The 144,179-nt window shown below is 32.5% G+C and overlaps 1 protein-coding gene across 1 annotated transcript; it reads left to right on the forward strand.

Annotated features, from left to right (window-relative positions):
* Nucleotides 1-7,568: 7,568 nt before the first annotated feature.
* LOC123694110 (cadherin-86C) lies at nucleotides 7,569-100,630 on the forward strand. The gene is made up of 15 exons (XM_045639429.1): nucleotides 7,569-7,809; nucleotides 36,963-37,055; nucleotides 84,519-84,712; nucleotides 85,070-85,314; nucleotides 86,164-86,247; nucleotides 87,153-87,278; nucleotides 87,582-87,846; nucleotides 94,263-94,455; nucleotides 94,763-95,006; nucleotides 95,140-95,725; nucleotides 95,852-96,197; nucleotides 96,312-96,459; nucleotides 96,827-96,957; nucleotides 97,265-97,585; nucleotides 97,763-100,630. Exons 3-15 carry the CDS (start codon nucleotides 84,520-84,522, stop codon nucleotides 100,212-100,214), a joined length of 5,334 nt encoding a protein of 1,777 aa, XP_045495385.1. The 5' UTR covers nucleotides 7,569-7,809; nucleotides 36,963-37,055; nucleotide 84,519; the 3' UTR covers nucleotides 100,215-100,630.
* Nucleotides 100,631-144,179: the final 43,549 nt, after the last annotated feature.

Here is a 144,179-nt window from a genome sequence, read left to right on the forward strand (position 1 = left end):
GGTCATCACAACAGTCAAGGTCACAAAGCAGAAGACCTTCAAAGAACATAGATATATAGTACTTGGGCCTGTACGCTTTTTTCAAGATATTTTAGATCCTCAATGTTTTTCAAGTATAATTACTGGTGACATTACTGATACTCTGCGGAACTCAATCACATAAATTTTAAACATGCCAGGAAGAAACAATGTGAAAGTTATAAATGAGACTGAGCAAAGTAATGCTGCTAATGTACCTCCATAACAAAACAAAATAAACATATATGCTATATGTCCCTCCGTATAGCAAAGGTAGACCAAAAATAGGTGCACTAGGTGCAAAAAATCGTTGTGTGGGGAACACAAACTTGATGTGTGTCACAAATGTTTTAGATCCTAAGCTATTATCAAAATTATATTTTTAATTAATTTTCCAGACATTATTTTTGTAATTAATAGTTTATTTCGAGCAATTTAGAGGTATATATTATATGTACGGAATTTTTCAAAAAAATTAAGAATGTTCATAAAGCGTGTAAACTGTGATCTCATTTTGATGACTATTTGAATTAAAACTATGTTAAAATAAATATTTTAATATTTTTATATGTAGATTAATACATTATGCTTAAAATAAAACATAACTACAAATATATTTTTTTAATAAAACCCTTAAATCCCCTCCAATAAACAGCGTAGTCGAAACGACGAAGGTTAGTATTAAACGTCGAAAAATAAGGTTAGTGTTCTAGGGTTAATATAGCGGTTCCTATTTAAATTTAACGGTGTACACTAAAACATTACATAAAATAATCACGCACCATGCAACGACTTAATATAAAATAGGGTAATTCCATCGCCCAATAAAATTATCGAAGTGCATTCGAATCACAATATTAAACCGATATCCGATCTCTTGATGTTTGTAAACTTTTAGATAGCTCGAGTCAATAAAAGCAAGGAATAACGTCCCACGCGATCCCATAAATAAGTAAGGAAAGCTACAGTAATCAAATTATTATAACGTTAAATCGATTATAATTCCCGGCCCTTATAAATATAGTTCGTGAGGACAGATGATAGGGTCCACATCACTCTGCGTTTTAGGAAACCAGTTCCAAGATTGGAATGGAACGAACAATTCAAGAGTTTTTTTTTATTTTTTTCCCTTTTACGACTCGAACATTTATTGGCTCTAAAAGCAATGAACTTTTTCCATTGGAAGTGTGAGTTTTAAATTTGAATGTGTCAAGTATTAGTTCAGCCATGATCATAATATTTTTTATGATCGAAAAATATTTCGTTATTGTATGTGAAGCTTTAAATTCTTTTGGAGTCACAGATAACTTCCTTGTATTATCATTATTACGAAATAAACTATTTACTAGGAAGCAATAACAGGTTTAAGAAAAAAATTAAAAAAAATAGTTCGTCGATATCATGTTTCTATCGAACCATGATTTATAATATTATTTATTAAAAGAAAATTGCAGTTAAACGCACGTGCACAGTTTTTTAAAGGCATTCAAAAAGTCTTATATAAAGAAACCTCTCTCATTAGAGCACTGAAATGAGAGAATCCATATGAATACAGTTTTTTATTCTTAACCGAGCGCTAAGATTAATATTTTTTCTGATGATGAAATTATTAAGATTTCGATATAATTAATTTACACGTAAGTGAGTATTTTCTAATAGGAAACTCTACATTTAATTATAATTCAACTTATCAATATATAATTGTATTCCTTACTTAATTAATTAAATTCTTAAATTCTAAAAACTCTCACCAATTAAACCGATAATTATTATTTAAATATCACAACACAAAATGTAAATATTTCATTTTAAAAATCTATTAAGTTTTTGGTAATATCCTCGGTTGAACGATAAGTTATTTCCATACGATAATTAGCTATTTAATTAACGTTGTATGTAATCACTCATCGCCATACTCAACACACTTTATCTAAAACCTATTCATCCCACTATCTACTCCAACTTACATCTAGGAATTCAATTAATACGGCTTCACCCGGTTCGTGACCGTAATTACATATAACAATAAAAACTACACAACGTCACCACACTCAAAAACGTGTTGAAAAAACACGTGCCCGTAACAGATACCGAACAATGAACGATGATATGAGATTCTCTTGTAAACAAGAAGTCTTATCAAACCAATTCTGAGAAGCAGTCGGAGTCACGATCGAACTGTACTAACTAACAAGCAATGGACTATAGACAAGATTTACATTCGCCATTCATCATCGGGAAATGGAAATAATATATTTATGGTGAGCAACCAATCTTCTTAGTTAAAACAGTGCTAGAATCTATCATAGAGCGCTGTGAATTCTACGAAAATTGTATCTACTGGTATGATTTAATTCAAGGTCAGGAACAGTATACTATGCAACGGTACTTGATCTTATTTCCGTATCTAACATATTTATCTTTGTTAAAACAATATTATGCTCTTCACACAAGATCATTGACTTTTCCTATTAAAACTTTCGGTGGTCAATAGCAATGCAATTCTGCTAACTATGCATTTCAAATATCATTGACGCCAATCATATGCTGCATAAAAAGCCAGGACGCCAACAAATCCTCAGAATCCTATTTATCTCGGCATACCTGTTCACGTCATATTTCTGCGGGATAACAAAGCGCGGGTTCAAGGCGTGACCTTTAGGCGAACGGCGCGGACGCAGCAAGACTTAAAAAACAGCCAGCACGAACACGCAAATGAAATCGAAATAGCAAAACTCTAGACCGAGCAAGCCAGTATGAGATACGGCATTTTGATTAACTATTGTCGGGCACCGGCCCGAGAGGCGGCGGTCGCGTTTGATATTCCCTATCTACATCTTTGTCACAAAAACCGTATTTTATATGTTTGTTTAATGCAGAATAGCTTTTTTTGTGAGAAACTTTGGGTTACGTTTCGTGAGCTTGGTCGTAAGAAGTATTATAAAAATTCTAACAGATTCGATGTATACGACTCATTTATTTATAGAAAATTAGTTTTACAAACGTATTTCACACACCCATAAATAATAATTTATCAATACTAATGTAACATGATACCCAACAGATATTTGTTATAAGCAATATTAGTCAAGACAATGACATCTCCAAAAGAATTTAATGCAAATATATGGATGCCGACGGTGTATTCTTTTTAAATTTGCATAACACGTATCGAACATTCGTATATCTTTATTGTTTATTTTGTTACGTATAGGTTTTGTAATAATATATTAATCAAGCAGTTGTTCTTTTATCATAGACTTAAACAGCTTAATAACTCTAAATTTGCATCGAGGAATTTTTCTTGTTGGTGAGTTAAAGGCGCGCTTTTGTGTCATTAAAAGACTCTTTCAAATGTAATTATATATTGTTTTTTTTATGTTTAGATGCGATAACGATACTTGAAGTACGAATAATGAAACGAATGCGAAAAATGATATTATACAGATATAATTAGAAATAATTTTTAAATAAAGGCCTGTGCATTAAAAGAGTTTTTATTCGTTAATTTTAGTCAAGTAAGCATCGAAGCCTGGATCGATTATGAAAATTATTTCACTATTTAAAAACTACATTATACGAGTACTATATTATATGAGTGCCATGGACTATAAGTATAGAGTAGTATCAGTATAGTACCAGTAAACCTACAACAAACAAAATATCTACCTAGAATGTGTTTAAAACTACACATATTATATATAAATGTGTACGTAAAGTATCTGTAAAAGCTCGTATTTGGATCTCAGATAAAACAATATTTGTTTAATTTGTAGTTAAATTATGAAATTTATTGTTTGTCTTTTGTGTGGGTTTTACTTCATTACGCACCCTTTTATTGCAATATGACGTTAAATCTGAGAAGGGTCTTCGAAGTCACGCGGCTAAAGTTCTTTGAAAGCGAAAAATGCTACTTAAAGTTCACGACTTTCTTAACATTGAGGAAAATAATAGAACATACAAGTTTATTGTGTTTTTTTTTTCAAGGAGCTTAGAAAATTATATAAATGTAATTAATTAGCATTACTAATTGATGATAAACTGTATGTATGTATCAACATATTAAGACGTCGGAATAATTTTACGATTATTTAACTTTACATTGCTCAGTTATCAAATCGTCCGTTGTATTTGAGTAGCTTCAGTGAATCGAAAAATAGGATTAAAGCCCTTTTTACTCAGTAGTAATAAAAACTACATTTAAGTGTCAGAATTATCGGAATCATTTCTTACTTATACGAAATAAAATCAAATCGCCATTCGATAGTAATGTACACGTAGAAGACATAAATCGTATCGTAACCATATCGTATCGTGTAAAGGTAAGCTACCGAAAACTAGCAAAGTTCATTCTCTTGGTAATTATAAGTGAACGGCTATTTCACCCTACATACGTCACGCAATCTGATGCTTTTCGACTTAGGAAAAAATGTGGCAAGAAGTAAAAACACCCTCCTTTGTTAAAAGCTAAATAAGTTACTGTTTTGATTTCTTGTTCGGTTTCTTTTGTTACATGAAATTTCTCTTCTAATAATTGATTGAATGTTCTATTTTTATTAAATGTATCTAACTTAAAATTATATTAATTATCCTTTTAATTCAACATACCAATAGATTTTTCTATATTACTACTTTACTCTATACTCTACATGGAATTAATTTTTGAATGAAAATGAGTATATTGGTCTCTTCAATGGATACGAATTGAAATCCATACTATATACCTACTATATTTAATATTATAAATGTGAAAGTAACTCTGTCTGTCTGTCTGTTACTCAATCACTAATCACAATACTAAACTACTGAACCAATTTTCATGAAATTTGGTATGGAAATATTTTGATACCCGAGAAAGGACATAGGCTACTGTTTATCCCGGGAAAATAACGCGATCCCGGAAATCCCACGGGAACGGGAACTATGCGGGTTTTTCTTTGACTGCGCGGGCGAAGCCGCGGGCGGAAACCTAGTACAATATAATTTTATTTTACAATTGTTCCTCATAAAACGTACAAATTCAAGACTTTATACGCTTATAAATATTTATTTTCAACACAAATTATTTTATTTTATTACTTTATAACTAGAAGCTTATATTTTTTTTATTCTTCACCGTTATTTCGTAATATTATCGAAGCTGGCGCCATTTGATTGACTACACCTTGTAAATCGCCAGTCAATATTCAAATTAGTCATTTTAGCAAGTTATGTAAATTTTATCTATTTATATCTTTTTTTTTGTGGTTTTTACTAAACGTAGAAAAAAAAACTTGAAAGCGTGTTTTCGAGGTAAATTATCAAATATTTATTTATTTATTTATTTATTTATTTATTTATTTATTTATTTATTTATTTATTTATTTATAACTCTTTATTGCACAAACTGAAATATGACAAAAATAACATTAATACATAAGAAAGGCATAGTTTGTACAAGAGGCGGCCTTATTGCTAAGCAGCAATCTCTACCAGGCAACCTGATGGAAAGGAAATGTATGAAGTTAATGGGATAGTGCAAAAAGAAGAAAAAAAATAATAATATAATAATAATAAATAAATAAAATTATGTAAGTATCATAGATACCTACTAGGTACATAAGTACATACCTACTACTACAAAATAATACAAATAAATAAAATACATATATACATACATATGCATTGTAATAAACATATACATACATATTATTATATAAATAGAATACACATACATACAAATATATTAATATTTAATAGTAAGCATATCACATTTTCATTGTAATTTTACAAACGACTTTAAAAGGAAGAGGGTCTTGATTTGACTGTACTCTTTAATTTATTTATAGGTTTGTTACCGCAGAACTATCGACAGAGCTAGCCGATTTTGATGATTTGATGATTATTTTTTTATATGACAGCCTATAATATTTGTTCTTAGATTTTTGTTAAAAAAACTATTAAACACTAGCTAGGACGTTCTTACACTTGTACCTTACATTACATAGGACAAAATATCATACACAAGGTATTTTAAAGAATATAAAAAGAGTCGAGAGAATATAGAATGTGTCGGCATAATTGAGTCACGTGCGTAGTAAAGTTACCCCCTTCAATTTTTAAAAGAAGATCGGTGGCAATGTTGCAATATCCAATGTTTTTTTGTAAGTGAGAAATAATAAACCTTTTTAATAAACCTTTTTTTAATATGAAAGAATGTAATAACATTCTTTGAGAGCGGGGTTCAAAACTGTCTTGATATCCGTCGCTTCAGAGTAGTTTTTGTTTGCAATAAGTTTTGGAAAATATTTTATGGAATCATTTTTAATTAAACGAAACAATGTATATTTTCATTATTCAAAAACCTACCTTCATTGCCTTTTTACAACTTTACTGATCTATGCTGGTGATGATCAAATTTATAATTAAATTCAGTTTCGACTAATAGTCGTGAATAACCATACCCGGCATTCATGCCTTACTCAACATGGTACATAGTAACGTTCATTAAAATATTATGCATAATCTACCGATAGAAACCAATATTGGAAACTTAAAAGTATTAAATATAAAAAAAAATATAGTGTTGGGAAGTTTCGATAATACAAACATAAAATACGATACATTAAGCTAACACTAATTAAGCACTTATGTTCTTGCCTACTGTATTTACGTTCTCTAAGTCTTTTTAATTTGAAGCGCCATACACGGAAAAATAGCCATCAATACTTCCATGTTAGTCAAACCTGTTGCCATGAACTTATTTAATATTTCATTACGGCTTCAAATCAATCCATATTGTAAACGTCCCATCGCTATAACACGTCAATCTGTAGTAAATTACAACGTTTATCCTCAGTATACAACGAGTTTACGATCTTATGCACGCCTGGAATAAATTTCTATAAGATACAACCAGGAACATAGCATAGTGAAGTGAGTTCACGATACTTGATCGTTCAAATGTACACTCTATGAGCCCGGCTGACGGCGAGCTTTGTTAATGCAAACTATCAAACGTTATTCGAGAATCATTTTCATACTAAACCTTGTTTTTGTCCTGTTTATAGCTCGGACTTATTTGGATGCAACGTAATATTCTATAAAGCTGTTTAAATTTTATGAGGCCATAACGCAAGTTATTTAGTTTGTTTTATACGTTTACTAGAAAATGAGAAATCGAATTTATGGCTTCATCAACTTAAAACCGACTTTGCTAATATGGGTTATTGACTAAAGAGATATGAATATTATAAGTAAAGTATTTTATTATACAAACTGCATTTACAAAATGTAATAAAAAATATATCCTCACGGTAACAATATAATAATGTTACCTAGAGAAATAATTCTCTGGGTAACATTATTAGTAGGTCATAATGACCTACTCTATGTTGAGAGCCCAAAATTGAACTAGTTTTCCCTTCAAGCATTTTCCATTTGACCTTCCTCGCGAACCACCCTCTAGCCCATAATCCCAACAAAAGTTTCCTTAGCCAATACATAATAAGTTCACGTGTACGGTGTGTCCATCGCGCTGGTTAACTCGGTAGCCGGCGGTCGCTCGCTTTGTTTCTATCCGCTAGTACGCTACGAGCCTACTTGCGTGGTGGACGCGCGCGCTCCACGAACCGGCGCGCGCATACGTAAACACGATAAACATTTTTAAGCATGTGTGACTAATATTCAACAACATTGAACTTTCTGTGACTGTGAGACTTAGTGAGGTGATATTGGGGTGGTTTTGGCGCGAAACGGAGTTTAACATAGTTTTACATAACACAGAGCTTTCGCAATTGTCTCGTGATAACAGTAAGTAGAACTTTGATTTAGTCGTAATGGCTTTGTGGCGGTTTGAAATATGGACAATGATAACTGTATGCTGATTACATTTTATTTATAACCATCGTTTATATTGAACGTGTATAGTAGTCGTAAAAATGAACAGTTTTAAACTCCGTTTGACTATTCCACCAAGTATTGATAAATTAAATTATATCAATTAAGATCTAATTAGAAATAATTTATATTGCATGTTAAATGGATTCATGTATCACTCTACATACTTAAAACTAACATATTTGATGAATTTTAACATAAATGATGCTTAAGCTTTTTTGGAGCTTTTTTAATTAGCATAAATAATCACGTCATTAAACTCTACATCTACTTTTTGAATGTAAATTTATCGATTTACCAAGCATAACTTTTCCAATAAGAATGTTTCCGAAAAAGTTTAGCGGCAACAATTATCGCAGTTCTTTATTACAATAAGGAAACAGCGAGGTATTCAGAATGTTTGCAAAACATTCGCCATGCAGCCGACTAACGAGGCTCGGTTGTGATAAGTGAAGTGAGATGTGTCGTTTAGATATTCGAAGAAATTCAACCGAGATGAACAATCTAACGTCTTTCGAGTATTTCAGACGTGTCAATAGTACCTACTGACTTCTATAGAGCTTTTGTATTCAATACAAAATTGAAAATTAACTGCCAGTACTATTATTGTGTCATGTTCGTTGTATTTGGTTGCTGTTTAATTTTCAGTTTGTCGTAAAATTTAGGAGCTTTCACTATTTCAATGCTATGTATACTCTATGCTATCTATACTATAAAAATGAATCGCAAAATGCATAACTCGAGAACGGCTGAACCGATTTCGTGAATTCTTTTTTTATAATATTCCTTGAAGTACGAGGATGGTTCTTATGGAGAGAAAACGTAAACATGTACCACGGGCGAAGCCGGGGCGGACCGCTAGTAGTTAAATAAATTTAATAGTATTTGAAGTATAAGAAATACTTATTAGGGTTGTCCTAAATTGGTGATAATACTCACACCACAATAAACTCTAAATAATTTCAGTCAAGCGGTAAATATTGCTGAATATTTCTTGCTGTATACATAATATAATCAACAAAAGTCTATCCACCGTCTACTTATTTAGCGCGATGAATTATAACTTAAGCCTTATTTAGATTGATTAATTAATTATACTCAATTTAAAAGATAATTGTGTGTGTAATATTTATCATTATGCTTCAGATATAGATCTCATTGAAATTCTTATGTATGTAATTGTTAAATAACCTTAAGATAGTATCAAACATCGCGAGATCGCATATCAGATATAATCTTCATGCATTATTTATCATTAATACGATACTTTAAACCCGAAGTCACTTGATGCCGGCTTATCGGCCAATTTTATCTTCAATTATTATTAATTATGCGTATCAACTTATAACGAGTCGATTATATGAACCTTAAAGGATTAATTGAATATTGACTCTAGATTTTAAGATTGTAAGCTTTTGATGCTTTAATTTAAAAAGAGGATTTATAATTTAATATGCATAATTCGTAGATACATTATATAAATATTTTAAAGCTTAATATGACAGATATATTATGGTCTTAAAATAAACGTAATAATTTCAATTTGAATTGTGCGCGTACATCGTTGAACTCTTTCGTATGTGCATGCGCACGCTACTCTTGCGCAGCAATTATAAGTACATTCTATTAATAAATGTTCAATTATGAATCACCACTGCGTGAAATAATTGAAATTAATTCTAGTTTATTCAATATCCCTATAAATAAAAAAATAAGGGCCTATATAAGTAATTACTTTTAATGAAGTAGTTATGCATTAATTCATATCAAATAACAAGAATACGCAATTGCTAACTAATTCCGAATTAACGAACGTATTTCAAAATGGAATCCAAAACGAGATCTTTAACAGGCTTACCAAATAGGCATGAGACAATCGTGAGGTCTCGTTGGGAAGACAATATGACCAAGTCGCGGATAGCCCATTAGAGAAATGTCTCCAGCCACTTAGAGCCAATTACAATGAACGTCTTCCTAACTTAGTTCTCCCATAAAAGTATCTTAGCAGCATTGTCGGACCGATTCTGCGATAACTTGATATTCAACTGATATAACACTTACTTAATTATGTGGTGGGATACATTTTAATCCCATTTATAACGACTCTATATTTTGTAACTGTTTTTATTTTTTTACACGAATATACTAAGGATTAGTACGACATATTTAACATGTTGCATAAGTATAAAGACGGTTTAATTACAATAAATTGGATTTATAAAACTATTATTAACTTACTAGTACAACTAATTGCGACCTCGCTGTTTTTAAATCGCGGTGCTATACTAATTCATTGTGAGATATAATCTTAGTGAAATGAAAGGGCAAATTGAACCTTATTACAATGGAGGTGGAACAAAAGGGTTTACAAAAATGAGCACGCGTGGTAAAGAGTAATAAAGGACGAGAGGTTGTGGTCACCCTTCGGCTGTGGCTACTTATAGCTATAGACCCTTGGACCTCAAATTGCTTTGGAGTTTATTACAGTATTCTTCTTGAATTACGCAAAACTTGTACTTTATTTTTCAAGAAACATCAATCTGTGTTTGTTGGAGGAATGTTGGATTTTATTGTTTAAACAAAATCTTAAGTTAAATATCCAAGCACATAAATATTATTTTACGATTTTTGCATAATTACGATATTATAATAGAGTTACGCAACTATATACTTTTTTGTGCAACATCGAAACTTACCAAACTAAAACTTATTATTGAATAATCTCAGATGAATATAAAGCCCATATCGACGATGAAGTGTCAATATATGCTAACTACAAAAACTACATTTTTCAGTAGATAAAAAAAACGTTTTATTTCTTTTTCGTTACTGTTTTTAATTATTATTTTAGCTTACGTTCATTATCAAAGGATATTAGATATCATGGAATCATTTATTAAATATAACTTCACAGCTTTTTAAAAAAACATGCAGATATTAGATATTGCTTGTAATTGTATTTAAACAGAAAGCCGTATTTTTTAGATACAATTTATTGCCAATATACTTAGAAGAAATTGTTCTAAAGATTACAACATTTTTTTAATTTTAATATTAGGTTTTTGTATCAATACTATAGTAAAATGTTGATTTAAAATCCTGTCACTACACGTGATTATGCTCGAAGATAGTGATTTGAATATAAAACATTATTTCAATTTGTTCAACTTCATATGGACGAGATTTTCTTGCTGCTTTGGTTATAGTGGCATAATCACTTGGAACGTAAATTTAGTTGTTCTTAAGTTGGCGTTCAAGTCAAGAAATATAAAATACAGCTATACGTGAACACACGTCAGAGCACAACCGCGTCGAAGATTTACTCATCTTCACGGACGGGTCCAAGACTGAAAATGGCACGGGTGCTGGATTCTTCTCTGAGGACCTAAACATTAACATCTCGCACCCCTTGGGACCCCATAATACAGTCTTTCAGGCTGAATGCCTAGGACTTCTACTTGCAGCTTCAGCCATAATCAAAAGGAATGTAACAATTTTTCGATTCGGATCCTATCGGATAGCAAAGCAGCACTCATGGCAATCAAAAGCCATGAAATCACTTCAGGGTTAATTCTAGAGTGTCACCTAGCCCTAACTAGGGTATGTGATCTGGGAAAGTCCCTAGTACTACTATGAATAAAAGGACACAGTAACTCACGATGAAACGATGCTGCTGACATATTAGCCAGAAGGGCATCTGAAACACCGGTCATGGGACCTTTTCCCATTATATCGCTACCTGCAAGCTGGATCCGGCTGATGATTACCCAGCTCACTAGTACTGCACAAAAAGCAGAATGTTCAAGCAGATGACTGCAAGCATGCCAGAGAAGCCCTACCAAACATTGACTCTAGACTTGCACGTCGGATTCTCAACCTACGCAGAGTGCAACTACGTGTAATAACAGGGACCCTCACAGGGCACGGCCCCTTCAACAAACATCTCTTTAATTTAGGGATCACAGACAGTCCGCTATGCAGAGCATGCATGGCGTCCGAGGAAACGGCAGCCCACGTCATCATGGAATGTACGGGGGTTGCGGAGTACAGGGCAAGACACCTGGGGTCTCCCGGGTCCCTCCCTGAAGCCTTCGGCAGCCCTCACAAGCTGCTTGGCTTCATGTGCTCGGGTGGTTTCAGTTTTAGCTGGTTTCCCCCACCTCCCTCTCTCACGCAAAATAGGCGCTTGACCTCGAGTTGCGGAGAAATGCCCGTATATTATTTATAAGTTGGCGTTCAATGGTGCTATGAACTGAATCGCATTCCATTTGCGTGTGACCGGATTCTAAAAACTTTTGAGTTATGGTAATATTATTATACTTTTTACTAAAATATAATAGTGCGTTCGACATAACAAAAGTGCTAGACGTCAGGTCAGCAGCTGTTTCGTCAAACCTACAACATACGTACAATGCTTAGTAATTTAATTGACTCTACGAACAATTTGTTGGTATCTTTACGCGCATAATGCGATGGTAGCTTTGGAAAAGCATCAAAAAACTCATCAAGAATGGCAATTTTTCGATGGTTTGTTGAGTTTGATGGAGAAGCACGTGTTAGGATACTTTTCTTGGTTTAAAAGCATGCCAAACTCACCACTTTTAACCCAGGAATAAACTGTAAATGAGCCCAAGGAAAGCGTGCTTAAAAACATAGAGCGGACGCGTCAGGGTGTAGTTAGAATATATTGCCAGCAAAAATGACGCAACTTTTGTTATAAGGTACTACACTTTAATATTTGCTCAAATTGACTGTTTACAGAGAATTGACCTTTATGGGCCTATGTATTACTCTATTTTAAGTACGAAAATGCTATAAAACGAAAATCGCCAAAATGATAGTTAGGAGGTATTGATACTTCATCGTCGATATATCACATTTAAGTCTCTCAAAATTATATCTCATTTTTCACTCGAAGGTTAAACAATAAAAGCCGAAATAAATCATATAATATTTCAAATAACAAGTAAGCTAATTGTATAGCCGGTTTAGATCTGGGCCAAAGTTTCGTACGTGCTCTCCATTATTCATAGTAGATTGTTAGTTTGACGTAGATTCGTTAGCGCCCTATGACTCATTAAAGAAATTCAAGTGACCGACGTTATTTTATGCTATTTTGTTTGATAATAATGACTCAAGTTCTAGATAAGGGGTTTCGAAATGCAAGACTTGTATTGTCGGATATTTTATGTTGTACTTTATTTACTGTTTGATTGCGTAGCTTATAATAATCATTATTCGTTGGTGCAATGTTCGCACAAATCAATGGAATACAATTGATTTCGAATCAATTCAGTGTTATAATGAATACAGTTTTTGGCTTTTAAATCTAACATTTAAAAGCTTGTAAAGTAAAAATTCTGGTAACAATATTATTTTTAGAGGTGTTCGTATTCTTATTATATTCACTATTCAGTATTACTCTCAATAACAAAACAACGTATCCTCAAAATAATGAAAAGCACGAAAAAAATGTAACAAAAAATCTACGTACAACCAAAATATTTTTTGACCATGTCTAAAAATATACCTTTTGATTAGCTATAACCAATACAATTAGTTATACCTTGCAAAAAGTTGTTTTCGTATTATCTTCGCAATATATTAAAGATTTCCAAACCATGTTGCAAGATAAGCATAAACACAAAATAGTAATTATGTTGTACCGGAGCGTGAATGAGCGCTTGCTCTTTTTGAGATGCCTTCGATATTTATGAATCGAAGTTTTCATATCGTTTATCGACGATTTCGTGGTTGATCCTCGCCTCGGGTCTTTTTATAAAACGATTATTCATTTCAAAATAAAAATCAATGAAGAGTTGAAGCAAAAGTGAAATTAATACGCATGCTTTAATATAAAATGTTATATGATCAATAACACCCACGCAAACGGACGTCAAAGCGATACATTGTAATATTACCAATGGGCATGATGCGACAATTTTTACTGTGAATAACTTGGTTTGCCCTTGAGGTCTAGACCATTCTATGCGTCGTAAAAACTAAACAGTAATAATTATTAGACTTTTTAATACTGATAACCATATTTTAATTAAAAAAAAATCTAGTTATCATTTTCAATTACATCAGAATTTTTAAAGTTTTCAATTACATCAAATGACAAAAGCTCGTATTAAGAAATGAGAATAAATTTACGGTGTTTAGAATGTTTTTAAGTTAAAAGAATACGTATTGTAACATGACCAAGTAAAAAAAAAATATGTAAGTAATCCTTTAGTTTCTAGCAAAATTGCCAAATGAAGTTGAAAGTCATTTTTTTAGTCATGAAATAAAAAAAAACGTTATCAAGCTTAGTAAAACTATAAATGACAGCATTAAATCGCGTAGCGCGTTCTCAGAACAAGAACTTCAACTACAGGCCAAGTTCACCGCAGTTGGATGTTCTTGGTGTCAGAATTTCAATTTCAAGCCTTATTACTTGAGCGATAATATCAACGTTTCGTAAACTCAGCTATAGTGTGGCTATAGTGTGACTATAGTGTTGGATCACGCGAATAACCCTCTAACCTTGTCAAAGTGCTATGATATCACTTCGCGTAATAACTATGAATGTCGTGTAAAACTATTTTGTACCGTTAATCTAATGAATGTGTCAAATTGATTGCGGTTTACAATATTTATCATTTTAACCTTTTCAACTTTCAATTGAAAAAAAGAACGTACGTATGTAAATTTTTTGTACATAATAATATTCCATGTGTACAGAAAATTTCAGTAAAATCGATTTTGTTATTATTTCGTTAATGATATCCCCTCTCTACACTCTTACATAAATAAAAAAAACTATGTAATAAGTAATGATATTTTTATATTAAATTGAAACTTTTAGATAACATTCATTAGTTCTACATTAATTAGTTTTACATGTGCCGTAAATCTAACTTGAAAAATTAATTATCAAGTATGGGAAGGAATTTGCAAATTATTTGCGCGCCTATAAATCTCACAGGGTGATTAAGGCTACGTTTTTAACCCTAGAACAAAAATATCGCCTGAATAAGGAAAACATTAAGTTACACTTAGGCTAATGTAGTTCTACGTGCTACATATTTCAATGACGGTTTTTTACTCGAACGCATTACAAAAACATTACGATAAAAACACGCTCTCCTTACGCTGACCTCACGTCGTTTATTCGATAATGGGCACAGCTGTATCAAATTGAAAAAGTGTATACAAAAACAGTTATTTATGTGATTTCTTTGATTTAAGAGAAATTTTTGTATCAATGCCAGTTTCACTGAAATCTTTACACGAAGATAACGTGCCTGACATTGGAGGTATCTTGTATTTAGATTTCACACGATGTGATTCTAATAGTTGAGAAAAACAGCTTGAATGATGAGCGTTGACGAGCGGAAATATTACAGGTATCATATAAATTACGATGGTCGGCGATGTTTTGCAGAGATTATTTATTAAAATATGTCAATATTATTGTATGGATCGGATATATTTCATCCATCTGTCACACTAAAGATTTAAGTATAGTACTCGTAGACTCTATTACATTATAGGGAATGCATTGAATTTTTATACGTTTATAATTTGTTGATTTCAAGATAAGCTGAAGATAAATTTTATCTTTTTCTTTTCTTTTTCTTACTTATTGATTGAACTGATTGATTAAACAAGTTTATAAAAAAGTAAAGTAACACAATTATTTTATATGAAACCTATCTTATAGTGCGTTAGATTCTGCTTATTGAATAATCCGAGCTTGTTATGAAGATAAAATCGACAAGAATTATCTACTATTGGTTTGCTTGCGGCGAGTTTTCGCTTCAATTGACATTTAATTATCCAAAGGCTAGATTGGAATGAGAGCCTTTGCGTATCTCGATAGAAAATGCGTGTGCGAAACCCCTGTTTTATTCAACTTGTCAGCCGATAGGATCGGACTGTTCTAATAGATTTGTTAAAGACCGCTTGTGTGACATTTGCTTGTAGTTTTGGACGTGTGTTTCGTTGCTCGAACATTTATCTTTCTTGGAATTGCTTGTAAAACTGTTCGTGCCTTGTACTTGTTCCGTATATGTGGTACATGTAACATGAGCTTTAAGATCAATGAACTATTTTAATTCGAACACGCTGAAAGCAATGACTATTATAATTATTGATAAATCTAACTAGCTGAGAGTTTATGGTCTATTTAACATCATTGTTGTGGTTTTCGCTTTCGATATTAATTAATATGATTGATATTTATACATAAATTTTTATTTCTATTCATTAATCCATATTAAAATTGATATGAGTTTTAGGATCAAGCTACAATGTTTATTCATATTCATATTTTATCAGCAGAAAATTAGATGGTCGATAGATACGAATCTTATTTCGGTTTTTCACTCTTGTTTCACTTTCTCATCATTCAAGTGTCAATCTACCATCAGTGCTGATGGTCAGTGAATACAAGTAACATTTGCCGGCGCCATACCTGTATTTCCGCATCGATTGAGCTTAATTTATTAACACAGTGCAATGCCTTTTGCTCAATTAGCTACCGTCTTAGACCGATAGTTTGTTTATTTACTATGATTAGGCTTTTGTATTTAATTTCTTATAATCATAATAATATGTTGTCTAGTGTATGAAAAGTTAATACTTATGCATTTTATTATAATAAAGGTCCATAATTAAATAAGAAATGAAAGCTCCATACGGATAACTTTACGACTTGCAAGTTTGTTGTTTACAGTTACCGATAAATATTCATAATATTTTGCATGTTGCGCCAATTCTCAGATATTAGCAGTTAACATATATTGGATATCTATATAAAGAATTAGAGAACCTACCGCATTACGTGACTACATCCTCGATGCATATTCGCGGATGTTTCATCGAATCAAAAACTCATTTGGTTAATTAACGAGGAATGAGAAATGCATCTCGTACCGAGAAATAAAGTGTAACCAGCCATAAATAGCTTTATCGACGTAACATCCTACACGATTGCGTAAAATGTATATATCTTAAAAGCTAAAGATTGATAGATAAAATGTCCGCAGAATATCTCATTCACATGTCTATAAATGGGAAACTAGAAATATAAGCGACCGCGGAAAGCCGCTCTGTGCGAACATGTTTTATACATTTAGCAAAAAGTCAACATCATACGTTGTTACTTCGCGATAAATCTGTGATGTTACTTAATATTGCGCAGATATGACGTGGAGGGCTTATGAACTTGGTGTACCGTTACTAACACCACGAGTTTAGAGTACTAAAACTTTGGTATTAAACTTTCCATACAGCTTTACGAGTGAATTACCAATCGCTGTACAGCGAACTATTCCTATCAATAATTGTAGAAGATAACTGTTCGAACCCGTTTCTATTCGACTGAAATTCAAATAAATTCAAAGTTTACCTCGCACTCGATTTGAATCCAATTCTGATAACACATTATAAATACAGTTCTGTGTTACACTTTGTAAATTCAATACGTCCTTAGATCTATATCATATATAAATACTAGTTACATAGGGCTTAACGGTGCCCGTCTCTACTGCCGTATTTAAACAAGAATATGAGAATTACTAAAATTGGAATAGATAGGTTTATTGCGGAATGTTTACGGAAGTTTACGACTGAGTTCATCCATATTTTGTATTACAATGTCCCTCGCGCTGGAGACAAATGTTGCGAAGTGAACTGAAATCGGAACATACAAAACGATCTGGAATCGTGACTAGAGCGGGGCCCAGTCGAAATATCTATTAGGGTATATTCGAAGCAATATGTCACAGTATAGGATCAGATAGTATGTCGATGGCAATAACGGTCAAGTCGGGACAACGGATTTATCGCTTGTAGGGCAGATAATAATTGTTTGCTATCATTGTGGGATCGTGGGTGCGCTGTTGAGAGGAGTCGTCCACGCTGTCCGTCTGTGCGACTGCGACGGACATACCGGCGTCAATTGCCGCTGTCATTTGCACTGTCTATGCTCTTTTTTACCGGCTTCTCATACGTAATGATCGTTAGGTACGTTGTAGAATATCCAACAAACATGACATTTCATTGAATTCTTAAAACGTTGTTTAAACAAGTACTTGACCATGAGATAAACTTTGAACTACCTAGTTTATTATTAAAGTACTATTAATTCTATTACAGTTATAAGTAAAAAACTAGACTACATTGCGGTATTATAATAAAGGGAAGGGAAGTTCTCATTACTAACATGGCCGTATCATGTGACATTTTAATGTCCGCTCTACGACCTCTCAAATCACACATAAATAAGGCACCTAAGCGGAATAATGTTACGGACCTCAGAAATAACATCAGCTCAAACTGTACTTTTATTATCTTGTGCAACATAAATCCGTTTTATTCCCAAAATTGTCATATCTGGGAGAGACATCTTTAATATGCGAATGCTTGGCCGAAATAAACTGTACTTTGTAAGCTTTTAAAATACGTTCAATTTAGTTTTATACTTTTTATATTCATAGCGCATTTCTTTTATTTTAAATAAATGTACATTTGTTTTCATGTCAAATACTAAATGACCAGCTCCCGTTTGAAAGAAATAAAAAAATCGTCATACAGGAATAATGTACCTAGTCTTCTACTGGTGCAAGAATGTTGATAATAATCAGTAGAATCGTTTCCATGTTTATCTATCGCAAATAAGCAAAAATTCAAAGCCTACCTCTTAAATAAAAAAGCCAAGATTTTTTTTAACTTAGTCAATTTTAAATTAACATGATGTAGGTACCTAATAAATTACGAATCGCAAAATCAAAAAGGTTTCGCGTTACAAATTGTGCCGTGTATAAAAATATAAATGAACCTCAACCCGTTTTCGATCAGTTACCATCTGATACATATATTAATTAGTGAAAACATACCAAATGGAGTTCTTCGTGAATAATAAGAGGGTTTAATTTGCATAGCTCGTAATTTATGAATCTAGGTAGTGCTGACAGTGAGGATTTTATTTTATTCTTTGTTTTGTTCCGAAATCTATAATATTAGACTTATACGAATGTATAGTACGTACATAATTTTTAAGTGAAGAATATGCTTTTTATACACTTCATATAACATATTTTCGTTTCTATATGTTTTCAATTCTAAACCTTTTAATAACAATACGAAATTCAATTATTGTTTTATAAAACTACGCTCAAATACATTTTAAATTACAAAATATTAACACACAGCGATAAGCAATTTTAATTATACAAAGATCGATATATCTACGAAAACAACCTAGGTACACTAGTGAATAAATTATACAATAGCGTTTTCAACAGAACAAACATCGAGGAATCTAATCAAACGTCGCACATCACTAGCCGAGTCCAGTCAGCCGTGTGTGGTCCTTCGTTGCCATGGTTACCAATCGCCTTAACTGATGGACACAGCTAATTGTTGTGCCAAAGAGCAGACGACACGCTTTTAAATGTCACTCGTCGACCCTTATCTGTTACCTATACAAATTAGTACGAGCTCCTTAATCATGACTGTGGGTCCGCTTGTAATTATCCTAACCTTTGAACGAAATTCTTATATAATAGGGACGGAGTTTTTGCATGGTTTGTCCATTTTCATATTTATTCTACCTTTTTTATAATAAAAGAGATGGTGTAAATACGAATCGAATAGGTCTATATGGTTGCATTATTAATATTCATAGTAAGTGACACACCATTTCATCAATACCGACCAAAATTAAATCAACTTTGTAGCCAATCTAAATGACGATTTGATTTTTTTTTATTTAAAAGCCGTTTTGTAAGTTGATTTGAATAAGAAATGTTTTATTTTGTTATGCTGTACTATCACAACTTTCTTCCATTCACTTTACATCTTACACCTACGTATATAACAAAGTACACTCTATTTCCAGATACAAAACAATCTTTAAAACATTTTACCATCGATTACAGAAAACATGAGTTTATTTTGAATCGCTTCCTTATCAATTAAAATGTAATAAAATTCGAATTAGTTCAATACCATACAGAAACCGGTCTCTCGATTAAGCAATCACTATTCACTATGTGATCGTTTTGAGTCAAAATGCTTTCATTATATTTAAATCTATTACGTCTGCTTCAATAACTTCAAGTGTTACACGCGAATGCTTATAGAAAAATGTACGTATACTACATAATTGTATACTACATTGTATTTAGGTCACAACTCACAACAACTAATTAGAATGGTGAACTCACGCAAAATACTAGCGGTTCGTGTAAACGATGTATTGGTGGTAAAAGCAGTTAAATAAGCGTAGTATGCACGATTTTATAGTACACTTAAATAGTAAACCAGGTCAGTCTGACGAGCGTAATCAATAAGGATAAGTGGACAGGTGTTAAGCCCACTCTATCCTTTAAAGGTATTAATGATTTTATTGATTGTGTAATTGTTTACAATTAATAGTTCGGTCGTGATTGTCGCGATGGTGCAAGCGATCGTTTATGGGCTTTGTAAGCTTTTGGAGTGAATCTTCGTCTAAAGGGGGAAGCTTTATAGTTTTTGTCACAACAAATATTCTACTCTCATCAAGTCTATTCTAAAAATCTTGCTGTTGTTTTTTAACTATGCGAATTAAACATGTAATTATATGCCTTTCTGGAGAGCTTTCCAAGCTTAGCAATGTAGGGAAAAATTATACGTTTTTTATTGTACATATAACATAAAGCCCCTATAAACTCTATCATGTTTTATGGCATCAAAACATATGATGTAACTGTTGTATACCTATCGAACGCACAATGCCTACAATGCAATATAAATAGATTAATTTCCCATACGCTCTGAGATTGATTATCTTTCCAATTTTCCTGATCGCGGGCTTACATCTATTTTATTACCAGAATAATTATCTATTGATTAATGACCGCGCTTCCAATGTGGTTAACCGTATCATATGTCAAATGAACTCAAATGTCTGTCAAAACTTCACGCTACTTCTGACCTTTGCGGATGAATGGAGCCCACACATGTCTGACTTTTTAAGCACGTTTGATGTGGTCTTCACTAGATAGAATACAGAATCGTTTCACGCTGTCTTTCCCTATGTATGCTTAGATTAAGGCTTAGATCTTTAAAAGTATGCAGATTTTGATGCGTTTTTTTATAGATAGAGTGATTTTCAGGGAAGTTATTCATTAGTTACTTCATAGATCTTAATTTTATATAGTTAGCGAGCGAAATTTATACTAACCGATGCCGTCCATACATGAAATATCAGGTGTTATCTATTATGTGTGTATTGTGTATTGTCATAGAATCTCTTCCATTATTCTACGAAGAGCCCATTAACATTAATCAACCCCGCTTTAAGTCTTGGAAGAATACACAAAAAATAAAAATTTGTTGGGGTCATGATATATTAATACTTAACATTATTTTGGCAATCCACAAAACCGAATTAAGAGTTTAAAAATTTACTGACATGTTGAAAAATCAATTTGAAACCGATTAACTTCATCAAGTTATTTGAAATTTAAAGGCATAAACAAAGTAGTCGTTATTGTAATCCCCGTAACAAAATTTATTATCTTAAGTCTTATCAAAAATAATATCAGGTAAGTTTACAAATTTCGCCCACCGTTTACAGAATTAATAATAACATGCTCTCAAAGTTCTTGCTATATTGTGAGTCATAAATATCTTTTATTTTTATGCGGATTCGTTACACATTTGCAATTTTGTCTGGACCTGAGAACATGTCAGTCTGGAATTCTAAAGTTTTTTGCAAAAGTTACATTTACGTCGAACTTAATAAATAAATGTTAAAAACGAATTGGGTTTAAAAGGTGTGCTATAATAAATAGTTTTTTAACACGTCGTATACCTGTTAAGCTAAACATTTTTAAATTAAAATTTAAGTAGTTTAAAATCCGTTGAGTGTTCAACTCTATCTAAACCTGTAAAGGTTCTAAGGTTAGATACTAATCAAAAAAGGTCAACATGGCTGGACGAAGGGTAAATTAGACCAAGAAAAAGATTTCTCGATTGTTCTGAAACACGTTGGCGAGTTGTAAACGCACCTTCGACTTATCCTCAAAATCAAACTGAGCTTTAATTATTTGCACCAGCTTGTATTGTTTAAGTAACTTAATTAACAGGTAACTTTATCTTAAGTTAACTTCTAATCGAGGTAGCACTTTAAGTTTAGTTTGTAAGCGGTTAAGTTTTAAGTTACATTTTTTTAAATAAAAATGACACACACAATGCCTTCTCTTAATTTATCATTTTATATACAATAGAAAATTCATGTCGAAGCATTATTATACCCAAAATTTTATAAATAAGACAAAATTTTATGTTAGTATTGAATAATTATATAAACGCGTGAATTATTATATCAACAATTATATAACATTAATATTTGAATAATTATATATATCGTGCAATTAGAATAAAAAGAAGTTAAAACATATTCTGTGAGACTATTAAATACACAAGCATCTAAACGTTACAAATTAAAATTATTGGTTCAATTTGTTAAATTCAAGCCCACTCTTAAAATTGAACTTGAGCTTTCGTTCAACAAACACACATAAAGATAACTAGATAGCATGTGGTCGAAAGGGCCCGTAAACTTGAAACACGGCGGTCTCTCGTCACACGTTTTTACGAGCAATGCTATTGGTATGCCATTTAATAGCTTCGAGGACCATAAAGAGAGCTATACTATTGGGATCGGATATCTGACCAAAACATCACAGTTTCACGTGTTTTTAACAAAAAATAAGGATATTATCAGGTGATTAATATCACTAAGAAGACTTGTATCCTGTGAATCGAAGACATCTTGACGAATTTTAATGCCTTTCCCTTTCGAGATTTATTTAAAAGTTGTTATAAAGTTTATTGATTTTAAAGAACTCTCATTTTATTACGTAACGCTACAAACAGTAAGTACGCGAGTAATGTATCAAGAATTTACGGTGCTTAATGAAGCAAGGAAATTCTTCAAAAACCGTGTTAACGTCCTTGTTACGTCACTTTTTATTCGAATATTATCGACTCTTTGGCCGTAAACTTTTACGTTTTTCGTTGCCAATGTCTTCTGTTTCTCTGCTCTTGAGTAATCCCGCAAAACTGGTTTTACATATACTTTTTATCTTTAAACAATTATTCCATTCATTCGTTGCGTCCGGAATTCCTTTGCATGTTTATGTTGAAGATATTTTACGAGTTTTTAATACGACTGCATATACTTACTACAACTTTTGTGTAAGCTTAAAAGTTAAAACAAAAGTAATATTCTCAAGTTACTTATGTGCAAGGTAGGAATAGGAAAGGAAGGAATCAACATTCAACATTATATCTCTATAGTCAATCGAATCACTTAATGATAAAATTCATTTCATTGAACCCGAAAATGAAAACATAATATGGTAACCATTAAATTGTGTTTATTATCAGAGATATTTTTTTCCAAAATTAATTCCATTATCTGAAGATATCATCTATAATGTTCTAATCGACACATATTTTATGAATGTTTTAATTGATGATTACTTCATCTCGGCATTGAATGTGTGAAAATATGTATGGAAGAGCGTACAAATCAATGAGTATTAACAATAGCTTGAAGTGTGTCGAATCGTAGAATACGCGTGAACTTACATCGGTGAGATCGCGGTGAAGACCGCATTCATATGGCTTTATGTTCTCATACTAATTAGAGACCAATAGAATATATTAAAAGCTATTTAGCGGCTTTGATGCACTCTTGGAAAAAATATGATTCAGCGTATAATGTTTTATTAATCGATTGATACATTATTAAAAGCTTTGTTGTTAATTTTTTATTGATCCAGTACGTTATTCGTTCTGTTTTATTATCATTAACATAACCACTAAACGAATGTGATTCAGTTTTTATAGCACGTTTAAAAATAAATTCCACAATTGATTCAGAAACTTTTACACACTTGTTGTGAATTAGACAATTTTATCACTATTAGATTACCATCAATTCGCCCTTGCTTTGATGGCACATTATGTAACAAAACGAAATTACGTACAATTATTTAATCGCAGTCATTTTACTAAAACGCTCAATCAAAAGCCAGTGAAAGTAAAATCTTTATGTTCATTGAAGCGAAATAAAATAAGTGGAGTGTACATTACGCCGTTCTTATAAAATTGACGATTCTGAGTAATGGCAGCGAGTTACGTATGTTGTGCGTGGGCGGTCTATATGTTCAGTCGAACAAAGCAGCAGTCTAATGTAAAGCTAGATTTATTTCATTCCCGGGTTATAACTCAGGCCAATACGTGACCGATGCTCACGCCTACTCACAGATATTCTTCAAGAGTAAGACTAAGTATACACGAGGCGTTTTAGTGCTATCACTCGGCTCTCGCATCAATTAACTTGCTAAGCACCCGTCCGATACAGCAAACGTCGCGAACTACAATTTTATGCTTTGAATAGACGTAGACGCCTCTGTCGCGCTCTTGTTAAGTGTAGCAATTTTGTGACACAAATGGGAATTTCGCACACAAGGTTCACGTTTTAGAATTATTTATTAGCTAAAGGTCAATCGAAAGGTTGTTCCGGTTGCTTTCTACACCTATTATAAACTAGTGCATTGCCGGCGGCCGCTTGAAAAGGTCAAGCAGGAAAAATCGCCTGTTTTCTCTCTTGCGTAAGAACAAAGGGCCGTTATGAATTAAATATTTTGCGTTGAACAGTTTCCTTCTAGTAATTACTTTTAAAGAAATTTTCTGCTACATTTTTAACATTAAATGTTGATTTTAGCTGGCGTATATTTGCATTTCTGCAAGAAGGTAATTCCTGTAGAGCTTTTAAATGAGAACTTCATTTTTAACGTTTGCTTTTTTCATACTGCTGAATAGTAAACTAATTATGAAAGAGGTATTATTGTTTCCACACCCATTCCATTTCCACCTCATAAAGATTTATTCCCCGTACAATCTAGAACAATCTATAGCACAGTCAGATTAAAGCGCTATGTTACGGAAGCAACCAACACTGAGAGAAAAATGCACTTCTCATACAAAACACGTCGAGAACGTGGTTGGCAATTTAGTCGCATCAATATCTTAATGCATCCATGAGAAAAGAAATGAATCGCTCCGTCCACGCATTTCATAAGTATCTTAGCGACTTTAAAGGACTGTCATATCACTGGTATTGCGTTGTTTTCCATACATGGAGCCTTTTTATTGCAGCACAATGAATTACATTTGAACACTTTCTACGTGAACGATTGCATCTCCGTGTGATTTACGTCATACTGATCTCAAAAGCTATACGATGTTGTCACACAGTAATTGGATGTATAATTTCTATGTATAATTAATTAGTAAATGCATCTTTGACTTTAAAATTTTGACTGAGGTAACATATGAAATTTATTATCAGTCCTAATATCTAATTGATTTCCAATCATTACAATTACCTTTGTAGTAAATGTTTTGTGTGGAACATTCCGATTACACTATATCCGATTTTTATCAAAAAATTATAATAATGTTATGACTAATGAGTGACTTGTTATTTTTATTTCATTTATCTTATTCATACAGCCATGATTGAATTAGCCAAAAGACCCAAAAACACACCTACAAACAAATCATGTTTCGCTCGGAACTTCGAAAGTTTGTAATACATTCTGGTATTTAGATTTAAAACACTGAATTACACCACACGAGATAGCCATGCCCACGTTATTAAAGAGAAAACGTACTACGTCTTTGTTATTACAACATTAATTTGGATTTAATATTAGTTAGCTCTAAGCAATGCTTACTTTAATGTCTATATTTTGTACCCACGCCTTTCCTAGGCTACTATGGTTACATGTAATGAAATCATTTTATTATAAATCAGTTGAAATGATAAGCTTTCAACGCAGCAGGGATATTGACAGCGAATATAATTTCAAATCTATATACTAGGAATATGTTAAAATAAATAGATACGAGTACCTATGACTTACATTTGAATAATGATAAATAGGTTGGTACTGCTTACAATTTCATTTGCAACTACCCTATGAATTCTACAAGGAAGTATTTTTATAAATTTTGGCAGAGGCCTATAAAAGTTAATAATGATCTTATTACTATTTATTAGGCATTCTGATCTCACATATTAGTATGATGAAAGGAAGACGGAAACAAAGTTAATTCGAACATAGTTTCTTATGAGAAGTTCAAACACATAAAATTAAATTCTGTATAGTGTAGGATATTTTAATCAGAAAACTGTACTGTCCAGCTACAGCTTAAACAAACATACGTCTTGCCGTGGGAAGAGTGTCACGTGATGGACTTAAACATCTTGTTCATACAAACGTTATATACCTGACAAACATAAATAATATAAGTAGTTTTTTTTTTAATTTAATTGGTATTTGAACATTGATTTGAGTGTTAGAGAGGGAATTTTATAAGTGCATTTATGGTTTCCTATAAACGTTTTAATACGAAGCTATAGTTAAAGTTAAGTTCCAGGTTTTTAGAATAAATGTTAACAATAGGATATCAAAACATATTATTAGAAACGATAAGATCTAAACTATTGAATGAATTTCTGAATAGATAAGATCACTCTAAATGCATTTGAATAGATATTATAGGGAAACCTACTTTTCGTTCTAGACATTCAAAGCTTTCATTTCAATCTGAATTCTATATCCATTTTAATCCGATATGAAATATCTATTGATTTTTAAGTAGGTAGTCAATAAATTAAAGTACATCAAACGTTCGAGGAAATCTAATATTCTCCTCCTGGGTTTAAAGTGGCATCTTCCGCTACTGTTACTTACTGAAAAATCCGATTCTGCCAATATAAAGTAAGATAAAATGAAATTCATATAATCATCATTCTTTTCTTACTGATTCATTAACTTAGCAGTAGGTACTATGGGATAGATAACATGTACCATATACAATACCAAAGTACAATTCACAAAACACTTACCAATAAAATAATCAAATGTTCCAAATTCCAGCATGTACCAAGAAGTAATTAGGTTAAGATGCTGCTTCTATAAAAATAACATGTAAAAGAGAAATCTATAAAGCACACGTGAATCCCACCCACATCACTGAGAATATGGTAAGGTCATACATGGATGTTGATATGCGCATTCAATCGTAACATGGGTTTATATTAAAACCCTGAAGACGGAGTTTTATTTTTCCTTGACACTTGTTGATAGAACATGATATATTTTGATTAAAATATTTATTCGAATCAAGTTTCAAAGATACCGTGAGATGGGGCAGCAAATGAAATGTTATAAGAATGAAGTTGTAACGTTTTGACTTCTACTACAAAACAGTGTGTTTACCGGATAAAGATATCGAAATGATTTTATTGGTTTTAAAATCATAGCTTTCCACTCTCAGTCTCTCATCGATTAAGTATATAGGTAATTTAAATCAGCACTAAGTAATTCAATAAATAAAAAATCAATAAAAAAACGCAAGCTCTCAATAAGTGTTCAGTTTGATCTCAGAATATAATGTCTTTAGGTCTACATTCTATAAAGTCATAACAACTGTATTCTGCCTGTTATTAATCCAAAAGTTAAAAGTTAACATACGTACTTGTAACGGATGCAGACCAAACTTTTTACATCCAGGTGTAAACGAGTTTCAACTTCCAACTTGTTAAATATATTGAAAGAGATAATTAATTATTAGTATGTAGGTATAATTAAATTACATAGGTAATTGTTTTAATGATAAAATAAAAACGTACGTTTGTAATTAGTATGGATGGTTTACTCTTTTACGTAAAAAAGTACTCGACGGATTCGGGTGAAACCTTACAGAAATATCCTTACTAATATATAAATGCGAAAGTAACTCTGTCTGTCTGTCTGTTACTCAATCACGCCTAAACTACTGAACCAATTTGCATGAAATTTGGTATGGAGATATTTTGATACCCGAGAAAGGACATAGGCTACTTTTTATTGCGAAATATGTACCACGGGCGAAGCCGGGGCGGACCGCTAGTAGGTTATATATTATCAAAATAATACATGAGCTTAAGAAATACGACACAGCTAGTAATTTAAGTTGTTAATAAAATTTGTTTACGCTGAAAACGTTTTATTTATGCTTCATTGGAATAGATAGAATCAAACAATTTTATGTTCCCGTTCTGAAACAAAGCATTCTTTTATTAGTAGAATTTATTGGTGCCTAGAAACGAGGCTTTGATGTTTGACCGCTACCGACGCACGGGTTTCTTTGAACTTCAAATTGAATGTGTGTTGATTTTTTAAGTATGTGCACAGAGAACACCGCGTTTAATTTAACAGAAGGTAATGAAATTGGATTGATAGGAATTTGAACAAATATTTTGATAGACGTTTCTTCCGTTTGAATGTTAATCAATATTACGTAAATGATTTTAATAGGCAATCATTCTTTAACGTAGCTTATAAGAAACCGTATTACTTACAAAGTTTGCTCTACAATTTATACTATTTCGCATTTTTTATTCATAAAAAGCAATGAAAAAGAAGTACCTAAGATATAAGGTATATAAAATTGTAAAAAGTTGTATGAAAAAGAACCATTAAGATACTAAGGTATCTACTTTCAGAATTTGCTCTATGTCGATTAAGTACACTTAGCGCACCATTCTCCATTCATCTCCTAAGACCTAAACTATGCCTTACAGTCTATGACCACGGATACGTATTAATAAGGAGGTCGTACATTCAAGACTCACATTATTTGTCCGCAAGGACGCGACATATCCGGCCGAGTTCAATGAATTCATCATTTCTCAAACATTTGTATTTGTTTCGTATTTTGAATTTCAAACAGCCCACAAACCAGTCTCGTTAAGGCACATATTAAGATTTTTCGTCTTGATATTCCGTTGACAGGTTTAAGTTAATTTTTATCGTTGACACGAAATCAGTGCTAGTATTTTGACATTATACATCCGGTTCAAATACGTTTATATGCAGTACTTTTGGTATTTGAATATAACTTTGGTTTATACATTCTTGACATAGATCATTTTCTGTTCATAACGTTTTAAATTCATAGCAATTTCGATCGAAAATTTAGATTATTATAATGTAAACGGTGGCAATAAATTGTATATCCTGTCGTGGATAAATCACGTATGAATAAAAACAATTCAGAATCTGTAAATAAGTTGTAAAGATATGCAATTCAAATACTGTCCGCCGCGGCCGGTTTGCCGCGTCACGAACGTCGTTTACAAATAGACAGCCTTGTCAAGGCTTTATGCATAACTCGTATAAAAATAGCATAAAATATTAACACTGTATTAGTTATTTCAATCAGGAACATTTTCCAGTGGCGAGGAATTTATTTTATACTACATGTTTGTCACATTTTCTATTTATGCATTTTTATTAAAATACCTCCCAGCACTGCATCCGCTTGCAGTATTAATAAGAACATAATATTTTAAATACTTGTCTACAATTTTTCCTACTTAAACGATGATTATCTGATAAAAAGGTTTCTTTCCTTATCGCCTTATCGATCGTCGTATCGTCAACTGTCCTTTTGCTGTCATTCCATAGTTTTACTAGGATCTCAATATTTACAACAATTTATACCTACCTATCGATTTCTGTTATGGACTGTATATTTATTTTATTTATTTATTTATTTATTTATTAAGCCAAACCAACAGTAAATACATACAAATCTTGCAAGCTTAAATCTAGAAATACATAAATGTTAAGGATGTATCAACCAATTATAGGTAAGGACAAATTAATTTTTATATCTTAAACTTACTTAAATAGTACCAACTAAATCAACACAACGCTTACGTTAAATTTTGTTATGACTAACGTAATTATTTTTAAAATAATTAACAATATTTATAGAAAAAATTGAATACGAATCAAAGTAAATATCCACCAAATTAGGCTGAGATGCGCACAAAACATTAAACTCACTGCACATTCTAATAATTGGCGAATTTTTACCAACATTGTTCCGATAAAACGGCAGGTCGAAAGCTCTAGATATGGGAAGACGGGGTATTTTACTAGGCACTGTAAACCTAATTTGCTCAAAGATTTGTGGACATACAATAATACCTCTTATTATTTTGTATAAAAACAAGATATCCCTTTGTAGCCTACGATTACGAAGAGATATCATATTAAAGAACGCTAAACGGGTGTCGTAAGGGTTTCTATGAGATATACCTTGAGAAATAAACGCAATGTGCCGGCTGAACTTACGTTGAATATTTTCAATACGTTGAGAATGCACTGAGTAGAGGGGATTCCAAACCACACTGGCGTATTCTAGTTGGGATCGTACTAATGAGTTAAAAAGACACAGTTTAGTTTGTACACTAAATGATTTGGTATTCCTTTTTAAAAAGCCTAACATTTGTGATGATTTTTTTACAACTGTATTAATATGAGAACAAAATTTTAATTCACTATCAATTATTACCCCTAAGTCACGGATTTCATTACATTCACACACAATATCTTTATTTATAGTATAAACTGCTGATGTAGGTATCTTCTTCCGGGTTAACTTAATTAAAAAACATTTCTCAGCATTCAGTACCATATTATTGTCTATGCACCACTCTACAATTCTGTCCAAATCAGATTGCATCAACAAGACGTCCTGTTGAGAACGGATCGTTTTAAATATCTTGAGGTCATCGGCAAATATAGAGAAGCTACAGTGGTTGATAACGCGACTTATATCATTAATGTACAGGCTGAACAATATCGGTCCCAAATGGGAACCCTGGGGAACTCCTGAGGTTGAGGTATAAGGATTAGACTCATATCCTTTTACAGTAACGATCTGCATTCTATTTTTTAGGTAAGAGCCAAACCAACATAACAGAGAACCATATATTCCATATGATTCAAGTTTGAGCAAAAGGAGGTCATGGCTAACTCTATCGAATGCACTCGAAAAGTCAGTGTAAACACTGTGGACCTCATTACCTTTATCTACCTCTCTAGATATATGTGATATATAGTCAACCAGATTGGTCTCCACAGATCGTCCCTTAAGGAACCCATGTTGGTTTGAGTTAATGAAGCAGGACGTGTGACTGGTAATTATAGGACATAAGAGAGACTCAAACAACTTGGCTAAGCAAGATAAAATAGAGATCGGTCGATAATTTCGCACATTGTCAGTGTCGCCTTTCTTATAGACAGGCACAATTCTGGCCTTCTTCCACTCAGAAGGGAATGTTCCACTGTCTAACGAACGATTAATAATCTTACTAACAGGTAAGGCAATTACGACATAACAACGTTTGAAAAATAGGGGTGGAATACCATCCGGTCCGCCGCCTTTGAATGCGTCTAAGTGTTTCAATTTTTTAGCGACCTCATTTTCAGTAAATTGTAACTTGCATAAAGTAGGAATATTACAGCTAGAAACAGGTAATACTAGATTCGTAGGAGAGTAATTGGTAAAAATTGAGGAAAGTTTCTCCGCGAATAGATTTGAAATATCAGGCCCCCTTTTCGCAATTTGATCATCTAGGTACATACAAGAAGGAATATTAGATACATTTTTGCGCTTAGAATTTATAAACTTCCAGAAATGTTTAGGGTTAGATTGAATATTTTCCTCAAGATTACGTTTATATTTACTCAGACAAACATCGTGTAATTTGTGAGCACGGTCTCTTACAATATCAAATTCTAGTTTGTCTCGGGGATTATTAAACTTTATGAACTTCAAGCGCAATTTGTGTTTTTCTTTCAATAGCCTAATAAGTGTATGACTGTACCATGGTGGATATTTACTTTTTACAGACCAACGTTTCGGAACAAATTTATTTATGACATCATACAATACATCATAGAATCTCTCAACCATTGCGTCAACATTTATACAATTATTAAAAACATCAGCCCAGTTAATCAACTTTAGATGATTTATTATTCCCGAATAGTCAGCTTTGTAAAAATTTAAATGTGACTGACTACGAGCATGGAGGTTTTTATATCTAGAAAGTGACAACGTGATAACTAATTGAGGATGGAATGGATCGAGCTTACTGAGAATATCAGTAGGCTGTGATACGTGAGCATTCGCTATGTTTGTTATAACAAGATCCAAAATCTTGCCATCTTTATTGGGAATTGTATTGAGCTGATTAAAATTATTTACAGACATAAAATCAATTAAACAATAACCCAAGGCATTTTGATAGTCAGAAGGGGTTGGAAAATAATTATCACCCTGTACAGTCCACTTAACAAATCCCATGTTAAAATCACCAATAATAATTATATCATCAAAATTATCAGATACCAAGTTATTTATATTATCCAAATAATTTCTTAAGGTAAGTAAATTTACAGGTGGTGGCAGATACACCGCACAAATTGCAACTTTTAGACATGATCTAATGTTATCATTACTACTTACTTCTACAACCACCCATAAATCTTCAGCAGTACAAGTTTTAGATTCCCATTTAGAAACACGGTAGGAGTTTATATTATTTGAAACAGCCACCATAACACCGCCACCATCAGATTTCGATGAACTCACAGAACTGTTTCGATCGTTACGATAGACTGTGTATCTATTACCATCAATGAACTCACCATTATGGATTTTAGAGTTTAACCAGGTTTCAGTAAATATGATTACTTCATAATTACAAAGTAAAATGTTATTATAGACAATGTTCGTTTTTGTTCGAAGCCCTCTTACATTCTGATAATATATATCAAGCATTATAGTACATTAAAATCTACAACATTCACCTAAGTTAATAAAATAATATAATAAAAATAGACTTATTCTAGAGCTTTAAGACTATCGTCATTACGGATTGTTAAGACCTGGCCAAACTCTTGTTTCCGAACAAATATCTTAGCGTTTCTTATCCACACATATTTGTAACCGAGTTCCTTAGCTTTTTGTCGTGTAGCGGCATGGAGCTGTTTATTTGCAGGAGTTAGGTGCTCAGATACAAAGACAGGAGACTTCCGTCCAGCGATCCCTAGATGCTGCGATGAGAGCTTGTTTTCAGGATTATTTTTGTTGTATCTAGAAACAGCGGCTAGTATTGTATCACGAATGCGAGTGCTACGTAGTTTGGCTATAACAGACCTAGGACGGCTGCTATCCTTATTGTACTTAGCAACTCTGGTTACGTGCAGAATATCGCTGTCGTCGATTGGCGCCCCTACAGTTTTCGCTAGCTGGCCCAGAGTGTTAGACAGAATTTCGCCCTTGTTTTCAGGAATACCGTTGATTTCGATGTTATTTTCACGAAGCTGCTGTTCAACAATATGCAGTCTGGTGCCGAGATCAAGAACTGTGGACTTTAGTTTATTATTCTCATTTTTGAGTTCATCTACTAAGATGTTTCTTTCGTCCAACGATGTTTTCAATAACTCAAATTGTGCATTGAAAAAATTTAACGATTCTTTAAATGATGAGATTTCGTGGTGAATGTTTTTAAGCTGATCGGACACCATATTACCCATAGTTACATTGAGTGATTTGGATAACTCCTCCTTTAATATATCCCGCAAACTACCTTTTGTAACATAGTCATTACTGTCAACCTCAGAATCGAATGAATTTTTGCGCTGGCCTCTCGTCCGCATATTTATAAATCCTTCACCGGATGCAGAAGTTTGAGTGATATTTTGAGTGTCAATCATGGACTCAGCTTTGGACATTCTAACGGGCGTATTAGTATTATCACATTTTGGCTGTTTGCAGACACATTCAGGGCATATCCAATTATTTTTCTGATCAAGGTTCATGTTGTTATGGAATGCCTTAGATGTCATATTCGCACATTGAAGATCGTATTTTTTTTTACACGACGAACATACCAAATATTCTCTATTACTAATTGTATTAGTGCAAGCCGAACATTTATTTCTGGTACTTGACATTATTAATATTTTTTTTATTTTACAAAGGTAATATTATAGCAACTCCAAGCGGTATCAGACACGCCAATACGCAGTACAAAATGCTGTTGCGATTAATGAATAGATGGTAGGTAGATAGGTATGCAAGCGAGTTGTTAACGTGTGCGTAGATTGTAGAAGCGACGACTCTGCGGGTTGTCGTAGGTCAAGAATGCAAAGCAATGTTCGATAATTAATTATAATATTTCGTTTATTACTCACAGTTTATAAGTCCATTCACAATCACAAAATTGTCACTAGTTAGTTAGTTTCACCGGCAAACTGATGATATACATTACTATTAAAAATAACCATTATTTACTTATAAAAACTTGATAATTATACGGAGCGTAAAGAACGCAATGTTAACTTGTTCGGTACCGCCAATTGATTAATGATTTAATGTATATAACTTTACCTATATTTATGTTAACCTGGATTTTATCTAAAACACCAAAACATAACCGAGTTACAAAGTACTAAGTACATTTTGATATTATAAAGGCATAACACGATAACCAATTTATTCATAGCCGGTGTCACTTAAACAGTTATCGGTATTAACAAACTGGTTTATCAACAAATTGAGCTTCAGATTGTTATAAAAGGTGTCCACTACTATTATGGTTACACACAATGGTTGCGTAGATAGTGAGTTAATTACTACGGCTCGGTTGCGAAAAGCACGCTTTCCCTATCTTCATCAACAAAAACTAGTTTCTTGCGGAATAGGTAGCACGTAAATTTGCTACTGACTCTTGCGCTATTGTTGTACAAGTTCAGAATTGACGATTTCGATACTTGAGACGTTGCAATATTTCGGTAAAAGTTAGTGCCTATAACGAACGATTGACTATGTTACTAAAGGAAAACGTAGTTGCAACAATTTTCAACGTACAACCAAAACAACACATCTGACCCACTTGATGATAAATTGCTAAACAATTCAATTAATAATAATCGTATAATTTATTAACTTGGATCTTGGAATAATCTCAAATATCACTTGACTCTCCAGACAACGATTAATAACTTTTGTATTTAAATTAAAGTATGAAAACGCACTTAAAGCGACTCCATAATAATGAGAAATTGTCATAACCGTCCTTTGATGTACTCGAATGGATTTAAGAGCTTCAAGAACATCTTACAGATTACAAAATGAACATGACTTTTCTTTTGCTTTTTCTTCATAGACGAATTGTTGTATTTACATTCTAAATAGATGTTGTTTCATTGACTTATTTTTTAGCTCATAAAATCTGAACACTTGTTCAGTTCAGTTGTTTTCTGTTTGTTAATTAGATTTTTAATATCGTCCTATTTATGATTTTCTGCTTTATTCCAAGAATTATTTATTTTGATACATAATGTAAATACTTTAGTAGTAAGTAGTAACAGTTCGGTTCTCTAGCTTATATAAACTTCTGAATTATTTACCACCAACGCAAAAGTTGAATTACCTCAAACCCAAGCTAACTGACACACCTTATAATCTAATCTCGGTATAACCACAAAAATCTCTTTCACGTTAGGCTAGATAACAATTTCGTTCTTTGTATTAGCCTCCATTTCTTCCATTTTCTTGATTTTAAAAATCCTTATCTTTGGAAATCACACAATTTCATGTCTTTGAAAATCACACACTCAGGACGGAACCAGTATTGATAAAACGCGTTGTTATTAACCGTTATGTAAGCGTTCGTTTGAGCATAAATTTTAAGTAAATAAAACATCCGTTTGGCCCTTGAAAGGAATGCCTATTCTGTACAAATATTGGGTCATTCAATAAAAGGCCTAAATTGAAGGTAATGTCGTGTTCCCAGAGGATCCGGCCTTTTGTGTTTGTTGTTATTAAACGACTCATTATTATTTATCTTTTTTGGAGTTACTTCACTTTGATTTGTTTTTGAATATTTGAACAAATGTTTGAGTGGTACAAACCTGTTTTTTGCCACTCAAACAGAAGAATATAAGGATCAGTATTTTCAATAAATTACTTATGTTTTTCAGAAATTATAAAAAGTTTCATAAGTGCTTGACTCAATGTTCCGCACAGGAAAGTAGCAGAATCTCTCGAAGTCTTAATTTAGTAATTAGCCAAACAAAAAGTAACTCTTGCATTATATTGAATAAATAGCGTTCATTGTTAGTGTCTAGACCTAGTGCCTATTTATAATATTAGTTATAAATTGTTGGCGTCAGCTATTCATTCGAGCGGCACGTGCGCTTACCCAACATTATATCACAATTACAGACCAAAACACCACATTAAATATACATTATTACTAATATAACAAAAACACAAGTACACTCCAGTTGGGAAATGGTTGCCTGTTAAATGTAGAAATAAATTAATAATTATGTTTATATTTTATCGTGTTTATTTATGGTGTGTTAAATTATGTTACGGTGCAATTGCGTGCGTTTTATTTTAATACATATATTTATCTAGGACATTTAGAAATCATATAATATTATATACTATTTAATTTTCCTATTTTAATTAATAAAGATATTTGAAATCCATCTGTGAAATATATCTAGACTCTATAGAGACAAAAATGATTAAAAAAAAATAATTAATTAAAACAAACTTAAGGACCTTTAAACAGTTGATTAATGATTATTATTTTCTAATCTAATTTGTAGTAGGTACTAGGTACCTGTATTTTCTTTTAATACATCATCAGTATGGTAAAATTAATATTAAATAATAATTTATTTCAACCAAACATTACAACACCAACCATATACAGCATAATATGCTACTAAAACGTAATTGTAAATCTTCCATTCAAGTTATACACACCGCGGCACACAATGTTCCGAGTGTCTGGAACTTATGCCATAAATTATGAGACAAATGACAACACATCCAAAAGTAATGCATATTACAGAGCTTTCACCACATTATCTAAGCATCTGGGCGCGAACAATAGCGCGCGCATGCGTAATGCGTTATCTCGGATCTACCTCTTACCACAGTCTGCACTCCTAATGAGGACCGCCGTTCTAATTCCACGCCACGTACTAATTGAAGACTAACGAAAACGGGAACTTTGCTATCTAATTGGATATAATTGAATTTCTCTTCACATATGAATGGTTATTTTTTTTTTTCAGGTGCTCGGATACAGTGAAGCGCTTGTCGAATAATGAGGAGTAAACAAAGGCGGTGGGATAGTGTTTTTGGCGCGAAATCGTTGCAACCAACAGGTAAGATTCATTCCCTTATTATAATAGAATTTTGAAATATTCAATTGCAGATGTGATGAGTTAAAGGCTGAAAATTTACAAGACGCAATAACAATTCATAGCCCACACATAAAGTTTAAATCTATTACTGAGCTGTGCAGTTAATAACTATATTTATAGGACACATTTTCAAGAACATATATTAAAAATCAATTTAACTACACACACTCGAATGCTTCGCAATAAGTTGTAATCACGGACCAGATTCAATCAACACTGGAATGTTTACGATGTAATAGGAATTATAAATGTGATTTATACAGCTTACAAATGATGAATTCGAATAAACTTGCCAGAGCAAACAATCATGTCGCTTAACCATTATGAGATAGCGTGACAGGCCGTTTCAAATGTTATATATCACACTTAAAATCCATGAAAAACCGTTTTGCACGCATTTTGCACGTTGTCATATCACACCCACGCCCCACGTACGTATACCACGACTTAAATGTTCCGTTGAAATATATCTTGACGAAGAGAGCGATAAATAACAAACAAATTACATTGTTCTGGCGAACGTGCGACATTTGCATGTTTGAGAAATGTATGAATACAGATCTATGTAGGAAGAGAATAGGACGATTGATCAAATGAGTTCACGGGTTCATGGACTTCGCTCTTCGTTGACGAATTTACACCCACATAGAATCATAATTCATGCAATATACATGTAGGACTTTCAAAATTTCTATGAATTATCGCAATTTCTTATGGATGGACATAAAACATGCAAGTGTTGTAACGTTTTAATTGAATTTCACAAATCTTTCTCTCTTATAAGCGTTTAAATCCAAGAAAGTTACCTCAATTACCAAGATATAACATGACTGTTTCATAATATGTAATTCGATTAGTCATGTTACAAATTTTATATTTTTTTATTTCCTTGTAGAATAACTATTTGTTTTACTCAAATGTAAATCTGCTTAGCTGTAGAGGTGCTGGTAAAAACTGCTTGAAATATATTTAAGAAAGGCTTGAAGAAGTATAATGCAATTGATTTGTTCATCTTCATGATAAAGATTTCGTAAAATTCGATTAAACGTTACAATGAGTAGGAGTCCTTAAAGTTGTAAACTGACATTAGTAATTGCACTTGATATTCTATAATTACGCATGTAAATGTTTAAACATTTAATTAGTCCATAAAGTGCGACAATAAAGCTGCTGATGTTATATTAGTACGTATTAAACACATAAATGGCTCATAGCTTCGTAAGAAAATTTACATTAAAAAGCGTTTAAGTTTTTACGAGATTTAAACCCTTGATGGTTATAATAAAGACAAATTAAATGATCATGTGATATGTAACTCCCGCGCAATTTCTGCTATTCTTCTTATAAAGTTTTTCTTGTCTTGTTAACGTTATCTTTGCTGTTTAAACACGAGTAAAGCTTTATTTTAATTAAATACTCAAGGACTAATACGCGTGATACATTTTTAAAATGAGAAAATTATAACATAATATTATATCATAAATTTTAATAGTATATAATTATTTTACGACTGTAATTTCGTAATGGGTTTTGGATCCATAGTGATCAAAGTTACTATTGCGGCATTACCATTTTTCATTTCCTTATCCATATTATAACAAATTCATTGCACGATATAATTAAATACTTCATATGACTAAAACGTAAGCTTGGTCAATTAGTATTAATAGGTTTACAAGAGATAACATTTGGTTTATATTTAAATTATCAATACCAACCGGTAAATGTCTCCTATAAATTATATCAATACATGTCGAGTCACACCTTCGTATGGACTAGTATAATTTTATATTATCTGTGGTATGGATTATATTTCTTGATGCTTATGATAAATATTTAAATTTGAACATAAAAATAAATATTTCGATACTTACCTATATAAATCTCTTTTCAAATTAAATATTAATATGACATTAAATTATGATACTTTATTGATGAAAAAAATCATTAGCCTTTTAATAAAATATCACGCTCACAGTAGAGCGATTTCAAACTTCCAGAAAATTCCAAAGCATCGGTTATTAAAAGTTGCTCAAAGAAACTTCTGTTTTATTTTACCGTCACTGGAGTTCGTAAGGAGATTGATATTTCATAAAAGATTCACAATTTTCCGATTGAATATTCAATCTCATGACTTTTTAACGAATATTTAAAACATTTCGTTGTAAAAATTGTATTTCATACTTATTAATTACTAGCTGCGCCCTGCGTGATGATAATATAATGTATAACCTTTATCTTTCCTGGGTAAATGGGCTATCTAACACCGAATTTTTTTTTAAATCGGACCCACACGTCTCATAAAATAGGCTTTCTATTAACGCACGCTTAAAATTATGTGTATAATTAATTTCAATTATAGAAATGTCACATTCCAATTAATTTAATGGAATGTTCGTGTAAGGCTTCTATTGAATTCCATATTATAGATTGAATGTTCTAAAAAAAGAAGCCCTTGTACGAACAAGGAACCTTTTATTATTATTATATTTTTCGCCGTTTTATCAAACATCAATGCTCAATATTCATAGAGCTTAAAATACCATAGTATGCAAAATATCCCTACATCGCTCTTGACCTTTCCTTATCGATAAATCGTCTTGCTACTACAATTACGTACGATAATAAATGGTCTTCAAAGTAGCTATTTGAAGATATCAAAAATAAAAAGCATAGACTAGAGCGGTCATGCAATTAACGTAGCGAGTTAACTAATAAATCGAGTAGGACGTGATTCGCGGTTGACGGCACTGGTTTTAAGACCACTTAGAGGGGACCTTTAAGCATATTATAGCCACGTTTGTGTTGAATTAATTCGAGAGATTTGTATTTGTTTTTGTGAGAGCAATTTTTTGTGGATTATTTAGTGCATGGTTTGACAGATGGGTTTAGGTGTAATTGGATTAAGTAACACGAATATGGAATAAAGGAACTAGGAAGATATGTTTATATAAATTTTGCTAATAAAAAGCCTTGGTGAAATGACGATTGTCCAATTTAGTGAAACAATACCAAACCAAAACATGAAAAACGCTCTAAGTACTCGGGTTCATTTACATATTTTGTGTGAATTTAACATAATTTCAATTTGCATCTTCAAATACGCTTACCTTAACCGTTTTATATTACATCCACGACAATTACACTGAAACACGAGTAAGGATAAAGCATACATAAGCGTATTATTAATGCTATTTGCGGATTACTTCGCCACTTTTCTTAGCCACTTTGTTCTAGCTTATCTACGATCGTGACCAACTCTACGTGTGTCAATACGTGCTAACTAAAACCAGTAATTAATCTTGAAATTTGTTTCCACATACATTCGCTTTAGGTACCTAAGTACCTCTATTAGTTTCCTTCGAAACAATCACGAATTGTTTATCAAAAAATTTCCTGTGTCTCTCTAAACTCTCTGACGTAATTTATATCGCAGTAAATATTTTATTATTGTAATCCACAATCCAATAAAGCTAATCAAGTAAGATATAAATATCTATTTAATTAAACACAGTAAAACTTCATCCAATTACCACTTTCATCCTCCACTCCGTAAAAAGCAGACATTTAATGATAAAACTTTTTCCACTGGTTGTGCAAGCTCGTCAGTGATCACAGCATGAGTCGCCTAAAATGTCCTTCCGCGTAACTGGTCTAACCATTCCAGACCAATCCGACCAGTTAGTTATACAACGTATAGTCGTGGTATAGGTTAATGGGGTATCAATATAATAACGCCTTGGGTGCTCGGTATCTTAGATCGTACGAGATACCACGTAATGACTGTTTTAGGGATATTATTGTTTGTTCAGCTTATCGTATTGGAAATTGATTGGCTTTTGTTGGTTTGTTTTATTAAATTATAAGGTTTCGTTTCTTCCGTATCAGTTTTATTACGATGTGCCTGTTGAAATACGCTGGGCGTTTGAAATTACACCGGGTATGAGGGCTTTGTAAAATCGATTATTATTTATACTATGAATATGGTTTTTCATCATACAATTATTTAATCGGAAACTTTACTTGCGTAGTAGTTGATATGTGCATTAAAACAGAATAATCGCGACCGATGCGCACGTCGTGTATGAAAATGTATGATTCCCATAGATTCACAATGAACACAGAAGCTGCCTTTGTAAGCTGTTTGTTTAACACTTACAAAATGTAAACTGACAGTTATACGACAAATCGTATAACATCCAAGTATAAAATGTACAATTTGTCGAACAATATATGCGTACCCACGTGTATTACCAGATTCTGTTCCACCCACGCTGTATTAGTGAAAGTTCATAACTGATTGACGTGCCGTTGTTTTCGAGCCGATGCTGTTACAATATGTTATGTAATGATATTATGTGTAATGGTCAAGGGGGTTCATATAGTTTGTTTATAAGATACGAGTGTGGTTCCGGAAAGCAATTTAGTTTAGATAAAAGAAGTTAATTGTAATAAAGCTTGTAAATATAACATCGTTATTTTTTCTTACAATTTTTGTTTCCGTTTTAGACCAGCAATCCCAATAGTAAATTTAAAAGGAGAATCATTATTAATTCTGTAATAAATAATTAAAACTAAAAATTATGTTTTGAAGTATAAATTTATGAATATGTTTTGAAGTTACAAGCAGGGACTAAAATCTGATGTATTTTTAAATAGTTTTGCAAGCAGCTATCATAAAATACGATTTTCAATACGTAAACAAAAAACTTATTGTTATTTTGTCACCATAATATTGAAAATCTATATTAATGCCATAACATAATGTATTTCTCAGAATCAAACACAGGTAATGCAATGCGCATAATAATTATAGGACTTACCGTTCATATAAAATTTAAATTATACATCCTGGATATTGCACTTCTAACGATATGAAAGACGATATTAAATTTGTTATAAATATTAAATAGTAATTAATATAACTCAGAAATGATAAAGGTATATTAGAAGTTGAATCAAAAGATTTCATAATAGTATACTACTCTATTTTATAAATCAACGCCTTTTCGAACACAAAAATAACATTATATTGTGATCATTATTATATATCACTAATATTAGAGGTAAATAATGCTCTACATATGCATACATACATTTCACATATATTTTACTCCAAACTATACAATTAATCAGCATTTTTACTTTTTATATTAAATTTTTTTGAAATACATAATCATATTAGAAATTTACATGTCTAGATTCTACAACGCGAGGACTCTAGGTAGAGCTTACTTCAAATGCATCTAGATAGAGTCTTTAAAGTCACTCTGATTGCCATGTCATGAGCATAGCGCTAATGGCAGCTAAGTGTGGCAAGAAATGACTCTTGCAAAACTCTTGACGATGTAGAGATATTATGTTATTATTCGCAACCGGTAATCTAGCGTCTATTACTTGAAGATAATGCGTTTGAAAAATGTATTCTAACGCGTCTGCGGATTAGTTGCAACGGGATAGCTATGGTGAGGAAATAGCTATATTATCTTGTATGGAATATCTGTTCTACAAGTATCTATATTAAATTTTCCCCTTTAAGATCGTAAACGAACATTTTTTAAGTGGCATATTTTTCAATACCTATATAGAATTTAACAATAACAATTTTGTATTAATTAAAATATGCATACAAACATTAATAATCTTTGTCGGTTAAAAACGATGAATAACACATCGTATTTTCATAATATAAATTGCGTCTAATAATTTCCCATTCAATTATTAAATAATAGAAAGCGACGTTGTTTCAAAACCGATGTAACTTATGACTCACTCTGTTTGAGAAACCAATAAATCGAATGCATTATTATTGCATTCGTATAGCATGAACAAAACGTGTCCACATCGGATTGAAGAGGATTTCCTATTTCCTGTGATATTATGTTAGTTATGACAACACCTGAATAAGGGTAAACGTGCCTCTTTGTAGCGGTTATTTAACCATTCAACGGATTTGTGTTGGATATACAATGTTCAGATATTCTACCACGAATCTATGGTGAGGTTAAAGCTATCGCATACACACAAAGAACCATTGATTTGTGTATATTAAGCATAAACTATTTTCTTATCTATGCATATCTAATATAAAGATGTTTATCTGCATGTCCTTTATAGAATGGTAAACTGTGATCATGTGACAATCTTCAGCATGAAGATGATGCATATACGAAGGTTTCTGAGTTGGTACAACCAATCTTCGACAGCGTACTTCAAAATGTTTGTGTTATCCTCACCCATATAGATTTATCAGTGTACAATGTACACCCAGCCTTAAGGATCTTTTGAATAGATATATTGTATATTGTATAACTGTGTCTTAAACGTGCAAATATTTGCGCTAATTTTAAAAGCAAGGCGTGTCTTTTCGTGATGATGTTACATAATGTATTATCGTGTGCCATTTTCAAGATGGATTAAGTTAATCTTATTATTTATAATTAGCCAAGGTGGTTGTGTAATAGTGCAATGTCTTGGTTATTTTAATTACAAAGTCTTTTTAAGATAAGGATTCTAGATTCCCTGAAACAATGGTTAGGTATTATATGTATTAGCTGATCTAATGTTTTGATTTGGACCTATAAATAAAATATACCTACAGTTACTGAAAAATAACACAATATTTCACTTTGTTTAAAATTGGAAAGTTATGAGACCTAACCTAATAAAAACAAAAATAAAATTTATCTATCTAAACGTTGAATTGACTCAAGGAACACACAGCCCGTAACTATAATTCGATACCTCATAGCATATAATAAAAACAGTGTTTCCTTTCACTAAAACGAGGAGCTGTCACGATCAACGATATTATTCAATTAAGTCAGATGTTTTCACGAAGCAATGCAAAGATTTCGTTAAAGGGAGCAAAAGGTGCACGAAAGCATTAATGTTAGATCATTGCAAATTACACGTCCATATTTGCAATTTTAGTTTGCACTTTTAGCTCGAAGCCATAATGGATTTAATACGCCATTCGGTAATTTGGAAAATCGTATTTCGAAGTACAAATTCTATTAATGTTTGGGGAATTAGATTTCGTTATAATGATAACAAAATTATTCCCATATTCTAACTTTCGTGAATTCGCAATGTTATCAAGCTTAATATAATTATGTGAGGGAAAATGTAGATACGATTTTGTTTTCGTGTTTTTTGATTCTTATAATCTTAGATACACGTAAATTCGATAGTATGATCCTGATCTAAACATGGAATCGAATTAATTCAATTAAATTAAATTATTGAAAAATGGCAAGAAAAAAGGCCTCCTATACATGAATTGTTTTCTCTGATTTGCTTTTATAGTGCACAAAATGCAGGAGAAACCATGGGTACGTTCTAGTTATGATATAAGTGTCAGTGACCCAATGAATAATATAATAGGAAGCGGATAAATATTTATCGTGATCCGAGATTGAATACAAATGTTTACTACGAGTGATAAATAATTTCGAATGCATTGACTTGTTTTCAATTCACTACTTCTGATTACAATCTATGGATTTCTGCATTGTCTCATTGACAATGAAAATCCTATAATTCATTTTGAAATGATTTATATTGTGTCATTTGATTTGTACTTGGCACCTAGTAATCTGGACTCTAAGAACCTTTATCTGAGGCATTAATGAGTAATACCTTTTATGTATAGCTAACGTTTATTACATACCTCAGTTTTTCCAAAATGAGTTGAGTCTTAAGCTAAATACAACATATCGTGACTCAATTACATAATGTGCTATTGTATTAACCGTTTCACTACTGAGTACTGTCAGTCCAATATTTAAATAAAACCAATTATACATCAGCAACCAATTCTATCATGACAAATGACAGAATTGATCCCAACATTGTTACAACACCTACGTTACACAATGTGTCAGAAGCTATATCATTTGTATCAACAAATCGTTACCCAATTATATAAGTTGGAAATCAAATTCATTGTCTATACGAACCATTTGATTGTTTCGATACAATGGCATAATATTTTATGGTCTCGAATAAACAATAACAGATAAAAGTAATTCTAGATAATTTATTTCGGTTGAACCTTTGCCTGTTGATATATCTCTCAAAACTAGTCCAATGGAAAAGCTTTATTAATGGTGAACGTAATTTGAATTGTTTCGCAAGGTCGATGAATTATTGGGTACTTGGGTAAGCTATAAAAAATTGCGGCTAGTGGTAACTAGAAGTTATGAGTCTGTACTTTATGATGTATTTGTAAAATGTACTTATAGTATACGTATAAGTCGTTAAATAATTTAAACAATCGCCGTCATTAGATCTACAATCAAATAGATAGCAAGCTCATACATAGTAGGCCACGTGTACATTACAGATACTGTCCTCCCATACAATAATATCTAGAACAGTTCATCAAATCAATAACTAGAGGTGAATTACATAAGATCAGAGATTAAGCGTCCGACAGCCGATTGCAAATCCAATTGGTACAGTAATCATCTCACACAATGCTCTGTGACCCGCCTTTCATTTGTCAAACGTTTCTCCGGTTTATACGAGATAGTAATTTTCATCTGCATTCGGAAAACTGTAACCTGCACTCGAACCGGGATTTATTTCTGAATGATTAATTGCTTCATTGTTGTCTTGTTAATTAAAGTGTCAACTCAAGGGAACATGTTATGTTGTCATAATATTTACACAGTAATGGACATGCACCCCTGAAGCGATTCAAAGTTCACGATATTATGTTTTTGTACCTTGAATTTTACATACGCTTTGTACTACAATACGTATTGTAAATAAGCATGATATTAATTGATATGCAGCAGTTCATTTAGTTATTTATTACATAATAGAGTAACATACATAAAAAACAAAGCACTTATTTTTAGACAATTTATGTGTAGATTTGGCAAAATGTCGTGATTTCAGGTGTTTAAGCACGCAAATAGGTGAGCCTATGAACTTAGTTATTAATTGCAAGTTCTTTATAATAACTTCACAAATTATGCTACACTTATACTAAACTTCTTTCTCTTTTACTTTTGTTTTACAATGTGTGTTGCAAAGTTTACGGCAATAGAGAGAGCTAGTTAGATGCTCTTTAATAAAAAATAAAAAAAAGATTTTGCTAGTTTTAATATTCATATGCAATTTTATTCTAAGTGGATATTTATTGTGACTATTTTTAAACTAGAATCCTGAGCTAACCCACGGACTGAACAAAAGTACTATAGATTTGATTATGATTATTAAAGCTGTTTTATAATGCTTACTGTTTAAAAGCAAGTCTTTCGTATTAAATAAAATTATAACTCGTCTATCATTTCAGGTAAGCATTCCACGAAGACCGTCGCAAGGCCGCAAATGAGTGAGTTGTAAAAACAAAATAAAAACGTAATTGCTACAAGTTCCAAGAAGAATATATTAAACATATTAATCCCTGTATTCTTAGAATTAGTTAATGCCACGTGTTCTGCTAGGACCTGTTGGCTGTTATAGAAAGCTAATCGACCAACATAATAGTAAATTAAACGCAAACTTGTTCCTATAATGAATTATATTTAACGGATATAACTATTGCAGCCTCGATTAATTAGGGCAAACTTGTGTATACGTAATACTTTGTAACTACCTATACAGTAGCTTCATTGCACGTGAAGCAGTTGTTAATGGTTAAATTAAAAAGAGATTTTTTTTTATCTAAATGGTTTCAAAATACTTCATAATATATTTAAAAGATCTGAGATGATATGTAGAGCTCAATTTTTTATTAATGTACAATTATCTCCACGATTTGTATATTATTAAAAGAACTTTAAAACAAATGAATTACATAGATTCCGTAAAATTATTTTCATTCAAAGCTTGGGTCGGACAAAGGCGAAAGCTTCGACCACTGCAACCGAGACAATAAGACAGACATTATAATTGTTGGTTGTAATTCGAATGTCATCTCAGTAGTATTATAATTTAACCTTTATTTCGGGGTCCTCATTATCATAAAGCATTGTAAATCAACACGCCTTAAACCATTGCAAAATTAACCGCAAACATTCAGGCGTGAAATCATTCTTGATAGTTGCGTTAATTTGACCCATTGGCCGGAGAAACCGGTGATATTGGTGTAGAATACGGTAATATTTTGAGGCACAATACAATGATTAATTAAACGTTTCATCGACTCAACTGCAAACACTATTTATACGCATACAAAGCTTTCTCAGTTGTTATTAAACTAACTAAAGAAGATTATTTACCTGAGATTATTTATGTTCTATTAATGTTTACTCATGATTTTGAATAATCGATATTTTATAATGTTTTCATTTGTTTTGTTATAGAGATCACTACAATACTGTTATAACAATTGTACCAATAAACAATACCTATGCAGTTAAGATTTTCATTTGTTTATAAGTTGTGTCTAGTGTCTACCGTTTGGTATTTAAAATCTAACTTTATGATGAGTATTTAATTATAATTAATCAACTGTACTCAGAAAACTACGTAAATAAACCGTTTAGATATAAAATATTCCAGCCTATTGAATAGCATGTTTTCTTATTGCAGTTATTAATTTACATAACAGACATGGAAATATGTGTTTATCACGTATTATTTGTATAATTGACATAAAGCTATTCCGTGTGGCGTCAAGTGGCATAAAAGTAGGTTAAACTGAATAAAAATTAATCTCGGGACCAGTTTTTGTGGCGTGCTTGAATCAGTTCATACGAGCGTGTCTAAGGAAAACATTAAATTATTTCTGTATTGGTTTAGAAATGGCTTAGTCTAATAATTTTGTTATGTAAATATGTATTTATGTTCCACCGTTTTAGTAAAATAGTACCTACCAATAAACATAATGTGATTGTTCACTTTTTAATGTTTATTTTGTTAGTTCTTGTGTATGTAAAGTACCTAAGTTAATAATTGATTTTATAACTTAAGAGATATCATCTTTTGCTTAAAACATCATTGTCTTATGGAATTTTAATTCCAATCTCAATCACAATGATTTGTCAATTATTCAAAAGACCTTGTCAAGGTCTCCTACAAACATCCGGGTGTTCTATATTTTTAAGCGCCAATTTATCTGTATACGTAATCAGTCTGTTCTTTCTATATAAGTAGATACACCATGTATGGAAACAGTTTCATCACCCAATACCAAAAAACAAGTATACTTAACACCTACTCAAAAAGATAATCTCAACCTCGTGTCATGTGAAATATTTAAATTCGCGTTTTCAACAACACGCAAGCTTTGGAACCGTGACATGCAAGCGAAGCTTACATGTTTATTTAGATTATTAATGGTTTTTAACTCAATGGTCTATGATTGTTGTTGCTAATTAAATTCTTTAAATGTTAAGTTGAATTGAGTACAATGGCACACATACTTTTTACGTTTTATGTTGAATGATTAGAAAATAAAAGGTTTAGTAAGCCGGAGACTGTTTGAGTAAAAAGTAAAAAATAAACCTACTCCGCACGAGCTTTTACAACGAATAATACTGCTACTGCATTTTAAAATATTCCACTGTGAATATTTCTGTGGTTTTGCTTTGAATAGCCACATGAATTTTGTCTTTTGAGTCAAAAGTGACGATATAAAACACAGTTGTAAATCGGCAACACCATTTCGCACCGAGTTGCACTAACAAGCAATTAGTAGTCCAAATACATTCTAAATATATATCACTGTTTATTTGACTGCACCAGTAATAAAGAAAATGCATTACCGTTGCTGATTTAAATAACAGTTATGCGCACATAAATATCATTTTACAAGTTTATGATTGAACATGATCGTGCGTTCGATAGCACGACGATAAACAAGGCCGGTTCATATTTACTAATAACTGAGATAGACTTGTTATTCTGTCCACGGAGCTAACAATGTGCGGTGAGATGGCCCGATACGAAGCAGAACTCCAACAACGAAGTACGCTCAACGAATGATAACTGTTGCCACAAGTTACCATAAATTTCCCCATATATGTGCTCGTTAAATCCACAAACCACCAATAATGTCGAACATGCTTACAATACTGCGGACATATTTATGTGTACCTATTAATTTTTAAAGCGTAGATATAAATAATTGATGTATTTTTCGTTTAGCGAGCTGTCACAGGTGATGAGATAAGCGTTTGAAGAGTGAATATTTCGTGTTCAATCGAATGCCAATTATTTTTTGTTTTTATTAAATTGCTTATCCGAACATCTTGTATTTTTAGTTAAATTTATAAAAGAGTTGTTGGGTGATGGAATAGGTGATGAAATCGTACCGACAGTTGCATAAATTACTTAGTAACAACATCTTAAAATCTTAACAGCTACTCCACCCCTTCCATTCATATCAAATTATTCAAGTAATGGTAAACACAAGGAAACGTTGGGATTGTCTTCAAACAAATGTACAGATTTATATAAACAAACACCAACACTGCTATCATTTGACACCAATATCAATTTTCTGCACTCCGACACACAAAGTCACAGTTCAAAGCATGTTACTAGTACCTATTCTTATTCCTACAACCTATAAAGGAGAAGATGCCGTTACTTTATCAATTTTACACAAATCGCCAGTCACGATTCTACACGAATAGATTCGGATCTGTAGATCTAATATCGTAGTTCAGAAAAATATAGTGGATAGTTCCCATGTATCCGCTAGTCAGGACAATGTACTGTGAAGGTTGAATTCATAAATTGTTCATAAGTTATGTTCGTGTGCATTTGTTCCATTTGTTTTAGTTTGCTTTATCGATGTTGCTTTGTACGGTCAGCAACGAGTCTGGACAATTTATTGTCGATTAAAAATGTCACTTTTCTGCAATGTGAAAAATTAAGTTTCAAAATTGATTTTTATTCAATAGATTAAGAAGTCATTTAATATTCCTTTAAGTATTAGTATACATATTTATATTTCATATTATATATCCTCATAATTGGTAAATTTGAATGAAATGAGATTATCATATTTTAACGTCATTTCAAATCATTAGCCAATAACAAGTCATTTGTTTCTGCGCCTTATAAAATTCAGGAATTCGATAAACATTTGTCAGACCCACTAATTGCACTAAATAAAGGTTAACTGCTAAATTAAATCCATTTTAAGTTTAATTAAATATACGGATTTGAAATCCTTGGCGCATAAATAATGATTTATGTTCAGCAGTTGTTCCTAGGTACCATAGACTAGAATATTTCCTAAAGTTGTTATGAAGAGTAATAAAGTTCATAATATTGATGCAAATATTTTTAATAGAGAAAGTTACGGTAGTTGATAGCGTGTTATCATTACAAACAATAGTTGTTGAGTTAGTTGGACTTTCGTTGTATGGTTAAAAAATGATGAATAATATAAAAGATATATTAGTACAAAAAGTGCGTCTTTCAAAGCTTTCAATGTTATTTTTCTCGCATAATAAAAATACGCAGCGGCCAACGGGACTTTTTTTCATAATTATTAACATGGTGATATGATAAATCTCACAATAATAATGGTCATGGTAATTGCCTTGCATTTAATCAACTTATTTAATGTCTACCTTATTTTTATGCGCAAGTTATTGTTATCGTAATTTTCTGTTGCATTAAGTATGCAGTTCTAGTATCTATTAAAAAATCCCCATTGTATGAAAGAGACAACATATAATGGACTAAAAACTGTTATGTATGAATATAGTACAATCAATGAATCAATGCAATATTGGTACATATATTTTTGCGGCACGGCTGGGCACGGTATTACGGTGCATTGTAGGTAATTTTTCGCGCGATATTCACAGCATGTATAAATTTAAAACTTATATCGACCACCTACGAATTTGTTGCCACACAAAAGCAGAAATTACCACTCATGTACCACTATGTTTATATTTACAAAACCTTATAAATTTTATATAAATAATTACAATCAGTCAACTGTAGAGTAAAAAAAACTAACAATGTTAGTATAATTTCTTGTTGATTGTACCTCGGACGAGCGTTGCAATTCGATCAACCTTGACTACTTCCTAGATCCTCTTAATTAGCATACTGACGCTGTGGGATAGGTCACAAATGACATCCAATTTAATATCACATCATCGCATTTTCATTAGATATGTTTGATTAAAAAAATGTACTCGGATATAACTTAGCATTTATAAATTAAAATCTAATCATCTTAGATTACAAAATAAAAGACTAATCATATTCTAGCCTTCTTAATTCTTGGAAAACTTTCCATTGTATTTAATTAACCAATATTTCAAATATTGTGTTTTAAATCCTGCCTTACGTTTTTAATTAATGTAAAAAATAAATTTCAACTTTTTTATTATAGAAACAAAATAAAAACGGAAATCTGTCTCCGTAAAAATATACTGAGCGGTCAGCTGTATCCTTAATTTGACAGAAAGCAAAGTTCCCACACGCATGAGGTCACGTGCTCAAATAGCAATATTATGTAAACTACTTGCTATAGTTTTTAACCTGAATGCACGATATTTTATGACATTTTTACGTGACGCGAATTATTTGTGGGATTTTTTGTCATAGAAAATAGAACGCTTTGAATAATATAAAAAAGAGATCATACAGATATTATAGTGAAGCATATGCTCATGGAATAAATTTTATTGGCATAGTTTAAAACAGTAGCACCATTTCATATGTATGAATACGTAGACTCTAGACATTCATTGTATTTTTTTTAATAATATAACGGAGTGCATAATATGATTGTTATAGCCTTTCTAAAATGTTAATATTAATCTTCTCAAAGACAGATATAATTTTATCAAATCAATGATTGCGTTATTTCCCCATACTTAATGGAAAAAGATTTTCAATTTGCCACACTACGTATTATTATAACGATGTGTAACAGCAGATGCATTAATTTAAAGGTCTATATGTCAAGGGTATATTAAAATACAGTAATAAAGAATTAAGTACGCATTAGATTCGATTTATTTGCTTACTAAGTAACTTGGAATTTGCCTTTAACAAACTTATGGTATTGGATTTTAACGATCTCGAGGTGCATGTTTTCTTAAGATTTATAAATTTTGTTAGATTTCATAACACCATTAGATCATAGAAGAACCTGTGAAAGATAGGTAATTTCTTACAATTTATATGCATTTCCTTATTAGCTGTAATGCTGTTTATACATTGGTTTATAGATTATACAAATTTGAAATTGTTTGTTTGAACAAATGATTCGCAGATAGTTAATAGATATTTTAATAATCATAATAAAAGTGTAAACTAATATGTATATTGCTTATTAAAACAGACGTGTGTGTATGTTAATAATAATATATGTTGGTCTGTTACAGTCATAATTTGTATTGTACATCTAGGAAACAAACTTGCATAATGGAGAGAACATCAACCTAGATAAGTTGTGTATATTACATATTATACTCAATTAGATTCCCGAAAATTCTCATGATACAACAAAGGGTCTGTATCGCTATAAAGCAGAATTAATGGCCAAAGTTCGGAGCTAGTAACATGATAGTTACGTAACATTGAACAATAGTGCCCACTGTTTAAATGATTAGTTCAACGTAAATCGGTCAGCGTTCGATGTGACGTAACACGCTTGGGTAATGATGGAGACGAAGTTCGTGATAGATTCCACACAAAATCCGGTTGTATTCTGGAACGCTGTGGGTTGTAAATTGATACATTTATTGGATATGAATATTTCTCACGACATTTTAGAGGCAACTTTTCAGAAATATGGGTAGTTGGGTACATGTAGGATATTTTCGAAAATAATTATTTTTGTAATTATTTACCTATTTATACCTATTTTTTGGTTTAACACACATTCCTCGTTCCGTATTGTATATAATGATCTGATAAGTCCGCGTATGGATAATTACATAATGAATAAATTGCATCATTGTCTCTGAAAATGATAAATGAATGAAAAATCAACAAGTGCAAATTTTTCCCTATACTCTAAAGTCTGCCATTTATCGGCTTTAAAGAGGTCGTGTTTATGCTCCTTAAGTGCCTAGCCACACTTGACCGTAATTGTCAGTCACTTTTGTAAGTCTTGAGGAAGATTAGGTTATGCAATATTATCCGAAAGACTTAACGTTTCTTCTGCTCTTAAAAAAATGCATTTTAAATATTTTTTTATACTTCATTCGGAGAAAAAAGGTTGTTACTTAGGATATCTACCTACTTAATTAGCATATAGATAAGATTGATAAAACATAGGTATTTTTTAAGATTATTTTGTATTTTAGTGTACATACAATATTATAGCTAAGTAGGTATATAAATTCTCAAAAAATTATTTAAAAAATTAAATTTTTTCTATATCAAAAGTTAATTGAAAGGCTATTTGAACGGCACATTGCCCATTCATTCGATTCCCAAAAGATTAAATATTAGTCAAACAAATTGCTGAAGCCACAAAAGTTAAGCGTAATCTCTTTCGAGTGTATTTAGCACATGATATTAACAGTTCTTTAGAAAACCCGATCCACTTAACGGTGTTAAACGGATTCTAACATAAAAGGTTTCACCTTTGACTTAAGGAACGAGATTGGTTTAATCAATACACAATTATCTTTTGTAGTAGTCTTCCCACCTAAGGAACAGGGTAAGCTTTTTAACCTCTGATGCATAAGCTACTAATAAGACTTCAAGTTTGTAAACTATAATTTAATTCTCACTTCCTTTCATACACGGTACAATACGGTGGCGAAACAAGAAAGTTCAGCTCGTAGGTTGATATTGCCTATTGTATTAAAATATATCTAAATCATTGTCTTGTTAGGTTTATCTAAGCGTCCAATTTTCTGATGTTTTGTTATTTTATTTTCTTGGTCTTTTCATTTTATGTGGCAAAGATAAAAGTGTATAAAAGCTTTTATTGAAATAAATTTTAAACGCTCCTAATGGAATAATATTTAGGATTCCTATTCAAAAAAGCTTAAAGGCGAATTTAATTGATAGAACAGAATCCGTAAAATTCCTTTGAAAAATTGTACCAGGGAGGCATAAGCCTCAGGCTGAAAAACCAATTCTGTTTTCGGTTATAGCAAGAGCGTGTGAAAATAAGAGAAACAGTGACAGATTCGCATAACACAAAGAGGAGACTGATAAGCGAGCGTACCATCCGTCGCATAAGCTGATTTACCGAGGCCCTATAGAGGCTTGCTACAATAGTCTCAGTACGCTGGATTAAAATAATTCAAACTTCAACTGCACTCTGTGAGGGCAGCGCTTAAATAACCACCAGGAGATTTATAAGTGTTTATTTCTGCACCCAGCTTTGTACAGCCTTTGTGCTAGTAATATACGCTGTTTGTAACAGTGTATTGTTGAATGTGATTGTGCGGGCTGAAGAATTTATTTGTTTTCGTAATAGGAGATGAAAGTATTATTACCTACTCTGCTGATGGTAGATTTCTATGGCTATTTAATTGTGCAACACATGCCTGAAACCATTTCTTCGTTTAAGCTAATAATGTGACACTTAATGATAATTAATAGGAATTTACTTTACTTCTTCAAAATTTACAAAATATTATTTATGAGTGAATCACTCCTGGGAAACTTAAATAATAAATAGGTATGCCAATCGGCTCTATAGTTCGACGTCAGTGTAAAATGATATGTTACATATTAAACAACATATTTTTTCAAAAGTGCCTCTTTATGGGTTTGCATTTTGCTTACATTTCACGTAGTTTTCTATCATCCCGTGATATATGCTTTTGCAAATCAACTATCAGATCAAATTTATATCAGTCAAATAACACAATCCCGATACAAATTGTAAGAAGTAGCATTGGACATGGCTTATTTTTCATATTATCCTGATCGCATATCGCTCATCTCATTCCCAGAGTCCGCATTTACAGCAAATCCCGGCTTATTCAAACTACTGAAGCACATAAATCATATTTAACGTAACAATGCAGTTCCTATAAAATCGGTCAAGCCGTAGCGTATCGAAATAAAGTCTATTCTTACGTGTAAGCAGATAAAAGTAAATGCTAGAAGCATAATTTGTCAATACACAGTTCGATGGTTGTCTGTTGCTCGATAAATCATAGGAACAGTTGGTTGGAACATTACGAAATCTATACAAGGCTATGTGCCAGATTCTAATTAACTGTCTGCTAATTCTACCTTATTGCTATTTGGGAAATAGGTACCCTTCGAATTTAGTGTAAATAATTTTGACGCCAGTCATTTTCGTTTGATAACCGGGTCTCGATACAGCTTATAGGATTAAGTATTCAATCAATTACGTAGATGTCTCGTGAAGCGATTCAATGACTCACTTTATTGGATACCAGCTGGTGCCTGCGACTACGTTTGTGGTAAAACCTTTCGTATCATTCGGTGCGTAGGCACTTGAAAATTCGTTTATATTAGTAGCCAAACTTATTTATAGCAATACGCCAACAACCTATATATGTAGAAAAATTTATTCAAAGGAAACATTCTTTGAAAAGGATAGAGACTGCATTCAAAGATTTCTGAAAATAGTGCCAACAATAAGGATGAAATCTGCAACAGGTTATGATAAAATCAAAAAATGTCAAATAAATTAAATACCTTTTACAGGTATTTTAAATGCAATTTACTCATTATATTAATAATCCCGTCATTTCGAACGCTTTACAGCGAGCGTGGTCACAGGCAGTCTGCCTGTAATAGCCTGCTCATAAAATATAATGAATATATCGCGTTTAAAATCCGTTATTAAGTCTTTAATAATAACTGTATAACTAGCCTTAAATCAAACACAAGAAAATGCTGCATATAGTATACCTACTAGTTTTATATACCAGCTGCCTACAGTTTCATATAGCATTTTAATCATGTTATGTTCATATTGTGCATGTACGGTCAGCAATTTACGCATATCACGACATAGAACGCGTCGATCTCGTTACCTCGCAGGCTTAGTAACAGTACCGTTTGTGATTAGGCGACACGCACATGCATTGTCGGCACTTACATCTAGATATTTATTGTAAGCATCTGAAAGCTTAGAAGTATCGTTCATAGAAACCATTACTTGACGTTCATGCATAGAGCTGGCTATCACGTTAATGCATAGATATATTTGCGATGTTTCAAATCTATAAAAATAATCTTTATAAAAGAAAGTATTGTTAGAAACACCACTGATCACTGAAAAACAACGTTAAGGATTATTATCATTTTGGGTTAGATTTGTCTCCGCTTGGATCAAGATATTAACGGCAACAATTTGAATTCTTACAATAGAAAGCTAGCTCGGGTGGGGTGGAGGCGTTTAGGTGGTAACATATTTTATGAGTGAATTCAAAAATAACAACAATTTTTGTTTTCAAATGCACTTATTTTATTCGATTAAAAGCTCTTAAAAGCTTACACAATAACAATGTTTGTTTTATGTGATAATTAAATGTATTTGGTATCAGTATACATAATTTCAAATAATTTCAAAACGCTTATCAAACAAATATCTGCCATTCATAAGCACAAGGTTTCTATTGAAATCCAAACATTAACAACTAGAGTAGTGTCCAATAAAGATTTATTCCTTAAACATTTACGGGTATGGATTAATTCGAAACAATAGAAACATTTTATCGCTGTTACAAATTGTCGCGCGAAAACTGAATTTATTCTCTGTTTGTCTATAATGTAACACGTTCAAGGAAGAAGTATTGTCGTTGCCCGCTCACGACGCAGAACATTTATTGTGCTCTTGTGTGTACGTTAATAAATCTCTTGAAAAGTGAAGACCATTGGAAAACGGTAAATACACACGACCACTTCACACTCGGTCTGTAACAGGCAATTTATTCCGAGCAGCATGCGTATAAATGACAAGCTACAAAATTCAATTACATTTGCACTACATTTGATGAAAAGTGCCAGATGGAACACGTAATCAGACGCGAATAGTGGTTATTTATTTATTACAGTCCCGTTACTTCTACGTCAGCGAGTCAATAGTCATAAAACTGTAGCAGAAGACATTAGTGAGCGTTGGAATGGTCTCTTTTACGAGCTGACTAATGAGAGACGTGGTAATGTCGTGACTAACAAGAACTTCATCCCTTTAGTTTCACAGCTTTACATCAACGGCTTCGTCTCTAATTTCATTCTCTGTAAATCCACTTTGTGAAATATTTGTAATCGGGTTCGGAACAATTTTATATCATTGTTGTTCACGCAAACCTTAAGTACTACAGAAGAAAATTTTTCATTCAGAGAATATTTTTCTAGAACGATCTTTACAGGACATTATTATCATAACGTGCAAATGTGAACACAGAATAATTTGGTTAAGCGTATTCAAATCTGAAACTTTTTCTTCATTTTGTCATTTAATTATTTTCATCACTTGTTTTAATTATAAACAATTAAATCCATTAACACTAAAATCAATTCGTTTACAAGTGAAATCATTTATAATATTAAACAACTTGCATAATTGCACTAAAGTATTTTAAACCACAGCTCATAGATTTGTTGATCTATTGAAGATACGGGTATTCGGAAAGGCTCGAAGGAATAATCTCCGAGGTACAATTGGCCCTTGGAGGCCTCGCGTTGAAACGGGAATTACAAGAAATCGCGCTGGGAACTAACGTATCTCATGTTTTTCAAATTTGATTATATCTCTTCGAAGTTTTGATGCGGATCAACTGCTGGCAAGCCATGAAAAAATGACGTATTTTGTTAGTGTAAATAATTATTGTTGTGGTACTATGTTATTATCTTGTATCAACCACATTTTAGTTCCTCGCTTTTTAATTCATCAAAGTAACCATTTAAATTGAAAATTCCTTAAATTATCGACCAACTTATCACGCTCTAAAGTGTCAAAAGATAGATAATTTTAAAAGCCCTTTATGAGACGTGGGCGTAGCACTTAACTAAATAAAAATAAGATAGAAATATGATCGGTAACCAAAACTCCCACAAAATAGAACAATCAATCTTTCCTACCTTGAAAGGAATCTCAATCAAAACAAAATACGGAGGAGCTGAGATCGAATAAAGGGTCCTATAAATCATAAAATCAAGCGTCTATTCAGACTGGTTAGTTTGGAGCAGGTAAAAAATGTTTGATCCTCGCTCCCTCGGGCATTGTCAGCCCGTCAGAAGGGTGCATCTTCAATTTGTATTGGAATGGTATTGGTGTAATCAACGCCACAATGGTTATTTATGGCGTCATTAAAACGTCTATAATCATATTTTTTTTTTCTTTGGCGCGTGATATTGAATAGCCTACGTTTAAAAGAATAATATAAGAGCGAGATGAGCTGTCGACGCTCTAAGTTACAGTTGCGTAGGATGTTTTAATTGGGTGTTTTTAATTTATTGGTTTTAACAATTATTTTTAATTATGGTGAATAACAATATAAGTAATTTTATATACAAATCAGTTTTGTTTGGTTTTCAATAGAGCTAATTAATAAAAAGTAAATTCGTGAGAATAAGATCGCACAGATCTAAAAATCGATCGTGAATTAAATACCATCGTCTTCTTCCTATGAAAAGTAATATGTATTACATTTCTATACTGCCATCAAAAGACCAATTACACATGTGACCTTTTGAAAAGCATATCATTTGACTAATTTCACGTGTTCATAAACACACGCCTGCGGTGTCGACACCACGGACCGTTAGCCTCACAAGGTACTCGATTAACCTTTACTCCTTGCGACTGCACGGTGCGCCATTATTCTTGTATCCTGGACAAGTGTAATGGTTCTGATTGATTGTAAGAATGCTCGAGCGTCAGATGAATACGTGCTTTCCCAAAGAGGCGAGAAGGACACTCGTGTTTACTTCCGTAGTTCGTTGTCTTATTGACTTTTACAATAAGCAGCTTTTCACCCGCGGCTTAGGAGTTGTTTATATTCACATTATCGTTTTGGTGTAGTCATTGTCCACAAACTTTCATCACTTATGTACTAGCATGTTTAGGATTTTTGTCACTTTTTCATTAGTTTCGTATTAAAAATTTGTCGTATAATGTAGTTTTAATTTAGCTGTTGTAGTAGTTCTATACTTAAAGCTTCCCGATAAACATTAAAACAGAACCACTTTATTTGAATATTTCGAATGTCGTTTAAACAACCAGTAAAGAGTGAGGATCACATTTATCCGCAGTTATTAGTAAATAACTAAAATAGTCCCGCGGTTATTTATGCTTAGCATCCGCTGCTTGCAAATCTCGTTCACAATAACTATAAACAGATCAACATAAAAGGACCGGGATTCTTTAATCTAAATTCCATAACAATTGTAAAGGTCAACATAAATTCTCGACACGTCACTCCGAAGGGAGTCGTAGTCCGTTATTCGAATCGCTCCATATACAGGCATTGAACATCGAGATAGGTTTATGGTGATTCGATACCATTGACTAGGAAATTGGCGTTTATTTCGAAGTATCGAAGCCACATGACGTGGAACGAATCGCGTCTAGATACCATCGTTCTTAACGCAGGTTCGCTATGGGACTTGTATCGTACTACGAATCTATGAATGCGTATGCATTTTATATTATAAAATATAAAAGCTAGACTGCGTAGAATTCTTGCATGATGAAAACAATTCAAACATAACATCGTACATGAACGAAGAGCTTTTGCAAACAAAACCTTACATAGGTAAATAATACTCGCCATCTTTCAATGATCTTTTTACTCCGAATAGAGATGCTCATTACGGACCACATTCTACTAAGAAAAAACGAACACCTGGACATGCAAATGCACGAAGTCAGCATAGTGAGAATAACAATGAAGCGGTTACATGCAATATTCCACGTAACGACATATCCGTCGGGAAAATGATATTCGCGCATGCAATAGCCAAGAATCCCCGACCCTGACCCGAGGTCGACGACCCCGCGCGTGACACTTCGATTCTCTATCGATCACGACTCGAGATCTCAGCATCGAATCGATATTTTACTCGATATTTTTGTGCCCTTATCTGATCGTGCCGGAACACCGTGACTCCGGCCACTTGCCAAATGTAATCACAATAGACGAGCGGTTTACTTTTGTATTGTAATTTTTTCTACCGTTATCTTCTTGTTAGCAGGTGCTGTTTGTATCTTTTGAGATCCAATTTACAATACGAGCTAGTTACGGTACGGAATTTGGGCATGCTATTCATCAACAAATAGATTTAATCGGATAAAATTGTGATATATTGATTGGATATTAACCGTTTCGATGTCTGATTTAACGATTAGTATAGTAAAATATTATATGTAATTTAACATGACTGCGATAACAATATAAGCTAAATTGAAATGATATAATTTACGACGGATGTCAAAAGGTCAATATCGGCGATGGCGATCAAAATATCGACGTCTAGTCACGTCGCCGCAACTTCCTTATTGCGAAATTGTAACTAACAATGTAATTGAATCAAATTATACACTCTGTTCCATACAAAATATATCATTTTAAATATATATTTCTTATTTTTTCCCACATATTCTGTGTTCAATCGTAGCTACAATTACAGATAATTATTATACCAACACTTTTCACTTTCTTTTTAACGATACTGCTGTAATAATACTGCTGTAATTAAAATTACAATGATTACCAAATGCATTAAAGAACAATTGAACTATTAGCCAAACAATCAAAACAGTACATTATACCATTAAGATAATTAATGTTGCTCTTTTTACTTTACGATTAACAATAGGGAATCAATAACAGAATCATAGATAATAATTACTTATAGTATAGCCCTAAAAGAATGTGGGATAGGATGACGATGCACACTGGGAGCGACGCTCTGCCGCCCACACCAACTAGACTCTTTCGACACACAACTGAGCAATAAATTATCACTTCAGAACTTACGTAATACGAGGTTTAAATGAACGGCGCTATATCGTTTACCTAAACAAATACCAAAGGTTATATATTCAGGTTATATTAATCCCAGCCTCTAAAATAGCCTGTCTCCAGAGTCGCTGCATTCACTTTCCAGTTAAATCAGTCTTTGATATAGTAAATGATAAAGTTTGTTTACTTCTTGAGTATTTTTATACAATTACAATTGAATAGAATTCGCCTATATCATAATACATTTTCACTCAATACCTTTAACCTTTATTGCTTTTCTATCACGCTCTTTTTCGGTTACATCTAATGCACTCAATATCAATATAATTTAAGTTTCATGTGCGATTATATTTCCATAATGATGACACAATTGCAATCTCTAGACTGTAACAAACAAAAAGCATAATATAAAACTTGCGATGAAAATCATAACAGACACAATTGCATAAGACGTTTGTAATAGTTAGATGGTTGTCTTCATAGTCTGCATAAAGACGCAACAATATATCATGTAAAGAGTATATTTATAAATATCTACATTGAATTGAAAACAAATATTTCTAGTGGGAAGTGCCCTGGGGCAGCTTCGTTGGACCGTTCCGAGCATTTTGATTGCACCTTACAACGACAAGCTTACGAGGTTTCTAATAACTACATATTTATACTGGCCATGTGTATTATTTATTTTGATAGCTTTTATAGCAAAGATTATCAACGTTCATATGTGATGATATTTACTCTTTATTTAACAATAGATTCTATAAAATATTATGTTTAAGAACAACATACATACTTACTATGTAGGTAAAGGTTACATTCTTGTATAAAATGATATTATGATAAAATTATGTTTTCGAGCAGCTTACATAATATACTTTATATTTATATATTAGTTCCTGTAGTACTAATCATAAAATATAAATTTGAACGAAGTTCACTACAAACAACATTGTTTCACTCAACATAAAACTCGTTATGAACGCGTGTAATGTGTTATGTGACAAAAACGTAATACGCTATTTGCGTTCGCGACAGTAAATCCATTACGTTTATTATTTTATGTCTTTTTAAACACGTAACATAAATCAACAAAAAGAGATTTCAGTATGAGAAAGCTTATATTGTGCTTTAATATTAAAGAAGCAAACGCTTAACGTTTTAAGGCCATTTTTATCAAACTAAAATGATAAGATAAATCGATTTTGAAAGTAGGTACCTTTAGTTAAAACTTACAAAATGAAACCTGATATTTTTTGCTATAATGCTGAAATTATTGAAAGTCACGATTATTCCTTTCCAGCCTTTGTCAATACTGAAATAAGACGATCGGGCAATTGGACGATGTTTTATATAACGGTTTCTTCATTTTAGAGAGGATAGTAGTAAAATACTACTTCAATTATAGCTCACAAACTTCAACTACAAAGCCACATAAACGATGCACATTTCCCCTCTATACATATTTGTAGACGAAAATAACTTTTTGTATTCAATACCTTCAATAGTAATATAATTTTACGGCATTTAGTAATGGCGCGCCGTCCATACAGACATTCTTGACCATGAAAACGAAATACAAAGGCAACAATAAAATCTTCCGTCGAAATAATGAGCGATCGACACGATTATTATGGGGTCAGGGGTCAGATTCTTATCGAAACTGGTCGTCTAACGAACATAATGACATTGGAGATTAGAGAACATTATTGAACGTCTGAATATAAATCGTAAGAAGGAATGGTGTATTTTTATGAAGTGCTGAAGATTACTATCGCTGCTTGGAATTGAATTTTAATGGTTTCGATGTTTACAAATGTAATATTTATCGATTTGTTCGAGAAAGTTAGGTGATTTACTGTGGTTTGAAATATAATATCCGATGTTCATTGTATAGGTTTTGTTATGAAGCTATATGCGCTCTACCTCATCTTATTACCCGTAGATGTAGCACTAACTCAGTCCAATCTAAAACACATCCAAGGTCAATAATCGCCGTGAACTTGCCACAATTTCCTCTATCTAAGTTTCAAACTCAAACTCAAACTCAAACATTTATTTATTCAATTAGACTACTATTTAGTAGCACTTTCGAATCGTCATTACATAAGTATTTTTAACATTTACCACCGATTCGGAAAGCAGTATCTATGGAGAAGAATCGGCAAGAAACTCCATAGTTGCTCTTTTAAAATCATGTCAATATTACATAATATGTAACTTATATCTAACTTATACATAATATATCATAATATGCCAAAGAACTGTCCTGTGGTTTTTACGCGACAACCCTCCATGGGTCTTTATCGTCCATATATTCCTGAATACTGTAGTACGCTCTCTGAACTAGTACATTTTTTATATAAGTTTTAAATTTAGAATTACTAAACTCTTTAATATTGAGAGGAATTCTATTGTATAAGCGTATACCTTGACCCATAAATGAATTTTTAACTTTAGCTAATCGGAAAAATGGCATTTCAATTCTATTCCTGTTCCTTGTGCCATAATCGTGTCTATCTCCTACTCTTGTGTGTAAGTCGGCGTTTTTGTGAACATGCAAAATATTATTAAATATATACTGTGATGGTACAGTTCTACATAATACAGTTCTACATAATATTGTTACAACATAACTGTATCCTCAATATTCAGATTGCGTGTTCTATTCCCATGATAGGTACAGACCAATCATTGGTCTAGGGTCAGATGTCTCGCGTGCTACCGACGCTGTGACCTCTAGAGACCACATTCCTTAACTATAATACACAACGATCCATGATCGCTCCCATTAAACCTAAATGTATTCTGTCAGAACACCATATTTTATGTTGCATGCGTATCGTGTATGTTTACTTTATGTTGTAGTGGTTAAGCCGCTTACCGTAAAGTGGACTCTATTTATCTAATTGTATTTGTATTAGACGTATTTTATTAATAAACTTTACATATAAATTTAAAGCCCTCAACACCGTTGGTAGATTAACGAAAGATCGTAGCATCTAGAGGGCTTTTCGTTATCCCTAATCAGATGTGGAATGGAAGTGAATTATTTATTCATAATAAAATTTAGTTGTTCAAAGTTTCTAGCCAGCTTTTGTATCGCACCTACAAGCCGCTATCAATTCCCACATCACACGTAATTCTATTACGACTGCATCGGAATTCACATTCAATGTGTTGAACGATAAGCCAACAAAAGAATTCCTCTTATTAAAATCGTATAAGTGATGATCCTGATATCCAATACCGATTTGAATACATCTAACGATAATAGATCAACCATCCGGTGGCATTTTCTTTTTATTTATACTTCCAAAGCTCACCGGAAATCTAGACAATACACCCTTAGAGGCGTGGGTCGACAAACTCGTTTTAGATATTCCATAAACGAACAAAACACGATGCTAGAGTTACTAGCATAATAAACAGTGCGTTGCCTACGAACTAATAACTCTTTGTGAACTATTACAATAATTGAATTACCATTTTATAGACTATCTAGGATTTTTTAATTCATTTCTTATCCACAAGAGAAGAACATGAATATCATAACAAACAAAAAGTGCATGATTTATAAAGCTGGGTATCGACTTCGCGCTCCTGGCGCGCGCGCCATGAATGACCGCGCCGAGAGTGCGTTCCGCGGAGCGCGTTCCAAATAATTGAAGTATATCAACTAAGCGCGCCTGGCGCGCGTGGCAACTGTTCCAGTGTTTGACCGTTCATCATAGAAGCTAGTCGTGTACAAGCAGCAGCAGCTTTTGTAATTATACACAGCATAATAAGAAAGAAAAAACAGAAACGAAAAGTGCGTTGGTGGATAAAAGAGCTGTACCGAAAAAGAATGCAGTATGGATTGACACTTTTATTAGATATGCAGTGCGAAGTGATAGAAGACACAATAAAAAACTTCACTTCACTTTGGTTATCCATAATTATTACTCGGAGCGCAACAAACACAAAAAATACGACAAACCCGTCTCCATTGGCGCGCGCGCCACGATTGATGCGCGGTAAAAAACCGACACCCGACGGAACGGACCGCTCCGCGTTCGACCGCTCCAACGAACATTTTGGCGCGCGTTCCAAACTGGTATCCATTTCACGCGGCTGGAGCGCGCGCCAATGTTCGATCTCTTGGAGCGCGAAGTCGATACTCACCTTTACGCAATAACAATTCCAAGTAACTAATAATTTACAATAAAGCTGTGATCTGATTTAGTCTGAAATCAATCCTATTTGGAATAACAAGGAATTGTTGAACGATTAATAATATTTTTTGATACAAAATAAAGGTATTGTATTTATCTACACACTAGCAATAAGTTCAGATATAAAAATATTGTCATATCATGATAGTCGAGTACATACAAACAACCGTATGACTCAAAGGGACAGAGGTCATCGATTTTAAAAGTTTACAGACTTCATCAATAATGTATAGCTATCGATTTGATACTCGATAGCTTATCTTTATTTCATGTTATAATTATTGTATAGTGAAATAAACTTGTCTTGTATTAACGGTAAATATATTTTTTTATTCATTGTGATTTACACTACCAGTCTATACTTATCCGACTAAAATTTAATAATCGCAAAAATAGTCTCGTCCTTAGAGTATGTATTATGTGTATTTTGTTATTTTTGGTCTCGTCTGTGTATTTTTTCGTCTCATAAAAAAAAAAAAACATATTTAACAGTTACTTGTATTAAATTATATCGCCATGTACCTACTACCTACCTTCCTATATTTTAATGTGTTTTAAACTATATAACAATACATCTTATATGCTATTCTATTATCTCATATATATTAATGTTAAAATATATATTAATGTAAAAAGCATGTAATGAAAAATATATTTTTCATTAATTTGAATTCCCGCGCAATCTGACCGAAACATCAAAACAGTAATTTATAATTCTATGTTTGAGTCTAATCTGTGGTAAAGAAAACTTGAAGGTAATCTATGGATCTCACAAAAAGCGCTCGTCATTGTGGATAAAATTACTATTGATCCTTTATTGTGATTTAATTAAGAAACGACACAATTATAAACATTAAATGTTGTTTCTTTATTTACAGGTACGATCTTGTGTTAATACTAAATGTGAAATTCAACTAATGAATACTAAATGTGAACTATGTAAACTAATTACAATAAAACTTTATTTACAGAGAAACTCAATTGTGTTTTGTGTCGCCCAAAACTTGGGAAAATACCTTATAAAACAACATTTATTGTAAGAAGATGGAAAAATTAAAATTTATGTTCCAAGTAAAACCAACAACAGATGGAAAGTCAAACTTTATTGCCATAACCTCAATTGCCACGCAAGATGACAAAGTCTACTTAATCCCTGAAGAATATCAAACAATATCGTTTCATAAACATATCTTAGCCTCGAAAAGCTTCACCACTGTGAAAAATACATTAAAAAAACGATATCAAACCAGAAATGTTTGGATAAAAACTACAGAGGATATTTTAAAAACATATGTTGATGAGGACGGCAACATGATTTTCCAGGACCAATTTCTAGAGGAAAGTACCCAAGAACAATTATTATCTTTTGAGAGTAAAAAGTATTCTGAAGATCCTGTAATAAAAATTTTAGAAAAATTAGTTGAAGATCAACAGAACAAAGAAAAACAAAGTGTAAAAAAGTTAGCCGAGAGATTTGTTATTGAAAAGTTTGACGGAAGAAACTCAAGTGCATATGAGTGGATGAATGTATTTGAAAAAGAATGTACAAGGTTTGACATAATAAAAGATGAAGAAAAAATTGAAATCTTCCGACTATTTTTAGAAAAATCATGCACTGATTGGTATTCTTCCATGATGATAAAGTTAAGTCTACACTCCGAATGGTCAAAATGGAAATCAAGTTTCTTGCAAACTTATGCCAATAAAGGTTGGACATCTAGCAAGTATGCTTTATCGTTCAAGTATCAATCAGGATCTTTACTAGAGTATGCAGTGAAAAAGGAAAAACTTTTACTCGAGATAAGAAAAACAATGGATGAAGGCACCCTAATTGATATAATTGCTGCAGGCTTACCAGATTTTATAACAGATAAAATTAACAAAGAAGAAATTTTACATACAAGCAATTTATTCAATGAACTAGGCAAATTAGAACATCTGGTCACAAAGAAAAAAAATCTTCAAGAAAAAAGAGGATTTAAAGCCAATTAAAGAAAAATGCAGTATATGTGAAAAATTAAAAAAAGGCATACGCTTTCATTCAGAAGATTCCTGTTGGTTTAAACAAAAGACAAATATTGAAAAGGATAAAAAGCAAATAAAACTTATAAACAATTCAGAATTAGAATGTGAATTACAGTGTGAAGACCAAAAAAACTAATAGTGCCGCCATTGATCAAAATAAAATTAGTACTCAATGAAAATATTGAAGTATTCGGAATCTATGACTCGGGGTCTAATGTCTCATTGATAAACTCAAAATTATTAAAGATAAAGAATGAGGATACCGGTCTCTCCAACAAGACAAATTTAAAAACGATTAATGGCGTTAAGAAGGCAAATGGAATAATTACTCTTGATGTTGGCATATTTGATTTGAAAAAAAAAATGAATGTTTTTGTAATAGACAAAGAAAATTTTGATTATGATTTTTTAGTGGGACTAGACTGCATAAAGGAATTTTATCTAGTTCAAAATGAAAACTTGGAAATTAGCCAGAAAATACCAATACAAAGAAATGAAATTGTTTCTAAGGAATCAAATAAAAGAAATACGGATTTTAAGAAAATAAAATCCGAAAATTTAGTAAACTTCAACGAAGACTTCAGTGAAGAAAACTTCAAAATTTGTATTAACCATCTGGACTATCTGGAAAAGGCTTTGATTGATGAATTAATATCCAAAAATAAAACAGTGTTCGCAAAGGACAAATATGACATAGGAAAGGTAACTGATTATGAAGCACACATTGATCTGCTAGTAGAAAAATATTGCAGTAAAAGGCCATACCGTTGCACAATGGAAGACAAAAAAGAAATTGAGAACCAGGTAGCAAAATTATTAGAAAAAAATATTATAGAAGAATCATATAGCCCATTCGCAGCACCAGTCACATTAGCATTTAAAAGAGATGAAAACAAACGATCAAGATTGTGCATAGATTTTCGTGACTTAAATAAAATAGTGGTACCTCAATCACAGCCATTTCCTCTTATTGAGGACCTCATAATAAAAACAAGAGATTGCAATTATTTTTCAACTCTTGACTTAAATTCAGCATTTTGGTCTATACCTTTGCGTGTTTCAGATAGACACAAAACTGCATTTGTGACACAAGAAGGTCACTATCAATGGACCTGCTTACCATTCGGATTGAAAACTTCTCCAGCCATCTTCCAGAGGATAATGTGTAATATAATACGGAAGCACAAGCTCACAGAGTTTACGGTATGTTTCATTGATGATATTTTGCTATTCTCAAAATCTTTCTCGGATCATGTCAGGCACCTAAAACAACTATTTCAAGCAATTAAAAGTGAAGGTTTAAAACTAAAATTCTCTAAATGCACGTTTGCAACAGACTCAGTTAAATACTTGGGTCATGTAATACAGAATAACTCAGTCAGGCCACTGAAAGATAACTTAGTATCAATAAAAGATTTTCCAACCCCAAAAACTCAAAAAAATGTGAGGCAATTCTTGGGGAAAATAAATTTCTACCATAAGTATGTGCCAAATATAGCAATAAAATTAGAACCATTACATAACCTTTTGAGAAAAGGACAACCTTTTAACTGGACGAAATCGTGCCAAAAAACATTTGAAGAAATGAAACAAATATTGTGTTCTCAACCAATATTAACAATCTTTGACCCAAACTTACCTATTCACATATACACAGATGCCAGTATACTAGGAGTGGGAGCTGTCCTAAAACAACCACAAGAAAACAGCGAAGAGAAACCAGTAGCATACTTCTCAAAGAAATTGAATCAAGTACAAAAAAGAAAGAAAGCTGTTTATCTGGAATGTCTTGCAATTAAAGAATGTGTAAAATATTGGCAACATCTATTGATAGGTAGGAAATTTATTGTCTTTTCCGATCACAAGCCACTGGAGAATATGAACATAAGGTCAAGAACAGACGAAGAATTAGGTGATCTGTCATACTATTTATCACAATATGATTTCCAAATTAAATATTCTCCTGGAAAATACAACACTGAAGCTGATTGCCTGAGTAGGAATCCAGTCCTCGAACCCCATGAAAACCAAGATGAACAGTTAAAAATAGTTAACACAATAACACTAGAAGACATCTTAAAAGATCAAATAAAAAATGAATATATACAGTGCAGAAAAGATAAGTTACAAATAAGGAACAATGTTTACTACAAGAAAGTAAACAAAAAAGAGAAAATAATTATATCGGAGAAATTCAGCTTAGAATTTATGAAAAATGTCCATACAGATCTTGGTCACATAGGAATTAAACAGATGCAAAGAATGATTAGCTCAGTGTATACAGCAGAAAACATGTCAAAAAATATAAAAAGTATCTGTGAAAATTGTATAGTATGTTTAAAAAATAAATCAAGAGGACAAAATAAATATGGATTGATGTCCCACTTGGGTCCTGCTACAAAACCTTTTCAGATATGCTCTATTGATACCATTGGGGGTTTTGGAGGTTCTAGATCAACAAAGAGATACTTACACCTGCTATCAGACCACTTTACTAGGTATGCATATATTTTAACATCAAGCACTCAAAACGCAAATGATTTCATCAAACTGATAAGAAACTGTGCAGAAACAGATGAGATTGAATTGATACTCTCAGACCAGTACCCAGGTATCAATTCAAAGGAGTTCAAGAATTTTTTGGACGAAAAGAATATTTTATTAATTTTTACTGCAGTGAACTCTCCTTTCTCAAATGGCATAAATGAAAGACTAAACCAAACGCTAGTCAATAGAATCAGGTGCCGGATAAATGAACGTGAAACAAAAATAGCTTGGTCAACTATAGCCCACAACTGTGTAAAAAATTACAACGAAACAGAACACACTGTTACAGGGTATGCTCCAAAATACCTACTCTATGGCACAGATGTGACAATTTTACCAAATGAGCTGAAGCAGGAGAAGACAGAATACAATTTGTTCCAGGCTAGGAAAAAAGCTCTTGAAAATACAATCAGATCACATGATTACAACAAGACAATTTATGATAAAAATCGCAGACATATAGACTTCAAAATTGGTGATACCGTTTTTGTGGAGAATGGAAACAGACTTAATAGGAAGAAGCTTGATGTATTAAAACTTGGGCCCTACAAAATTTTAGAAAAAATATCAAAGTCAATTTACAGGATAAACACGGATCATAGGAAGTCAGAGTCAAATTTTTTCCACATCTCGAAACTAACGCCAGCCCCTGGCTGCACTTGAAGAGTATGTATGTTAAGCTCATTATTTTCTCTTTGGGAGGGAGATGTAATGAAAAATATATTTTTCATTAATTTGAATTCCCGCGCAATCTGACCGAAACATCAAAACAGTAATTTATAATTCTATGTTTGAGTCTAATCTGTGGTAAAGAAAACTTGAAGGTAATCTATGGATCTCACAAAAAGCGCTCGTCATTGTGGATAAAATTACTATTGATCCTTTATTGTGATTTAATTAAGAAACGACACAATTATAAACATTAAATGTTGTTTCTTTATTTACAGGTACGATCTTGTGTTAATACTAAATGTGAAATTCAACTAATGAATACTAAATGTGAACTATGTAAACTAATTACAATAAAACTTTATTTACAGAGAAACTCAATTGTGTTTTGTGTCGCCCAAAACTTGGGAAAATACCTTATAAGCATATAAAAAAAAGGCCAATGGTTAGTGATGAAGCATGTTTTAGTTTCTGTTTTCTTTACAGATTATTCAATCCAAAATACAACCGTTATGCCGGACATTGGATCACGTACTGAGAGTAAAAAGTTCAAAACTGTTTTTTTCTTCACGGGATTTTCAAATCGTTTTTACGCTTCGAATTCGAATACATGAGAGAATTGTGTAAGATAATTTACTACATTGAATGCTTTTGAAGTGAAAATTGGAACAAAATGCTCATTTAAAAGTATAAAAGCTGCGTGTATTAACCATTATATGTATTATTTTTATTATCAACTAGCTTTCCACCCGCGTCATCGCCCGCGCAGTCAAAGAAAAACCCACATAGTTCCCGTTCCCGTGGGATTTCCGGGATGAAACCTATGTCCTTTCTCGGGTATCAAAATATCTCTATACCAAATTTCATGCAAATTGGTTCAGTAGTTAAGGCGTGATTGAGCAACAGACAGACAGAGTTACTTTCGCATTTATAATATTAGTATGGATACACAAGAAAAGTGATACATGATATTTTTATTCGAATTCTCCAAAACAAATTGACGTAACTGGAGCATTATAACCATTGATTATAACTTATAAATAATTGAAGCCAAGCATTATTGCATGACTTTAATTGCCGTTTAACGTCGCGTCGTTCAGATAATGACTTAATTTTATAAGAAACTTAACCTTTATCAAAACCGTCGCTCTAAATGGTAAAACTATCAATTTAAAACAAATGTAAAATCTGTGAAAAAGTTTTTATATAATATGATGATCGGTCACAAAGTTACTTTGTTTTTAAATATGTATACAGAACTTGTTAGAAAAAATATGTATCAGTTTTTGTAAAACTTGAACAAACATAACTAACAAAAAGGTTGCTTTGAATACAGGCGAATTAAAACAACCCAAAAAGCTTTATAAAATTCTAACAAAAGCATAATTAACAGCTAAACAAACTGTTTACACAACCGAATAGCAACGCCTTATACGCTCAGCTTTATTACGACATTAACATTTACAGCTATATGAGATAATTCGTTAGATAAACAAAAACGTAAGTACAATATAACAAAGATTTGCATTGTTCCTATTTATAAAACAATGAACCGTAAGTAGTTGAGTGTTATGTTACGAGATGATCAGCTTTTCTTGGTAATAAGAATAACTATTTTGAAGCTGTGTGTATTATGATTTGGTCGCTATGTTATATTAAATAAATCATACATACACTATACCGTGCCGTGCGCTGATCCGGATTAACATCTAAAGCGTCGATACAATAGGTATTCTAGGTATAGCTTCCTAGTTGTGTTTTCTTATAGTTATAAAAGTCTGTAGGTAATTTAATATTATCTAATGAAGATTCGTTTTTTACACATCTGAAATTATTAGTTTATGATTAAATTTCTTGATCAGTAATAAACGGCATATAAAATAACGACATAGAAAGAAAACTCATTCCTTGTTGTTTTCATTTTAGTTTATAACGACTACATTATAATAATAATAAAAATATTATCAAATAATATTATCTAGGTACATAAGACGAAATGAGAATTTTGAAGTTTCTAAAAATAAATAACTTAGATCTTATTTAAAAGATTTGCAGATCACAAACACAGATACAGTATCCCACATCGGTCCATTACTTACCACTCAAAAATATTCCAAAAGCATACCAACAAAAAACTCGCCCAAAATCTAGCATGAAAATATCCGTGGCACATTTTCACTGTAATCGGTGGAAAATCCGCGTGACACGTCGGTTTCATACCGTCTCATTAACGGGAAAGCCTTTCGCGTGAAATGAAGAGTTTCTTCTCTTTTTTACTTTTAGAATTAAACTACAGATAAAAGTTTTAATGACGTAGCTAATTCTTACACGACGCGACGTTTATTTGATTTGTCTCTACTCTATGTTTATTTTATTGAGAATTTGTGTTATAAATTTTTGAATTCAAATCACAATACATTGTAGAGAGTAAGTGTTTAAATCATTGACTGATTGTTTTTTTATAGTTCATAATTTATCATAACAAACTTCAGTTAAATCTTAGCACAATGTAAACATTTCTAAATGGCTCTAGTAAAGCCATACCCGGATTATGAAGTCCTAAATGTGTTACAAAACTCAAAGTATTACATATTGATATCCGAACTAGGTCGATTCGCTCGTGTACAATAAATTGAGCTAATCAAGGGGAACATACCACACGTTACGTAGTACCTAAAGACGTGACCAGCGAAAGTGGTTCATGTGCATATTTATAAATGATCGCCTGTCTGCTTGAAGCTAACAATCGTAACAAAAGAAATCTCTAATTGATTATATTTATTAACGTCTATTACGCATCGGTATCTCTCTTTATACTATGACGATATTTCGTAAAAACTTTTCAAAATTCAGCACGGATGTTCGCTTGAGGATGGTGTTGAAAATTGTTAATTGAAAATTTAATGCAATGAAAACACGTAGGTATAGAGGTAAACTTAAAAATTTATATTATGTAAAAAATAATGAATTGAGCGAATTGGTAAGGTGAGGTATGAAATGTATATTAATTAGTAAACATTTTACTCAATAGGTAAATTGATTATGCGATAATTTAGAATATCCAGGATTTACACTATAACCTACAATAAAATGCATCTTTATCAAATATACTAGTATAATTTGAATATAAGTATAAATAAAAAATGATGTCACGTTTGAGAAAAAAAAACTTCGACATTTAAATGTTACTATTATAAGTGACAAAAGTTTTCTCAGTTATAAACATCGGTTATAAATCAACTATGTACTTAATTTATGGTAATTTCAAAACGAGAGCCACTTGTATGAATGTGGCTTGACACAAGAGGTTACTGAGCTGAAGGCAATTATGTGATCATATCAAAATCGTGACAGACTTGACGTTTGTGTGTACAATGTAACACTAACACGTCGTCTGTAACAAATATTATAAACTTAATTAATATCACATTGTTTTTATAGCCTACATAGTACATAGCTATACCTATAGTCACCTTTTCTTTTCAATGCTTATTCCTCTTTAAAGATCTAGAAACAAACAATCTTCTCTTCTACATTAAATATAGAGTAGTTGCATTTCACTGCTTTTCACATGGATTATTTTCCCCTAATATGAAAAAGACATCTTATCGTACCATTTTTCACTGTATCACTGTTTATAGGAAAGAATAGAATTAAATTATCGTAAACGTAAAACGTTCTCTTACAAACAAAATTTTTGTATGTATTTGGAATAGTTACGCTAAACCCTTAGATTAATGTTTAATATAACTAATACAATTGAAGTAGGTATTTCAAAACTGAAATATTTTATTCATATAGAACCTAACCCAGGAACAAGTCACGACAATTATAATGTTCCAATCACTGTCTTAGTGTCAACGTTCCCAACTCTACGCAAATACTAAATCGATTCCGATTATAATCGATTTGATTTATTTAGAGCACAATGTAATAGTTCATTAGTTATTTCATCATTCGAAACAAAAATGTAATCGTATGATATATGAGATGATTAACGTTGCCCAATAAATGCTCTATATATCGTCAATGACAAGCAATCAAATACCACTTAATTAAAAATATCACAGAGATTACGTTACGTTCTTTTTTCGTTTTCCAAGGCTATAAAAATTTGTATTTAGATCCATCATAGTTGATTGCGGGCTCGACCCAGGCTAATTTACATAATTCTCATTTACTTTTATTTAGTCCACTTCGCCCAGCCGTTCCTAATTCCGAGAAACACCATGTGACTGATTCGGTTGCTTAAAACAGTTTACATTGCTTAATATATCAACAGAATCGGAACACCAAAGTCCTTTTACTCTAACGATAAAAGCAATGTAATATGTATCAGATTTAAATAGTCATTTATTTTCCGTCATATGGCGTAAAACAAAGTTTTTTGAAACAATCTTGATCGACCTTTTCATTCATGATCGCCTTGCATAACTTTAGCGCTGTATCAAGCATTGTTTTATTTTACAGCTGGTATAAGATAATTTGCATAATTCATTTATGAAATGTAAAATTTATATCGAAATCAATTACCTTAAAATTTACTATCGACGTGTACAATTGTCTCGTTTGTAAAGCTAACAATTGGGTCTGTTTCGTTTAGTTTTCTTGCGAATAATGTAAAGCTTGCGGATTTGATATTAATGTAAATTAATACCTACCTTCGTATGCGGTATTTCGTATAGTTGAAGTTATCTAAGAATCTAACTAATTACGTACTAGCCACGAGCTCATAGAAATTTTATGCCTTATAGATGCGTAAGGTTGCAAGGTTATCATATTATCATTTCATCTCGGATAAATAAGTAAGAGTAACTAAATAGGTATTAAGGTCAGGCGGGGTTAGTTCGCGTGATCCCAGCTATAAAGTTACTTTTTGTAGAGATTTATTGCGCCACGATACTACCATATAGGGGTCAAAGAGTCGAATATACCATGTTAATAAACCTTAATAAGTCACTCGAGATCGGTTCGATTAGCGGCTACTCCATTTTATACGTATCTCGCGTATTATCTCAAGATAATGAAGTTAGGTTAATCGAGTAATTACTATCTTTGGAAATTAATAGCAGACGCGGGGTAAGAACTGAGAAATTGTTAGTTTCAAATTGCTTTTATAATGGTTTAACATTATTTATTTATGCCTTAGTTCTAAGTACTTATGTAATAGAATATCAGTGTAATTGTCTAACGGTGCATGAAATACAATAATAATTGTAAATGACGCTATCGTTAGTTACCTCGAGACGGTAAAGTGTTGGAAACATTTCTCAAGTAATTAATAAACCGGTCGATAGCACTTTTCTTGGTTTTATGCAAATTTTACGTAAAGAAGCTGCTGCGATAAATCTATTTAACGGTGCAGGCGTATGTATGAGGTATGTACCTGTGTACTTCATTAATTTAGTCAATAATATATTACTTAAACTTAAATCTTTCTTAGTATTTTTAAATATTTAAATTACTTACATTCATATATATCGATCTTATTATCTATTGAAATAGCGTGTGAGAAAAAGTCCAGTTTATATTTCGGATCTCAGCTATGTCCGTGCCCAATACCCATCAATTCAGTTCAGAGGTCTGCGAAAGCGTAACAGACAGATAAACTTTCGCATTTAGAGATCTATTCTTAATATTTTTTATATACATATTGTTTATGATACTGAAACACGAAAATAACCTTGTTAACCTCTCGTAAGATATGTTGCAGAACCTAGCTATGATTTACATATTATTTTATATTTATATAAAAGTCTTGCGCGGCGTTGCGTTGGTCTGTTCGCGATAAACTCAAAAATTTCTGCACCGATTTTCATACAGTTTTCACCAATTGATAGCGACATAATATTTTATATTTATATAAAAGTCTTGCGCGGCGTTGCGTTGGTCTGTTCGCGATAAACTCAAAAATTTCTGCACCGATTTTCATCCAGTTTTCACCAATTGATAGCGACATATTTGTTAAGTTTAAGAAGCAGGTGGAAAACTAGTACCTATCATATTATAATATGTTACAGTTATTACAAGAATATAATACGCACTCATCGTAGATATAGAATCAATATTATTGACCGATAGCTATTTTTACTTGGAAGGTGCGGTTGACCTGGACTCGACAATATGCAGCGGGTCCGTTCCACTCCAATTGATATCGGATTTACAAGTGACATAGTGCATAAATAAAGCCGATTATGTAGGTGTAACTCGCTCTTCTATGTTGCGAATTTTTTGTTTCACATTTACTGTTATAAAAAGAAAATAGACTTGTTATTTGGAGTTTAGAATTGCAGGAAAAAAATTATTTCGCATATTATTTAGGCTTAAATATTATGTACAGATCAACAAACTGAAGAACTTACTACAATAATAGTCTTAACTATATAATAAAATTAAAAGCCTACCTATGTTAGAATAGTAATATAATATTCCTGAATAAAGGGGTGTACATATATTATTTCTGAACATAGCTTCAGTGAAATTAAATAGCAATTATGTAAAACTCATCTGTGTTCGACTTACTCGCGTAATTCAATTTATTTCACTGATTGCTTTTCGCACCCATAATTTTGAGTCTTTAAAACCATCATTAATATAGCTGCTCCATTATATGTTTAATTTAATATTACCCCATTAGCATTTATTACTGTACTGAAATTGTTTTCAGTCATATTGTATAGATATTAGGTTTCACAGGAACTAAATTTTGCAAATATATTCGAATTAATATTTAAGAATCGAATTATTTTTTAACTTCTACATTTCTCACTCAACCTCACAAACTCACATAATCTCACTCTCGCATACTCACACACATAACATTCACACACTCTCTCACAAACCTCACCTGCACATTTTTGTCTTTTTAATTTTGTATAAGTAAATCGTCTTACTTACTTTTATCATTACTTTGTGTTTCTGTTTTGGATATATGAATGTTAAAATTTGATTAGTGGAACTACTAATGTTTGGAGGCGGGCGTTGGCACCTGTGCCGCAGCTTATTTAAGCTTTTATGGGTGCCATCGTGCATAAAGTTTTTGTAATGTGTTGTTGTGTTCCAAATAAACAATTTTGATTTTGATTTTGATTTTGAAGAATACACAAAAATAAATTAACTATATTATAAATCCACTCCTCATTCTACAATAAGTATTTTTAGAAACTAATCTATGTGATAAATGTAAAATTAAAACGACTTTTTCATTCAGAAGTCGATACGTGTGGGTTCGGTAAATAATTTATTCAAGTCCGATAAAATGTAAAAATTCTCATCAAAACTAATTAAAATTTTCAAGATAACTGATTAGTTAGATAATTTTAGAAAAATTTGATACCAAATGGATTAAAATCTAATCTCTCTCATAGTGAAGTGATAAAAAGAAACATGAATATACAAATGTCATTCAATTATTCTAATCCGGGATTTAATAATCCCAATATGGGATTATATTATGTTAGAAATGGACTTTACAGAATTCCAAGGAGCTAATAAGAGATCGATTGAAATTGAATTCCCACTGCAGTGAAAATGTTATTTATTCATTAATTGATATTAATATATTCTTTGTCTAACAAACATACGTGAAGTGAAAACTTGTAGTCCTATAAAAAAAATAACAGGGACGGAGGAGTATAAAATTTAATCCACATCCAAAAGAGTTAAGAGCTCTTGTAATATGTGTTATAAAAATAATGCATATAAGATAAAAAAGTACTTTTATCAATCTCCACTCAATAAAATCTACGACTTGTTTCCTCACCTATATGCTATATGCCTACATCGTAGAAGAATGATGTATCAAAATAGTAGTAAAATTTTATGGCCTACACAAGCAAAACGTGACCCCGTATCTAAAATTGATCAACCAGCACGACTCATATTGTGTATAGGTGTAATATTTTCAAATTAGAATATTATATAAAACGATATAGATTTAATAAACGAAATATGTATCAAACTACAGCGCAGTAAAACGACATGCCTAGCAAAATTTTTTGTACATCTCACGTGTAAAAATACTACAAATTATTTTCTAAAGAAGGAGACGAGATACGGCTGAGAAATTACGCAGTTAATTTTAAGCAGTTTAACTTCGATTCTCAATATTATTTGGGCGAAATCTAATTAGCCTATATCATAAACTGTCCAGTTCACGGGTTCAAACGCTATCGTAAGGTCAGCCAATCCCTACACTCACATAGTCACACTTAGTGTAATGGTAATGGGAAGCCGTGACCAAAACGGACTCTTTACGAGGACAGGCCTTAACTGCGACATCGTGCTTTGGCTATTTCTGCGATCCACGGAGCCTCCAGGCAAGCTACAATTGAAGAAACTTTCTATATTTATTATTTACGTTAACTTCGTGGTGTATTTCGTCATCTTTATGTTGAAAAGTTAAGGTACCTACATCTGGTTACTGGTATTAGATCATATTATATGACTGTGTTAAAAAATAACTTTTAAGTCTAATAAAATCTACAAGAAAGATACAAGCGCTAAGTGAAGTAAAGATTGGATATTTTATAAGTTAGAATTTGAACGTTCAGCAATAACATCTTTCCTTAAATCAGTAAGAAAAGTGGGTAGAATATGGACTTAAGGAATCACAAAGATGCAAGTGTGCAACAACACTAACTTGCCGTAAACACATGCGTTAGACAAAAACGGTCACGACTGCATCCACATTAACGTCCTACGACCCAACAATCTCAGCTCTTTGCAAGCAGTTTAGCGCTTTGCAAAAAATAACAGGACATATATCATGCAAGCCAATACAGCGCTTTATGTTTACGCGCACAATAGTCCTGGATGATTTAAGAGTTGGTTCGTTCAGGACGTTAGGATAATAGTCCTATAATTACGTTCCTTTGGTTTTCCGAATGATCGAATGGCAGTAATTGCTTTTCTGTCGGCATTAAATAAGCCTAATTGGCTAAACGTATGCACACTTTATGTTTGAATGCGATATTTCGATTTTGATATGCCTGCCTATTTACCTCAATTAGAAGGAACGTGGAATTGTATTCAAATTTGCTGTTTATTGCTTTAATTTCTTAATTCTAAACCAATTTATCTAGAGGTATAGTGCAGGTACAATTTGCGTTCACCATAAATATTGTTCATTCTTTCTACATTGTTTTCATTAAAAGCATTTGAAATAAAATAACTATCATTGCAGAACTATTTAACTATAACTCAATTATTAGGCTACTTTCTTAACTACAAAATGGCTTTACCATTATTTAATTCATAAGCTAAACATTTCCAAGGCACCGCCAATCCGAAAATGCAAATAAACTTCCTTAGGCATAAGTTTCATTTCTAGTTAGGAATAGTTGGAAATTAGGTAAATCGAGGTGTTACCGATAGACGTTATATAGTGCGACCGTGGCGGTAGCAATCACGCTATAAGATTTAAGGGCCAAGCCGTTGTTGGCATTAGGGCTTTGGATATTTTAGTAAAGGTTGTGGCGCCACGATTTCTAGACTACAGTCTTCAAATACGGGAAAGGAGGTTAAGTATTTATCATATAAATGTATTTCATGGTTATGGTATTAAAATGAGGAAAGTACTTATGAATGATATGGAGCTGTCTTGGAATATTATTTTAGGTCTTGTAACGTTTGTAAGATTTACATGTTTTGTCTTTAAACTCTGTCTGTACTCTTCCTTTTTTTTTAAATGACGTTTACTTTGTTTAAATGTTGAGACTATGGTTGAGACCTTGTTGAGACTTTGTGATTGATAATCAAAACTATATCAAAACGTCAGACTATGGTTTCTCATCCTTGAACAATATGTTATTCTCTGGAACGCATTATTTATCATGCTACTTTATTTGTCATTCTCCCATATCATGAACGCAGTCAAGATTTACTCTGACAGTCAATAAATATCAAGTTCAGACAAATTTGCGAAAGTAGATGTTGTGGCGGGCTGAAAGAGCAATCCGTATTGAGAGATAAATTTTGTGAAATGTTATGCGTCTCTGCGGTTCTATTGTTTGTTTATACGCAAGATAAATAGAGAGTATCGGAACGGTAATGCAGTGGTTTGATCCCTTGCATTGTACGCGGCTGATTTATATTCAAAGTATATCCTATGCTAGAGTTATAATGATCAAGCGAAGCTCTAAAGCAAAATTTATAGAAATTGAACACAAAAGTTGGTAATGAATTAAGGAAAATTTAAACGAAGTTACGACAAACTTGTACATTGAACAAAAACTGACCAAGGCAGTGACGTTATTCCCGACTCCCTTATTTGAAAAGAACATCCGATGGCATTGTAAATCAAAAGTAGCGGGCTGTAAATCTCGTTCTAGCACACACGAACAGAAAGAGACAGAGAGCCGGTATTAAATCTTGAGCACGAGTTTATCTGAGTTGCCAACTTCGCGTTCTTGTGCCAGTGAACTTGTTCATCTGTTAGTATGTTACCAGCAGATTTTACTAAGAGACGATGCACATTTTAATCGTTACATTAAAACATTTTTTTTTTCAGAATATATAAAATGTGTACAGTTCCTTTATTTCGTTTATATTATCTGTAACTAAATCCCGTTTTTGTCACGTTTTTATAATGTCATACAAATTAAAGTATAAAAACTGTGCCATTAAGAATTTATTGATGGCCATTGTCACAAGTTATTTTTACACTTGATATGTGGTTGACGCCTAACCTTGTAATCATAGCCTGTATAATTTGTAACAATACTTGTTTTAACAGTATGTGACACATGCCAATCATTATTTTTTGCCGATAGCTACTTAAAATAATATTGATAAATTACTTTTTGCCCTTATAATGTCCTTTTGTCTATTAAAAACTATATTTTTTTACACATTTTCGCTTTACATTAGGGATTATCAAAGAATCATTTATTTTATTTTAGTTTAGTAGTAGTATCAAAGAATCATTTATTTGTTTTATTTTAGAAGAGCATTAAACAATAACAATACGCAGTCATACATTATTCTAATCAGAATGCATAAAATTCGTACCAAATCTACTGCCAAAGTTACACGAAACAATTTGTTAGTCGACTCGTGAACTACATTGGCAGGGAAGTAGATAAAACTGCAGGGATTTACAATCTGGATATTATTATGCTTACCGCCTTCGGCATAGATCACGTTCGTTATCTAAGATAACTATAATCTTAGTTCGCCTTTTCTCACATTCCATGTATGGGATATCGTGAAGTTGGCATTTTTCGAATGCCATGTATGATGTCATATTTGCAGTAAGAAATGTGTTGCTATGCTGAAAGCTCGTTCGTACTTTCATTTGCCAGTGTATTGGTATTGATCGCTTGATTATAAAATATCTGCAGCATTAATTATTATCTTTATTTGGTTTGCTTTTAAGTTGGTTAATCTTAAAGAAATGCTATTAAAATATTTATATCGTAAGAAGTTTTTTTTATTTGTTCGTTTAAGCAGGTTTAAGATATATAAAATTATCATTCGACAAATATAAAATACTCCGCCCCAGCTTCGCCCGTGGCACATATTTCGCAATAAAAGGTAGCATATATGTCCTTTCTCCGGTATCAAAATATCTCCATACCGAATTTCATGCAAATTGGTTCAGTAGTTTAGGCGTGATTGAGTAACAGACAGACAGACAGAGTTACTTTCGCATTTATAATATTAGCATGGATATAGATTGCTGTTATATCGAATATGTAGATTGCTCTTAGTTTTTTGTACCCCACTTCAAAGTTATCAAATTCTTAACTAAAATTGACAAATATTTACACCACATTACATTTGTTTACCAAGCACAAAATTAAATCATACCATCTGGAAACCAAGCATGTTTATGACGAGGTAATTAATAACAGATTGTCTATTTAATTTATCGTAAAGTTTAATCTCCCGTTTAAATTAATAATGAACTATTAGCGCCGGTGTTGAGAAAGGTCATTTTCGTGACACGCGCTCACAACCTCTGCCACGATGCTCATTCATCACTTGACTTATACGTTCATTCACTGTAATAGGAGCAAAACAATAAAAGTGTAATGAGTTTTCTCGTTATATATGACATTGGTGTAAGCGTTGATATAAACGAAGGACTGAATTGTAGAGCTCACGATCTCTTTAGTAACATGGTTAGACCGTGATTACAATGAAAAGCTAGTTTGATTACAGAGCTGCTTGGTTTCAATGTTATAGTCAATATGAAGTATTTAATATTGAAAGGAATGAATGAAAACATGCGTTTTATACGTATCATGTATGTCATGGATTCACTGTCATGGATTTAGTAAAATTGTCACACTAAAACTAACTCATTGTTATAAGGCGATTCTCAGTCATGTTAAATGTAGAAACTGGACTTATATCGAATAGGTGATTTAATATATTATCATTCAATGTTGTACCATAAATAGAGACATTAATAGTATTGTATTGACTGCAATATTACAAATTAGTTGAAATATTCAAATTACGATTAAACGCAGTCAATAAACTCTGTTTATAATTTATAATAGAACTAATATAATTGAGCTAAAAAGGTATAACAACAGTACATTTAAACACGGAATATCCATTAGATAGCATTATGATATGCATGCAAACGAGGATATATTTTATATTATAATATAAGGCGTAGTTGTCTTGCTGGCGAACAATAGCAGTCGTTTCCTAACAATGTTCAATTTTCGTACTAACAAGTTTATGGTGTTTATGTAAGTTAACATTCAGTGATAGCTATAGACCTATAGACACTATTTCATTCTTAATTTAAATAACAATCTTACAATTTGATCCTGGCTGTTATACTCTTTATTTTTTATCTGTGTACAAAGGTCGTATAGCGTTAGTAAATTTATTCATTATTCCCGATCAAAGCTAATAAAAAATTAATACGTTTTGACAATTATTGAAACTAGAAGGTAAAGTTACAGTTTACAAATGTATCTATCACCACACTTTAATTAATGCAAATAAGAGTGCGTGTAAGCTTTATATTTACTGTGAAAACATCAACAAAGACATTCATTCGTACAACAACAAACACCCAGCCCCCATGTTATAATGATGTTACGTAAAAGTAAATACAAGAACGTGTAAATATAACAAAATATAATATATTATTAACAAGATTTAATATACTAATTAACTTGGTTATAGTATAATTATTTCGCACTAAAAATGTTTGCAGCTCGTTAAGAAGTGCAATATTATTTTAAGCTCACTTCATCCGAATACAGAATTAGACGCAGACTTACACGACTCGTAATTACCTCTAACTCAAGTGAGAGGAATGCAGTTTATGGTGATACTGTTTTTTATAAGTGCTCTGTGCAAAATTACACCTATTAAGCACAATAGTTCAATTTTAAACTTAATTCTTGTAAGGTATTGCGTTTATTTAAACGAGACGGTAATTCACGAAGGGAAACATTCTTGAGCCATAAATTCATTGCATGTTTCTGATATTGGACACTATAACAGAGCTACAACTATTTATTGCACGTTGTAAGATTAAAATATTGTGAAACATTTCCACTTTTACTAAAAAAAAAATAAGAAATCAATCTTTTTTCTTTCTTGATTGTTCTGTATAATTATTATTTTGATCTATGATCAAAACAAAAGCAAACAGTTTTAGAAGGTCAATTATTATTCTTCTCGGTTTTCTTCAATTAATCGTTTAATAAAAATTTTAAGCAATCTTGTATTGCTCGTATTTTGAAGATTCTCGTTGGTCAATATCATGAAAGTTGGCAAAAATTATACTGTGTTGTGTGCGTATCTACGCACATATTCCACCTCTACTATACTTTATGTTATATATTATATTTATTACAACGTTGACCTTGGATGAGCGGTTAGGTAGTTAACGCTATTGTAATCGACATATATATCTTTGTCGAAATAAATTTTCTCTTTTCCTTCATCATAGTTTTAGCTAGTAACATATTTATTACCTGCCCGTTTCCTGACCTATTCATCACTTAAATTATTGTCACAGGATGACGTCTTTTCCTCCATCATAGTTTTAGCAAGTATCCTATTTATTACTGCCCGTTTCCTCGCCGTAATTAATAATAACAAAAACACCATATTCATCACTTAAATTATTGTTACAGGATGACGTTCACGCTGTCGCTGGTGGTGCTCCCGCTGCTCGTGGCGGTGGCGCGCGGCGGCGAGCCGGTGTTCGACCCGACCACGCTCATGCGGCTTGTGCTCGTGCCGGCGGACGCGGCTGTGGGTTCCGTCATCTACCGCGTCCGCGCGTCCGACCCTGACTTCGATTATCCGCTGCATTTTGAGCTTATAGGTAATATATTATGATCTTTAATTTAATGTATGATATGAAATCCTGTGTGTAATGCTCAATTGTTTCTGGATTGCACATATTATCTTGCATTGAAAAGTAATTGAAATGAAGATAATTTCTAGATAGGTATTGATTTAATAATTAAATAATTAAACATTTTTAACAAAATACTAAATGTTTGTACTAAAATGATGATGATGTATTTTAGTACAACCGTCTATAATTTAACTACTCAATCATTTTATCGTTGTAAACTAAATTGGATCTATCCTCGGTAAAATGACAACATCTCATTCACACTTCCTTGAATTAATCCGATCATTAAACAGTCTTTGATAAAACATCTCTCCAATTCAGGTCAAATGGGTCGTCTAGACATCGGCATAGAAACTCTGCCTTGCACAAGATACAACTCGGTCTGTCAAGCGAACGTTATTCTGTTACGAAGACTGGAGCCTGGGCGGTATGTGGACTTCAGGCTGTCTGCGAGGAACACCAGGGGACGAAGCGCTAGAATAGCCTGTTCTGTCACGGGAACTAATGCTACTACACCTAGAGATACGATATTTCCACATCAGCCTAGCATCATTTTGGTACCTGAGGTATGTACTAATATGAATTGCTTGTGATACATCAATTTTTAGTTAAGTACAACATTTTTTACTCAGGTGTTTACCACAATCGTTTCTTAGGGATAGGCGAATTATAGAAGTAACTACTTCATCAGATTTAAATCATACTACCTATATTATTATCATCATCATTTCAATTCTGTACATATTGATGTATCCGTTATTTTAGTTCATTTTTTTATATCCTTTACTTATATGGTAGACGTGTCAACACATGAGATACGGCAGATGGGTACCATGCAGTGATTGATGATGATGACGCACCGCTTCTAGCGGATATGAAATAACAGAATTAACTCCTACACTATTAAAGCTCATTTCACAGAGCACTAGAGTCGTTTACGTGAATATATAAATGTAAATGTGAAGCGACTCATTATAGACGTAAGTTCGCTCATTAGACTTAGGAACTGGACTGAGAATAAAGCAGGATATCTGGTATTACTGTACTTGTAATGTGACATATTTCAATTTGTTTATGCTAAAGATACATGCAAGTTTATAGACACGTTGCCTGTACCAGGTTTGGAACTGTATTTTAATACACTAAGTTGAAAAAATGGTGAAGGAGATGACTGAAAAAAAATTGTACATGTGTATTTCCTCCCATTTCATTTAATTTACTTTTGTATAAGACCTAACACACCTACGGTAAATTTATCTACCATCATGACAAATTAAATAGATAGTTGAATAGTTAAAAAATGCAAATATGTTCGTAATCTATCTTATCATACATCAGAAAAGCAAAACCAAGAAATAAACAAGCTCCAGAAGATAAATCAAGACTTGTAGATAACACTAAAATTTATTCCACAGGACGCGAAGCGCGGCACCGATCTCGAAATAGTCATAGCGAGGAAGAATCCCGTGTCACCGAAGCCTCTAGAACTGGAACTTTGGGTGAGATGAATTATTCATTCGAATTAAACAAGCGAGATACTATCGAGTTTAATGACGGTAGTAACTGCCTTCGACACGCATTTTGTTGTAACCGCATAATGAAATTTCACTCGGCTAATATCTCATTTTCACCAGCCGTGTATGCCGTATTATTTATGATTTACATGGATATAGCAATACACGACGGGAAAATTAAAATTGAATCATGCGGCGTTATTAGAAACGGATATACGCGTGCTTTTGTAGCGTAGAAATTATTAGTTTTTATTGAATATTACGCTTTTATGAAGTAAAATATGTATACATTCGTAAATGTTAAAATTTAATTGAATATATTTCTAGAGCTATAAGGAACATGAAAATAAATTTCATGAATAAAATAAAAGTAAATTTTTAAGCTATTTTAAATTGCCCATAAAACGTAATCTTAATTTAATTATACAGGGTGCTGTTTGAGCTTTTTATCAGTGGTCAAGCTTGCAGCTTTAATGCAATGATGTTGCACAAATTACGCAGCAATTAATAATAGCTGGGGCGTGATAAATCCCGCTAGCCGTGGTGAATGGCTCGCACCCGGCGTCGCTCGATAGATTGACGCGACGATACGGAAACGACACCCTGTAGATTAAAATGTATTTTGCCGCCACTGAAATGTCGTACGTCATAATTTTAAGTGGCAACACAAATTGATTATCGATTGAACATGATTTGGAAAGGGAATTAAATTAATAAATTTTAGCATGCACTTTGCGCAAGGCTGAGCTTGAAGCGTGGTACCTACATAATATTATTTTGAAACAAAAACAACACCAATTGCCGAAGCTGTAGTTTTCTATATGAATGTCTATTTATTTTTTAACTAATTATTTAATGTATTGACTTTCAATGATCTTATTTGTTTACAGGGATCACCTCTCTTTGCAATACGTCAGCGCCGCGTTTCGACCGAAAATACCGAAGGCACAATATTTTTGGTTGGTCCTCTGGACTTTGAAGCACAATCTATGTATCATTTGACTCTCTTGGCAGTGGTAAGGAAAACATTTAAACTTTACACAAATTTAACTTGTTAATAAAATTCGTAAATCCATTTATGTATCAAAATTCCATTCATCCGTAATCGCCGTTCAGGAATATCTGACGCTACGCCATTTCTCGTACATAACTATAAACGTAACATTAGAAAAAGGGATATTTACTTACCTAATAAAGAGGAGTACATAGCGTATTTTTGCGTAAATTAATTTCATTGATCTTAAAATCCAAAGAGAATATTATTCTTAAATTTCCTGTAAAGCTTCGAAACTTCACAACCGTAAACTCTAAAATTACAGGACCCATACATCGAAGTAGGCAAAGACACGCGCAACATAGCAGGCCTGGAAGTAGTGGTAGTGGTACAAGATGTACAGGACATGCCACCAGTGTTCACCACCGCGCCTCCCATCACCCACTTGCCTCGCCAGGTCGTCCCGGGGGATGTTGTGGTGAAAGTGAGGGCTGAAGATGGGGATAAGGGAGCCCCACGGCAGATTAGATATGGTCTGGTGTCTGAGGGGAACCCGTTTACGCCGTTCTTCAATATTAATGAGACTACAGGTATGTTGGTCTATATGAGTTGGTATAAAGACAGATAATATGTTGATAGGTGTTGTTGATGTACAATTATTTTAATAAAATGAGACTTGGAATGGATGGATGGAATATATTCGATTTATGTGGAGGTCAATAACCAGATTGGAATAAGATTTAATAAATGTATCCCTTTTTTAAAGCGTATCAGTAGCGTATGCATCACCCACAACAATTTATGACTGACATTATTATAACCCTATGATCTAAAAATCTTGTTTGCTGTTCGTTATCTTTTCGCAAAATATTTTTCATCTTTTCTTCGTTACATTATTAAAACTAATCGCATCGACTTGAAGAAAAACTTCAAGAGCTTTTTCTTCTAACTAATTGCTGCTGAATGCTGATATAAAATAATATCTTCAAATAATTGACTCTTGTGATGCTAACAAGGTACCTAATTATCGGAAATTTCCTTTGAAAAATTACTCAAATTTCAGGGAGGTAAACAACAAAAATAAGACGCAGGTTTATCTATGAAATAAAAAAACTATAACCTAATATAGAGCATGACACTTGACAGCTTCATATCACTGTCAGATAGTAAGGGAAACTCACAACATTTATTATGTTTGGTGAAATAATAAAACTTTATTAGAAACGTATCAACATCAAGCCTTGTCAAGTTGTCAGTCAACAATGTTCCTCCGCGCAAAACGTTTTCGTACATCGAATAAAAATAAACAATATTTTTTTATAAACGTCGATGTGTACAAATCCTTAGTTTCACCTAATTTGTTCTACCAGAGATAATGGATGCGGAATTAAAAGCATTCTTTTAAACAATGGAACGCTGACAGGCGTGAAAGAAATGTTTCGTCCAATAGAATCGAGAAAAGAATGTGCGTATAACGTGCGTTCAGAATTCAATGCTTAAATTAGGTTTCATGTAAAATGCATGTAGGGCTCGGTTAGTGTAAATTTGAACCTTATTTGAATTTCTGGAGTTTATCAGATAGGAAACACGCGTTGTGATGGCGTGACCGCCCACTACGCGTAGGTATTGTTCGCACCAGATTTATTCATTTTATTCAATTTAGTTGGAGATGAATGAATTTAAAAAGATAATGTTAAATTGTTTTGATTAAAAAATAAATAATTTCTTTCGTCTGTTTAGGTTTCATATGCTAATATTTTAATGGTGGAGTAATTAGTCGATATTAAAATGATTTGTTTCACCAGAAATATTAAGTACCTACGTTACTAAAATCCTTTTTCCCGTATTAAAAATCTTAATTAAAATAATAATAACGTACAAAGGAATGAGATGCAAATGATTCCATAGAATTGAACATTATATTCAAATTCAAATAACGTGATTAAGTTTTGTAAAGATTAATCAGTCACACGATTTACGATAGTTAAGTAAATAAATCGTTACCCGGCACTAAATCAATTTAAATCTGAACGAAATCTCACGCCATTTTGCTTTTCATGGTATTGATATGTATCAAGAACAGTTCTAATCTGTTCTAATACATAATTATTATATTATTTGTTTTACGAAATAAACCCATTTGAATATTACATTTATTACTACAATTTTGTAGGGACTATAGGATTTATTCTGTGAATGAAGTAGACTAACAAACACACTTTACATTGATTTAAAATTCAGTTGTATTTAATGCATAATGTGGAAAATTAATAATGCGAGTGAATTTCAAAATAAAGCAATAATTATTTATTATATGTTACTAAAAGCGGTACGTTTATAAGCACTGCAAACGTATAATGCGGTATAAAGAAAACACAAATAGAAGTTTTCACCATGAATAACATAGTAAAATAACGCAAAAATTGACAATAATGTGCATGCAGATCCTTCATACACTGAGGCAGAATTTCAAGCGCCATAAACGCAAAAACGTGAGTGTAAGGAATCACCGTGTCCGCAAATGCCAATTTTCCCGTCTCGCGACTTGCGAACGGTGAAGAAGATGTATGTTCCCATTGTCCATCATTTTGACTTCCTGCTTTTTAGAATGTGTAAAGTATATGCTTAAGATATGGACAAAAGGACACCTTAAATGTATTGCGATTTTTCATTTATTTGAGCTTGAACAAACATCATTTAACATACTTATATCTGTGATACATAAAATCGTTGTTAAATCGCATTGGCATAATACCCAGGTTTTTTAACTTAAGTAGCTTATTATTTATTTGCCATATAAACACAGATTAGATACTAGCTATAAGTGTACTATTGTTAATATTCCAAAACCTAAGCTTATAAGTTGTTCCCTCTATACCTCATTATTTAAAATTACTGCAATAAAACAATACCAAGCTATTAGTTTAATATGCATTAATAAGTACTTAAAACGGGTCTCAAATTATTTAGGAATACAAAAGGTCGTTACTCTTTCAACGACTTTCTTTCTCTAAATAATAGGTTGTACCTTTAACTGCCCGTCGTAAAATATATTACTTTTGCATAGTTAACTTGTTGTTTTATGGTTGATCATTATTCAATACTATACTGTAATATTGCCCAAATGCAAGAACAAGACGAGACTTAGCCAGTCTTGGTCTTGGTCTTGCACCAATACACCTGGTCTTGGTCTTGGTCTTGGTCTTGCGCCAATACACCTGGTCTTGGTCTTGGTCTTGGTCTTGCGCTCTCAGTCTTGGTCTTGGTCTTGGTCTTGCAGCAAGAGTCTTGCAAGTCTTGCAATTACCTATTAGTCTAGGTATTACTATTTATTAAAGTTTACTTTAAATCTTAGAAAAACGTATTACAATTGGAACATTGTGAGCTTGAATTAACATAGCCATGGTAAAGATCAAGCAGATTAATAAATAACTGAAGATTTGATAAGAAATTCGAAAAATCAAAGTCCTAGCTGCAAGACGCAAGAGTCTTGCAGGCTATGTCTTGTTCTTGCTCAAGTCTTGCACGGTCAGTCTTGGTCTTGGTCTTGCTAAAAATACGCGGTCTTGTTCTTGGTCTTGGTCTTGCAAAAACGCAAGAACAAGACCAAGACTGCAAGACCAAGACTGAATTTGGGCAACACTACTATACTGTCTTATTTATACTATTGCTTAACAATCAAATATTGACATGATCTGACCATGATTTATTAATAGACTATGTTATATAAAACTATTATTTATCGTCTCAACTATAAACATAATAGATATTATTTCGTTACGGTTTGATTTTCTGTGAAACTTCTGAAAATCTATCCAGTTTTAAGTGATATTACAAAAGAGTTTTATAATACCATAAATTAAGTTACCTTTCTTATCTCAATCTCTAAATTTTTTGAAACCCGTTAATTGTTAAATAAAATAATTCTAGGTACTGTAATAATTATAGATAACTAGCTTTCCACCCGCGGCATCACCTGCGCTGTAAAAGAAAAACTCGCATAGTTCCCGTTCCCGTGGGATTTCCGGGATAAAACCTATCCTATGTCCTTTCTCGGGTATCAAAATATCTCTATACAAAATTTCATGCAAATTGGTTCAGTAGTTAAGGCGTGATTGAGTAACAGACAGACAGACAGACAGACAGAGTTACTTTCGCATTTATAATATTAGTATGGATAAATGATGTTGTACAAAAGCATGATAATACATGTATTTAATAAAATCTCTTTTAATCGGATATAGTGAGCAAATAAAATACAGAAAATATTGCTAACCACACAATGATGTGGATTTATAGTATTAAAGTGACATAAATAACCAAAGGCCAATCGTATTTAACACGACGGTACAATTTGTCCGCACATGATGTAACCTAACAAGATCGGAGATTGAATTCACACAATACTATTAATCCAATAACTAGTGATGAAAATGGAATAATCGCATTGATCTTATAAACTGAAACCCTATACGTACATCGCTATAAACCACACGTGACATTTTTAAATATAACCCTGACATTAAAATCATTCATGTTAAGTAGACTTATTACTAAATAAGCAATTTCCGTTAACCTTGCTATGTTTTTCATACCTATGGAATTCTTATCAAAACTTGTTCACCTCACTCGACTTCACTCTAGCTTCGCGTGACCTATTTTCTACTTAAATACTAGGTAACATGCACCCGACATTAATTTTGGCAAATAAAATCTAACAGCTAAACTTTGTCAATTAACAAACCGAGCTTCCTGGTACGAAATTAAAACAAAAATTTCCCTCTTTGTATTAAACCGCGCGACCATTTATCTCGGGTCTAACATTATGAGGTTTAAAATTGAAAGCGCTTGATAACGAGTCTAATATTGTTTGTGTTGCGAAAGTACGTTTTCAGTAACTGCTTCTGAACAAACGTGCAATGTGGCAAATTATGCTACAGCATTTTACGTCTTATGCTGAGCGATATAGATGTTATACGAGTGCGGATATGAAAGCATCATAACCTTTGGCGGATGCTGGTCCCAGTTAATAGAGTTTGAGATCGCCGGTACAAATGCAAGGTTGCATTCTGCTAAGCGGGCATATAATACCTCATTAGTACATAGCCGCCGCTGTCACGCCTCTCTTACCATTGTTTGCAAAGGCCAGCAAAAGCCAACCTTATTTCGTAATAATCCAGCCATGTTTATAATATTAAAATTCCATGCTTTGTTTACATTACGATAGCTGAATATTTAATGTCAGCGATGAAATGGGAAATTGTTTTAGGCGTTTTGAATGGTAAACGTATCATTCTTTAATTAACTTTATTATGCGTATTTTTATCAGAAGTTACATTTTTGAATGTGACATCTGGCTACCAACAATACATTGTTAGTGAGCACTACGATAGAACCGTATTTGATTTAAGAATAAATTATGATCATGAATTTTAAGTGAAGCTGACATAAAAGCTATCCAAGAAAATGGATTAACGATACTTTTTATTTTATTTAAAAAATGGGGTCATGGTATCCGACGCAATCTCATGAAACATTAATGAGGACTTAATATACAAAACCGCTTTGTCACCGACAAGGAGTACTTCGAATGAACCTAGGAAGGCACTTTTGTATGCTAATTACTGACACATATTTTCCCCTTGTCATCTGAATGCTTATTATTAAGTATTTGACCGCCTTACTGCTCCTTAACTAGAAGCTACACTTTAAAAATGGCAAGTAGTACCCTATTATTACGAATATTTTAAGATACTCAATACACAAGTCTTCCATCTTGTAGTATTAGTTTGTATGGTGTTAAATTCAACATTGTAATAGGTTCTTACTATTTTTATATCGCATTAATGCTATAATTTTATTAGCAGGCAATAATATTATGGAAGCTTTGACGTCAATAAATAAATAATGACTTACTATAACCTCTATGATAAACGCTATCTACGTTCAAGCTTATAATTAAAATCTCTTCCCCACATTCTTGCCTGAAACAATGCCTGCAACAGGCATGTGAAGCTTGTTAGCAGCATCGCAGCAAGCAGCATCAAGCGCAGCATACTAGAATGATGTCTTGTGACTCTAAACGATGTCTTTGTAGATAGATACGAAGATTATGCATACATGCCGTTATTGCATACAATTTCGACTTGCATTCTAAATAATTATAAACATATTCCAATATAACATGCCTTCCAATAATAATTGAAGCTATCAAGTTCAGTAATAATTTGGTTGATGCTAGCAAATCTATGTACTAAGGTAACGGAATTTCGTAATTATGTTCTTGTTTAGCATACCTACAGGGCAGTTTCTATATTAGGTATTATCACATATTTTTATGTGAGCTTTTTAAAGTAGACAGTAGTTACTAAAAATGTTAACGTACAAATTTTATCACCTTACAATGATAAACTTTAATGTTAATTTTGTTCAATCAATTTTTATCAATTTTTTATATGCAAATATAATTACCTTAAAATAATCACATAATTAATTTAATTGACTTATAATATTAAGGGATTGCATATAGTAATTACAGTAATTACAGTAATTACAAACACATTTTTTCTTCACTCTTTATTATAATATATTGCAAAAAAAATATTTATTCGAACAAAAATACGCAAATAATAATTAGAAATAATCATTTTAACTAATAATATATCACAGTAAGAGCCATCTATCGGAAATGTCATATATTTTTATAACGTGATCAGAAGTACAGCTAGCAGTAGAAGTTAATTCGTTTAGAAGAGTAGCAATAGATGTCGCGTTTCTAAAATTTTACTATACCTATTATGTGAAAAATTATTTAATTCATTCAAAGATGATAAAGCGTCTGATAGATATTATAACGAAATAACAATAGAAAATGAATGCACTTCTACAAAACAGCTATATGATTTATAATTAATGACTTCTTATCCAACTTCAATTAAAGGTTTACTCCATATAGAACCGTACATAATTATGTATACCTACAATTAATTTTCCTATAACTTTTCAGGTGAAGTAACACTCGAGCGACCAATCGAAGAAATCGCAGCAATATCCCACGCTGGTGCTCCAATACTGCTCACAGTAGTTGCGGAGGAGGTGAGGTTGTCACGGGAGGAGCCAGAAGCGATGTCGTCGACAGTACAACTGGCTTTCATCCTGCCGGAACGAGATAACTCCCCTCCGTACTTTGAAAATGAATCGTAAGTTTATTGTTTTAATTTTTATTCGGCTCTTATTGACTAGTGGTGCATCTTATAGTGATATTGGTTTAAACTGGCGTTTATTGGCCTAGGTTTAACTTTACAGTTAACGATACGAAATATAATATCTGTTTTCCGTTGCTCAGAAATCAGTAGTGCAATGATTATAATAACATTTAAATTATTTGGAGATTACGTTATGAATTTATTATTAAAAGATTTTTTTTTATATGTACACATCTGCTGCACCTTTATTATGTGTGAAATGTCTATAATATATTTAAACTTTAAAATTAAATACTTACAGATACATCACATACTTAGATGAAAACGCTCCACAAGGCACAGCCCTTACATTCAACGATCCCTACATTCCTCAAGTAAATGACAATGACGCTGGTAAAAATGGCGTGTTTTCTCTTTCGCTACTCGGAAATAATGGAACCTTTGAAATATCACCCACTGTAGCAGAGAGACATGCACAATTCATCATTAAAGTACGGGACAACACGATGCTAGATTTTGAAGCCAGAAAATCGGTCGTGTTTCAGGTGATGAGATTTCCTGATTCATAAATAATTTTAAGTATTGATTATATATGTTAAAATCAATATGAACAATAAGCACTAATTAACTATCTAGTATTTAAACCACCATCTAATCAATCCAATTTGTAATTTTCAGATTGTCGCTCAAGAACTTGGACCAGCTACTAACTTGTCAGCCACAGCCAATGTCACCGTATATCTAAATGATGTCAATGATAATGCACCAGTCTTTTTAGCTTTATCATATGACGTTGAGCTTCCCGAAAACATCACTGCTGGAGCTAGAGTGGTCCAAGTACAGGCCGATGACGTAGACACGGGTGCTTTTGGAAAAATCCAATACACTGCCATATTAGGATATCTAAATACATCTTTGAATTTAGATCCCATATCTGGCTTGATCACGGTCGCGACCAACAACCATGGTTTTGACCGTGAGGCGATGCCAGATTTGCATTTTTTAGTAGAGGCTAGAGATAATGATGGAGTAGGTTTAAGAGTTACAGTGCCATTAATAATTAAGTTATTAGATGTTAATGATAACCCACCAGAGTTTGAGAGGACGTTGTATGAATTTGTGCTATCGCCGAATTTGAACAATTTTACATCATCAGCATTTGTAAAGGCAGTTGATAAAGACGCTGAGCCACCAAATAACGTAGTCAGATACGAAATAATTGAAGGAAATAGAGAAGGAAACTTTGCAGTTAATGAAGATACAGGTAAAATATTCAAATTAATTTATTATGCCAGATTATTATCAAACCTAAAGATTTCTAAATATGTAACATATGTGAATAGAAAGCATTGCAATGTAAGAATTATATAATTTTATATTTAACTTATAGGTGAATTGTTTCTTTTGGAGCCCCTAAAAAGAACAAACAAAAGAAATACCAGACAAAAACGTCAATACGATGAAGAAGAAAGTAAAAATTATATTCTAACTGTAAGAGCCTATGACCTCGGTATACCGAGATTATCATCAACCACAACGGTTAAGATTTACCCACCAGAAAGTAAAACAAGAACCATGTCATTTATTGTACCCGGTGCAAACCCCGATAGAAAGAAACTAGAGGAATTACTAAGTACTCTCTCCGGAGGTAAAGTGTCAATTATAGAAATTAAACCCTATAGAGGGAATGGGAATACCGGTTCTGAACAAAACGGCCAAGAGTCTAGTCAAGAAAGGTAAGCATATTTAAAAATTCTATGACTCATAAATATATTTATAACAATAAATTGTACACTCTACAGTCTACATGCTTAAAATTATAGTATTAAATCAACAATATATTTCCACAGAAGTGAAGTTATTGCCGTTGTTCGTTCATCCGAAAATACTGCTATAAACGTAGCAAAGTTACAAGAACAACTTGCTAAAAATAAGACAATATACAGCACAGGCGTAACGAAAAATGATCAAACTTCTATATCAGACAAGGATGATTCTGTAAGTAGTACATTCAGTGAATGATAAAACAAAATTATTAATTTCTAGCTGTCCCGTCTACCGCTGTTCTGCCTTCTTGCATCACTTGGGAGTATAAAAAATGAATAACTGGCCGATTCTCAGATCTAGCCAATAGGCACACAAAGGAGAATCCGTATATTCGTGAGGAGCATGTTAATAAAAAAATCACGAATAGTAATGCTTTTGCTGTAGCTCTAGCTTTATGTCCGTTTGATGTAAATGCACCATACGCCAAACGGACCACCATGACCACCAGGACCACCATGCGCATACATGAATAATGAGTTAGTTTTAAAAACGATTAATTTTAATATAACGATTTCATGTTTTATTTTCTTTATTACAGAGTATTTACAAAGCTGAAAGCCGGTTGTTATTCTGGCTACTAATATTGTTAGCGGTTTTGGTGGCCCTTGTTCTACTTCTTTTGATATGCTGCTGTATTTGTGAAGGCTGTCCACTCTATATGCCTCCGAGGTAAATATACTTTAGTTATAAATATGTGATCTTGCTTTTCCTTGCTTTATAGATAATATAACAAAACTAACATAAATTATGAAAGTAAAAGCTTTCGTTGTATTCAGACAACCATTACCTCATGCTTTTATAAATTTATTGTTTGCTCTATTAAAGGAAGATCTTTACAAAATTTTAATATTAATTCATTTGTCGTTTTAGTACGTGCATGCATGAAAACACAACACTGTAAAAATATGGCACTATTCATGTACATTGAACATAAGTCAAACCGCTAGGTACATAGATATCCATTAATAAATTCTAGGAAAAGAGTGATACGTGTCAACTCCACAGAGGACGACGTGCATTTAGTGGTACGCGACAAGAGAGTTGGGAACAAAACGACGCAAAACATAGAAAATAAGTCCATCCAAGCATCAGAGTGGAGGAGGCGGGAGGCGTGGAGCGCGGAGCAAACAGACTTGCGGACAAAACCAACACAGTGGAAGTTTAATAAAAGAAATCATCGAACTAAGGAGATGACGAAACCTTCATCAACACCTGGGGATATTCAACAAGAATTCGTTCATGCTGCTGAAGATAACGACTATAAATATGATGACAATAGACATTCACTAAGAAATAGGTATGCTTTTAGTAGATTGTCACTGAAGTAGATATGATAGTATAGAAATGAGTAGTTAGTATTACTAATAGACTTACAAAGTATGAATAATTTATATTGTTATTTACTTTAAATTATTATAAAATTATTTATTATTTGGTGTATTATGAATTAATTATTGTTATTTCATAATTTCAGGGATGGACCAAAGATAATATACACAAAAGAAATGCAGCTACAAAAAACTTTCGCTAATAAACATAAAGAGTACATAGAAGATCTAGAAAACGGTTATGATAGAATTGCTACACTTCATCACAGAAAAGAACAAGATAATGATTCAATCAGAAGGCATGAAATAGATCGAGGTTCTGATGTGGGAGTCGTCATCAAGTCTGAATTACATAAAAACATCGAAGATAAAGATGAAAATAAACCTAAGCATGAATATCATGACAAATTGCATGCTCCGTCTTCACTTGGAAGAGATCAATATTTTATTAAAGAAGGCAACACTGAAATTTTAAGACTTGTTACGCGTGGTAATAATGAAGAAGAACGATACGTAAACCTTCCAGTTCATCAACAACGCCCTGTAACATTAATACCACAAACACAATATGTTGTTGTAGATAATGGCAAAGAACTATTGATGGAACGATTTATAAGAGAACAGGGTGAGGAAGCAAAGTATATTAGAGAGCGAATGAATTCAAAGTTGGTCACTGATCTAGATGAAGTCATGGTTGAAAAAGAAGTTAAAAATAATGGACAAAAAGTACACACAGATATACACAAAATACCAGAATATAACAATTTTCAAACAGACGTTCCAGGTACAGTACCCATAAAGGCTGAATACTTACAGTCTGCATTATTAGAAATACAAAATAAATCTACCTTAAATCAAGAACTACTCGAAACATCTTTACGAAAACAAAATGAATTATTACACCAAATACTTGTTGAACGAGAAAAAATGTTTCAAAATCAGGAGACCGCCTCTCAGGTTGAAAGTAAATTAGAAACACAAAGTTTACCCGGACATTCCGTCATGGCTACTCAAACTGAGTGTCATATTGGAACACAAACTGAGCCACAACTTTTTAATGACGTAAAAAGAAAATCAAGAAGTGATAACGATTCCTATAGTGAAGATGACTCACAAATATCGGCAAAAGATGAAACAAAAAAACCAACATGGTTAAAGAGAAAAAAACCTAAGAAAAAAATAAAACACAAAGACCCGCGACGTAGTATGCGTTCATACGAAGTAAAACGAAAAATTAAGACGCCAATCCTTGAAGAAAGTGAGGTTTCACCGTCTCTGGAAAGTGAAAAACGTATTAAGATAAGTAAAATAAATGAAAGACAGGAACATATTAAAAACTACGGTGATGTAACAAAGAGCACGGTGATAACTTCTAAAAATGAAACAACGTCTTCAACAAAAATAAAGCTTACTGACAGTGATAGAAAAGAAAAGCTTAAAAGAGAAATTCTCTTGGAAATTTCAGATTCGCTGGATGAGAAACTTGAACCTGTGAAACATAAAAAATTGTTTCTACAAAGACAAGACTCTCCATCTAAAGCTTTAGCTTTAGAATATGAAAGTAGCAAAGACAGCCAGAGTATCAGCAGCGGCACGAATCACGAACAAAAACATGCAATAATTTCAAAACCTGACTCATCATCAAGTACTCGAGATCATGGATTGTCAGCAAAAGTTACCAGTGATTTAGACGACTTAGAACAATCACCTGAGTCTAAAAAAGATGAGTCATCAAGATCTAAAGCTAGTGATAAAAATGAAGAAATTAAAGGTGTAGAAGCAACAAAAGCTCCACAAAAAAGTTTGCCCAGATATATGCAGTGGTATAGTAAAAAGGGAGCAACACCATCAAAACCAACTGTTGAAAGAACTGCACCGGATAAGCCTAAGCGTCCGTCGAAAATAAAAAGTGAAATAGGAAAAAGTCAAGATAAAGTAGGCCGTTACGGCAAAATAATGCCTAAAGATCCTCACGATAACACGGAGGCAAAAAAAAACTTCAAAGAAAAGGAAAATGAATTTATCCATCCACGCCTTCTGAAAGAAGGCAAAGTAACTCCTGTTCCAGAAGGGCCTTTACCAGATGTACATCCACTTTTGCAACATTCAGAACATCGTTATGAGCATCAATACGAGAATCAAAATCCCCTGTGTTATATTCAACCGACTCATATTCCAAAATATCTTAAAAACGATTCAAGTGCTCCAGCGTTACCTCGAAGACAATCTATTGAACAGCAGCCAATATATGTGAATCAAGACGAAGTTAAAACTAAAGAGAAACAGCAAGAGAGTGCCGAGAGTGCCTTAACTCATAGTATATCTATTTCTACAAATTACGATAAAGAACGCAAAGCAGCGTCAGAAGTGCACGTTTCAAAGATAAATATAGGAGGCGAAACTGTTCCAACTGTTAATAAAATTGTTACCACGAAAATAGACGACAATGACTCGGGAATCGCGATGAATACGCTGGCTCAACAAACCAGTAACATTAAGAGATTACCGATAACAGAGAAAAAGAGCGTGTTTACGATCGCCTATGATGATGTTCAAACTAAACAATTAAGACCCGATAGCAGTTCAACATCTTATTGAAATGTGATTTACATAGAAAATTATATATACACGTTTGTAATATTGTAATTAGTAGATATTTCATATTTTAAATTTACTCACATTTTGATACTGTTGTTTGGTTTTAAAGTGCCTTAAACTTAAATTGGGGTGAAATATAATGACATTCCGTCCTAAAGTATTACTTAATTTATAGAAATGTAAATAGTTTCATAGAAATACTTCCCAAATTAAATTATGATCAACTGCCTTTATAAATGACTGTTTTTAAATTAAGTTTTAAAATGTACATAGTATTTGTGAACACTTACTATTAATTATAGCTTTAATTCCATTGTAAATATTATAATTATTTTCACTCATAATGATGATTGTAATGATCTATACGGTATTGTATTTGTTATAAAATATGAAGTTATATTATATTATTATTCCTATGAACTGAGTTTTATTAATTCCTGCCATCTTATATTATTATTCTATCGAACCTCTTAACATCAATAAAACACTACGAAAATCTTTTCGATTTTAAATAATTAAACCATACACTAGATAGTAAGTGTTTGTTTGTTACCTACATAGGTAATTTACGCCTTCAATTAACTTGTATGTAATAATTTTCACGACATACTAGTCAAATAATATTATATCAATTGCTCTACAACTCTACAATTTTCCATTCCACGTGTACTAGCACAGACTAATAATAATATACTACGTATAGTACTAGTTTACAAACAATTCAAATCAATCGCTCAATGCTCACTGCACCCCTGCCATGCGCTAACAACGCGATCGAGAACGAGAGACCAATGAAAATCGTTGATCGAATATTTGCGGCGCGTGGTGGAACACGATACTAGGTTGTCATAAAACGAAGGAGTATTCATTAACTGAGTGTTACGTCATACTTTGATTTACCTCTACTCACCACTAGATGGCACTTTTGGGTACTATCGCGACGTGACAAAGTCTCTCGTAACGCTCTACATTGTAGAGCCACCGAATTGTCGGTAGGTACTAATTTTAGCAGCCACCACTAGAGGGCGATACTGTAACACAATAGAGACAATGCCGTTGAAATATCCCGTGATTATTTTTTAGCTTTTTTGTTTTTGTTTTTTATAGAATCTGTGTGCAAATTAACAGTCAGCTATATTAGAAGCTATCAATTATAGAGAGCCGAGCGTAGCGCAGCGAGCGTGTAGCGCAACACATTAAATTATTATCCAATCCAGTCAATTTTGATCTTATTTTTTTTATTTTCTTCGAAGATACAGTAAATTTAATAAGTTAGACTGATAAAATTAATATAATTTGGCAATTCAATATAGTTTTATATTAAAATATATAGCTTTTTTTCTTGATTTTCTCTATGTTGGACCAAAAACGACAATATTAATAGATTAGTAGTAAAACCGAACGATATAAAGTTAAACATTGTTTCATCGAGCATTCAATCATTCGCATGAGCTGCTTCATTCAGCTCATTTGCACAGACGACTCACGCGGAAAATTATTTCTTTTCATATTCCCATTTTTCACGACTTACTTAAAGTTTTCGCTGATGACTGGGGAGTTTCACAATTCCTCCGTTTATTTAGAAATTTTGATTATTCCCCGAATCTTGGCACTGTTTATTTTTCCTAATTGTGTTGATTCTTTTATAAAATGTTTGCCTATTCTTCTGGAGAAAACTTGATCTTAAATTTACGTACCTATCTACGAGTATTTAGAGGCTTTTACAAATAGGATTTTTTTAAAGTAGAGCACAAAATTTGCGAATAATTATATAATAAATTAGACCTGCCTTTATTTGCTATAGGTAGGCTATAGGTATAGGTATACTTTTTGAGAATTTTGTGTAATTTTATTTCCAGTGGGATAAACAGTATTGTCACAATATGTACCTACTGTTTTCTACAAAAGTTTAAACCATTTTTCATCTTTATACATGCAACTCTGGTAGAGTCAACCTTTTTTTAAACTCATTATTACTATCAAAATTTCGCGGAAGTTTTATTAAGAAAGTACCAGGGCGACAGAAGCAGACATGAGGTATGGAAATTACATCTCCCCGAAGCAACTTGCTTTCACGGTCCACTGGGCTGATCATAATAAAAACTCGCGCCGTCGCCTTCGCACGAAGTTTGACCATAAATTCGGTGGTCGCAGTAATCGCCCATTGCTCGGAGGCAAAATTCCTTCCCGACCCTAGATCTGCTTTTAATATAATAATAAATATCACCGGAATACACTACTTTTTGCCAAGTTTTTTCTCTTTGTTTTCCCGAGGGTGAGACAAGACCATTAAAAAGGTTAGGGAGGGCGATATTTTATGCGATTTTAAGTGTGTTACAGTCTTAATGGTTTTGTATCTATACATATAATAAAATCGTAGGAAAGTCAAAACTGTACATTGAATATTTTTTTAAAAGAATACCTGGGCCGTGATCTATAATCGATATAGAAGCCAAAAACATAGTTTTTAGAATTTTTGTCTGTTTGTCTGTTTGTCTGTTTGTCTGTTTGTCTGTTTGTCTGTTTGTCTGTATGTTTGTCCGAGCTAATCTCGAAAAGTACTGCATAGATTTACTTCAAATTTTGCATGAATATTACTAACAGGACGGGTGAGGCTATAGGCTACATATTATTAAGCTATCACCTACGGGGGAGGAGCTGTGAACCTTTATTTTTCTTACGTATTCCGTGTATTACGACAGCGTACAATCTAAAGACTCATGTTTAAATGTTGGTTTCGAGTAAGCCATGCTATTATCTAGCTTTACAAAATAAAAACTATGTCATTTACGTAATTTGGGCAGAGAAACAGTTTAATGAACTTAGTAGTATAAAGACAAATTAGAAACAGCGCCATCTATTAAATGTTATAAAAATCAAATCAATTTACACGTTAACTATTGGAAATTAATAATCAAATGACGCATATATAAATGTTGTTTGACAATATCTAGATTGACACTATAAAAAATTATGCCATTTAAGTAACTTGGGAAGAGAAACATAGCTTAAAGAATGTAAGTTGTATAATGTTAATTTTGTAACAGCGCCATCTATGAGATTTCGTAAAAATCAAATCAATTTACATGTTAACACTACTGAACACAATGTTAATCTATACATATAATAAAATCGTAGGAAAGTCAAAACTGTACATTGAATATTTTTTTAAAAGAATACCTGGGCCGTGATCTATAATCGATATAGAAGCCAAAAACATAGTTTTTAGAATTTTTGTCTGTTTGTCTGTTTGTCTGTTTGTCTGTTTGTCTGTTTGTCTGTATGTTTGTCCGAGCTAATCTCGAAAAGTACTGCATAGATTTACTTCAAATTTTGCATGAATATTACTAACAGGACGGGTGAGGCTATAGGCTACATATTATTAAGCTATCACCTACGGGGGAGGAGCTGTGAACCTTTATTTTTCTTACGTATTCCGTGTATTACGACAGCGTACAATCTAAAGACTCATGTTTAAATGTTGGTTTCGAGTAAGCCATGCTATTATCTAGCTTTACAAAATAAAAACTATGTCATTTACGTAATTTGGGCAGAGAAACAGTTTAATGAACTTAGTAGTATAAAGACAAATTAGAAACAGCGCCATCTATTAAATGTTATAAAAATCAAATCAATTTACACGTTAACTATTGGAAATTAATAATCAAATGACGCATATATAAATGTTGTTTGACAATATCTAGATTGACACTATAAAAAATTATGCCATTTAAGTAACTTGGGAAGAGAAACATAGCTTAAAGAATGTAAGTTGTATAATGTTAATTTTGTAACAGCGCCATCTATGAGATTTCGTAAAAATCAAATCAATTTACATGTTAACACTACTGAACACAATGTTAAAAATTAATAATTTAAATATAATTATGTTATTTATTTATTTAACTCTTTAACCCATATCTGCCGTTCCCTATAAGATATATTTCGTGTAAATAATAAACTACATTTTTTTTAAAGTGAGGGTAGATGTTTATTATTTTAAGTAAAAATAGACACCATTATCTACATTTAATCTAATGATTGTGTTCCAAAGAGTATAATAATATATTGTTGTATTCATTAGTTACAATTTTAAAAATCTTCGTGTTTTATAAATTTACTAGCTTAACGCCCGCGGCTTCGTCCGCTTTGTCTAAAACCTAATAAATTATGTACTAAAACCTTCCTCTTGAATTAGTCTATCTATTAAAAAAACCGCATCAAAATCTGTTGCGAAGTTTTAAAGATTTAAGCATACAAAGGGACATAGGGACACAGAAAGCGACTTTTTTTATACTATGTAGTGATATTTATAAAGCAATTGAATGCCATAAAACAAAAAATATCAAATGCAATCTTCGTGTTTTGTGAATTTTCACCATCATGCGTTCCCACAAAAGGTAAGTTGTTGTTGTTTGTTGGTAAGTTGTTAAATGAAATGAAATGAATGATTCTTTTATTATTTTGAGGTGCATTGGGAACAGAAGTTTTTGATAAAATTTTATTTGTAAGTAGCTTTTTTTATAGATTTACAGTTAACTTTTGATTTTTTTATTTACAGATTCAATGCTAATAAAATTATATCGCCTTTGGAAGACGATTTCTGCTGATATTTTTACTACACCACTTGAAAATTGATGATTTGATGATAAAGACAGTAGCAGCGAGGATTAAGTGGAAATTAGTAATCATCCGCTTCGTCAATTTTTGACTGAAGTTAATGTCCAACGTCCAATGGTTCAATCATTGGAAGTATCTCGGGAAATTTTGGAGGATATTTTTCAGGAAGGAGAGGAGGGGCAGCCAACCACATATCAAACTACTACGTTTTAGTACCGAAAAAAATGTTATTGCCAAATGAAACGTAAATTTTGCACTCACAACTTTACAAGTAATGTTTTAAGTTATCAGATAACCGCAAAGTCAAAATTTTATTTTTATTTTGACTTTGCGGTTATCTGATTATAATATTTATCGTTATGGCTATCGACGTACCGACCGTACTGGGATCAGAGTAGGTACATGATATACAGTTCATCATCCAGGATTGCTTAGAGCATTTTCACACTGAAAAAGATGTTTTCTTTGAATCATAGTTGCTTCATTTATTTATTTTTAATCATTTTACATAATATGTTTTATATTTTATAAATATATCATTTTCATTATTTAAGTAGATAAAATAAATTATGTAACGGTTTTATAAGAAAACACATTATATTTGTTAGGCGACGGTGATTTCTTCCAGGCAAAAGATATTCATCAGCTCAATAAAATTGAACAGTATGTTGTTAGTTATTCTTTAGATTCACAATTGTAATGAGCATTTCCGCATGCAAGTTGTATCGTAGTTTTTACATATTAAAGTTCCAACAAAACCCTCAAATTTTTTAGTAGAGTTGAGCAAGATAATTTGAAAAATGTGCCGTGTTAAGTATTATAGAAAAGGTTAGTAAGTTGGTAATTATTATTTCTTCTTCATTTACATGTTGTTAGTAAAAATAAACTTTAACTAACAGTCAAAGTAGTCAAAGTATATTTTAACTAATACTACTTAATATCTATTATACTTATGTTCAGTATTTATCTGTATTATTATTGCTTGACAATTAATATATTTTCATGTCGTATACCAAATTATAAACATAAGTTTAATGTGTAATTAGCTGGATTTATTTTTACACACTCACAGACTTATATTTTATGTTAAATGATAAAAGAGTGTTAATATGTAGTGTAAATCATAATACATTTTTTCACAATTAAAAACTTTACTTACTCAATATGAAGACCGTTTGACAAAATATGATAGGGTGCATCATAATAAGATGAACATGAGCATAAGCAATGACTAGAGTAGGGACGCGAATATTACAATTATATGAGACAAGAACGATTAATAAGTTTGTTTAATGAAAGATTAAGAATTGAAACTATTCGGTCTCTGGAAACGTACGAATAGCGAGAGGCCCGTCTTACTGCAGACAGATTTCGTCATAGTCTTAATGTCTTGAGGTAAACAATCTACGAATTCGGTGTTGTGGTCTGACAAATATAAAAGTGGGTTTGCATATAACCTCACAATTGATTACAGATCATCTTCTGTATAGGCGATATTAACGTAGTATGTTCTTTTTGTAATGCTTTAAAGTGTAGTAAGGCGAGTCGGCTTTCGTTTGAAGATACACCGGAACCTTTGAAATCACTACTTTTAGAGGAACATACTGTGCAATTAGCGTTTAGCTACTATTATATTGTATTCTGTGGTGCAATGTAAACTGTTATTAGACAATATTCGCTCTTATAGTAGTGCGTTTCAAATGATCCTTTGGTGCTCAATAATTATCAGAAGATCCGTTCATGCTTACTTTTAAGATACAAGGTCAAGTTTACCATTTGATAGGATCCCTTTTGCCTGAAGGCCAAGCTAAGTTTGTTTAAATATATTTTGTATTCGACTACAACGAAAAGTGGAATACAAGAAATCAATATTTCTCAAATTTAAAACTGAACTCATTTCACAATTTTAGAACAGGTTAATTCGTATGTATGCAGTTTTAAATCAACATTAGAAGCTTTTCCTCAAGATGGTGATATCGGCACTCAGGAACTCCCTGGACGTGTTATAACACCCAGGCCACAGTATTACAATTTTTCCTACAGTAGGGCGACGAATGTATTTTCGCATAGCAACGGAGGGGAACTCGCGGGGGGTCAAGTGACGCGGGCCACGTACCACAAACATGCTTAGTTTGTGGTATCGAGCGCGAAAGATAGTCATCGTGTTTTTAGTAAAGTTACTATGTAAACTAACGTAATTTAAAACTTAGGTACATATTCTATAATGGTGTGCTCAAACTGTTAATCTACATTTAATTTAGATTATTATTTGATACTAAGTAATGTAGAATTTAAACCACATTCATGTTTTCTTCAGATTTTAAGATTTTCTTATCAGAGTGTTCAATTTTAATGTAGTTAAATTTTATAAGAGACAATAGGTAATTAAGAAAATTTTAAAATAAAGTGTCACGTATTTTTTTTAAACGACGAATGACGAAAAACGACCTAATCGCGGACGAAGTCGCGGGCAACAGCTAGTTGTATTATAAAGAAAGGTATTTCTTCGAGCTGACCACTTATTAGAACCAAGAGTGGAAAAAAGGATGTGGTGAGCTTTTAATCGATTCTTGTTCTGAAGGAAACCGAAAAGGAAACCTAAATTAATAAACTTTCCCTAATTATAATATAATATACAATTGGATATATTTCAACTTTTTGATATTGGTATCCGAGATTAGACAGGGAACGCAAGTGGCTAATTTCTCTCATTACTCCGAGAGGGTTAACTTTGAAGTATCATTGCCGTTTATTAATGGTCAAGTTGAACTGCCGCGAACACCCCGAATTAAAACCGATTGTTTTGAGCGAATTATTAAATTGGTGTCATTTGTTATTTATTTCATTATGGAAGTAGTGTGGGAAAGTTTTATGGCGGATGTATGTCGAATATTTAAAATACTAATAAACCATTTTTTTAATCTTTGAATGGGATTTGAAAAAACTGGCAACCAAAATAGTAGTTTGAAGCAATGGCCACTATGGACCGAAATAATAAGAATACCATAATATTACGTTACCATAATTTAAAAACTTTCGTTAAAAAATAATTATGAACAGTGCTTTATCTACATTAACAGAAATGAGAAAATATTCGACGTTTTGGGTGTGGATAGAATCAATATTCAACTAGCAACATTAATTCTCTTATAATTCTTTGTTGCAAGAAAATTTCAGTTATAGTTATCCGAAATATTATGAATAGAAAGGATCTAAACTTATGCTTGTAAACCTACAAGGTGAAGTTAGTACCTTATAATTAACAAGAATAAATTGAAAGATAATCTTGCATCCACGCAATGAATAAAAACATTAATTAGAAATTTCTTTATTAATTTTCGGTAGCGATTGTGAACGCGTAAAATTGACACTTATTGCTCTTAGTCGAATTTATAGCAAAAACCAATTAATCACGTCGCCTCTGTCCAATAAATCCCCTTACGGACTTTAATTATTTTCTTATGATTTTAATTTCTCCACGAACCCTCGGATCTGGGATTTGCGAACAACTGTCTCCACTCCGATTTTTTCGCAAAGTTCAAGACTTTTATTAATAAAGGACGAAGATAATTAATACTACTTAAATTTTGTTTAAACTTATTAAGAATTTTTTGCCTTCTGATTTGTAAACTCCAAAACAAAGACGGAGTATACCTACTAAGTTCAACCTTAAGGTTTTAATCTTTATTTCGTTAATACGACCGGTTGTAATATGTTCAGATATAGTTAGTTGATGTAAATAAATGGATACAACATTATTTATAAAACTTTAATAAAATTTATTTGTTTGGTAGGTAATAATATAAACAAAAACGAAAATGTAATCGTAAAATTTAACATTCAACTAATAATATTACATAAGAATAAGAATTTACAAATGAAATGATTTGGTAAAATTTTTGCACAGAAACAACAGAAAGAATTGACTAATTCATGACCATCGACAATAGCATCTCAAGCAATTATTATCAGAATTCGGCCTAAAAACCGAGCAATTAGAGCGCCATTTGTCCACAACAATAGACAATCCGGCCGGCCCCTTTTCTTACGAAATTAGTGATGACTTCAATAAAAATAATTCTTGTCTTTTAGGCAAATTGCATCGCGAAGTCCAAGGAAAGCCTTTAATTAAGGTCCCCCTCTCTCACCCCGTAAACAGCGTTGCGGCCGTCACCTTTTATTTTTGTTAATTCCCGAAGCTCTTTCTCCGCATAAGTTACTTTCACCCCTTACCCCGTGATTCTTTACGCCTTTTTGTCACCGTTTTGAATTCTTTTGAAGAAACCCTTCTCTTCCCATCTGCTACGCCCGTCAATATTAACTCCGCGGCGAGTTAAACTTTTTAATATCCGTTAAATTTCGTTACACTGAGCGTGATGCTCTTTAAAAAGATTGTATAAAACGCGACAACTCAAGAGTAATCTTATTAAAATATCAACGCTTTGTTTTGATAAAATTAACAATAAATGAGATGAGAATCAGGATACTGTGATGTACTCGCATGAAGTTTCATCATTTCTGATTAAACATTGTTACCGCAATTTCTAACAATATTAAAAGAACGTCCCTTATCCCAACAAACGAAGCGATATTTCTTAAGATTCATTAAATTATTCACAAGGGAAAGAAAAAATAATGTAAATGAGATAGGAATGTTTAAAAAAAGTTGTTTAAAAACACGAGAGATCGTGATGGGGCCGCAGTTGTTGGTACATGGAATTTTTAATCCATTTCCCGTAGTCGATTAATATTCAAGACTTGAATGGTCTGGTTCATCTCCTTTCCCATTATTGCTTGGACGCCATCTCCTGCGACTTCGGCGGCTATCTTCACTTTGATTTCGTAGCTAATTACTTTCTCTTTGTAATCGAATTCAAAATTGGAGACGTAAGTTGGAATTGAAACGCTCTTAGATGGGTTCTACCTTGTAATATGGTGTTTGGTGTACATATGTATTAATACCTGCCTGTCTGCCACTATCTAAAAAAACAAGCTCATTTTAAGGTAGAATAGAAAAAAAACATACATACATTTTTATAAATATTTCCTAATAATTAAAAAATATGCACACATTAAAAATATTTAAAAACTAGCTTCCGCCCGCGACTCCGTCCGCGCGGATGTCGGTCTTCGCGTGGATGGTTATTTCTCCATTTTGAGTACCTCTGTCAATAACATCTTATAAATATCTATTGGACCCAATTCCCAAATACGGCTAGGCCTATAATAATACGCAACGTGTGTTCGCGGTTCTACGTGATGCCTTCACATACAGACAGACAGACAGACAGACAGACAGACAGACAGACAGACAAAAATTTTTTTAATCACATATTTGGGTTTGGTATCGATCCAGTGACACCCCCTGCTATTTATTTTTTCAATATTTTCAATGTACAGAATTGACCCTTCTACAGATTTATTATATGTATAGATGTATATTGCAATTTGTAAAAGTGTCGCTGGTGTTTTAAAGTTCTTTTCTGTTTTTGGTATTTCATTTATGATGTCCATCATTCCCATAATATAATAACAGATTTCACATCAGAACAATCCATCCCACTCGCTGGAGCGTTCTCAGTTAGCCCCGTAAGTCATATTTACATAAGATTCATGGGTAAGCAATTACAGCAACACAAACCTATTTTGCATCCTCGAATGGCAATATTGTCTTAATATATTCAATATCCGAGAATGATAATTTACCGAGCCGGGCGGAATCCATTATGGGTATTTACTTGACCTGCGTTTAGTGCTTACTAAGATAACAGGGGTGACCCAGTACATCACTAATACTGGAGGTTCGAGTACCAAGATAAGAATGGCACTTTAGATGTGATAATATTTACGTAGATGTAGGTGTTTCAAGTCTTAACACAAGGGAGAAACGTTATTATATAAATGTTGGCTAAAAGTTTGTAATTTTGCAGTTTTACCCGGATAATTTATAAATTTATGCTTTTTGAACCGATATAACTACGTATAGGTACGCTATTTCAACCAAAAGACAGAAACGAACAAATAAATCTTGATAAGTGAATTCTTATCCGATAGTTAAAATATATTTTGTAGATGTTCGTATTATCATTATATAAATACTAGTGGTCCGCCCCGGCTCCGCCCGTGGTACATTTTTCGCAATAAAAGGTAACTTATGTCCTTTCCCGGGTATAAAAATATCTCCATACCAAATTTCATGCAAATTGGTTCAGCTTAGGCGTGATTGAGTAACAGACAGACAGAGTTACTTTCGCATTTATAATATTAGTATGGATACACATTAAATTGCCTATCCTATCTGTAGTGTTAAAATCAACTTGATACAAGCATAAAAATAAAAATTTGTCAAACGCTTCACTCAACAAAAGTAAAAGAAATAAATCGGCGGTTGACTGATATGCATAAACAAACATCCACCGGCGTCGCCGATAACAAAATAAAAGAAAGAAGATAAACAATAAGAAAGAAAACAGAGGTGAATGAAAATAACTGCGACCCGAATTTGGTATTCAAATCTCGCGCGTGGCTTTGCTTCACGTCAATCGTTTGATACTTGATTTTATGAAAATACTAGATACATTATGACCATTTTCCTGTAAAAGAAAAAAAATAGTGTGAAATTGACTTTAAAGTGTACTTTACTTGTAGATACCAATATTTTAATCCTTCTATTTCGGAAAGTAATAATACACTATCATTACAATGAGTGTATGTTGTAAAAAACATATATTTCAAAAACTAAAATTTTCTATTTCAGTTTTTCAACTAAATGCCAAAGTCTTGAAAGCCCCACGCACTTCGTAACTACACTGGCAATGACTAATGTAACTATTATCCGATCACCGGCAATAATGTGCCCCGTAGAAATATGTTTATGGCCTTACAACGTATATTTCACAGGGAAATCCGGGATAATCTATAAATATCGCCCTCGACACTTTCGCCAGGGCAAATTTTAAAGTGACAATGTTCCTTATTGCACCCACGTTGAAAAATGTATGCACACCCCTCGTATTAATATACGGCGGGGGAATTATTAAAATTATAAACAAATAAAATTATTCAACACGCACCCTTATTCGTGGCCTGAATTCTTCATGTGTTAACCTACGTTTTAGAATATGTAGGAATGAGATATACAAATTATTGCTTCTGTAATAGTATGCGCGTCACTACGTATGTATACCTAAACAAAGTTGGCCTTATTTAACCGTTAACTCATAAGCAGTTGTTACGATGAGTGTACAATGTACATATTTTGCCTTGTTGGCTTTTTTTTTTTATTCCGAATAAAAAATAACTGCAGTGATATAAGCTAGATTATAGATAAATATAAATAGTATTTTTCTTGTTTAACATATCAAGTTGATACAATACTTTATCATAAGATAAAACCTTTCTTTATTTTAGAAGCGATAAATGTTCATTGAAGCGTCTATACGGGGTTTCTTCCAATATGCAAGTCATGGGAAAACGCTCATCGCGGAATTTGGATCTTCGAGATAGACGTGAGATGAATTATGGTGTAACATATTGATGTGATGGTTTTTATTTTATAGAACGAAAAAAAAAAAAAAACATATTAACTAGGAAGGATGCAATGAAATTGTAATTTCAATCATGTATGATAAACGACTAATTAGTTTTTGGTACCTACTCAGATCTCCTTTTTACATTTTATCATTTTCCGTTTTTCGGCATTGATAAATATTAGAGTTAAGATTACAATTATTCTTTTGAATTTATAGTTTTATGAAAAACAAGATAATAAATCTTGTTACTTTATGTATAAAACAAATAAGTTCAATGAGATAAGGTAACGTTTAAAATTAAAGTATTTTAGACTACTATACCTACTATAACAAATTCTACAGCTACATTAAAATGTGCCCATGACATGAACGTTTAGCATCATAGATAACAGTTCGATTAACCAATCCCAAGGGTTTTACTGGACAGTCCAACAAAGGCGTTAAATATGAACTTGCGATGCATCTGTCGACCTCAATGAGCCACCCCACTGGTTCCAAAGTAATGGATCTGGACTCGAATTTTCTACATTTCTACATAGTTCGTGGACTAAAGTTTTTGTATTTTTTTATCAGTTTCTTGAAGAATTAAGAATAGGGTATTAACAGATAGATATTAATTATTAGGTAAACTAAAATAGAAAATTTATACGTAATCTTGACTTCACAATTCACATAATATACAATGGAGATTGTAGAGCATATTTTATGAGAATTTGATACATGTTCTAAAATAATTATCGTATTATGAGAAAGTTTGCTTATTCTCATATTCAGCAATACTATACATAGACAGGAATTTCCTACAATAGCTACAGGCTCATAAAGACCCGTGTAACGATTGTGTGAACAAGCGGCCGCCCGGGACTGAAAACTTGAACAATTCCCTCGTGGCTTGTCGCGAACAGAGTTTTACGGCCAAATTAATATGGCAAATTAATGCGTTCCACAACCGTATAATTTTCGCGTGTGGGAGGGTTTCTTGCGACATCCTAACATATTGAATATTCAAGCAAGACTGCCACTCGTCTATATTAAAAACACGACCGGGAATGTGATACCTAATTGCGGCACGGAGAGGTTAGAATCGCATGAATCTAATACGTAAAATTGCCTGAACTTTGGTGCTCTACACAATCAGATCCTAGGGTGGGATTCGTATCATTTTTCCATATGGAAATGACGTAACGAACAGAACGCACAAGACAACATCGGTATGCTAATTAAAAGAAAACATAGAATGTGTACTGTTTATTTTCGGTCCACAGAGAGGAGTAGTCGACGGCGTTTTGTTTTTAATTTCTTGTCCATCAAAACGTACTCCTAATAATATAAGAATGTAACTATTGCAACCTTTGTAATTAAAATTTATGAGCATCATTGTGATTGAACATCTGAGACTTTATTTTTAAAAGCTATAATTTTCATTTTTTATAGTTCAACAATATTTTTAAATAGGTAAGCATGAATAAAACTAACAAATTAAATTGTACCTAATGCAATAATTACGTCTTTTTGTTGTATTTTTTATCTTTTTGATGCGCCTTCGCTTTTTACCATTGTCTTACCCTTTATTTTACCCTTTATTTTATGGTTGCCTGGAAGAGATTGCTTTTAAGCAATAAGGCCACCTATTGTACACTTTCCATATTTATGTGTTCATTTCTTTTCGATTCCTGACAAAATATGTACAATGAAGTATCATAAATAAGTTAACAAATACGTCTGCTGATTTGGAATGATATAATATGGTATAGACACAACAACCAAATTAAACCTTCAATTTCAGTTCTGCAATTACGTAAAACTCATAAGAACATGAAGTCAGGATTAACACAAGTTTATAAGGAGTATGTGACTTTATGAGTACAATTCGTTACGACAATTGAACACGTGGGAGGGGACTAACGAGAGCACATCTTAACGCAATGCAATAAAAAGGTGACGCTTGGAAATTCGTTTAACTTTCTTCACTACTAGGGTACATATTCACGTCGCGCTTTAATTAAACCTAATTGCTTAGGAGTTACAGCAACACGCAATAGTCATTTAAATATGTATAAAAAGACGGAGAAATAAGCAGAGCGCATTCTTTGCCATTGGTACTGGCATAGATAGCGCGGTAAAAATAGAAATAAACATAATATTTAAAACTCGTGAAATGGGCCACACTCTTGCATCGTATAATAAATAACGTCTTACTCTTATACCACGGACGATCGTATTTTTTAAATGTTAACATTTATAATTACTAAAGTAATTTACATGTAAATAATATGAACATGTTTTTGATTACATAGATAATATTCAAACCAAATATAATAATATAATTTATAATATCATCATACTTATTTTATTTTTATGCAATTAATATTATATAATTCATTGCTCTATCAATATTTTGACTACCAAGATGCCAACACAGCTAATCATGTTCACCCACAGAATATGGATATCAAACATGATTTAGTAAATCGCAGATAATGAATACATTTAGTACAACGGACGTCGACAATATCGAAGGCAAACAATTAGAGGCAAGTCGGGGAGACAGGGGGAAATTAAGTTATACACATACGGGTTAGAGGGTAACCCTGACTCAGGAAGATTAAGATTCATCGAAAGGCCCTTACATGGAAGCAAACATTGTATTACCAACCGGTGTCTTGGCGATGTTTACCCAAGGTACGATGTTAATTTAGAATTCACCCCCTTCGTACCAAATATTAATATTTAGCGTGTCGCACGGAAAAGATTCGAAATGAAGGTGTAAGTTTTCTTAGGTAGCTAATTTGCGGGAACAAACAAGGGGAGGACCGGGACGCTATTAATGTCTCCGAAACGCCTTAGGGCTGTCCACAGCTTGACCGTCCGTTAGGGAACAATCCACACTATTAAAGTGCTAAGAGGGACATTATTCTACCCTTGGGTCCGTCATCTGAATAAATTAACGCTTTAATTTTAGTTTTTATTGACTCTTTATTTATAAGGTGCCACACAATTTTAATCAAAAATATCGCATCTTTTAAAATGTTTACTCACCTGGCTGTTAAAAACAAATAATTATTGGTAAAATTCTACTTTATATTCTTTATAATAGGGTTCAAATAAACAAGAAGAGTATTGTTTGTAAATTCGGTACCTAATATCAAATTAGATTCAATAAAAGAAAAGTCCATCTCTATTCTCTCTCTTAGTACTTGCGGACTCAGGTCTGCTTACTGTATATTACAAACTGTACAAAGCACGAGAGCCTCATAATATATGACGTATTAACAATCCATAGACAATTCAAGTCAAGCAATTTCTTTCGTCCATGACCAGTGCATGATAAGCAAGTTAATCCGGAAGATAAATAGCGGGTATGATCATTGTGAGGTCCAGTAGGGGCGGTTGAGTGATGTGTTTCTTTTGCCTCCCCCGCTTGGTCAGCCGAGACAATGTAAGAAAGGACTTCGCGTCAGCAATCGTGGAAATGTAGAGCTGTGGGATTTAGACATGACTGAGAAGTGTTAGTGGTGCTTTGTGTAAGTTAGTAGATTATTTGTAGTAAAATTTACTATAAAGAATACTTATTTCAATGCTTATTACTTTGCCACATAATAGTTTGGTGCATGAATTAAATAAATATTTTTTTATCCCGATTAATTAAGGCAAATCATTAAGTACACATTTCTTGTTAATGCAATACCTAGTTAAATTAATTAATAATAGCTACGTGTAAAGACAGGTTAAAAAATTTCTGATAGAATTTTGGGCTTTAAATGCCTGTTAAAACTGGCATATTTCTTGCAATTATTTTAAGACTAAAAACAAATTATTAATTTAACTCGTTCATAAATTCTCGTCTGTTTCGTTTTAACTCTATGTTGAAATCAGTATCGAGGATCTGAATTTTGTAGGTCCGGCACATTAAGTACAGACCGCAGCCGGGGTCTGTCAATCGGAGGGTTTAAATCGCCACCTATTGTATCTCAAATTGCGTATTGAAGTATGGTTTTAATTGTATTGATTGGAAATATAAGATTTAAAAATAATTCTTTAAATGTTCAATAAAATTTTTCTTTCTTATTTTGTAGTTTAACTCTCAGAAAATAATGTATTTCTAAGCAGTTTCCCTAATTTCTAAATACTTAATAAAGTGTGTGGGTATAAAAAACTGTCTCTTCATTTCTTAATGAAGCTTTTAATTCTATACTAGCCGTGCAACTCAGAAACCTTGGTAGGTATAATTATGCACAACATTTTGTTGGTGATCATCATAGTATTAAATTAATAGCTAAACATTTAATTAGAAAATATTTATTTAATCTTTTAGGCAACAAATTGAACCATTACTAGAACACTCACCATGCCTATAATAAATCTATTTAACGACGGTACAAAATCCCCTAGATCACTTTCTATTCTTATCATCAGATCTACCAGGGTAACATGAAGTCCGAGGATGTGCTGAGATCTGCGAACAACGGATAAATTGACCGGTAATAATAAAACGTAAGGGGTAAGAATGTAGATGGCTATTTAGATAATTGTTAGCTACGTCCGCACTGGCCAGTGTATCGGAAAAGTCGCCTGATAGCGAGGTTTTATTGCCAACGGAGGTAGTCATTTATGGGTAAACTATCAACGGTTGGTCATAAGAAGAGGTATTATTCAAACAATGGATTTATGTTCTTATTTTAGAACATTTCTTTAAATGGCAAAAATATTCAACTAATTGAATTCTTGTAGAATCATTTTGTATCTAAATATGACATCAATTTACATACATTTTAACAATTTACATTAAGAATCACATATGCTACGCTAAAAGTGTAATGACCCGTATTTTCGTTCGCACTTTCCACTTCATCTGCCTCATTCCATAAAGCGTAAACGTGCTTTTTTTCACTCTATTTAGAAGGCCCGGATGTCGTAAAGCGCTGGAATTGTCAAATCGCTCGTCAGAAAGGTATTTATGCATCAATGAACGCAAGGTCCCAACACCGTCCGAATTATGACGGTCAACTGAGCGAGCGGCGTAAATCTGATAAACAAACATTCAGCTCCTTTGTCAGATAAGTCATCTTTGTGTACGCTGTTTTGAAACGCTGTTATCTACCAAACAGCTATTGTTCACCGCTTTTGAGGATAGAAGTTATATATTTGTGTCAGAGGCTAGATAGTTTATAAAAGTTAGATAGGTACTTACATTACAAAATTGTTAAAATGTCATTTTTCATACTTTTTCTATACAATATTTAATTGAAATTATTGAAATTATAAATCCGTCTTAAAAATAAAAACTGTATAATATTATTTTTGCATATTATTATGTCTCTATTTTAAATATTAGATATAATGGGTCGGAGCAATAAGTGTATTTCCTGAAAGGATCGATGGAAATGTGAATACCGCTTCCTTCAAGACGTGACTGACATTATTTCAAAATAACTTAACCAAAGCACTTTTAACTCTATTGTTAGTTATTAAGATTCAAAATTGTGAAGCAAAATCGAAGGCTATATATGCGTTGTATTTGCAAGTTGGATGTTTAGCGCCACCTGTGTCGGCTATCGTCTCATAATATTCGGCTTAGCGGAATCTTGTACCACATGTAGCGATATTAAACAACTTGAACTTTGGGGAAATGCATACAAATGCTTGTTTCAAATTTCAGTCATTTTTGTATGGCGTATTTTGTTTCTCCGATATGTAATCCTTCTTATTAGGCAACTTAAAATCTATTCCGAGACCCGAGTCCAAGTTTAAAATTAGGCTTTTTGAAATTACGTTCTAATTGAAGAAGATTGACATGGATGATTACAGTTTAGGTAATAGATATAGATAGATAACAATCTAAAAGCTGTTTATAGAAGTTTAATTTACTGCATTTAAAGGAGAAGATACACTTACTTACTTATATAATGTTGTCTTTTATTTTAACCTTTTGTCGAATATTTATTTAATGCCTGTCTTTTTTGCGCTATGGACGTTTCTTATTTAAAATCTTAATACTCCTGTGGCTAATTAAGTAAAATATTATCATTAATTTGCAGTAAAAATAACGTGAAGATTAAATTACGCAGCCCGCTTCAAAAAAAGTAATTTAACAGCGAATGTATAATTAAATTCCATTAAGAGTTCATATGGAACAAAGATGGAAGCCTCTTCAGTAACATAAACAGTGAAATAAAACATAGGAACAGCGGCCGAAGCAAACGTGATGCATGGGGCTGTTGAAATAATATTATCGTTACGACGTACTTACTCTCCAAGGAAAATCAACATAAAGTGAATAAAAGAAAATTATGAATCGCACGAAAATAAATTACCCCGTGTTGGCGGCAAAATAACATCACATTTGAATGCCTTTTATGCTTTATGGGCCCGTAACTATATGAAATAAGTCCCGGTGCCATTTTATGGGACATGGGAGCACGTACGCGGCATAATTTCTTGACTTATTTTGCTTAGATGTCATTATGTTTAACTTTTGCATTAGAGTACAGTGCGAAGAATAATTGAATGAATATCATCTATGATTCCAGACATTTGAATAGTATATTGCATGAATATTTAAGATTATTAACTTTATATTTAAGGAATTTACTAGTTACATTCGTTTTTACCCATTAAAAGTAAGTATGAATGAGAAGAAATAAATGGGTAACGTTGCATTAAGAAATGCTTTTCCTTTATCAATAAATAAGTGTCAAACGTAAAAAAATAACAAATCGGTACACTATTTCTTAAAATTGTATGAAATAGGTGAGAGTAAGAAACGAACGATGAAATATGGCGTGTGAACGCGCGACGGTTACAAAGCAAGCCACTTAGGCGCGGAATAAATTTCCAATAATTACATTATCGAAAAAAACCGTCCCACCTCGATGCGAAATTTCTCTCCGCGTACCTCGGAAGCCCATAATTCCTAATGACATGCAATAACCGTACCCCCAATTTTCGACATAAACCCGCCATAACAATATCGACATCAGCGAAATTTTTCCTGAGGAATTTTTTATTTGAGAATAAGTAACACTTTTCGCTGTAATCAAAATTTGCCCGCCCTCGGTCGCGGCGTGTTTATCGGCCACTCAATTTGATTTTTACCGCCGCACTGATTTCACTCCTTCTAGCGAATGCTAAAACGTACGTGAGAAATGGTATCTGATTTATGTTGGAGATACCTCGCTGTAATTTATTTCCTTCCTTTATTAGAATGGTTAGCGCTTCGTCATTTTAAGGTCTCGGGAGTAATATTATCAGTTACCTATAAGATGGTTATATAAATAAAAATATTATAAATATTATGGGATATTATTTTAACATATAATATTATATAGTATTTTAACATAGCATTTTTGTATGCAATTTACTGAAAAATTATAATATTATTTATTACCTTACAGATCTAAAAAAATATCAAACAGTTACTTTTCAAATGATACTGAGGTTCAAATAACTACTTTATCTACCAAAGTTGTAATAACAATAATTGAAAATCTTTTATTATTTTTTATTCTATTTTACCATCCTAAAAAAATACTGAAATGCGTTCAATTCACCGTTTCTATTAAGTATGCAGTCCGAAGATTGTTCGCAGTCATATAATATTACGATCTTACAAATTTGACGTCCACCCCTGAGTATTATCCGCTGGTCCAGTGATGCAGAAAGATCATATATTTAAATTGGGACTAGACGTTTCTATTGCGACTGTCCTACCTTCATAATCTAGTTATGGGTAGGGTGCCAAGTATAGAAGTTTTTTTATTGAATTTGAGCGTCGCATTTTTAAATTAAGGTATGAATTTGGATTGCGTCTCTTGAATATGTCTTTATTATATCAATATGTCTTTATTATATTCAATTACAAAAATACTTATTAATAAAGTATCTGGAGAGATGAATTCATCTATCAATTAGTTGCTCCCAAATTATTGTTGTAAACTTTTCTATAAACTATTCCAATATTTTGAAGAGAAAACCAGGAAAATAGGATATTGGTTGCACTCGCTTAAAACAAAAGTCATATCAGGAGGTGTGTGAGGCCATTTTCGTAAGTACCAGGGAATCAGAGTTCTGAGCACGTCTCTCTCCTTTATGACTAATGACCATCTCACATGCCCCGCGTCACACCTCATGAGTCCCACTTTATATTCAAATCATACAGCTTCCTTACCCTGATTAATGCTGTTTTCTTTACGCGTTTTCAAGGATCTTTGGGCGTCTTTTACTTGTGTGAATATAGCAGAAGTTATTACGATTGATGTTAGAAAATGCTGTTAATTTTACAAGAATGGCATTTAGTTCCGTCTCCCTAGTGGAATTGACGGGAATAATGTTCTATATTATATTATTTTATGGTACAATTAAATTTTTCCTTTTGTTGTCGTTTCGTTCAATTATTGACGGTTTAAATATTCAGACTCACTAGTGTGAGTTCCTAATTATTAGTATTAGGAAACTGAAGGGAACGAACGTAAAACAAACATATTTTTCAAAGACCGATAAAATATTTGGAAAATTCTTATAATAATATCTGTAACTAACATATAATTTCTACCATTATTGAAACAACGAACTTAAATAAATCGCTTCCAAGCAAACATTTGCGGTAGTCCCGTTTGTAAGACGTCTGGGTTGCGCTTTAGACAAATTAATAACGAGATAAAGAAACTCGCCGGGTCTTAATTCATTAATTAACCTAATTGTATTTGCCGCGGCCTCCATAGCTTTCCTTCGATTTAATATGCACAGAGTAGGTTCTGATCCAATTTCGTGAACGCTTTTGAAAATTTTGACAGAACAAATTTTGTATTTCCATTGCTTATCAAATATGCATTATTAATATTAATATTGGAGACAGTTTGAATTGAAAACAACACTGATAAATTCACAATTACCTTTATTTGCAATAGGAAGGAAACTTTATTCTTAATAACTATATTTAATTTAACGTTGAAATTGGTTACATCCTCTGAAAACTAGTCATAAAAATTACATTCATACAATTCATACTTCAAAAATAGTGGTCGGTAAAATATTTGTATGTATTAAAACTTGCTAGAACCACATTGACTAGGTAAAATCTCTATTGAAAACGTATCTACATAGTAGAGAACCGTCGATTGTTTGTCTAAGAAAGGGTTAAATCGAAAAGTTTTGTTCGAGAAAAATTTTGGCAATCTAAAGAAACACAGTAATCGTCGAACCGAGAGTTGCGAACTTAAGAAAGATTTTTCACTTTCAAAGTTAATTGTTAGCGAAAGTAAAATAGGGTTAGCAATTTTACTTCTTTTGCCCTGAAGGCAATCAATTAATTATATTGTTTGTTTTCCATTAACTGAATTTATTGCTATTTTTACTTCGTAAACATAATTAATATGAAAAGTTTAAGCTAGGAATATTTCGAATCCCTTTTAAATATATCCCTGGTCATAGTAGACGTTAGTGTAGTGTGATACTCATAATTATTAATTACCTATTTTAATTTAGCTTTTGGTACTATTTGAGACTACCAAACGCGCTACAATATGTGGCTACATTTGGGTCATAGCTCTAACAAAGAGTTTAACAATAAGAATATTATAATAAATATTACATTGTTTACATTCGTTACGATTATCTCCAAGTTAATCGATACACTGAAGGTAGGTACATAAGACATAAATATAATATAATGTCGCGCCCCTTCCTGATAAAAAAACAAATTCATCCAAGTTTATGATATTACTGCTATTTATGAGTAATACCTGTATTCGGAAAATAGAAGTGATACAAAAGGGGATTTCCCAATAATTCAGTATCGCCATAACGAAAGTTGGAGAATAAAGTAGAAACAAATTATACTCGTTCCCGGTGGGCTACACATATCATAGGTACCTAGTATTGGTTGTAAAAAAGTTCCTATCACTGTTCGTAGTTGACAAAGTTTTTCATAACGTTTTTGTATTTGTTGTTCAGCCGTGTGACGTAAATAACATGATGCTGAGTGAAAATAAATTGGTCGTAACAAAAGTACCTACTTAGTACCTATGTTGTCTTTTTATTGAAAATGATGTGATTATAAAGAATCATTTAAATAATCTAATTAAAATTTTCAATTATTTGTCTCTACGAACGTGGTTATAGCTTTGTATTATTCGAAAAAATATCAACAAAATTTTATTAAGATTGTAGTTTTCTGTGGTAAATCAAACAGTTTATTCTTTCTGGCAGTGGCTTGTTTTAAGCAGGATCTCAAACTGAAATTAGGTATGAAAACCTAGTTCTATCTACTCTTTGTTTCGCAAAGAAAATATTAACTTGGGCGAGTTGACTAGCGAAAGATCAACATGTCGCAACACTTCACGGACACTCAATTTAAAAGTTTTTCTTCTTTGTTTTGTCCTGAACAAACTCAATTAAGTGCCCTTTACCTTTGAACTGTTTAATTTGGAAGACTTTTTGTATATATTTTTTGAAGACAGAGAATTCCTTTCATATAAATAACAATGCAAGTTTCTTCATTGTCCACTTAAATTCTTCTGAATACACGGCATCACATCAGATTAAAAATTTGTTTTGATAGTAGGTAAACTTGTGCACATTGTTGTTGTTGGTAAAAGGAGAAATTAAACAATTTCTGCCATTTGAGTTTTTGCTGGACGATGTTTAAGGAAAGGTTTTGAGCCATGTGAATAAGAATAGAATATAACGTTATCAAATCCATTTTAATCGATTTCATAAAAGGCTTTAATAAATATTCTTCTAATTCCTATATTATGTAAGCCATTTTAATCAAGTTGACATGTACCAGGCAATCAGAGGCAAGTAGTGGGTGTCCCGAATTAGAATTGAATGTAAATGTGCGGGCTTTATCGGGGATTATATAGTGTTCGTCTGCGAGTGGGAGATAGTTGAGGCTGGCTGTCCGCTTGTATTAATACGTGTTCCTCCTTCCAACCTAAATAGACCCTCGTATGAATAGTTTTACATGGAATATATTTTAAGTAAAATTTTCATTTACTGTTTCTGTCTAATCAACCGACCACCACACTTCTTTGTCTATTATTTAAAATCACTTAGGTACACTTAGGCATTTCAATGCTTGATCAAATGCTTTATACCACACACGTAGAGCCTTTAGATCAATTTATTTGTTGCCCTTCTAGTCTAATCAAAACGATGTTTTTATTCTAAAATAATTTAATCTCAATCGTTTCTTATTTTTATTTCTTGACACTTATGCAACGTTAAGGTGGAAATCGTATCCCATTATTACATAAGAACACAATATATCAAATTCTCTACAAAAATTAAAAACAAAGGATAAACAGTAATAATATTAAATTAATTAAACATATACATTACAAACGAGGGTCCAACACAAAATGGTCGGTGTTCGCCGCGAGGCACCCGTATCCTGGCTCTTTAACAAATTTTACTGCCAACTAATCCGACCTTTTCGCAGCCCACCCTTACGGTAAGCGTACACTGTTAGTAATAAACGTAGCGGTAGTTTTTAGTTATTTTATTTTAAATTCTTAGATGCAATATTATTTAATAATAATAATAAAAAAATTATAATGCACATATGACAAAAAAACCAACAAAAATAATAGGTACATCAAAGCGGTACAAATAGGCGGCAATATTTAATAACTAGCTGTTGCCCGCGACTTCGTCCGCGATTAGGTCGTTTTTCGTCATTCGTCGTTTAAAAAAAATAAGTGTAACTTTATTTTAAAATGTTAATTATTGTCTCTTATAAAATTTAACTACATTAAAATTGAACACTCTGATAAGAAAATCTTAAAATCTGAAGAAAACATGAATGAATATGATTTAAATTCTACATTACTTAGTATCAAATAATAATCTAAATTAAATGTAGATTAACAGTTTGAGCACACCATTATAGAATATGTACCCAAATATTAAATTACGTTAGTTTACATAGTAACTTTACTAAAAACACGATGACTATCTTTCGCGCTCGGTACCACAAACTAAGCATGTTTGTGATACGTGGCCCGCGTCACTTGACCCCCCGCGAGTTCCCCTCCGTTGCTATGCGAAAATACATTCGTCGCCCTACTGTAGGAAAAATTGTAATACTGTGGCCTGGGCGTTATAACACGTCCAGGGAGTTCCTGAGAGCCGATATCACCATCTTGAGGAAAAGCTTCTAATGTCGATTTAAAACTGCATACATACGAATTAACCTGTTCTAAAATTGTGAAATGAGTTCAGTTTTAAATTTGAGAAATATTGATTTCTTGTATTCCACTATTCGTTGTAGTCGAATACAAAATATATTTAAACAAACTTAGGTTGGCCTTCAGGCAAAAGGGATCCTATCAAATGGTAAACTTGACCTTGTATCTTAAAAGTAAGCATGAACGGATTTTCTGATAATTATTGAGCACCAAAGGATCATTTGAAACGCACTACTATAAGAGCGAATATTGTCTAATAACAGTTTACATTGCACCACAGAATACATATTAGTATCTAAACGAATTGCACAGTATGTTCCTCTAAAAGTAGTGATTTCAAAGGTTCCGGTGTATCTTCAAACGAAAGCAGACTCGCCTTACATACTACGTTAATATCGCCTATACAGAAGATGATTTGTAATCAATTGTGAGGTTATAAGCAAACCCACTTTTATATTTGCCAGACCACACCACCGAATTCGTAGATTGTTTACCTCAAGACATGAACTATGACGAAATCTGTCTGCAGTAAGACGGGCCTCTCGCTATTCGTACGTTTCCAGAGTCCGAATAGTTTCAATTCTTAATCTTTCATTAAACAAACTTATTAATCGTTCTTGTCTATACTAATATTATAAAGAGGAAATCTCATATAATTGTAATATTCGCGTCCCTACTCTAGTCATTGCTTATGCTCATGTTCATCTTATTATGATGCATCCTATCATTTGTCAAACGGTCTTCATGTTGAGTAAAGTTTCAGATTCTCGAGATAAAATATGACTGTCGTGATCAGTAGTGAGACGTAATTCCGTCTCAGTGAGGGTTTCGGTCTCACGGGATAGTACAATATGCCGTTTGCGATCAGCTGTGAGACGTCATACCCTCTCAGTGAAGGTATCGGTCTCACGGGATAGTAGGGGAGACCGGGTTTGGTTGTCTCACGGGTTGGATGTCACAGCGGTCTTAATACAAAACTGAACTATCGAATAAGTCTGGTGACCAGCGTGGCAAGAGCGATACAGTGACAACCCTGTCCCCACTTCGCGTCAGACCGCCCCGATCTGCCGTGAGGGCCTCACACGTGTTTATTGTTTTCGCACAGATTTTTTATGATATGAGGACTGAATATGCTCCTCATAACATCACTTTTTGTGAACGAAACGACAGCGCGGTTTAATTCAATGCCAACACCATCAGAAAAAAGGATTATTTTTAATTGTGGAAAAATATATTATGATTTACACTATTAACACTCTTTTACATAATTTATTTTATCTACTTAAATAATGAAAATGATATACTTATTTATAAAATATAAAACATATTATGTAAAATGATTAAAAATAAATAAATGAAGCAACTACGATTCAAAGAAACATCTTTTTCAGTGTGAAAATGCTCTTAGCAATCCTGGATGATGAACTGTATATCACGTAGGTACTCTGATCCCAGTACGGTCGGTACGTCGATAGCCATAACGATAAATATTATAATCAGATAACCGCAAAGTCAAAATAAAAACATTACTTGTAAAGTTGTGAGTGCAAAATTTACGTTTCATTTGGCAATAACATTTTTTTCGGTACTATAAAACGTAGTAGTTTGATATGTGGTTGGCTGCCCCTCCTCTCCTTCCTGAAAAATATCCTCCAAAATTTCCCGAGATACTTCCAATGATTGAACCATTGGACGTTGGACATTAACTTCAGTCAAAAATTGACGAAGCGGATGATTACTAATTTCCACTTAATCCTCGCTGCTACTGTCTTTATCATCAAATCATCAATTTTCAAGTGGTGTAGTAAAAATATCAGCAGAAATCGCCGTCCAAAGGCGATATAATTTTATGAGCATTAGATCTGTAAATAAAAAAATCAAAAGTTAACTGTAAATCTATAAATAAAGCTACTTACAAATAAAATTTTATCAAAAACTTCTGTTCCCAATGCACCTCAAAATAATAAAAGAATCATTCATTTCATTTCATTTCAATAAATACCTATAAGTAACAACTTACCTTTTGTGGGAACGCATGATGGTGAAAATTCACAAAACATGAAGATTGCATTTGATATTTTTGGTTTTATGGCATTCAATTGCTTTATAAATATCACTACATAGTATAAAAAAAGTCGCTTTCTGTGTCCCTATGTCCCTTTGTATGCTTAAATCTTTAAAGTAAGCTAGTAAATTTATAAAACACGAAGATTTTTAAAATTGTAACTAATGAACACAATCATTAGATTAACTGTAGATAATGGTGTCTATTTTTACTTAAAATAATAATCTACCCTCACTTTAAAAAAAATGTAGTTTATTATTTACACGAAATATATCTTATAGGGAACGGAAGATATGAGTTAAAGGGTTAAATAAATAAATAACATAATAATTATATTTAAATTATTAATTTTTAACATTGTGTTCAGTAGTGTTAACATGTAAATTGATTTGATTTTTACGAAATCTCATAGATGGCGCTGTTACAAAATTAACATTATACAACTTACATTCTTTAAACTATGTTTCTCTTCCCAAGTTACTTAAATGGCATAATTTTTATAGTGTCAATCTGGATATTGTCAAACAACATTTATATATTATGCGTCATTTGATTATTATTAATTTCCAATAGTTAACGTGTAAATTGATTTGATTTTTACGAAATCTCATAGATGGCGCTGTTTCAAATTTGTCTTTTATACTATATACTAATAAATTCACTAAACTGATTCTCTGCCCAAATTACGTTACTGACACAGTTTTTATTGTGTAAAGCTAGATAATAGCATGGCTTACCCGAAACCAACATTTAAACATGAGTCTTTAGATTGTACGCTGTCGTAATACACGAAATACGTAAGAAAAAAAAAGGTTCACAGCTCCTCCCCCAGAGGTGATAGCATGATAATATGTTTAAAAAAGCCTCACCCGACCTGTTAGTAATATCCATGCAAAATTTGAAGTAAATCTATGCAGTACTTTTCGAGATTAGCTCGGACAAACATACAGACAAACAGACAAACAGACAAACCGACAAACAGACAAACAGACAAAAATTCTAAAAACTATGTTTTTGGCTTCTATATCGATTATAGATCATGGATCAAGTATTCTTTTGAAAAAATATTCAATGTACAGTTTTGACTTTCCTACGATTTTATTATATGTATAGATATAGATGGTAACACAAAATAATTTCTCTATCATCACTAAGTACATAGTATAAAACAAAGTCGCTTTCTCTGTCCCTATTTCCCTATGTCCCTTTGTATGCTTAAATCTTTAAAACTACGAAATGGATTTTGATGCGGTTTTTTAATAGATAGAGGAAGGTTTTAGTATATAATTTAATAGGTTTTAGACAAAGCGGGCGAAACCGCGGCCGGTAAGCTAGTAAGTTATAAATTTACATGGGACTAATGTAAGAGCATGGAAGAGATCGGCATTTGAAAACACAACTTTGTTTTCAAATATCATTAATGTTTTTTTATGCCAGAATGAGTAAAACAATATTATTATCAAAATAAACATAGTATTGAGTGAAACATACTAGAGTCATACGTAAGTTTCTAGTGAACATCGACCCTTAGGTATGTCTTGTTCTCAGTTACCAGTTATGAGGTTATTATCCCTTATAAATCTAGGTTATTCCGGTCAGATTAACTTACATATGAATTATACGTTCAATTAATTTATTTGTTAATCGCTGTAACCATTCAGAGATTTGAACATTTAATTCGCATAAACTTTATATTAATTTGATTAAAATAATCACAATGAAATAGTCACAAATTAATTTTATTTATAATTTTACGTTACATAAACCTTATAAAAATATCGATACTATTAATTTATCACCGTTACGTTAGATATGTACATATTTGACGGACGTAATATATTTTAGCGGTTTTGTTACCTCTATACTCGGAACTCTACATTTTCTGTCGTTAAAAACCTTCAATAAAAAACGAAATAACCTGTACTCCCTGATCATGTACCACACAATTTTAGTACAAACGTTCATTATCAAAACACATCAATCCCTACTAATTCCCAGTATCATTAAACATCGTATTACAAGTATCACACATTTCAAACTATCATTAGTACTACCTACATCGCAGCTGTCAATCCCGGAAAACCACGCATCACACTAAATGGTTCGCGAAACGGGATCAAATCCGGGGAGGGGAAATAGTGAGGATCCTTATGGACGATAAAGCAATGCTACGGTATGCGGATATTGTTATAGTTCTAATTTTATGTAGTGTAATTGGTAGAGAAATGTTACGATATAACGGCTTGTTATACTACTATATTATCAAACTAAGTATTGCTATATGATTGAACTAAGTATATTATAACAATAATGTTTGTATTTCAATTCTTAGTTCTATTCTTATTTGCCACAAATTATAAATAATATTATGTGAATTTAGAATTTATTTTGATGATAGGCTATTTATTACAGCCTTTATCCTTTTTCAATTCTCCAGCTATCTCAAGCATATTTCATCAAAATTGGTTCAGTAGTTGAGGCGTGAAGAAAATACGGAAATAGATACTTCTTTATTTAATTTCCAAAGGTGCTCTCATTTTATTATGATTATTGATGGACTTAGCAAAAACTTGCCACTCCAAAGTAATATGTCGTTACCGAAACTTCAAATAGGTAACTCAAAAAATATCAAAGAGGTAGTCTGTAACAAACGTAGCACAAACATCAAATTCGGCAATATTATTCAGTCTGGAACATTATCGCTGTTTGACTTCACATTAAATCTTCGCGGCGGCCCATAAATAACGCAAACTTTTATCCCACTCGAAATAAGCACTCAAAAATGCAGAGCAGTACGGCATAGCGCACGTTCACTAAATTTATTTTGTTTCGTACAATTCAAATAACCATAATTCACGTTACGGAACCGTCTAAGCCTATCTAACGATATAATGAAACGCCATTAAGTTTCCGAACTGTAGCTTAAGTTTAAAACGGAATCGTATTTACCTTCGAGATAAAGATGTGACTTTCCGATTTATTGATCAAGGGACTCCTTGTGATAACGGTGTGTTATTTGAATTTTCACAATTCAATTATGTACTTAAAATATTTATTTACCTAGAAGTCATTTAGATGACTTCCTACATTTAATTTTATCACAGTTAAAAATCATAAATTTAAACCATAATTTTATCTATTTCATAATCAAATGTAACAAATTGTTCAATTATGTGTCAATAATAATTTATTCTTAATAGCAATAAAATAAATAGAATGCCCAATGCTTACACAGGCATAATTCATCGTAAGAAGATTTGTTATACGCACAATTAACTTAACACAAAAGGGCCATTCAAACATGAATATGAGGAGCTGAAAAACGCTAAAGAATCGGCGCCATCTTGGTTATATAATTGGGCAGTTTGTATTCAAAACGCGCGGTCCGTATGAATTCTACCTATTGTCTGACATTGGACCTCTGAAGCTATATCATTTTGCACCTACCTTACGGAAAAGGGAGGAATGGGGAGATAAATATTATGAAGTTATGGAAAATAATTTTATTTGGGTTAAAAAGGTTAAATGGCCAGTCTATCATATAAAATTAATAGACCATGAGCAGATTTATTTGAAAAAGAAATCCTGGCCTTATTTATCAAGGATTCCGCAATATAACTAATAATAAATAAATAAGATCAAACTTTATCAAACAGCAAAAACTTAATGACTCTCCACAAAATACAAAATAACCATGTAAACAATGAAAATTTGTATTTCGCAAGTAACTAGCTCCCCTGTTTGCCGAGACGCCTATTTGTACCAGACAATCCCTTACAGTTAAACAAATGCTCCCATTGAAAAATATTAATCTCTCAATGCCGCCTAATAGATATTTATGCATGGTTGGATGCAATTTCCATGAAGGCTTCACCTCAATATATTTCACAGCAACGTTAATAAATTCAATCAACAAAGCTGTTTACAGGCGATACAACTTCCTCATTATCTAGAAAATTTCTTCATTAAGTTGATAATTAATTTGCGTACTTAGTATTATTCGTTTCATATTAAATATCCATTTGGTTGTATGTTGTTATTTATTGACTGTAAACACTATGATTGTTTTTTGTTGACATAGATCAAAAATTGAATAGATTGACAACCGTTAATTTAAAAATAATGGACATCTCCGTGTTAATTATGTACGTGTTTTTATTAACATTTGAATTTTAAGTGTTATTCTATTTAAGTTATAATCAAATAACAATTAATTTATCATAAACGCAAGAAATAATATGTGAATCTAGTGCAAATCCTAGCCAATTTTCATTTATTGCATAGTCCAAAACTCCAACCCTGTTAAAACTGAGCAATTATAAAAATGAAACGTAGTTATGAAGCTATGGGTTTTTAATTATGTAACTGGTTAGTCTCGTACATCCACACTGTCTAGACACGAATCCTCTATTGAGAGTGGGCGAATATTTGATAATGCTAAAAGACCAAATAGTGAAGGCAGTTCTGCTTTCATAGGTTTTAAAAGTTGCCACGTTATAGCGATTGGATAAGAATAGTTCATTTGAATATGCCTAGAATAAGCATCTTTAGTAAGAAAATGTATTTCTGTTTAATTTACGCAGATTTTATGACTGGAAACAACCAAAAGCAATGTTAATAAACTTCTGAGCTAGTAATTTTGAGATTGCATCGGTAAATACTAAGTATAGTAATTTTCTTGAACTTTGTTACTTACTTCTACTTCTTACTTCTTATCGTTAAATCCAATATAATCAAATATATATTCTTCACTAAAAACATACTGAAATATGACAAATATAAATTCTATTAACAGTGATTAATTTTTTACAGCTAATTCTAAAGCCAGAAAATTCCGGGAGAAAGGAACGCGCCAAGGAACAAAACCATAACGTTGGAAATTAAAAATGTCCCAAAAAAGAAACATTTCGAGCAGGGGACAGGTTATGACAAATATGTGAGCCGATGGCGTTAATGAAAATGAACCTTTTGAAAAAGAACCACGAAATGGTGTCATTTGATTATCGCCTGTGCGAATATTGCGAATTATACGGACCTTACTTTTTTGCCTGTACCTATTCAGAACCTTGTTTACCGTTTCACTTTTTATACGGTTTTTTCTCTCTGTGTCTTTTTAATAAATACGAAATCATACTACTCAGCTTCATATTATAAGTAGGTACTAGTTATTGTTCCTTACATTCTTATGTATTATTTTTGGATACTTTAACTCTTAAAAGTTTTGTAAAACAAAACCTGGAATCCATTTAATAAATAAAATGTTCACGAACGTGAATTATTATTAATCAAAAGTATTCATCAAATAATAATTAACATTCGTAAACCTATAGATATTTTTGTACAACGTAGTATGCATTTCAGCTGTAAATTGCAATTCCTTTTATTGCCAGACAAACGGTTTAATTAACCTGATGGTGCAGTGACTGATCGCCTTGGATTCGCAAATTTCAACGCAATTAGAAACACTTTGCAAATCTCATACCAATTAGGCAGGCACCCAACTCGCGCCCTCGTAATTGTTTTTGAATGCGTAGTTGAAATTTTGGTGATTTATTGTTGTTATTAGCGACATGTTACATTAACCATAACAGAAGTTAGCGAATAATCAGGAATTCGTTTTGAAACCCACGAAATTAACGCTTTTATCACGTAACAATGGAAAGAATACATCAACATTTTTTTTCAAACACTGCCAGCCCTTCTCGAAAGAAATCACTGGAGACGTCCCTTGAATAATTTCCATTTCTGGGATAGACAAACGGGCAAGTCTACAGCCCTGACAGCTAATTAGAGCTTTCTTTGTTAACCGAATCTTGCATTTTAAAGTTTTCAACATTGAAAGCAGATCAGTCCCGAACCATTGGTTGCTAAGGTTCAATTTTCTTTGACAAGACTTTCGGCTCATTAGTCGTTTTCTTAAATATTTCGAGTGCAGGAAGAATACAATAATCCGCTGTGAGTGGCGGGCATTGTATTGAAGCAGTGTCCAGGAAGGATGTTTTGTCAGGGCGCTTCTTTTTATTGCCGAATTTGCGTTTTATAGCCTGTCGCAGCTGAGAGAGTGTGACAATTCAGTACAAATTTATTTCCAATGTGGTGATTAGAACTTTTATTAAATTAGCAATTTATTTATTAGATAAAATAAACATTGCTGATAATATTGCCAACTTTAAATGCATTAGAATTCCATGTCCACCCTGTTGATAATATTGATTATATGTAATTTATTATCAAAGAAGTTAAAACGAGTGGCCATTATGCGACAAGTAATAGCCATCATCCCTTTACAATTATTTGTGAAGTACATCAACCCCTGTCTCAGTAGCCGGTGTCCAGATGCAAACGACTTTGAAATATGAAGGATATTAGTCCTCCTATGCGAAATTCATGCCTCGGTATTAACTTCTTTGAGTAATTTGCATGCAACATTTGTTAGAAGCCGGTTACAGCATTAGGAAGCAAGAATTGAAATAATTGAATAATTAAAAAAAAGAAAAATGTTTTCCCAGATCTTTGTGCATAACAACTATGAATTTAAAATCACAGATCCGCACATCGCATCTGAGCATATTCAGTGACCTCAAATAAGATAACGCCTCAGAAATGTCGTCACAAGTGACGTAAACAGAAAACAAATTACGTCAATCGACTTGTTTCATTTTCACTTTCGATTACACAAAATGTCACTAGGCGCGCAGAGACCACAAGAGTCAATAAAACATATTCGCGGCGCGAGCAAAACGAGGGTGTCACGATTGCCGCTCACCGCCGTCCGCGGTCAGACGTGACGAGGCTTGACGAAGGTCACTTTATTGCTGACCTCTGTCTGCCTCTGCGCTCCTAATTGTAGATGTCGATACCTATTTGATAACCATTGTTTTTTTTTTTATTTAAACATAACCAAAGTGGTTGATGGATTGATTGGGTATCTGAAATTTAAATCATGTTCTCAGTAATTCAAAGAATATGTAACGGAAATAGAATTTATTTATCATCCATACCATATTAATTAAGGCCGTATATGCAGGACCTCAGTCCATTAGACGAAAGACAAACAACGTGCCTTCAGTTATAATAATCTCTCATCAAATTTGCTTGACCCCTCTGTGTCTGTGCAGCATTTAAGCTCTTCATTTAATGTAGGACATCCTTTTCTCCCTCATAAGCACACTTTTAAATCTTTCTTTTGTTATGCGCAAATATGTTTACAACATGTGGCTATTTACGTATTATTTGGAGTCTGCTCGAATAAAAATGAAGTTAAAGGTTCATGTGATTCTTATTTCTTGGATTAATATTTTCAACAAAATATGCACCAATTTGATATTATTTATAAAGACAAAAACCCCTTGATACTAAATAATATTTAAAACATTAAATATTTCTTTATTATGGTGTTTTTATACAAAATTTAATTTTTAAGATTACTTGACTAACAACTTTGTTTACTACTGGTGAATAAACATAACGTATAAACCTTTTTTTTCTATAAACATTATTTATTCTAATCGTTAATTAAAATTCAACAATCCTGTAACAACTTTATCAGATCGTCCAAATATTAAGCTGACGTATTAACGAGTATTAACTCGTTTACCGTATTTGGATTTGCTTGCCCATTTAAACTTTTCTAACTGTTCCGCCCATACCTCGTTACTGAGGGATTATTAAATATTGAAACAGTGTTCGGATAAAGCTGGTCCTAGACAACTGTGGAAATCCAAGATAAGAGAATAAAGACAATCTTGTTTTAATAAGGATCTATTATAACTGGATTCGTTTCAATCAACGGTTCCGTCGTTTATAATAAGGCTTGTGGACCATAAAGAAGCAATAATATTAAAAATATAGCAATGTCCTCTTTACTTTTCATAAAAATGTTACAGAAGTATGAAATTGCGCTATTTGGTTATGGGTTTCTTTCAATTAAAGGAAAGTTAATTCATCTCATACTTGAGATATTTTTATCACAATTCTACGGTGAACGATAAGGAGTAATTACTACTTACACAAACACTACTACTACTTCTACGGCAACTATTACCATATTTTCCTAAAGCATAAAATTAAGCCAACGACACAGAATAACTAATTGTTTAGATCATTGCAAAAATTATAATTGTTTTAACAAGTAACAAAAGAAAACGATGAGATTAAATATTAGATTTATAGCTTGTGTCATCTATATTATTTAGATGATTGCCTCGCTCCAAGTGCAACAAACCTTTTTCAGACTTACACTCCGATTCAATTTCTCACTTTGTTTAGTATTCAACAGCACGAACTGTCCACCACACCTGCATTAGCAGCTGATCCGGGTGTAAACTCCGCGAAATTGTAGGATTAGAAGGGAATGGACTAAAAAAGAAACAAGACTCCGACAGAGCACTTTGCTTTATATGACATGTAAACATGGGGACTGTTTTCTCGCTTTACATAGCTGTGTTTTGTTGGTTAGTTTGATTAATGCGCCATAAGTTCTAACAGAAGTATCGCTGTTTTTACAACGATGATAATATTTATCTGTGATTTTGAATCTATAAGCATCATCTGCTGCAATTCCATTCGGTTCTCTATTCTTTACAGAAAACACAAAAATGAAAAATAATCAATCTCAAGAAGAAAATCTTCTAATTATATTCTTCATTAAGGTGTAACAGTATCCATATAATATGTAAATGTATCCATCAATGCGGTGACATTAAAGAATGTGAAGTAAACCGTAGTTAAGCTAACGGTTATCGTCACCCAACACCCAAGGGTGTTTAATTGTGAAAAGAAATCTTTGCTCTTTGTCAGCCGCGCAGGGGAAGCTATTGATTTCTTTTGTTTTATGCTGATTGAGACACCTTCGCGATTCGCGACCCACCCTCTCTAACGCCTGACAAAACACTTTATTTCAAAGAGATGCAAAAAAGTTGAATTAACTCGAGTAAGTAGAGAGCGGATAACGTTTATCATTTTATGTAGTGAAAAATTAAATTACTTTGTACTAAATTGGTGTGCACTTTATGTTTATAATATGAATGATAGCTGTGGGCAAAAGATGGATGTAATTTATGTATTTTTTCAGGTATAAATTAGTATAATGAGTATGTTGTTATTAAAATGAATCATAAAATTAATTTTTGAATTACACAACTCAAAATGGTCAATTTCACGTGCCGTTTATACAATTTATACAAATCATCTTAAACACCAGATAAAAGAACATATCACAAAACATGTAATATTGTCACTGCACCCTTATCAAAAATGGATATCACATAAATCTCATTGATGTGGTATTTATCGTTCCCACCCATCGATCAAGAAACCGCAGTGCGTAAGGAATTGCCTGCGACTCAGGAACTTCAGTAAAAAGTTAATCAGCGTTAGTCCCTTTGGAAATTGCATCTGGTCTCGTTTAAACAGAAAAAAAATAGATTGGCACATCTCAAGCGATACCATCGATTCTTCACTAATGGGCGCCTGTTTTATCTCCATCCCCTAATGTCTTTATGCGGGCGACAATAATAAGATTTTGACACGTTAATAAAAGAAGATTATGGTAATCGGGATACGACACGGTATACGTAAATAAGGCGTTAGCTAGAGTATTTATGGAGAGATTTTTAATTCCATCGTAATTATACTTTTCAGTAACGAAAACTAAACTCGTTTATTATAAGTTATTGTTTTAAATTAAAACATTTTATCAAATGAGACATACATCTAAAAAACATAATACTTAATTGTAATGCAAATCATGAAATTCAATAGTTAACCAGATCACAACAATCTTCATCGTCAGAAAAACCACCAATCCACGATATAACCACTCCTTCGCTAGTTTAAATACCAAATTACCTAAACGAAATCAATCGATAAAGTAGCATGAATAATTTAGTTGAAATGACTTTGCTATGAGCTTTTCTTAAACTATGCAAAAGAGCTTGATTCTTGACCACTCCATCGCTAAAGTGGGAGCGGTCGCATCAAGAGCTCTATTCCATTAACGATGACGAAGATAATTCCGCGTCAGTGATCACGGCTCAATTTTTCAATTCTCAAGGTGTCCTCCCGTTTGAGACTCTCGAGGACTCCTCAAGCAGAGGGTGTGACGTCAGCGGCGACTTTAATTGCGCACCACTTCGTTAACGGTGGACTTGATGGTATTTATAATGAACACCCGAATTAATGTAGTGGGGAAAATCGAAGATCGAAGTGTGGACACCCTCGTCGCAATTCGAAATTCTGTTTACTTAGGATTGGTCTTCCAATAGCCTATTCGCCTCTTGTTTTTGCAAGTGCTATGTAGCGTCTAGCGTACGTACATAGCGTGGGTCTGCGATTGTTTGGCATTTTTAAATGAATATGCATATACTCGTAATAATGTAGGTACCTCGCCTCAGTAGTACTAAAGAAGTTAGTTTTACATTTATTTTGTATTATATTTTACAATATTCTAGTATACTTGTTTAACTATATTATAATACTAGCGGTCCGCCCCGGCTTTGCCCGTGGTACATGTTTACGTTTTCTCTCCATAAGAACCATCCTCGTACTTCAAGGAATATAATAAAAAAAGAATTATTGAAATCGGTTCAGCCGTTCTCAAGTTATGCGCTTACCAACACATTCTGCGATTCATTTTTATTTATAAGATTGTTATATAAATACGTAATGACATCAGTACCTATTTACCTTTGATACTTCAAAAAGTAACGCAACCAGTATAGGCAAACATTCATGATTTAAATCATGTATCATTTCAAGGACATTATGGTCATATTATTTTCCTAGTGTCGATATCTCATAAGTCATAACAATCCTTTCCCAAGCATTTCTTATTCTGACTAACCAATAACTACTAAGCCTTAATTTTAATTCAGTTCCACGTTGATTGCCGTCTGTATTTTTAGCGCAGCAAATTGCGTCACAACAGAACAAGTCATTTTACTAATAACACTCGAAGCTATCGAAATGAAGGGCTTTTGGGAATAAAAATTTGGAATCGTGAAGATTGACAGGTGCGACTTAATAAGTCCGGCGACAGCTGCTCAAACAAATGAGAAAAGGTAAACTGACTTTCTGAATTGGAAAAATTGTTTCCGTTGTTGATTGTGATGCTTACTACAAGTGTGATTGATTCGGCTTAAAATTAAAACTGTCTGTCTTATTGGCGAGAGTGTAGTGTTGTTTTTCGTGCGGTGTTTATTTTGGCAGTAGGTATCGACACCATTCGATACTCGATATTCGATATTCGATTGTCAAAAGATTATTATAAGAGGAAAATTAAGTGTAGTATTTAGTTTTGTTTGAATACGTTATATTTATAAATGAAAAATTTCTTAAGCAACGATTACAAGGCGGAAATTGAACCCGCGTCTTTCTTTCGTCTTTTGGCGAAAGATGCGTTACAGATTTTTTCTATTCTTTTTTTTATTCTAGATAGCGTAGCGCTTGACTACAATCTCGCCTGATAGAAAGCTAAGATGTGGTCTAAGATGGTACGCGCTTCCCTATATAGCAGGTACCGTTCACTCTTCGCTTGAAGACCCCCATATTGTACTCTTTAAAAATTTCTCAGGTAAATAAGATATTTAAATGTACGACTATATTATGGATTATGCTGAATTATATAACTATGTATCACAATCAAGAAATCAATTAAACCTCGTATAACGTTAAACATTTTAAACAAATATAAATTTGGGATTCATTTAAACAGACAGGATAATATGAAGTATGGACAATGGGTATCCCTAGTCTGGGTTCCAGCCACTTATTCCGCTGGCCTAAGCAAATTCTCGCCTCTGTTGGTTTTTCGTCGGATTCCTATTTCTTCACTTCTGACTATATTATTTCATACTTTGGATAAACAATGGCTCGCAACCCTTTTGCACTATTACCCGACCAGTTGGGTTGGTAAATATGGAAACGGAATTTTATTTGGAATAACAATTTAATTTTCGTGTTGGATTTATTCTTGATTACATAAAATTAATCTAGGTATTTTAAATCATTGTAATAAAATATATAATGAGTTATGTTTCATAACTTTCGTATATTATGTCAATGTATTAAAAAAACATATAAGTAGGTAAGAAAACCCAACATAACAGCTTACAAGCTGCAAACGAAACTGAATTATTATTTTGGAAGCAAAATATGAGTTTTTTTTTATTTGTATCTAAATAAATAAATACGTTATTATACGTGGAGTGTTTAATAACAGTAATATATCCTACCATCAAATGTACAATTTAATACACCATTCAGAATACACAACTCACAAAGAATATGAAAACACGCTCCTTATAACTGAAGCGTTTTATAAATATTTTTCCGTAGCTGTAACCGCTGTAAAAGGTTTTTGTATACGTTGCCTTTTGCCTCCTTTTGGCGGCTAATCCAATATTGACCACCCCGGCAGGCTATTGACTTATGTTTGTGTTACTCATAATAATTCGGGGTACCTTTTATTATTCAAAATATCAATTTGCTCGAGTTTCTTTTGGTGGAGATTCAGTTATTGCGGTAATGTTCAATTTTTAATTAATGTAAATTTTTTGAGGTTTGTAAATTACGTGGATATTATGATTTCCATCATGTATGTGTATCTATGAATTTCTTTGAAAATAAAATTAGTTGATATAATATTATAAATAATTCAGTAAGATAACTCCCACGGAAAATCTACTAACATTTATAAAACACGTACAAATTGAATACAACAATAAATTGCTCTTTTCATTTCCAGAGCCCAAAAATATTAGACTTCCTTTCTTTTCCGATTAATTTTGAAATACGGGCGCGACAAAGAACAGTATCCGTTTGAACAAAAAGCTTGCGGTATCTAAATTTTAATCTTTGGCCAGTGACGCAAAAATTATGTTTTTCGGACGTCCAACGAAAAGTTACTGGGTCGGAAATCACACTGGCTTCATTAATTTTGCATGTGAATACGAAATATAATATCATTATAATATGTATATGAGTAAGCATATAAGTTTATGGACAAAATTATGAAATAGTTATTTTATGATTATATCTACTGGTAAGTACAATGACGATAATATTAGTTCGTGCAATTAATGTTTTTATTTTTATCAATCAAAATTAATATCATATTGAAAAGTTAGAGGTGGTTAGAGTATGTATATCTTAATTATAACAGATTGGCTCTACATTTATGTTATTACGTGAATATTTACCATAATAATTTATACATTTTAAAATAGTATGATAATTTTTCAGTTAATTAATATGATGTTAGAGCTAAGTCCGTTTTGCTTTTGCTATCAAATTTTATTATTGCGGTCAATAATAATAATTGACAAAGCAATAATATGGCTCTCAGAAATCACATCGGCACCATTACAAGACAAAATTGGTGTAGGCTTCGTTTTATTTCGCGTAAAAGCGAAATGACTCCAATTTGAATATGTAATGGCGGCTTAGTATAATCGTCTGGCTTACACTAATAAAGGTTCTACTTTAAACGGGAGCCGACTCAAAAGAATCGAACAATCGTTTCGATTCGATTCAGTGGAGGTATAATTTATTCGAGTGTGGATCGCCATTTTGCGGTAGGGCGGTAGGAATGCCGGAAGACGCCTAAGACATTGATGCTGATTCTTTTTTATTATGCCCCCCTGGTTTCTTAAAGACGCTAATATAAAGCGGCCATATATAAATAAGCCGCCTTTGTGAAGACTCCTCGATTTCGGAGACAGGAAGCGCCGCTACCCTCGTCTACGGAAAACAATCTAAATTACATTTTCACGCAACTTCAAATGTCTTATTAATTGCGACTTTTCAATGCGATAAATTTTCTTTTAACGCTCCCGCTTTCAAATCGGCTTATGCACAACGCTGACTGCGTACTGATCAATTGTGTGCTCGATATACTTTTGAATGGCGCTTTATTTGTCATGTAGCGAAGTAATAACAGAATAACCCTAACAAAAGCCGATGTCAAATAGAGGTACCTGTCTGAATGATTTACAGGTGTCGTTAGACAGCTAGCGATACGGTTTTCATCACCTCCCGAATGACCCCACATTCTTCAAGCTCGGATAATGCGAGATAGTGTCTTTCCCGGGGGATTTGTCAAACAAATGCGTCGCTATGTATCGAAAAAATCGACGGCTCAGTAGTGGCCATTACGGCTATTTATGGGTGATTCACGGGAGCTTTTTTATTAATAAAACGTATATTATGCGCGCAAGTGTGTTTTATATCGCGGTCCTTCCTTTCTTCGAGGATATTATCGTCCGTCTTCGGACATCTAATAATATTGATTTCATATTAGGGTTCCGATATTGTTTTCTATTCATAACGGTCCCTCATGTGGAAATGTTTATATCTATGTTCAAAAAAGACGTGGGATGCAAAAAAGAATTGTTTGTTTTTCCTAAAAAATCAAATATTGAAATAAAACAAATAAGTTTTTTTTATACTTACATTAATAACCAAAAGAAATAATAATTAAATGGGTATGGTTATTGATTAGGAATCGAACTTAATAATAAAAAAAATAATTAGTTTTCTGAACTTGTACTTGTAAATAAAATTATATTTTGTTCTTCAAGCACATGTTGCCAATAACAATACTAGTATTGCTACATTGTTTACTCCGACCAAGCTGCAAAGCGGTTATGCAAACATGATATTCATATTGATACAGAAACTTTGCAACAAGAAAAACAAAAGTATTTATGAATGAAAAATATGTTTTATTTGCCTTACAATAACAGGACAGGCATATAATAATATAAAGTATTCATTCATCACGTAATAAATATAATTTTGGTCACGAAAATTAATTCTGGGTAACTCTTAATTAAAATAATAGATATCTAAAGATAGATATGCAAAGAGAGCAGTAAATCTTTAATTTATCAAATAAATAAAATATAATTTAAGTAGATAAATCACCACCATCACCTCTCGACCTCTCTTATAATATATATACATAATTTTGTTTTTTTTTTAATGTATATTTTTCGAAAATGTATGTTTTATCCCCAAATAGTAGAACGCAAGTTATAGTCGTTACAATAAGACGACCAAATTTCATCTAACGCCTAGGTGTCATCAAACTAACCATTGCTACCGTGTTATAAAATTTATAATCACAATACACCATAACATTATTTCTTTCCCAGTACATTTACTTTTAAATCTAATATCATAATTGGTTACAATCACGCGAAGTCAGAAGAAATCTAAGCGCACTTGGCCGGCTCCTTAAGTTGGATTTATCTTTGTTTTTCTAAGCCGATGGAAGAACTTTTCAATCCCTCGATAATGTTTGTGTTAGAGCTTACTGGTTATATTTATTTCTCTCACTTTAACTGGTAAGATATGTACGAAGATATTCTGTTTACGTATTTGTATAAATTGTAGAGGTATATGTAGAGTCAGTTTTATAGAAAGTTCAGTAAATAAGATCTAATTGGGGATTAGAAATTATAAATTATATGCATTGCTTGGAAATGATACTTTATATTTAATTAAATAAGTATTTTACTTAACGTTTTTCAAATGTGCAATCTTGTTCATAAAATAGTCATGGTCATTTTTAATTTAATTAAATATGTACTAAACAGTACTATCCAAATTACCTAGTCTAGTTATAGAACGCATTCTCTTTACACAATGCATTTAAAAAAGTTTTTTTTTTTTTACCAAAATCATCCCTATTAGCTGACACAAAGATTCCCGCATCAACACTTCGAAAAAACTTTATGACACCTCAAGCGCGTTAATTCCCAGACAGCGAACAATAGACTGCTGACGCGAGAGAAAATTAAAATGTATTTATTCGACTCGTATAAACTCAATATGAGTGGCAATAAAAAGAGGATGCAGCGAAAATAATAAAAGATAACCTTCAGTGAATGAAAGGGCCCTGTAAAGAATGTTTGCGTCGTGGATAAGACGCGATCACGGGGACACCCTCGGGAAAAATTAATACCTTTTTACAGTGTGTCGCTTTTTAATATACTGCAAGGAAAGATATTAATATTGTAGTGGATGGATTAGCATCTTGTTATAGTGAACTCGAAACACTGGGCCTAGTGATTCGTTTGAATATAGTAGGTGTTGTTATAAAATGTTAAAGAAAAATAATTTTATAGTTATTTATCTATTAATTAATAAGTCTTTATTTTGCTGTTTCTCTTTGCAGTGCTTTTGATTATTATGTATTTAATAAACTTTTAGTACACAGAACTGTGAAATATCTGTTATTTATATATTATATCAATGCGTAAAATATTATTTGGATAAGAAATTAAGCCAGAAATGCATTAAATAATTTCATCTCACATGACTTTCTGTAATGTGTCTAAAATCAAAACATATGTGTCTTATTAACCAGGTACTTGAGCAAGGGTTCATTTCTAATTCAGTGTCGTTGCCGCCGCGCGTTAAGTCGTAGCAGAGCCTTTAAGTTGCTATGAAACATGGAGTAAGAATACTAAATACATTTGAAAAACAATATATTAACACAAGAATAAAAACATGCACTTATTGTTATCCAGGCTTAAAAATACTTGTTTTAATAATTAAAACAATTTAAAACATGTGAATAATATAGTAGTGTTATATTGTTTATTTAAAAATATAAAAATATGTTATACTATAATTAGTAGCTGTTTTGTCCGCATTTCTTTTTATAAGAATATTCTAATTTCAAAACATGATAAAACATTTGGCGTTCGACCAAAAGTTTTTCACGCATCTACTATTTGACATTTACTTTTACAATATTATATTGCTACAAGGTGCTTGTACGTAGTATATATCTGTCAACTGTGGTGCTACGCAACTTACAACTTACAACAGATAAATAATATGGAAATTTATATACCTACACAAGTGTATTTCCAAAATAAGCACATCCATATTTCGTACATTCTTAATTCACGGTATTACTCTGTGTTGTAACTTCATTTTGGTAAGTCTCGTTTCAAGAGTAGATTACAAGTAATTAATTTATAAGAATATGGCTGCTCGGAACACCATTGGAATTACCTGCCGTTAGGAAGGTCAAAATTATGCCTCATTTTCCCTTTAAGCATGGCTTTTGTATTGGTAGAACAATATCGTTTATATTTTGTATTGTATTAATGAATTAAAAGGCATATAATATAGGTACTTTAGATAGTTTTGGAGAATATATTTAACGATTATTATCATAAAACAAAATTAACTCATTCCACAAGATATTATTCAGTTAGATATCTACTGACTATCTTGATGACTCCTAACTATAAAATATATGACTGTCTAACCGGCTATCTTTGTATCAAAATCCACTAATTCTTTGTCTGTATTTTTTTTATAATCTCAAAGATCTTTGTATCAAAATCCACTGATTCTTTTTCTGTATTTTTTTTAATAATCTCAATACATTTTAATTACTTCAAAATATGACTTGTTAAGGAAATAATGGCAATCCATTTAACATTTCTCTCTTAAAATGTACCAAAATAGTAGTTAAATGCAAAATTGTATCTTATAAGACGAATATAATTTAACGTCTTCAATCCCGTCTCGCTGTGAG

Source organism: Colias croceus, chromosome 8 (assembly GCF_905220415.1).
Source record: "Colias croceus chromosome 8, ilColCroc2.1".
Lineage (NCBI taxonomy): Eukaryota > Metazoa > Arthropoda > Insecta > Lepidoptera > Pieridae > Colias > Colias croceus.

Coding starts and splice junctions, on each gene's coding strand:
- LOC123694110 (XM_045639429.1), top strand. CDS start 84,520: ATGACGTTCACGCTGTCGCTGGTGGTGCTCCCGCTGCTCGTGGCGGTG. Junction 84,713..85,069: donor GCTGCATTTTGAGCTTATAG/GTAATATATTAT, acceptor TCTCCAATTCAG/GTCAAATGGGTCGTCTAGAC. Junction 85,315..86,163: donor GCATCATTTTGGTACCTGAG/GTATGTACTAAT, acceptor TTTATTCCACAG/GACGCGAAGCGCGGCACCGA.